This window comes from Pseudophryne corroboree, unplaced genomic scaffold (assembly GCF_028390025.1).
Source record: "Pseudophryne corroboree isolate aPseCor3 unplaced genomic scaffold, aPseCor3.hap2 scaffold_1221, whole genome shotgun sequence".
NCBI lineage: Eukaryota > Metazoa > Chordata > Amphibia > Anura > Myobatrachidae > Pseudophryne > Pseudophryne corroboree.
This window is the reverse complement of record NW_026967847.1, coordinates 4,940-149,118: the sequence shown is the minus strand read 5'-3', so window position 1 is coordinate 149,118 and position 144,179 is coordinate 4,940. Positions and strand designations below refer to the sequence as shown.

The window sequence follows — 144,179 nt, the reverse complement described above, 5'->3', positions numbered from 1 at the left end:
ATGGGGAGAGCTGCGGGTACAGTACCACTCTGTATGATGTATAAGAAGCGGTATGGGGAGTGCTGCGGGTACAGTACCGTTTTGTGTGATGTATAAGGAGTGGTATGGGGAGAGCTATGGGCACAGTACCACTCTGTATGATGTATAAGGAGTGGTATGGGGAGTGCTGCGGGTACAGTACCACTCTGTATGATGTATAAGGAGTGGTATGGGGAGTGCTGCGGGTACAGTACCGTTTTGTGTGATGTATAAGGAGTGGTATGGGGAGTGCTGCGGGTACAGTACCACTCTGTATGATGTATAAGAAGCGGTATGGGGAGTGCTGCGGGTACAGTACCGTTTTGTGTAATGTATAAGGAGTGGTATGGGGAGAGCTATGGGCACAGTACCACTCTGTTTGATGTATAAGGAGTGGTATGGGGAGAGCTGCGGGTACAGTACCACTCTGTATGATGTATAAGGAGTGGTATGGGGAGAGCTATGGGTACAGTACCACTCTGTGTGATGTATAAGGAGTGGTATGGGGAGTTCTGCGGGTACAGTACCGTTCTGTGTGATGTATAAGGAGCGGTATGGAGAGTGCTGCGGGTACAGTACCACTCTGTATGATGTATAAGAAGCGGTATGGGGAGTGCTGCGGGTACAGTACCGTTTTGTGTGATGTATAAGGAGTGGTATGGGGAGTGCTGCGGGTACAGTAACACTCTGTATGATGTATAAGGAGCGGTATGGGGAGTGCTGCGGGTACAGTACCATTTTGTGTGATGTATAAGGAGTGGTATGGGGAGTTCTGCGGGTACAGTACCACTCTGTGTGATGTATAAGGAGATGTATGGGGAGAGCTGCGGGTATAGTACCACTCTGTGTGATGTATAAGGAGATGTATGGGGAGTGCTGCGGGTACAGTACCACTCTGTGTGATGTATAAGGAGTGGTATGGGGAGAGCTGCGGGTACAATACCACTCTGTGTGATGTATAAGGAGTGGTATGGGGAGTGCTGCGGGTACAGTACCACTCTGTGTGATGTATAAGGAGTGGTATGGGGAGAGCTGCGGGTACAATACCACTCTGTGGGATGTATAAGGAGTGGTATGGGGAGTGCTGCGGGTACAGTACCACTCTGTGGGATGTATAAGGAGCGGTATGGGCAGTGCTGCGGGTACAGTTCCGCTCTGTGGGATGTATAAGGAGTGGTATGGGGAGTGCTGCGGGTACAGTACCACTCTGTGTGATGTATAAGGAGCGGTATGGGGAGTGCTGCGGGTACAGTACCACTCTGTGTGATGTATAAGGAGCGGTATGGGGAGTGCTGCGGGTACAGTACCACTCTGTGTGATGTATAAGGAGCGGTATGGGGAGTGCTGCGGGTACAGTACCACTCTGTGTGATGTATAAGGAGCGGTATGGGCAGTGCTGCGGGTACAGTACCACTCTGTGTGATGTATAAGGAGCGGTATGGGGAGTGCTGCGGGTACAGTACCACTCTGTGTGATGTATAAGGAGCGGTATGGGGAGTGCTGCGGGTACAGTACCACTCTGTGTGATGTATAAGGAGCGGTATGGGGAGTGCTGCGGGTACAGTACCACTCTGTATGATGTATAAGGAGTGGTATGGGGAGACCTATGGGTACAGTACCACTCTGTGTGATGTATAAGGAGTGGTATGGGGAGTTCTGCGGGTACAGTACCACTCTGTGTGATGTATAAGGAGATGTATGGGGAGAGCTGCGGGTATAGTACCACTCTGTGTGATGTATAAGGAGATGTATGGGGAGTGCTGCGGGTACAGTACCACTCTGTGTGATGTATAAGGAGTGGTATGGGGAGAGCTGCGGGTACAATACCACTCTGTGTGATGTATAAGGAGTGGTATGGGGAGTGCTGCGGGTACAGTACCACTCTGTGTGATGTATAAGGAGTGGTATGGGGAGAGCTGCGGGTACAATACCACTCTGTGGGATGTATAAGGAGTGGTATGGGGAGTGCTGCGGGTACAGTACCACTCTGTGGGATGTATAAGGAGCGGTATGGGCAGTGCTGCGGGTACAGTTCCGCTCTGTGGGATGTATAAGGAGTGGTATGGGGAGTGCTGCGGGTACAGTACCACTCTGTGTGATGTATAAGGAGCGGTATGGGGAGTGCTGCGGGTACAGTACCACTCTGTGTGATGTATAAGGAGCGGTATGGGGAGTGCTGCGGGTACAGTACCACTCTGTGTGATGTATAAGGAGCGGTATGGGGAGTGCTGCGGGTACAGTACCACTCTGTGTGATGTATAAGGAGCGGTATGGGGAGTGCTGCGGGTACACTACCACTCTGTGTGATGTATAAGGAGATGTATGGGGAGTGCTGCGGGTACAGTACCACTCTGTGTGATGTATAAGGAGCGGTATGGGGAGTGCTGCGGGTACAGTACCACTCTGTGTGATGTATAAGGAGATGTATGGGGAGTGCTGCGGGTACAGTACCACTCTGTGTGATGTATAAGGAGCAGTCTGGGGAGTGCTGCGGGTACAGTACCACTCTGTGATGTATAAGGAGCGGTCTGGGGAGTGCTGCGGGTACAGTACCACTCTGTATGATGTATAAGGAGCGGTCTGGGGAGTGCTGCGGGTACAGTACCACTCTGTGTGATGTATAAGGAGTGGTATGGGGAGTTCTGCGGGTACAGTACCACTCTGTATGATGTACAAGAAGCGGTATGGGGAGTTCTGCGGGTACAGTACCACTCTGTATGATGTATAAGAAGCGGTATGGGGAGTGCTGCGGGTACAGTACCGTTTTGTGTGATGTATAAGGAGTGGTATGGGGAGTGCTGCGGGTACAGTACCACTCTGTGTGATGTATAAGGAGTGGTCTGGGGAGTGCTGCGGGTACAGTACCACTCTGTGTGATGTATAAGGAGATGTATGGGGAGTTCTGCGGGTACAGTACCACTCTGTATGATGTATAAGGAGCGGTATGGGGAGAGCTGCGGGTACAGTACCGTTTTGTGCGATGTATAAGGAGTGGTATGGGGAGAGCTGCGGGTACAGTACCACTCTGTATGATGTATAAGGAGTGGTATGGGGAGAGCTATGGGTACAGTACCACTCTGTGTGATGTATAAGGAGTGGTATGGGGAGTTCTGCGGGTACAGTACCACTCTGTGTGATGTATAAGGAGATGTATGGGGAGAGCTGCGGGTATAGTACCACTCTGTGTGATGTATAAGGAGATGTATGGGGAGTGCTGCGGGTACAGTACCACTCTGTGTGATGTATAAGGAGTGGTATGGGGAGAGCTGCGGGTACAATACCACTCTGTGTGATGTATAAGGAGTGGTATGGGGAGTGCTGCGGGTACAGTACCACTCTGTGTGATGTATAAGGAGTGGTATGGGGAGAGCTGCGGGTACAATACCACTCTGTGGGATGTATAAGGAGTGGTATGGGGAGTGCTGCGGGTACAGTACCACTCTGTGGGATGTATAAGGAGCGGTATGGGCAGTGCTGCGGGTACAGTTCCGCTCTGTGGGATGTATAAGGAGTGGTATGGGGAGTGCTGCGGGTACAGTACCACTCTGTGTGATGTATAAGGAGCGGTATGGGGAGTGCTGCGGGTACAGTACCACTCTGTGTGATGTATAATGAGCGGTATGGGGAGTGCTGCGGGTACAGTACCACTCTGTGTGATGTATAAGGAGCGGTATGGGGAGTGCTGCGGGTACAGTACCACTCTGTGTGATGTATAAGGAGCGGTATGGGGAGTGCTGCGGGTACAGTACCACTCTGTGTGATGTATAAGGAGATGTATGGGGAGTGCTGCGGGTACAGTACCACTCTGTGTGATGTATAAGGAGCGGTATGGGGAGTGCTGCGGGTACAGTACCACTCTGTGTGATGTATAAGGAGATGTATGGGGAGTGCTGCGGGTACAGTACCACTCTGTGTGATGTATAAGGAGCGGTCTGGGGAGTGCTGCGGGTACAGTACCACTCTGTGATGTATAAGGAGCGGTCTGGGGAGTGCTGCGGGTACAGTACCACTCTGTATGATGTATAAGGAGCGGTCTGGGGAGTGCTGCGGGTACAGTACCACTCTGTGTGATGTATAAGGAGTGGTATGGGGAGTTCTGCGGGTACAGTACCACTCTGTATGATGTACAAGAAGCGGTATGGGGAGTTCTGCGGGTACAGTACCACTCTGTATGATGTATAAGAAGCGGTATGGGGAGTGCTGCGGGTACAGTACCGTTTTGTGTGATGTATAAGGAGTGGTATGGGGAGTGCTGCGGGTACAGTACCACTCTGTGTGATGTATAAGGAGTGGTCTGGGGAGTGCTGCGGGTACAGTACCACTCTGTGTGATGTATAAGGAGATGTATGGGGAGTTCTGCAGGTACAGTAACACTCTGTGTGATGTATAAGGAGATGTATGGGGAGTTCTGCGGGTACAGTACCACTCTGTATGATGTATTAGGAGCGGTATGGGGAGAGCTGCGGGTACAGTACCGTTTTGTGCGATGTATAAGGAGTGGTATGGGGAGAGCTGCGGGTACAGTACCACTCTGTATGATGTATAAGGAGTGGTATGGGGAGAGCTATGGGTACAGTACCACTCTGTGTGATGTATAAGGAGTGGTATGGGGAGTTCTGCGGGTACAGTACCGTTCAGTGTGATGTATAAGGAGCGGTATGGGGAGTGCTGCGGGTACAGTACCGTTTTGTGTGATGTATAAGGAGTGGTATGGGGAGAGCTGCGGGTACAGTACCGGTTTGTGTGATGTATAAGGAGTGGTATGGGGAGAGCTGCGGGTACAGTACCGTTTTGTGTGATGTATAAGGAGTGGTATGGGGAGAGCTGCAGGTACAGTACCACTCTGTATGATGTATAAGGAGCGGTATGGGGAGAGCTGCGGGTACAGTACCGTTTTGTGTGATGTATAAGGAGTGGTATGGGGAGAGCTGCGGGTACAGTACCACTCTGTATGATGTATAAGGAGTGGTATGGGGAGAGCTATGGGTACAGTACCACTCTGTGTGATGTATAAGGAGTGGTATGGGGAGTTCTGCGGGTACAGTACCGTTCTGTGTGATGTATAAGGAGCGGTATGGGGAGTGCTGCGGGTACAGTACCGTTTTGTGTGATGTATAAGGAGTGGTATGGGGAGTGCTGCGGGTACAGTACCACTCTGTATGATGTATAAGGAGTGGTATGGGGAGAGCTATGGGTACAGTACCACTCTGTGTGATGTATAAGGAGCGGTATGGGGAGTGCTGCGGGTACAGTACCACTCTGTATGATGTATAAGGAGTGGTATGGGGAGAGCTATGGGTACAGTACCACTCTGTGTGATGTATAAGGAGTGGTATGGGGAGTTCTGCGGGTACAGTACCGTTTTGTGTGATGTATAAGGAGTGGTATGGGGAGAGCTGCGGGTACAGTACCACTCTGTATAATGTATAAGGAGCGGTATGGGGAGTTCTGCGGGTACAGTACCGTTCTGTATGATGTATAAGGAGCGGTCTGGGGAGTGCTGCGGGTACAGTACCACTCTGTGTGATGTATAAGGAGTGGTATGGGGAGTTCTGCGGGTACAGTACCACTCTGTATGATGTACAAGAAGCGGTATGGGGAGTTCTGCGGGTACAGTACCACTCTGTATGATGTATAAGAAGCGGTATGGGGAGTGCTGCGGGTACAGTACCGTTTTGTGTGATGTATAAGGAGTGGTATGGGGAGTGCTGCGGGTACAGTACCACTCTGTGTGATGTATAAGGAGTGGTCTGGGGAGTGCTGCGGGTACAGTACCACTCTGTGTGATGTATAAGGAGATGTATGGGGAGTTCTGCGGGTACAGTACCACTCTGTATGATGTATAAGGAGCGGTATGGGGAGAGCTGCGGGTACAGTACCGTTTTGTGCGATGTATAAGGAGTGGTATGGGGAGAGCTGCGGGTACAGTACCACTCTGTATGATGTATAAGGAGTGGTATGGGGAGAGCTATGGGTACAGTACCACTCTGTGTGATGTATAAGGAGTGGTATGGGGAGTTCTGCGGGTACAGTACCACTCTGTGTGATGTATAAGGAGATGTATGGGGAGAGCTGCGGGTATAGTACCACTCTGTGTGATGTATAAGGAGATGTATGGGGAGTGCTGCGGGTACAGTACCACTCTGTGTGATGTATAAGGAGTGGTATGGGGAGAGCTGCGGGTACAATACCACTCTGTGTGATGTATAAGGAGTGGTATGGGGAGTGCTGCGGGTACAGTACCACTCTGTGTGATGTATAAGGAGTGGTATGGGGAGAGCTGCGGGTACAATACCACTCTGTGGGATGTATAAGGAGTGGTATGGGGAGTGCTGCGGGTACAGTACCACTCTGTGGGATGTATAAGGAGCGGTATGGGCAGTGCTGCGGGTACAGTTCCGCTCTGTGGGATGTATAAGGAGTGGTATGGGGAGTGCTGCGGGTACAGTACCACTCTGTGTGATGTATAAGGAGCGGTATGGGGAGTGCTGCGGGTACAGTACCACTCTGTGTGATGTATAATGAGCGGTATGGGGAGTGCTGCGGGTACAGTACCACTCTGTGTGATGTATAAGGAGCGGTATGGGGAGTGCTGCGGGTACAGTACCACTCTGTGTGATGTATAAGGAGCGGTATGGGGAGTGCTGCGGGTACAGTACCACTCTGTGTGATGTATAAGGAGATGTATGGGGAGTGCTGCGGGTACAGTACCACTCTGTGTGATGTATAAGGAGCGGTATGGGGAGTGCTGCGGGTACAGTACCACTCTGTGTGATGTATAAGGAGATGTATGGGGAGTGCTGCGGGTACAGTACCACTCTGTGTGATGTATAAGGAGCGGTCTGGGGAGTGCTGCGGGTACAGTACCACTCTGTGATGTATAAGGAGCGGTCTGGGGAGTGCTGCGGGTACAGTACCACTCTGTATGATGTATAAGGAGCGGTCTGGGGAGTGCTGCGGGTACAGTACCACTCTGTGTGATGTATAAGGAGTGGTATGGGGAGTTCTGCGGGTACAGTACCACTCTGTATGATGTACAAGAAGCGGTATGGGGAGTTCTGCGGGTACAGTACCACTCTGTATGATGTATAAGAAGCGGTATGGGGAGTGCTGCGGGTACAGTACCGTTTTGTGTGATGTATAAGGAGTGGTATGGGGAGTGCTGCGGGTACAGTACCACTCTGTGTGATGTATAAGGAGTGGTCTGGGGAGTGCTGCGGGTACAGTACCACTCTGTGTGATGTATAAGGAGATGTATGGGGAGTTCTGCAGGTACAGTAACACTCTGTGTGATGTATAAGGAGATGTATGGGGAGTTCTGCGGGTACAGTACCACTCTGTATGATGTATTAGGAGCGGTATGGGGAGAGCTGCGGGTACAGTACCGTTTTGTGCGATGTATAAGGAGTGGTATGGGGAGAGCTGCGGGTACAGTACCACTCTGTATGATGTATAAGGAGTGGTATGGGGAGAGCTATGGGTACAGTACCACTCTGTGTGATGTATAAGGAGTGGTATGGGGAGTTCTGCGGGTACAGTACCGTTCAGTGTGATGTATAAGGAGCGGTATGGGGAGTGCTGCGGGTACAGTACCGTTTTGTGTGATGTATAAGGAGTGGTATGGGGAGAGCTGCGGGTACAGTACCGGTTTGTGTGATGTATAAGGAGTGGTATGGGGAGAGCTGCGGGTACAGTACCGTTTTGTGTGATGTATAAGGAGTGGTATGGGGAGAGCTGCAGGTACAGTACCACTCTGTATGATGTATAAGGAGCGGTATGGGGAGAGCTGCGGGTACAGTACCGTTTTGTGTGATGTATAAGGAGTGGTATGGGGAGAGCTGCGGGTACAGTACCACTCTGTATGATGTATAAGGAGTGGTATGGGGAGAGCTATGGGTACAGTACCACTCTGTGTGATGTATAAGGAGTGGTATGGGGAGTTCTGCGGGTACAGTACCGTTCTGTGTGATGTATAAGGAGCGGTATGGGGAGTGCTGCGGGTACAGTACCGTTTTGTGTGATGTATAAGGAGTGGTATGGGGAGTGCTGCGGGTACAGTACCACTCTGTATGATGTATAAGGAGTGGTATGGGGAGAGCTATGGGTACAGTACCACTCTGTGTGATGTATAAGGAGCGGTATGGGGAGTGCTGCGGGTACAGTACCACTCTGTATGATGTATAAGGAGTGGTATGGGGAGAGCTATGGGTACAGTACCACTCTGTGTGATGTATAAGGAGTGGTATGGGGAGTTCTGCGGGTACAGTACCGTTTTGTGTGATGTATAAGGAGTGGTATGGGGAGAGCTGCGGGTACAGTACCACTCTGTATAATGTATAAGGAGCGGTATGGGGAGTTCTGCGGGTACAGTACCGTTCTGTGTGATGTATAAGGAGCGGTATGGGGAGTGCTGCGGGTACAGTACCACTCTGTATGATGTATAAGAAGCGGTATGGGGAGTGCTGCGGGTACAGTACCGTTTTGTGTGATGTATAAGGAGTGGTATGGGGAGTGCTGCGGGTACAGTACCACTCTGTATGATGTATAAGGAGTGGTATGGGGAGAGCTATGGGTACAGTACCACTCTGTGTGATGTATAAGGAGCGGTATGGGGAGTGCTGCGGGTACAGTACCACTCTGTATGATGTATAAGGAGTGGTATGGGGAGAGCTATGGGTACAGTACCACTCTGTGTGATGTATAAGGAGTGGTATGGGGAGTTCTGCGGGTACAGTACCGTTCTGTGTGATGTATAAGGAGCGGTATGGAGAGTGCTGCGGGTACAGTACCACTCTGTATGATGTATAAGAAGCGGTATGGGGAGTGCTGCGGGTACAGTACCGTTTTGTGTGATGTATAAGGAGTGGTATGGGGAGAGCTGCGGGTACAGTAACACTCTGTATGATGTATAAGGAGTGGTATGGGGAGAGCTATGGGTACAGTACCACTCTGTGTGATGTATAAGGAGTGGTATGGGGAGTTCTGCGGGTACAGTACCACTCTGTGTGATGTATAAGGAGATGTATGGGGAGAGCTGCGGGTATAGTACCACTCTGTGTGATGTATAAGGAGATGTATGGGGAGTGCTGCGGGTACAGTACCACTCTGTGTGATGTATAAGGAGTGGTATGGGGAGAGCTGCGGGTACAATACCACTCTGTGTGATGTATAAGGAGTGGTATGGGGAGTGCTGCGGGTACAGTACCACTCTGTGTGATGTATAAGGAGTGGTATGGGGAGAGCTGCGGGTACAATACCACTCTGTGGGATGTATAAGGAGTGGTATGGGGAGTGCTGCGGGTACAGTACCACTCTGTGGGATGTATAAGGAGCGGTATGGGCAGTGCTGCGGGTACAGTTCCGCTCTGTGGGATGTATAAGGAGTGGTATGGGGAGTGCTGCGGGTACAGTACCACTCTGTGTGATGTATAAGGAGCGGTATGGGGAGTGCTGCGGGTACAGTACCACTCTGTGTGATGTATAAGGAGCGGTATGGGGAGTGCTGCGGGTACAGTACCACTCTGTGTGATGTATAAGGAGCGGTATGGGGAGTGCTGCGGGTACAGTACCACTCTGTGTGATGTATAAGGAGCGGTATGGGGAGTGCTGCGGGTACAGTACCACTCTGTGTGATGTATAAGGAGATGTATGGGGAGTGCTGCGGGTACAGTACCACTCTGTGTGATGTATAAGGAGCGGTATGGGGAGTGCTGCGGGTACAGTACCACTCTGTGTGATGTATAAGTAGATGTATGGGGAGTGCTGCGGGTACAGTACCACTCTGTGTGATGTATAAGGAGCGGTCTGGGGAGTGCTGCGGGTACAGTACCACTCTGTATGATGTATAAGAAGCGGTCTGGGGAGTGCTGCGGGTACAGTACCGTTTTGTGTGATGTATAAGGAGTGGTATGGGGAGTACTCCGGGTACAGTACCACTCTGTGTGATGTATAAGGAGCGGTATGGGGGGTGCTGTGGGTACAGTACCACTCTGTGGGATGTATAAGGAGCGGTATGGGGAGTGCTGCGGGTACAGTACCACTCTGTGGGATGTATAAGGAGCGGTATGGGGAGTGCTGCGGGTACAGTACCGTTGTGTGTGATGTATAAGGAGCGGTATGGGGAGTTCTGCGGGTACAGTACCACTCTGTGTGATGTATAAGAAGCGGTATGGGGAGTGCTGCGGGTACAGTACCGTTTTGTGTGATGTATAAGGAGTGGTATGGGGAGTACTCCGGGTACAGTACCACTCTGTGTGATGTATAAGGAGCGGTATGGGGGGTGCTGTGGGTACAGTACCACTCTGTGGGATGTATAAGGAGCGGTATGGGGAGTGCTGCGGGTACAGTACCACTCTGTGGGATGTATAAGGAGCGGTATGGGGAGTGCTGCGGGTACAGTACCACTCTGTGGGATGTATAAGGAGCTGTATGGGCAGTGCTGCGGGTACAGTTCCGCTCTGTGGGATGTATAAGGAGTGGTATGGGGAGTGCTGCGAGTACAGTACCACTCTGTGTGATGTATAAGGAGCGGTATGGGGAGTGCTGCGGGTACAGTACCACTCTGTGTGATGTATAAGGAGCGGTATGGGGAGTGCTGCGGGTACAGTACCACTCTGTGTGATGTATAAGGAGATGTATGGGGAGTGCTGCGGGTACAGTACCACTCTGTGTGATGTATAAGGAGCGGTATGGGGAGTGCTGCGGGTACAGTACCACTCTGTGTGATGTATAAGGAGATGTATGGGGAGTGCTGCGGGTACAGTACCACTCTGTGTGATGTATAAGGAGCGGTCTGGGGAGTGCTGCGGGTACAGTACCACTCTGTGATGTATAAGGAGCGGTCTGGGGAGTGCTGCGGGTACAGTACCACTCTGTATGATGCATAAGGAGCGGTCTGGGGAGTGCTGCGGGTACAGTACCACTCTGTGTGATGTATAAGGAGTGGTATGGGGAGTTCTGCGGGTACAGTACCACTCTGTATGATGTACAAGAAGCGGTATGGGGAGTTCTGCGGGTACAGTACCACTCTGTATGATGTATAAGAAGCGGTATGGGGAGTGCTGCGGGTACAGTACCGTTTTGTGTGATGTATAAGGAGTGGTATGGGGAGTGCTGCGGGTACAGTACCACTCTGTGTGATGTATAAGGAGTGGTCTGGGGAGTTCTGCAGGTACAGTAACACTCTGTATGATGTACAAGAAGCGGTATGGGGAGTTCTGCGGGTACAGTACCACTCTGTATGATGTATAAGGAGCGGTATGGGGAGAGCTGCGGGTACAGTACCGTTTTGTGTGATGTATAAGGAGTGGTATGGGGAGAGCTGCGGGTACAGTACCACTATGTATGATGTATAAGGAGTGGTATGGGGAGAGCTATGGGTACAGTACCACTCTGTGTGATGTATAAGGAGTGGTATGGGGAGTTCTGCGGGTACAGTACCGTTCTGTGTGATGTATAAGGAGCGGTATGGGGAGTGCTGCGGGTACAGTACCGTTTTGTGTGATGTATAAGGAGTGGTATGGGGAGAGCTGCGGGTACAGTACCGTTTTGTGTGATGTATAAGGAGTGGTATGGGGAGAGCTGCGGGTACAGTACCGTTTTGTGTGATGTATAAGGAGTGGTATGGGGAGAGCTGCGGGTACAGTACCACTCTGTATAATGTATAAGGAGCGGTATGGGGAGAGCTGCGGGTACAGTACCGTTTTGTGTGATGTATAAGGAGTGGTATGGGGAGAGCTGCGGGTACAGTACCACTCTGTATGATGTATAAGGAGTGGTATGGGGAGAGCTATGGGTACAGTACCACTCTGTGTGATGTATAAGGAGTGGTATGGGGAGTTCTGCGGGTACAGTACCGTTCTGTGTGATGTATAAGGAGCGGTATGGGGAGTGCTGCGGGTACAGTACCGTTTTGTGTGATGTATAAGGAGTGGTATGGGGAGAGCTGCGGGTACAGTACCGTTTTGTGTGATGTATAAGGAGTGGTATGGGGAGAGATGCGGGTACAGTACCGTTTTGTGTGATGTATAAGGAGTGGTATGGGGAGAGCTGCGGGTACAGTACCACTCTGTATAATGTATAAGGAGCGGTATGGGGAGTTCTGCGGGTACAGTACCACTCTGTATGATGTATAAGAAGCGGTATGGGGAGTGCTGCGGGTACAGTACCGTTTTGTGTGATGTATAAGGAGTGGTATGGGGAGTGCTGCGGGTACAGTACCACTCTGTATGATGTATAAGGAGTGGTATGGGGAGAGCTATGGGTACAGTACCACTCTGTGTGATGTATAAGGAGCGGTATGGGGAGTGCTGCGGGTACAGTACCATTCTGTATGATGTATAAGGAGTGGTATGGGGAGTTCTGCGGGTACAGTACCGTTCTGTGTGATGTATAAGGAGCGGTATGGAGAGTGCTGCGGGTACAGTACCACTCTGTATGATGTATAAGAAGCGGTATGGGGAGTGCTGCGGGTACAGTACCGTTTTGTGTGATGTATAAGGAGTGGTATGGGGAGAGCTGCGGGTACAGTAACACTCTGTATGATGTATAAGGAGTGGTATGGGGAGAGCTATGGGTACAGTACCACTCTGTGTGATGTATAAGGAGTGGTATGGGGAGTTCTGCGGGTACAGTACCACTCTGTGTGATGTATAAGGAGATGTATGGGGAGTGCTGCGGGTACAGTACCACTCTGTGTGATGTATAAGGAGTGGTATGGGGAGAGCTGCGGGTACAATACCACTCTGTGTGATGTATAAGGAGTGGTATGGGGAGTGCTGCGGGTACAGTACCACTCTGTGTGATGTATAAGGAGTGGTATGGGGAGAGCTGCGGGTACAATACCACTCTGTGGGATGTATAAGGAGTGGTATGGGGAGTGCTGCGGGTACAGTACCACTCTGTGGGATGTATAAGGAGCGGTATGGGCAGTGCTGCGGGTACAGTTCCGCTCTGTGGGATGTATAAGGAGTGGTATGGGGAGTGCTGCGGGTACAGTACCACTCTGTGTGATGTATAAGGAGCGGTATGGGGAGTGCTGCGGGTACAGTACCACTCTGTGTGATGTATAAGGAGCGGTATGGGGAGTGCTGCGGGTACAGTACCACTCTGTGTGATGTATAAGGAGCGGTATGGGGAGTGCTGAGGGTACAGTACCACTCTGTGTGATGTATAAGGAGCGGTATGGGGAGTGCTGCGGGTACAGTACCACTCTGTGTGATGTATAAGGAGATGTATGGGGAGTGCTGCGGGTACAGTACCACTCTGTGTGATGTATAAGGAGCGGTATGGGGAGTGCTGCGGGTACAGTACCACTCTGTGTGATGTATAAGGAGCGGTATGGGGAGTGCTGCGGGTACAGTACCACTCTGTGTGATGTATAAGGAGATGTATGGGGAGTGCTGCGGGTACAGTACCACTCTGTGTGATGTATAAGGAGCGGTATGGGGAGTGCTGCGGGTACAGTACCACTCTGTGTGATGTATAAGGAGTGGTATGGGGAGTTCTGCGGGTACAGTACCGTTCTGTGTGATGTATAAGGAGCGGTATGGGGAGTGCTGCGGGTACAGTACCGTTTTGTGTGATGTATAAGGAGTGGTATGGGGAGAGCTGCGGGTACAGTACCGTTTTGTGTGATGTATAAGGAGTGGTATGGGGAGAGCTGCGGGTACAGTACCGTTTTGTGTGATGTATAAGGAGTGGTATGGGGAGAGCTGCGGGTACAGTACCACTCTGTATAATGTATAAGGAGCGGTATGGGGAGAGCTGCGGGTACAGTACCGTTTTGTGTGATGTATAAGGAGTGGTATGGGGAGAGCTGCGGGTACAGTACCACTCTGTATGATGTATAAGGAGTGGTATGGGGAGAACTATGGGTACAGTACCACTCTGTGTGATGTATAAGGAGTGGTATGGGGAGTTCTGCGGGTACAGTACCGTTCTGTGTAATGTATAAGGAGCGGTATGGGGAGTGCTGCGGGTACAGTAGCGTTTTGTGTGATGTATAAGGAGTGGTATGGGGAGAGCTGCGGGTACAGTACCGTTTTGTGTGATGTATAAGGAGTGGTATGGGGAGAGATGCGGGTACAGTACCGTTTTGTGTGATGTATAAGGAGTGGTATGGGGAGAGCTGCGGGTACAGTACCACTCTGTATAATGTATAAGGAGCGGTATGGGGAGTTCTGCGGGTACAGTACCACTCTGTATGATGTATAAGAAGCGGTATGGGGAGTGCTGCGGGTACAGTACCGTTTTGTGTGATGTATAAGGAGTGGTATGGGGAGTGCTGCGGGTACAGTACCACTCTGTATGATGTATAAGGAGTGGTATGGGGAGAGCTATGGGTACAGTACCACTCTGTGTGATGTATAAGGAGCGGTATGGGGAGTGCTGCGGGTACAGTACCATTCTGTATGATGTATAAGGAGTGGTATGGGGAGTTCTGCGGGTACAGTACCGTTCTGTGTGATGTATAAGGAGCGGTATGGAGAGTGCTGCGGGTACAGTACCACTCTGTATGATGTATAAGAAGCGGTATGGGGAGTGCTGCGGGTACAGTACCGTTTTGTGTGATGTATAAGGAGTGGTATGGGGAGAGCTGCGGGTACAGTAACACTCTGTATGATGTATAAGGAGTGGTATGGGGAGAGCTATGGGTACAGTACCACTCTGTGTGATGTATAAGGAGTGGTATGGGGAGTTCTGCGGGTACAGTACCACTCTGTGTGATGTATAAGGAGATGTATGGGGAGTGCTGCGGGTACAGTACCACTCTGTGTGATGTATAAGGAGTGGTATGGGGAGAGCTGCGGGTACAATACCACTCTGTGTGATGTATAAGGAGTGGTATGGGGAGTGCTGCGGGTACAGTACCACTCTGTGTGATGTATAAGGAGTGGTATGGGGAGAGCTGCGGGTACAATACCACTCTGTGGGATGTATAAGGAGTGGTATGGGGAGTGCTGCGGGTACAGTACCACTCTGTGGGATGTATAAGGAGCGGTATGGGCAGTGCTGCGGGTACAGTTCCGCTCTGTGGGATGTATAAGGAGTGGTATGGGGAGTGCTGCGGGTACAGTACCACTCTGTGTGATGTATAAGGAGCGGTATGGGGAGTGCTGCGGGTACAGTACCACTCTGTGTGATGTATAAGGAGCGGTATGGGGAGTGCTGCGGGTACAGTACCACTCTGTGTGATGTATAAGGAGCGGTATGGGGAGTGCTGAGGGTACAGTACCACTCTGTGTGATGTATAAGGAGCGGTATGGGGAGTGCTGCGGGTACAGTACCACTCTGTGTGATGTATAAGGAGATGTATGGGGAGTGCTGCGGGTACAGTACCACTCTGTGTGATGTATAAGGAGCGGTATGGGGAGTGCTGCGGGTACAGTACCACTCTGTGTGATGTATAAGGAGCGGTATGGGGAGTGCTGCGGGTACAGTACCACTCTGTGTGATGTATAAGGAGATGTATGGGGAGTGCTGCGGGTACAGTACCACTCTGTGTGATGTATAAGGAGCGGTATGGGGAGTGCTGCGGGTACAGTACCACTCTGTGTGATGTATAAGGAGCGGTATGGGGAGTGCTGCGGGTACAGTACCACTCTGTGTGATGTATAAGGAGATGTATGGGGAGTGCTGCGGGAACAGTACCACTCTGTGTGATGTATAAGGAGCGGTATGGGGAGTGCTGCGGGTACAGTACCACTCTGTGTGATGTATAAGGAGCGGTCTGGGGAGTGCTGCGGGTACAGTACCACTCTGTGATGTATAAGGAGCGGTCTGGGGAGTGCTGCGGGTACAGTACCACTCTGTATGATGTATAAGGAGCGGTTTGGGGAGTGCTGCGGGTACAGTACCACTCTGTGTGATGTATAAGGAGCGGTATGGGGAGTGCTGCGGGTACAGTACCACTCTGTGTGATGTATAAGGAGTGGTCTGGGGAGTTCTGCAGGTACAGTAACACTCTGTATGATGTACAAGAAGCGGTATGGGGAGTTCTGCGGGTACAGTACCACTCTGTATGATGTATAAGGAGCGGTATGGGGAGAGCTGCGGGTACAGTACCGTTTTGTGTGATGTATAAGGAGTGGTATGGGGAGAGCTGCGGGTACAGTACCACTCTGTATGATGTATAAGGAGTGGTATGGGGAGAGCTATGGGTACAGTACCACTCTGTGTGATGTATAAGGAGTGGTATGGGGAGTTCTGCGGGTACAGTACCGTTCTGTATGATGTATAAGGAGCGGTATGGGGAGTGCTGCGGGTACAGTACCGTTTTGTGTGATGTATAAGGAGTGGTATGGGGAGAGCTGCGGGTACAGTACCGTTTTGTGTGATGTATAAGGAGTGGTATGGGGAGAGCTGCGGGTACAGTACCGTTTTGTGTGATGTATAAGGAGTGGTATGGGGAGAGCTGCGGGTACAGTACCACTCTGTATAATGTATAAGGAGCGGTATGGGGAGAGCTGCGGGTACAGTACCGTTTTGTGTGATGTATAAGGAGTGGTATGGGGAGAGCTGCGGGTACAGTACCACTCTGTATGATGTATAAGGAGTGGTATGGGGAGAGCTATGGGTACAGTACCACTCTGTGTGATGTATAAGTAGTGGTATGGGGAGTTCTGCGGGTACAGTACCGTTCTGTGTGATGTATAAGGAGCGGTATGGGGAGTGCTGCGGGTACAGTACCACTCTGTATGATGTATAAGAAGCGGTATGGGGAGTGCTGCGGGTATAGTACCGTTTTGTGTGATGTATAAGGAGTGGTATGGGGAGAGCTATGGGCACAGTACCACTCTGTGTGATGTATAAGGAGTGGTATGGGGAGAGCTGCGGGTACAGTACCACTCTGTATGATGTATAAGGAGTGGTATGGGGAGAGCTATGGGTACAGTACCACTCTGTGTGATGTATAAGGAGTGGTATGGGGAGTTTTGCGGGTACAGTACCACTCTGTGTGATGTATAAGGAGCGGTATGGGGAGTGCTGCGGGTACAGTACCACTCTGTGTGATGTATAAGGAGCGGTATGGGGAGTGCTGCGGGTACAGTACCACTCTGTGTGATGTATAAGGAGTGGTCTGGGGAGTTCTGCAGGTACAGTAACACTCTGTATGATGTACAAGAAGCGGTATGGGGAGTTCTGCGGGTACAGTACCACTCTGTATGATGTATAAGGAGCGGTATGGGGAGAGCTGCGGGTACAGTACCGTTTTGTGTGATGTATAAGGAGTGGTATGGGGAGAGCTGCGGGTACAGTACCACTATGTATGATGTATAAGGAGTGGTATGGGGAGAGCTATGGGTACAGTACCACTCTGTGTGATGTATAAGGAGTGGTATGGGGAGTTCTGCGGGTACAGTACCGTTCTGTGTGATGTATAAGGAGCGGTATGGGGAGTGCTGCGGGTACAGTACCGTTTTGTGTGATGTATAAGGAGTGGTATGGGGAGAGCTGCGGGTACAGTACCGTTTTGTGTGATGTATAAGGAGTGGTATGGGGAGAGCTGCGGGTACAGTACCGTTTTGTGTGATGTATAAGGAGTGGTATGGGGAGAGCTGCGGGTACAGTACCACTCTGTATAATGTATAAGGAGCGGTATGGGGAGAGCTGCGGGTACAGTACCGTTTTGTGTGATGTATAAGGAGTGGTATGGGGAGAGCTGCGGGTACAGTACCACTCTGTATGATGTATAAGGAGTGGTATGGGGAGAGCTATGGGTACAGTACCACTCTGTGTGATGTATAAGGAGTGGTATGGGGAGTTCTGCGGGTACAGTACCGTTCTGTGTGATGTATAAGGAGCGGTATGGGGAGTGCTGCGGGTACAGTAGCGTTTTGTGTGATGTATAAGGAGTGGTATGGGGAGAGCTGCGGGTACAGTACCGTTTTGTGTGATGTATAAGGAGTGGTATGGGGAGAGATGCGGGTACAGTACCGTTTTGTGTGATGTATAAGGAGTGGTATGGGGAGAGCTGCGGGTACAGTACCACTCTGTATAATGTATAAGGAGCGGTATGGGGAGTTCTGCGGGTACAGTACCACTCTGTATGATGTATAAGAAGCGGTATGGGGAGTGCTGCGGGTACAGTACCGTTTTGTGTGATGTATAAGGAGTGGTATGGGGAGTGCTGCGGGTACAGTACCACTCTGTATGATGTATAAGGAGTGGTATGGGGAGAGCTATGGGTACAGTACCACTCTGTGTGATGTATAAGGAGCGGTATGGGGAGTGCTGCGGGTACAGTACCATTCTGTATGATGTATAAGGAGTGGTATGGGGAGTTCTGCGGGTACAGTACCACTCTGTGTGATGTATAAGGAGATGTATGGGGAGTGCTGCGGGTACAGTACCACTCTGTGTGATGTATAAGGAGTGGTATGGGGAGAGCTGCGGGTACAATACCACTCTGTGTGATGTATAAGGAGTGGTATGGGGAGTGCTGCGGGTACAGTACCACTCTGTGTGATGTATAAGGAGTGGTATGGGGAGAGCTGCGGGTACAATACCACTCTGTGGGATGTATAAGGAGTGGTATGGGGAGTGCTGCGGGTACAGTACCACTCTGTGGGATGTATAAGGAGCGGTATGGGCAGTGCTGCGGGTACAGTTCCGCTCTGTGGGATGTATAAGGAGTGGTATGGGGAGTGCTGCGGGTACAGTACCACTCTGTGTGATGTATAAGGAGCGGTATGGGGAGTGCTGCGGGTACAGTACCACTCTGTGTGATGTATAAGGAGCGGTATGGGGAGTGCTGCGGGTACAGTACCACTCTGTGTGATGTATAAGGAGCGGTATGGGGAGTGCTGAGGGTACAGTACCACTCTGTGTGATGTATAAGGAGCGGTATGGGGAGTGCTGCGGGTACAGTACCACTCTGTGTGATGTATAAGGAGATGTATGGGGAGTGCTGCGGGTACAGTACCACTCTGTGTGATGTATAAGGAGCGGTATGGGGAGTGCTGCGGGTACAGTACCACTCTGTGTGATGTATAAGGAGCGGTATGGGGAGTGCTGCGGGTACAGTACCACTCTGTGTGATGTATAAGGAGATGTATGGGGAGTGCTGCGGGTACAGTACCACTCTGTGTGATGTATAAGGAGCGGTATGGGGAGTGCTGCGGGTACAGTACCACTCTGTGTGATGTATAAGAAGCGGTATGGGGAGTGCTGCGGGTACAGTACCACTCTGTGTGATGTATAAGGAGCGGTATGGGGAGTGCTGCGGGTACAGTACCACTCTGTGTGATGTATAAGGAGATGTATGGGGAGTGCTGCGGGAACAGTACCACTCTGTGTGATGTATAAGGAGCGGTATGGGGAGTGCTGCGGGTACAGTACCACTCTGTGTGATGTATAAGGAGCGGTCTGGGGAGTGCTGCGGGTACAGTACCACTCTGTATGATGTATAAGGAGCGGTCTGGGGAGTGCTGCGGGTACAGTACCACTCTGTGTGATGTATAAGGAGTGGTATGGGGAGTTCTGCGGGTACAGTACCACTCTGTATGATGTACAAGAAGCGGTATGGGGAGTTCTGCGGGTACAGTACCACTCTGTATGATGTATAAGAAGCGGTATGGGGAGTGCTGCGGGTACAGTACCGTTTTGTGTGATGTATAAGGAGTGGTATGGGGAGTGCTGCGGGTACAGTACCACTCTGTGTGATGTATAAGGAGTGGTATGGGGAGTGCTGCGGGTACAGTACCACTCTGTGTGATGTATAAGGAGATGTATGGGGAGTTCTGCGGGTACAGTACCACTCTGTATGATGTATAAGGAGCGGTATGGGGAGAGCTGCGGGTACAGTACCGTTTTGTGTGATGTATAAGGAGTGGTATGGGGAGAGCTGCGGGTACAGTACCACTCTGTATGATGTATAAGGAGTGGTATGGGGAGAGCTATGGGTACAGTACCACTCTGTGTGATGTATAAGGAGTGGTATGGGGAGTTCTGCGGGTACAGTACCGTTCAGTGTGATGTATAAGGAGCGGTATGGGGAGTGCTGCGGGTACAGTACCGTTTTGTGTGATGTATAAGGAGTGGTATGGGGAGAGCTGCGGGTACAGTACCGGTTTGTGTGATGTATAAGGAGTGGTATGGGGAGAGCTGCGGGTACAGTACCGTTTTGTGTGATGTATAAGGAGTGGTATGGGGAGAGCTGCGGGTACAGTACCACTCTGTATGATGTATAAGGAGCGGTATGGGGAGAGCTGCGGGTACAGTACCGTTTTGTGTGATGTATAAGGAGTGGTATGGGGAGAGCTGCGGGTACAGTACCACTCTGTATGATGTATAAGGAGTGGTATAGGGAGAGCTGCGGGTACAGTACCACTCTGTATGATGTATAAGGAGTGGTATGGGGAGAGCTATGGGTACAGTACCACTCTGTGTGATGTATAAGGAGTGGTATGGGGAGTTCTGCGGGTACAGTACCGTTCTGTGTGATGTATAAGGAGCGGTATGGGGAGTGCTGCGGGTACAGTACCGTTTTGTGTGATGTATAAGGAGTGGTATGGGGAGTGCTGCGGGTACAGTACCACTCTGTATGATGTATAAAGAGTGGTATGGGGAGAGCTATGGGTACAGTACCACTCTGTGTGATGTATAAGGAGCGGTATGGGGAGTGCTGCGGGTACAGTACCACTCTGTATGATGTATAAGGAGTGGTATGGGGAGAGCTATGGGTACAGTACCACTCTGTATGATGTATAAGGAGTGGTATGGGGAGTTCTGCGGGTACAGTACCGTTCTGTGTGATGTATAAGGAGCGGTATGGGGAGTGCTGCGGGTACAGTACCACTCTGTATGATGTATAAGAAGCGGTATGGGGAGTGCTGCGGGTACAGTACCGTTTTGTGTGATGTATAAGGAGTGGTATGGGGAGTGCTGCGGGTACAGTACCACTCTGTATGATGTATAAGGAGTGGTATGGGGAGAGCTATGGGTACAGTACCACTCTGTGTGATGTATAAGGAGCGGTATGGGGAGTGCTGCGGGTACAGTACCACTCTGTGTGATGTATAAGGAGCGGTATGGGGAGTGCTGCGGGTACAGTACCACTCTGTGTGATGTATAAGGAGCGGTATGGGGAGTGCTGCGGGTACAGTACCACTCTGTGTGATGTATAAGGAGATGTATGGGGAGTGCTGCGGGTACAGTACCGTTTTGTGTGATGTATAAGGAGTGGTATGGGGAGTTCTGCGGGTACAGTACCACTCTGTGTGATGTATAAGTAGATGTATGGGGAGAGCTGCGGGTACAGTACCACTCTGTATGATGTATAAGGAGATGTATGGGGAGTGCTGCGGGTACAGTACCACTCTGTGTGATGTATAAGGAGCGGTATGGGGAGAGCTGCGGGTACAGTAACACTCTGTATGATGTATAAGGAGTGGTATGGGGAGAGCTATGGGTACAGTACCACTCTGTGTGATGTATAAGGAGTGGTATGGGGAGTTCTGCGGGTACAGTACCGTTCTGTGTGATGTATAAGGAGCGGTATGGAGAGTGCTGCGGGTACAGTACCACTCTGTATGATGTATAAGGAGCGGTATGGGGAGTGCTGCGGGTACAGTACCGTTTTGTGTGATGTATAAGGAGTGGTATGGGGAGTTCTGCGGGTACAGTACCACTCTGTATGATGTATAAGAAGCGGTATGGGGAGTGCTGCGGGTACAGAACCGTTTTGTGTGATGTATAAGGAGTGGTATGGGGAGTGCTGCGGGTACAGTACCACTCTGTATGATGTATAAGGAGTGGTATGGGGAGAGCTATGGGTACAGTACCACTCTGTGTGATGTATAAGGAGTGGTATGGGGAGTTCTGCGGGTACAGTACCACTCTGTGTGATGTATAAGGAGATGTATGGGGAGAGCTGCGGGTATAGTACCACTCTGTGTGATGTATAAGGAGATGTATGGGGAGTGCTGCGGGTACAGTACCACTCTGTGTGATGTATAAGGAGTGGTATGGGGAGAGCTGCGGGTACAATACCACTCTGTGTGAAGTATAAGGAGTGGTATGGGGAGTGCTGCGGGTACAATACCACTCTGTGTGATGTATAAGGAGCGGTATGGGGAGAGCTGCGGGTACAGTACCACTCTGTGTGATGTATAAGGAGCGGTATGGGGAGTGCTGCGGGTACAGTACCACTATGTGTGATGTATAAGGAGATGTATGGGGAGTGCTGCGGGTACAGTACCACTCTGTGTGATGTATAAGGAGCGGTATGGGGAGTGCTGCGGGTACAGTACCACTATGTGTGATGTATAAGGAGATGTATGGGGAGTGCTGCGGGTACAGTACCACTCTGTGGGATGTATAAGGAGCGGTATGGGGAGTGCTGCGGGTACAGTACCACTCTGTGTCTGTGTGATGTATAAGGAGATGTATGGGGAGTGCTGCGGGTACAGTACCACTCTGTGTGATGTATAAGGAGCGGTATGGGGAGTGCTGCGGGTACAGTACCACTCTGTGTGATGTATAAGGAGATGTATGGGGAGTGCTGCGGGTACAGTACCACTCTGTGTGATGTATAAGGAGCGGTCTGGGGAGTGCTGCGGGTACAGTATCACTCTGTATGATGTATAAGGAGCGGTCTGGGGAGTGCTGCGGGTACAGTACCACTCTGTGTGATGTATAAGGAGTGGTATGGGGAGTTCTGCGGGTACAGTACCACTCTGTATGATGTACAAGAAGCGGTATGGGGAGTTCTGCGGGTACAGTACCACTCTGTATGATGTATAAGAAGCGGTATGGGGAGTGCTGCGGGTACAGTACCGTTTTGTGTGATGTATAAGGAGTGGTATGGGGAGTGCTGCGGGTACAGAACCACTCTGTGTGATGTATAAGGAGTGGTCTGGGGAGTTCTGCAGGTACAGTAACACTCTGTATGATGTACAAGAAGCGGTATGGGGAGTTCTGCGGGTACAGTACCACTCTGTATGATGTATAAGGAGTGGTATGGGGAGAGCTGCGGGTACAGTACCACTCTGTATGATGTATAAGGAGTGGTATGGGGAGAGCTATGGGTACAGTACCACTCTGTGTGATGTATAAGGAGTGGTATGGGGAGTTCTGCGGGTACAGTACCGTTCTGTGTGATGTATAAGGAGCGCTATGGGGAGTGCTGCGGGTACAGTACCGTTTTGTGTGATGTATAAGGAGTGGTATGGGGAGAGCTGCGGGTACAGTACCGTTTTGTGTGATGTATAAGGAGTGGTATGGGGAGAGCTGCGGGTACAGTACCACTCTGTATGATGTATAAGGAGCGGTATGGGGAGAGCTGCGGGTACAGTACCGTTTTGTATGATGTATAAGGAGTGGTATGGGGAGAGCTGCGGGTACAGTACCACTCTGTATGATGTATAAGGAGTGGTATGGGGAGAGCTATGGGTACAGTACCACTCTGTGTGATGTATAAGGAGTGGTATGGGGAGTTCTGCGGGTACAGTACCGTTCTGTGTGATGTATAAGGAGCGGTATGGGGAGTGCTGCGGGTACAGTACCACTCTGTATGATGTATAAGAAGCGGTATGGGGAGTGCTGCGGGTATAGTACCGTTTTGTGTGATGTATAAGGAGTGGTATGGGGAGAGCTATGGGCACAGTACCACTCTGTGTGATGTATAAGGAGTGGTATGGGGAGAGCTGCGGGTACAGTACCACTCTGTATGATGTATAAGGAGTGGTATGGGGAGAGCTATGGGTACAGTACCACTCTGTGTGATGTATAAGGAGTGGTATGGGGAGTTTTGCGGGTACAGTACCACTCTGTGTGATGTATAAGGAGCGGTATGGGGAGTGCTGCGGGTACAGTACCACTCTGTGTGATGTATAAGGAGCGGTATGGGGAGTGCTGCGGGTACAGTACCACTCTGTGTGATGTATAAGGAGTGGTCTGGGGAGTTCTGCAGGTACAGTAACACTCTGTATGATGTACAAGAAGCGGTATGGGGAGTTCTGCGGGTACAGTACCACTCTGTATGATGTATAAGGAGCGGTATGGGGAGAGCTGCGGGTACAGTACCGTTTTGTGTGATGTATAAGGAGTGGTATGGGGAGAGCTGCGGGTACAGTACCACTATGTATGATGTATAAGGAGTGGTATGGGGAGAGCTATGGGTACAGTACCACTCTGTGTGATGTATAAGGAGTGGTATGGGGAGTTCTGCGGGTACAGTACCGTTCTGTGTGATGTATAAGGAGCGGTATGGGGAGTGCTGCGGGTACAGTACCGTTTTGTGTGATGTATAAGGAGTGGTATGGGGAGAGCTGCGGGTACAGTACCGTTTTGTGTGATGTATAAGGAGTGGTATGGGGAGAGCTGCGGGTACAGTACCGTTTTGTGTGATGTATAAGGAGTGGTATGGGGAGAGCTGCGGGTACAGTACCACTCTGTATAATGTATAAGGAGCGGTATGGGGAGAGCTGCGGGTACAGTACCGTTTTGTGTGATGTATAAGGAGTGGTATGGGGAGAGCTGCGGGTACAGTACCACTCTGTATGATGTATAAGGAGTGGTATGGGGAGAGCTATGGGTACAGTACCACTCTGTGTGATGTATAAGGAGTGGTATGGGGAGTTCTGCGGGTACAGTACCGTTCTGTGTGATGTATAAGGAGCGGTATGGGGAGTGCTGCGGGTACAGTAGCGTTTTGTGTGATGTATAAGGAGTGGTATGGGGAGAGCTGCGGGTACAGTACCGTTTTGTGTGATGTATAAGGAGTGGTATGGGGAGAGATGCGGGTACAGTACCGTTTTGTGTGATGTATAAGGAGTGGTATGGGGAGAGCTGCGGGTACAGTACCACTCTGTATAATGTATAAGGAGCGGTATGGGGAGTTCTGCGGGTACAGTACCACTCTGTATGATGTATAAGAAGCGGTATGGGGAGTGCTGCGGGTACAGTACCGTTTTGTGTGATGTATAAGGAGTGGTATGGGGAGTGCTGCGGGTACAGTACCACTCTGTATGATGTATAAGGAGTGGTATGGGGAGAGCTATGGGTACAGTACCACTCTGTGTGATGTATAAGGAGCGGTATGGGGAGTGCTGCGGGTACAGTACCATTCTGTATGATGTATAAGGAGTGGTATGGGGAGTTCTGCGGGTACAGTACCGTTCTGTGTGATGTATAAGGAGCGGTATGGAGAGTGCTGCGGGTACAGTACCACTCTGTATGATGTATAAGAAGCGGTATGGGGAGTGCTGCGGGTACAGTACCGTTTTGTGTGATGTATAAGGAGTGGTATGGGGAGAGCTGCGGGTACAGTAACACTCTGTATGATGTATAAGGAGTGGTATGGGGAGAGCTATGGGTACAGTACCACTCTGTGTGATGTATAAGGAGTGGTATGGGGAGTTCTGCGGGTACAGTACCACTCTGTGTGATGTATAAGGAGATGTATGGGGAGTGCTGCGGGTACAGTACCACTCTGTGTGATGTATAAGGAGTGGTATGGGGAGAGCTGCGGGTACAATACCACTCTGTGTGATGTATAAGGAGTGGTATGGGGAGTGCTGCGGGTACAGTACCACTCTGTGTGATGTATAAGGAGTGGTATGGGGAGAGCTGCGGGTACAATACCACTCTGTGGGATGTATAAGGAGTGGTATGGGGAGTGCTGCGGGTACAGTACCACTCTGTGGGATGTATAAGGAGCGGTATGGGCAGTGCTGCGGGTACAGTTCCGCTCTGTGGGATGTATAAGGAGTGGTATGGGGAGTGCTGCGGGTACAGTACCACTCTGTGTGATGTATAAGGAGCGGTATGGGGAGTGCTGCGGGTACAGTACCACTCTGTGTGATGTATAAGGAGCGGTATGGGGAGTGCTGCGGGTACAGTACCACTCTGTGTGATGTATAAGGAGCGGTATGGGGAGTGCTGAGGGTACAGTACCACTCTGTGTGATGTATAAGGAGCGGTATGGGGAGTGCTGCGGGTACAGTACCACTCTGTGTGATGTATAAGGAGATGTATGGGGAGTGCTGCGGGTACAGTACCACTCTGTGTGATGTATAAGGAGCGGTATGGGGAGTGCTGCGGGTACAGTACCACTCTGTGTGATGTATAAGGAGCGGTATGGGGAGTGCTGCGGGTACAGTACCACTCTGTGTGATGTATAAGGAGATGTATGGGGAGTGCTGCGGGTACAGTACCACTCTGTGTGATGTATAAGGAGCGGTATGGGGAGTGCTGCGGGTACAGTACCACTCTGTGTGATGTATAAGGAGATGTATGGGGAGAGCTGCGGGTATAGTACCACTCTGTGTGATGTATAAGGAGATGTATGGGGAGTGCTGCGGGTACAGTACCACTCTGTGTGATGTATAAGGAGTGGTATGGGGAGAGCTGCGGGTACAATACCACTCTGTGTGAAGTATAAGGAGTGGTATGGGGAGTGCTGCGGGTACAATACCACTCTGTGTGATGTATAAGGAGCGGTATGGGGAGAGCTGCGGGTACAGTACCACTCTGTGTGATGTATAAGGAGCGGTATGGGGAGTGCTGCGGGTACAGTACCACTATGTGTGATGTATAAGGAGATGTATGGGGAGTGCTGCGGGTACAGTACCACTCTGTGTGATGTATAAGGAGCGGTATGGGGAGTGCTGCGGGTACAGTACCACTATGTGTGATGTATAAGGAGATGTATGGGGAGTGCTGCGGGTACAGTACCACTCTGTGGGATGTATAAGGAGCGGTATGGGGAGTGCTGCGGGTACAGTACCACTCTGTGTGATGTATAAGGAGATGTATGGGGAGTGCTGCGGGTACAGTACCACTCTGTGTGATGTATAAGGAGCGGTCTGGGGAGTGCTGCGGGTACAGTATCACTCTGTATGATGTATAAGGAGCGGTCTGGGGAGTGCTGCGGGTACAGTACCACTCTGTGTGATGTATAAGGAGTGGTATGGGGAGTTCTGCGGGTACAGTACCACTCTGTATGATGTACAAGAAGCGGTATGGGGAGTTCTGCGGGTACAGTACCACTCTGTATGATGTATAAGAAGCGGTATGGGGAGTGCTGCGGGTACAGTACCGTTTTGTGTGATGTATAAGGAGTGGTATGGGGAGTGCTGCGGGTACAGAACCACTCTGTGTGATGTATAAGGAGTGGTCTGGGGAGTTCTGCAGGTACAGTAACACTCTGTATGATGTACAAGAAGCGGTATGGGGAGTTCTGCGGGTACAGTACCACTCTGTATGATGTATAAGGAGTGGTATGGGGAGAGCTGCGGGTACAGTACCACTCTGTATGATGTATAAGGAGTGGTATGGGGAGAGCTATGGGTACAGTACCACTCTGTGTGATGTATAAGGAGTGGTATGGGGAGTTCTGCGGGTACAGTACCGTTCTGTGTGATGTATAAGGAGCGCTATGGGGAGTGCTGCGGGTACAGTACCGTTTTGTGTGATGTATAAGGAGTGGTATGGGGAGAGCTGCGGGTACAGTACCGTTTTGTGTGATGTATAAGGAGTGGTATGGGGAGAGCTGCGGGTACAGTACCACTCTGTATGATGTATAAGGAGCGGTATGGGGAGAGCTGCGGGTACAGTACCGTTTTGTATGATGTATAAGGAGTGGTATGGGGAGAGCTGCGGGTACAGTACCACTCTGTATGATGTATAAGGAGTGGTATGGGGAGAGCTATGGGTACAGTACCACTCTGTGTGATGTATAAGGAGTGGTATGGGGAGTTCTGCGGGTACAGTACCGTTCTGTGTGATGTATAAGGAGCGGTATGGGGAGTGCTGCGGGTACAGTACCACTCTGTATGATGTATAAGAAGCGGTATGGGGAGTGCTGCGGGTATAGTACCGTTTTGTGTGATGTATAAGGAGTGGTATGGGGAGAGCTATGGGCACAGTACCACTCTGTGTGATGTATAAGGAGTGGTATGGGGAGAGCTGCGGGTACAGTACCACTCTGTATGATGTATAAGGAGTGGTATGGGGAGAGCTATGGGTACAGTACCACTCTGTGTGATGTATAAGGAGTGGTATGGGGAGTTTTGCGGGTACAGTACCACTCTGTGTGATGTATAAGGAGCGGTATGGGGAGTGCTGCGGGTACAGTACCACTCTGTGTGATGTATAAGGAGCGGTATGGGGAGTGCTGCGGGTACAGTACCACTCTGTGTGATGTATAAGGAGTGGTCTGGGGAGTTCTGCAGGTACAGTAACACTCTGTATGATGTACAAGAAGCGGTATGGGGAGTTCTGCGGGTACAGTACCACTCTGTATGATGTATAAGGAGCGGTATGGGGAGAGCTGCGGGTACAGTACCGTTTTGTGTGATGTATAAGGAGTGGTATGGGGAGAGCTGCGGGTACAGTACCACTATGTATGATGTATAAGGAGTGGTATGGGGAGAGCTATGGGTACAGTACCACTCTGTGTGATGTATAAGGAGTGGTATGGGGAGTTCTGCGGGTACAGTACCGTTCTGTGTGATGTATAAGGAGCGGTATGGGGAGTGCTGCGGGTACAGTACCGTTTTGTGTGATGTATAAGGAGTGGTATGGGGAGAGCTGCGGGTACAGTACCGTTTTGTGTGATGTATAAGGAGTGGTATGGGGAGAGCTGCGGGTACAGTACCGTTTTGTGTGATGTATAAGGAGTGGTATGGGGAGAGCTGCGGGTACAGTACCACTCTGTATAATGTATAAGGAGCGGTATGGGGAGAGCTGCGGGTACAGTACCGTTTTGTGTGATGTATAAGGAGTGGTATGGGGAGAGCTGCGGGTACAGTACCACTCTGTATGATGTATAAGGAGTGGTATGGGGAGAGCTATGGGTACAGTACCACTCTGTGTGATGTATAAGGAGTGGTATGGGGAGTTCTGCGGGTACAGTACCGTTCTGTGTGATGTATAAGGAGCGGTATGGGGAGTGCTGCGGGTACAGTAGCGTTTTGTGTGATGTATAAGGAGTGGTATGGGGAGAGCTGCGGGTACAGTACCGTTTTGTGTGATGTATAAGGAGTGGTATGGGGAGAGATGCGGGTACAGTACCGTTTTGTGTGATGTATAAGGAGTGGTATGGGGAGAGCTGCGGGTACAGTACCACTCTGTATAATGTATAAGGAGCGGTATGGGGAGTTCTGCGGGTACAGTACCACTCTGTATGATGTATAAGAAGCGGTATGGGGAGTGCTGCGGGTACAGTACCGTTTTGTGTGATGTATAAGGAGTGGTATGGGGAGTGCTGCGGGTACAGTACCACTCTGTATGATGTATAAGGAGTGGTATGGGGAGAGCTATGGGTACAGTACCACTCTGTGTGATGTATAAGGAGCGGTATGGGGAGTGCTGCGGGTACAGTACCATTCTGTATGATGTATAAGGAGTGGTATGGGGAGTTCTGCGGGTACAGTACCGTTCTGTGTGATGTATAAGGAGCGGTATGGAGAGTGCTGCGGGTACAGTACCACTCTGTATGATGTATAAGAAGCGGTATGGGGAGTGCTGCGGGTACAGTACCGTTTTGTGTGATGTATAAGGAGTGGTATGGGGAGAGCTGCGGGTACAGTAACACTCTGTATGATGTATAAGGAGTGGTATGGGGAGAGCTATGGGTACAGTACCACTCTGTGTGATGTATAAGGAGTGGTATGGGGAGTTCTGCGGGTACAGTACCACTCTGTGTGATGTATAAGGAGATGTATGGGGAGTGCTGCGGGTACAGTACCACTCTGTGTGATGTATAAGGAGTGGTATGGGGAGAGCTGCGGGTACAATACCACTCTGTGTGATGTATAAGGAGTGGTATGGGGAGTGCTGCGGGTACAGTACCACTCTGTGTGATGTATAAGGAGTGGTATGGGGAGAGCTGCGGGTACAATACCACTCTGTGGGATGTATAAGGAGTGGTATGGGGAGTGCTGCGGGTACAGTACCACTCTGTGGGATGTATAAGGAGCGGTATGGGCAGTGCTGCGGGTACAGTTCCGCTCTGTGGGATGTATAAGGAGTGGTATGGGGAGTGCTGCGGGTACAGTACCACTCTGTGTGATGTATAAGGAGCGGTATGGGGAGTGCTGCGGGTACAGTACCACTCTGTGTGATGTATAAGGAGCGGTATGGGGAGTGCTGCGGGTACAGTACCACTCTGTGTGATGTATAAGGAGCGGTATGGGGAGTGCTGAGGGTACAGTACCACTCTGTGTGATGTATAAGGAGCGGTATGGGGAGTGCTGCGGGTACAGTACCACTCTGTGTGATGTATAAGGAGATGTATGGGGAGTGCTGCGGGTACAGTACCACTCTGTGTGATGTATAAGGAGCGGTATGGGGAGTGCTGCGGGTACAGTACCACTCTGTGTGATGTATAAGGAGCGGTATGGGGAGTGCTGCGGGTACAGTACCACTCTGTGTGATGTATAAGGAGATGTATGGGGAGTGCTGCGGGTACAGTACCACTCTGTGTGATGTATAAGGAGCGGTATGGGGAGTGCTGCGGGTACAGTACCACTCTGTGTGATGTATAAGAAGCGGTATGGGGAGTGCTGCGGGTACAGTACCACTCTGTGTGATGTATAAGGAGCGGTATGGGGAGTGCTGCGGGTACAGTACCACTCTGTGTGATGTATAAGGAGATGTATGGGGAGTGCTGCGGGAACAGTACCACTCTGTGTGATGTATAAGGAGCGGTATGGGGAGTGCTGCGGGTACAGTACCACTCTGTGTGATGTATAAGGAGCGGTCTGGGGAGTGCTGCGGGTACAGTACCACTCTGTATGATGTATAAGGAGCGGTCTGGGGAGTGCTGCGGGTACAGTACCACTCTGTGTGATGTATAAGGAGTGGTATGGGGAGTTCTGTGGGTACAGTACCACTCTGTATGATGTACAAGAAGCGGTATGGGGAGTTCTGCGGGTACAGTACCACTCTGTATGATGTATAAGAAGCGGTATGGGGAGTGCTGCGGGTACAGTACCGTTTTGTGTGATGTATAAGGAGTGGTATGGGGAGTGCTGCGGGTACAGTACCACTCTGTGTGATGTATAAGGAGTGGTATGGGGAGTGCTGCGGGTACAGTACCACTCTGTGTGATGTATAAGGAGATGTATGGGGAGTTCTGCGGGTACAGTACCACTCTGTATGATGTATAAGGAGCGGTATGGGGAGAGCTGCGGGTACAGTACCGTTTTGTGTGATGTATAAGGAGTGGTATGGGGAGAGCTGCGGGTACAGTACCACTCTGTATGATGTATAAGGAGTGGTATGGGGAGAGCTATGGGTACAGTACCACTCTGTGTGATGTATAAGGAGTGGTATGGGGAGTTCTGCGGGTACAGTACCGTTCAGTGTGATGTATAAGGAGCGGTATGGGGAGTGCTGCGGGTACAGTACCGTTTTGTGTGATGTATAAGGAGTGGTATGGGGAGAGCTGCGGGTACAGTACCGGTTTGTGTGATGTATAAGGAGTGGTATGGGGAGAGCTGCGGGTACAGTACCGTTTTGTGTGATGTATAAGGAGTGGTATGGGGAGAGCTGCGGGTACAGTACCACTCTGTATGATGTATAAGGAGCGGTATGGGGAGAGCTGCGGGTACAGTACCGTTTTGTGTGATGTATAAGGAGTGGTATGGGGAGAGCTGCGGGTACAGTACCACTCTGTATGATGTATAAGGAGTGGTATAGGGAGAGCTGCGGGTACAGTACCACTCTGTATGATGTATAAGGAGTGGTATGGGGAGAGCTATGGGTACAGTACCACTCTGTGTGATGTATAAGGAGTGGTATGGGGAGTTCTGCGGGTACAGTACCGTTCTGTGTGATGTATAAGGAGCGGTATGGGGAGTGCTGCGGGTACAGTACCGTTTTGTGTGATGTATAAGGAGTGGTATGGGGAGTGCTGCGGGTACAGTACCACTCTGTATGATGTATAAGGAGTGGTATGGGGAGAGCTATGGGTACAGTACCACTCTGTGTGATGTATAAGGAGCGGTATGGGGAGTGCTGCGGGTACAGTACCACTCTGTATGATGTATAAGGAGTGGTATGGGGAGAGCTATGGGTACAGTACCACTCTGTATGATGTATAAGGAGTGGTATGGGGAGTTCTGCGGGTACAGTACCGTTCTGTGTGATGTATAAGGAGCGGTATGGGGAGTGCTGCGGGTACAGTACCACTCTGTATGATGTATAAGAAGCGGTATGGGGAGTGCTGCGGGTACAGTACCGTTTTGTGTGATGTATAAGGAGTGGTATGGGGAGTGCTGCGGGTACAGTACCACTCTGTATGATGTATAAGGAGTGGTATGGGGAGAGCTATGGGTACAGTACCACTCTGTGTGATGTATAAGGAGCGGTATGGGGAGTGCTGCGGGTACAGTACCACTCTGTGTGATGTATAAGGAGCGGTATGGGGAGTGCTGCGGGTACAGTACCACTCTGTGTGATGTATAAGGAGCGGTATGGGGAGTGCTGCGGGTACAGTACCACTCTGTGTGATGTATAAGGAGATGTATGGGGAGTGCTGCGGGTACAGTACCGTTTTGTGTGATGTATAAGGAGTGGTATGGGGAGTTCTGCGGGTACAGTACCACTCTGTGTGATGTATAAGTAGATGTATGGGGAGAGCTGCGGGTACAGTACCACTCTGTATGATGTATAAGGAGATGTATGGGGAGTGCTGCGGGTACAGTACCACTCTGTGTGATGTATAAGGAGCGGTATGGGGAGAGCTGCGGGTACAGTAACACTCTGTATGATGTATAAGGAGTGGTATGGGGAGAGCTATGGGTACAGTACCACTCTGTGTGATGTATAAGGAGTGGTATGGGGAGTTCTGCGGGTACAGTACCGTTCTGTGTGATGTATAAGGAGCGGTATGGAGAGTGCTGCGGGTACAGTACCACTCTGTATGATGTATAAGGAGCGGTATGGGGAGTGCTGCGGGTACAGTACCGTTTTGTGTGATGTATAAGGAGTGGTATGGGGAGTTCTGCGGGTACAGTACCACTCTGTATGATGTATAAGAAGCGGTATGGGGAGTGCTGCGGGTACAGAACCGTTTTGTGTGATGTATAAGGAGTGGTATGGGGAGTGCTGCGGGTACAGTACCACTCTGTATGATGTATAAGGAGTGGTATGGGGAGAGCTATGGGTACAGTACCACTCTGTGTGATGTATAAGGAGTGGTATGGGGAGTTCTGCGGGTACAGTACCACTCTGTGTGATGTATAAGGAGATGTATGGGGAGAGCTGCGGGTATAGTACCACTCTGTGTGATGTATAAGGAGATGTATGGGGAGTGCTGCGGGTACAGTACCACTCTGTGTGATGTATAAGGAGTGGTATGGGGAGAGCTGCGGGTACAATACCACTCTGTGTGAAGTATAAGGAGTGGTATGGGGAGTGCTGCGGGTACAATACCACTCTGTGTGATGTATAAGGAGCGGTATGGGGAGAGCTGCGGGTACAGTACCACTCTGTGTGATGTATAAGGAGCGGTATGGGGAGTGCTGCGGGTACAGTACCACTATGTGTGATGTATAAGGAGATGTATGGGGAGTGCTGCGGGTACAGTACCACTCTGTGTGATGTATAAGGAGCGGTATGGGGAGAGCTGCGGGTACAGTAACACTCTGTATGATGTATAAGGAGTGGTATGGGGAGAGCTATGGGTACAGTACCACTCTGTGTGATGTATAAGGAGTGGTATGGGGAGTTCTGCGGGTACAGTACCGTTTTGTGTGATGTATAAGGAGTGGTATGGGGAGAGCTGCGGGTACAGTACCACTCTGTATGATGTATAAGGAGCGGTATGGGGAGAGCTGCGGGTACAGTACCGTTTTGTGTGATGTATAAGAAGTGGTATGGGGAGTGCTGCGGGTACAGTACCACTCTGTATGATGTATAAGGAGTGGTATGGGGAGAGCTATGGGTACAGTACCACTCTGTGTGATGTATAAGGAGCGGTATGGGGAGTGCTGCGGGTACAGTACCACTCTGTATGATGTATAAGGAGTGGTATGGGGAGAGCTATGGGTACAGTACCACTCTGTGTGATGTATAAGGAGTGGTATGGGGAGTTCTGCGGGTACAGTACCGTTCTGTGTGATGTATAAGGAGCGGTATGGAGAGTGCTGCGGGTACAGTACCACTCTGTATGATGTATAAGAAGCGGTATGGGGAGTGCTGCGGGTACAGTACCGTTTTGTGTGATGTATAAGGAGTGGTATGGGGAGTGCTGCGGGTACAGTACCACTCTGTATGATGTATAAGGAGTGGTATGGGGAGAGCTATGGGTACAGTACCACTCTGTGTGATGTATAAGGAGTGGTATGGGGAGTTCTGCGGGTACAGTACCACTCTGTGTGATGTATAAGGAGATGTATGGGGAGAGCTGCGGGTATAGTACCACTCTGTGTGATGTATAAGGAGATGTATGGGGAGTGCTGCGGGTACAGTACCACTCTGTGTGATGTATAAGGAGTGGTATGGGGAGAGCTGCGGGTACAATACCACTCTGTGTGATGTATAAGGAGTGGTATGGGGAGTGCTGCGGGTACAGTACCACTCTGTGTGATGTATAAGGAGTGGTATGGGGAGAGCTGCGGGTACAATACCACTCTGTGGGATGTATAAGGAGCGGTATGGGGAGTGCTGCGGGTACAGTACCACTCTGTGGGATGTATAAGGAGCGGTATGGGCAGTGCTGCGGGTACAGTTCCGCTCTGTGGGATGTATAAGGAGTGGTATGGGGAGTGCTGCGGGTACAGTACCACTCTGTGTGATGTATAAGGAGCGGTATGGGGAGTGCTGCGGGTACAGTACCACTCTGTGTGATGTATAAGGAGCGGTATGGGGAGTGCTGCGGGTACAGTACCACTCTGTGTGATGTATAAGGAGCGGTATGGGGAGTGCTGCGGGTACAGTACCACTCTGTGTGATGTATAAGGAGCGGTATGGGGAGTGCTGCGGGTACAGTACCACTCTGTGTGATGTATAAGGAGCGGTATGGGGAGTGCTGCGGGTACAGTACCACTCTGTGTGATGTATAAGGAGCGGTATGGGGAGTGCTGCGGGTACAGTACCACTATGTGTGATGTATAAGGAGATGTATGGGGAGTGCTGCGGGTACAGTACCACTCTGTGTGATGTATAAGGAGCGGTATGGGGAGTGCTGTGGGTACAGTACCACTCTGTGTGATGTATAAGGAGATGTATGGGGAGTGCTGCGGGTACAGTACCACTCTGTGTGATGTATAAGGAGCGGTATGGGGAGTGCTGCGGGTACAGTACCACTCTGTGTGATGTATAAGGAGATGTATGGGGAGTGCTGCGGGTACAGTACCACTCTGTGTGATGTATAAGGAGTGGTATGGGGAGTGCTGCGGGTACAGTACCGTTCTGTGTGATTTATAAGGAGCGGTATGGGGAGTGCTGCGGTTACAGTACCACTCTGTGTGATGTATAAGGAGCGGTATGGGGAGTGCTGCGGGTACAGTACCACTCTGTGTGATGTATAAGGAGATGTATGGGGAGTGCTGCGGGTACAGTACCACTCTGTATGATGTATAAGGAGCGGTATGGGGAGTGCTGCGGGTACAGTACCACTCTGTGTGATGTATAAGGAGCGGTATGGGGAGTGCTGCGGGTACAGTACCACTCTGTATGATGTATAAGAAGCGGTATGGGGAGTGCTGCGGGTACAGTACCGTTTTGTGTGATGTATAAGGAGTGGTATGGGGAGTGCTGCGGGTACAGTACCGTTTTGTGTGATGTATAAGGAGTGGTATGGGGAGTTCTGCGGGTACAGTACCGTTCTGTGTGATGTATAAGGAGCGGTATGGGGAGTGCTGCGGGTACAGTACCGTTTTGTGTGATGTATAAGGAGTGGTATGGGGAGAGCTGCGGGTACAGTACCACTCTGTATGATGTATAAGGAGTGGTATGGGGAGAGCTATGGGTACAGTACCACTCTGTATGATGTATAAGGAGTGGTATGGGGAGAGCTGCGGGTACAGTACCGTTTTGTGTGATGTATAAGGAGCGGTATGGGGAGTGCTGCGGGTACAGTACCACTCTGTATGATGTATAAGAAGCGGTATGGGGAGTGCTGCGGGTACAGTACCGTTTTGTGTGATGTATAAGGAGTGGTATGGGGAGTGCTGCGGGTACAGTACCACTCTGTGGGATGTATAAGGAGCGGTATGGGCAGTGCTGCGGGTACAGTTCCGCTCTGTGGGATGTATAAGGAGTGGTATGGGGAGTGCTGCGGGTACAGTACCACTCTGTGTGATGTATAAGGAGCGGTATGAGGAATGCTGCGGGTACAGTACCGTTCTGTGTGATGTATAAGGAGCAGTATGGGGAGTTCTGCGGGTACAGTACCACTCTGTGTGATGTATAAGGAGCGGTATGGGGAGTGCTGCGGTTACAGTACCACTCTGTGTGATGTATAAGGAGCGGTATGGGGAGTGCTGCGGGTACAGTACCACTCTGTGTGATGTATAAGGAGCGGTATGGGGAGTGCTGCGGGTACAGTACCACTCTGTGTGATGTATAAGGAGATGTATGGGGAGTGCTGCGGGTACAGTACCACTCTGTGTAATGTATAAGGAGCGGTATGGGGAGTGCTGCGGGTACAGTACCACTCTGTGTGATGTATAAGGAGATGTATGGGGAGTGCTGCGGGTACAGTACCACTCTGTGTGATGTATAAGGAGCGGTCTGGGGAGTGCTGCGGGTACAGTACCACTCTGTGATGTATAAGGAGCGGTCTGGGGAGTGCTGCGGGTACAGTACCACTCTGTATGATGTATAAGGAGCGGTCTGGGGAGTGCTGCGGGTACAGTACCACTCTGTGTGATGTATAAGAAGTGGTATGGGGAGTTCGGCGGGTACAGTACCACTCTGTATGATGTACAAGGAGTGGTATGGGGAGTTCTGCGGGTACAGTACCACTCTGTATGATGTATAAGAAGCGGTATGGGGAGTGCTGCGGGTACAGTACCGTTTTGTGTGATGTATAAGGAGTGGTATGGGGAGTGCTGCGGGTACAGTACCACTCTGTGTGATGTATAAGGAGTGGTCTGGGGAGTTCTGCAGGTACAGTAACACTCTGTATGATGTACAAGAAGCGGTATGGGGAGTTCTGCGGGTACAGTACCACTCTGTGTGATGTATAAGGAGTGGTATGGGGAGTTCTGCGGGTACAGTACCACTCTGTATGATGTATAAGGAGCTGTATGGGGAGAGCTGCGTGTACAGTACCGTTTTGTGTGATGTATAAGGAGTGGTATGGGGAGAGCTGCGGGTACAGTACCACTCTGTGTGATGTATAAGGAGTGGTATGGGGAGAGCTGCGGGTACAGTACCACTCTGTATGATGTATAAGGAGTGGTATGGGGAGAGCTATGGGTACAGTACCACTCTGTGTGATGTATAAGAAGTGGTATGGGGAGTTCTGCGGGTACAGTACCACTCTGTATGATGTATAAGGAGCTGTATGGGGAGAGCTGCGTGTACAGTACCGTTTTGTGTGATGTATAAGGAGTGGTATGGGGAGAGCTGCGGGTACAGTACCACTCTGTATGATGTATAAGGAGTGGTATGGGGAGAGCTATGGGTACAGTACCGTTCTGTGTGATGTATAAGGAGCGGTATGGGGAGTGCTGCGGGTACAGTACCGTTTTGTGTGATGTATAAGGAGTGGTATGGGGAGAGCTGCGGGTACAGTACCGTTTTGTGTGATGTATAAGGAGTGGTATGGGGAGAGCTGCGGGTACAGTACCGTTTTGTGTGATGTATAAGGAGTGGTATGGGGAGAGCTGCGGGTACAGTACCACTCTGTATGATGTATAAGGAGCGGTATGGGGAGAGCTGCGGGTACAGTACCGTTTTGTGTGATGTATAAGAAGTGGTATGGGGAGTGCTGCGGGTACAGTACCACTCTGTATGATGTATAAGGAGTGGTATGGGGAGAGCTATGGGTACAGTACCACTCTGTGTGATGTATAAGGAGCGGTATGGGGAGTGCTGCGGGTACAGTACCACTCTGTATGATGTATAAGGAGTGGTATGGGGAGAGCTATGGGTACAGTACCACTCTGTGTGATGTATAAGGAGTGGTATGGGGAGTTCTGCGGGTACAGTACCGTTCTGTGTGATGTATAAGGAGCGGTATGGAGAGTGCTGCGGGTACAGTACCACTCTGTATGATGTATAAGAAGCGGTATGGGGAGTGCTGCGGGTACAGTACCGTTTTGTGTGATGTATAAGGAGTGGTATGGGGAGTGCTGCGGGTACAGTACCACTCTGTATGATGTATAAGGAGTGGTATGGGGAGAGCTATGGGTACAGTACCACTCTGTGTGATGTATAAGGAGTGGTATGGGGAGTTCTGCGGGTACAGTACCACTCTGTGTGATGTATAAGGAGATGTATGGGGAGAGCTGCGGGTATAGTACCACTCTGTGTGATGTATAAGGAGATGTATGGGGAGTGCTGCGGGTACAGTACCACTCTGTGTGATGTATAAGGAGTGGTATGGGGAGAGCTGCGGGTACAATACCACTCTGTGTGATGTATAAGGAGTGGTATGGGGAGTGCTGCGGGTACAGTACCACTCTGTGTGATGTATAAGGAGTGGTATGGGGAGAGCTGCGGGTACAATACCACTCTGTGGGATGTATAAGGAGCGGTATGGGGAGTGCTGCGGGTACAGTACCACTCTGTGGGATGTATAAGGAGCGGTATGGGCAGTGCTGCGGGTACAGTTCTGCTCTGTGGGATGTATAAGGAGTGGTATGGGGAGTGCTGCGGGTACAGTACCACTCTGTGTGATGTATAAGGAGCGGTATGGGGAGTGCTGCGGGTACAGTACCACTCTGTGTGATGTATAAGGAGCGGTATGGGGAGTGCTGCGGGTACAGTACCACTCTGTGTGATGTATAAGGAGCGGTATGGGGAGTGCTGCGGGTACAGTACCACTCTGTGTGATGTATAAGGAGCGGTATGGGGAGTGCTGCGGGTACAGTACCACTCTGTGTGATGTATAAGGAGCGGTATGGGGAGTGCTGCGGGTACAGTACCACTCTGTGTGATGTATAAGGAGCGGTATGGGGAGTGCTGCGGGTACAGTACCACTATGTGTGATGTATAAGGAGATGTATGGGGAGTGCTGCGGGTACAGTACCACTCTGTGTGATGTATAAGGAGCGGTATGGGGAGTGCTGTGGGTACAGTACCACTCTGTGTGATGTATAAGGAGATGTATGGGGAGTGCTGCGGGTACAGTACCACTCTGTGTGATGTATAAGGAGCGGTATGGGGAGTGCTGCGGGTACAGTACCACTCTGTGTGATGTATAAGGAGATGTATGGGGAGTGCTGCGGGTACAGTACCACTCTGTGTGATGTATAAGGAGTGGTATGGGGAGTGCTGCGGGTACAGTACCGTTCTGTGTGATTTATAAGGAGCGGTATGGGGAGTGCTGCGGTTACAGTACCACTCTGTGTGATGTATAAGGAGCGGTATGGGGAGTGCTGCGGGTACAGTACCACTCTGTGTGATGTATAAGGAGATGTATGGGGAGTGCTGCGGGTACAGTACCACTCTGTATGATGTATAAGGAGCGGTATGGGGAGTGCTGCGGGTACAGTACCACTCTGTGTGATGTATAAGGAGCGGTATGGGGAGTGCTGCGGGTACAGTACCACTCTGTATGATGTATAAGAAGCGGTATGGGGAGTGCTGCGGGTACAGTACCGTTTTGTGTGATGTATAAGGAGTGGTATGGGGAGTGCTGCGGGTACAGTACCGTTTTGTGTGATGTATAAGGAGTGGTATGGGGAGAGCTGCGGGTACAGTACCACTCTGTATGATGTATAAGGAGTGGTATGGGGAGAGCTATGGGTACAGTACCACTCTGTGTGATGTATAAGGAGTGGTATGGGGAGTTCTGCGGGTACAGTACCGTTCTGTGTGATGTATAAGGAGCGGTATGGGGAGTGCTGCGGGTACAGTACCGTTTTGTGTGATGTATAAGGAGTGGTATGGGGAGAGCTGCGGGTACAGTACCACTCTGTATGATGTATAAGGAGTGGTATGGGGAGAGCTATGGGTACAGTACCACTCTGTATGATGTATAAGGAGTGGTATGGGGAGAGCTGCGGGTACAGTACCGTTTTGTGTGATGTATAAGGAGTGGTATGGGGAGAGCTGCGGGTACAGTACCGTTTTGTGTGATGTATAAGGAGTGGTATGGGGAGAGCTGCGGGTACAGTACCGTTTTGTGTGATGTATAAGGAGTGGTATGGGGAGAGCTGCGGGTACAGTACCACTCTGTATGATGTATAAGGAGCGGTATGGGGAGAGCTGCGGGTACAGTACCACTCTGTATGATGTATAAGGAGTGGTATGGGGAGAGCTATGGGTACAGTACCACTCTGTGTGATGTATAAGGAGTGGTATGGGGAGTTCTGCGGGTACAGTACCGTTCTGTGTGATGTATAAGGAGCGGTATGGGGAGTGCTGCGGGTACAGTACCACTCTGTATGATGTATAAGAAGCGGTATGGGGAGTGCTGCGGGTACAGTACCGTTTTGTGTGATGTATAAGGAGTGGTATGGGGAGTGCTGCGGGTACAGTACCACTCTGTGGGATGTATAAGGAGCGGTATGGGCAGTGCTGCGGGTACAGTTCCGCTCTGTGGGATGTATAAGGAGTGGTATGGGGAGTGCTGCGGGTACAGTACCACTCTGTGTGATGTATAAGGAGCGGTATGGGGAGTGCTGCGGGTACAGTACCACTCTGTGTGATGTATAAGGAGCGGTATGGGGAGTGCTGCGGGTACAGTACCACTCTGTGTGATGTATAAGGAGCGGTATGGGGAGTGCTGCGGGTACAGTACCACTCTGTGTGATGTATAAGGAGCGGTATGGGGAGTGCTGCGGGTACAGTAATACTCTGTGTGATGTATAAGGAGATGTATGGGGAGTGCTGCGGGTACAGTACCACTCTGTGTGATGTATAAGGAGCGGTATGGGGAGTGCTGCGGGTACAGTACCACTCTGTGTGATGTATAAGGAGATGTATGGGGAGTGCTGCGGGTACAGTACCACTCTGTGTGATGTATAAGGAGTGGTATGGGGAGTGCTGAGGGTACAGTACCACTCTGTGTGATGTATAAGGAGATGTATGGGGAGTGCTGCGGGTACAGTACCACTCTGTGTGATGTATAAGGAGCGGTATGGGGAGTGCTGCGGGTACAGTACCACTCTGTGTGATGTATAAGGAGATGTATGGGGAGTGCTGCGGGTACAGTACCACTCTGTGTGATGTATAAGGAGCGGTCTGGGGAGTGCTGCGGGTACAGTACCACTCTGTGATGTATAAGGAGCGGTCTGGGGAGTGCTGCGGGTACAGTACCACTCTGTATGATGTATAAGGAGCGGTCTGGGGAGTGCTGCGGGTACAGTACCACTCTGTGTGATGTATAAGGAGTGGTATGGGGAGTTCTGCGGGTACAGTACCACTCTGTGTGATGTATAAGGAGATGTATGGGGAGTGCTGCGGGTACAGTACCACTCTGTGTGATGTATAAGGAGCGGTCAGGGGAGTGCTGCGGGTACAGTACCACTCTGTGTGATGTATAAGGAGCGGTATGGGGAGTGCTGCGGGTACAGTACCACTCTGTGTGATGTATAAGGAGTGGTATGGGGAGTGCTGCGGGAACAGTACCACTCTGTATGATGTATAAGGAGCGGTCTGGGGAGTGCTGCGGGTACAGTACCACTCTGTGTGATGTATAAGGAGCGGTATGGGGAGTGCTGCGGGTACAGTACCACTCTGTATGATGTATAAGGAGCGGTCTGGGGAGTGCTGCGGGTACAGTACCACTCTGTGTGATGTATAAGGAGCGGTCTGGGGAGTGCTGCGGGTACAGTACCACTCTGTATGATGTATAAGGAGCGGTCTGGGGAGTGCTGCGGGTACAGTACCACTCTGTGTGATGTATAAGGAGTGGTATGGGGAGTGCTGCGGGTACAGTACCACTCTGTATGATGTACAAGAAGCGGTATGGGGAGTTCTGCGGGTACAGTACCACTCTGTATGATGTATAAGAAGCGGTATGGGGAGTGCTGCGGGTACAGTACCGTTTTGTGTGATGTATAAGGAGTGGTATGGGGAGTGCTGCGGGTACAGTACCACTCTGTGTGATGTATAAGGAGTGGTCTGGGGAGTTCTGCAGGTACAGTAACACTGTGTATGATGTACAAGAAGCGGTATGGGGAGTTCTGCGGGTACAGTACCACTCTGTATGATGTATAAGGAGCTGTATGGGGAGAGCTGCGGGTACAGTACCGTTTTGTGTGATGTATAAGGAGTGGTATGGGGAGAGCTGCGGGTACAGTACCACTCTGTATGATGTATAAGGAGTGGTATGGGGAGAGCTATGGGTACAGTACCACTCTGTGTGATGTATGAGGAGTGGTATGGGGAGTTCTGCGGGTACAGTACCGTTCTGTGTGATGTATAAGGAGTGGTATGGGGAGAGCTGCGGGTACAGTACCGTTTTGTGTGATGTATAAGGAGTGGTATGGGGAGAGCTGCGGGTACAGTACCACTCTGTATGATGTATAAGGAGTGGTATGGGGAGAGCTGCGGGTACAGTACCGTTTTGTGTGATGTATAAGGAGTGGTATGGGGAGAGCTGCGGGTACAGTACCACTCTGTATGATGTATAAGGAGTGGTATGGGGAGAGCTATGGGTACAGTACCACTCTGTGTGATGTATAAGGAGTGGTATGGGGAGTTCTGCGGGTACAGTACCGTTCTGTGTGATGTATAAGGAGCGGTATGGGGAGAGCTGCGGGTACAGTACCACTCTGTATGATGTATAAGAAGCGGTATGGGGAGTGCTGCGGGTACAGTACCGTTTTGTGTGATGTATAAGGAGTGGTATGGGGAGTGCTGCGGGTACAGTACCACTCTGTATGATGTATAAGGAGTGGTATGGGGAGAGCTATGGGTACAGTACCACTCTGTGTGATATATAAGGAGCGGTATGGGGAGTGCTGCGGGTACAGTACCACTCTGTATGATGTATAAGGAGTGGTATGGGGAGAGCTATGGGTACAGTACCACTCTGTGTGATGTATAAGGAGTGGTATGGGGAGTTCTGCGGGTACAGTACCGTTCTGTGTGATGTATAAGGAGCGGTATGGGGAGTGCTGCGGGTACAGTACCACTCTGTATGATGTATAAGAAGCGGTATGGGGAGTGCTGCGGGTACAGTACCGTTTTGTGTGATGTATAAGGAGTGGTATGGGGAGTGCTGCGGGTACAGTACCACTCTGTGGGATGTATAAGGAGCGGTATGGGCAGTGCTGCGGGTACAGTTCCACTCTGTGGGATGTATAAGGAGTGGTATGGGGAGTGCTGCGGGTACAGTACCACTCTGTGTGATGTATAAGGAGCGGTATGGGGAGTGCTGCGGGTACAGTACCACTCTGTGTGATGTATAAGGAGCGGTATGGGGAGTGCTGCGGGTACAGTACCACTCTGTGTGATGTATAAGGAGCGGTATGGGGAGTGCTGCGGGTACAGTACCACTCTGTGTGATGTATAAGGAGCGGTATGGGGAGTGCTGCGGGTACAGTACCACTCTGTGTGATGTATAAGGAGATGTATGGGGAGTGCTGCGGGTACAGTACCACTCTGTGTGATGTATAAGGAGCGGTATGGGGAGTGCTGCGGGTACAGTACCACTCTGTGTGATGTATAAGGAGATGTATGGGGAGTGCTGCGGGTACAGTACCACTCTGTGTGATGTATAAGGAGTGGTATGGGGAGTGCTGAGGGTACAGTACCACTCTGTGTGATGTATAAGGAGATGTATGGGGAGTGCTGCGGGTACAGTACCACTCTGTGTGATGTATAAGGAGCGGTATGGGGAGTGCTGCGGGTACAGTACCACTCTGTGTGATGTATAAGGAGATGTATGGGGAGTGCTGCGGGTACAGTACCACTCTGTGTGATGTATAAGGAGCGGTATGGGGAGTGCTGCGGGTACAGTACCACTCTGTGTGATGTATAAGGAGATGTATGGGGAGTGCTGCGGGTACAGTACCACTCTGTGTGATGTATAAGGAGTGGTATGGGGAGTGCTGAGGGTACAGTACCACTCTGTGTGATGTATAAGGAGATGTATGGGGAGTGCTGCGGGTACAGTACCACTCTGTGTGATGTATAAGGAGATGTATGGGGAGTGCTGCGGGTACAGTACCACTCTGTGTGATGTATAAGGAGCGGTCTGGGGAGTGCTGCGGGTACAGTACCACTCTGTGATGTATAAGGAGCGGTCTGGGGAGTGCTGCGGGTACAGTACCACTCTGTGTGATGTATAAGGAGTGGTATGGGGAGTTCTGCGGGTACAGTACCACTCTGTATGATGTACAAGAAGCGGTATGGGGAGTTCTGCGGGTACAGTACCACTCTGTATGATGTATAAGAAGCGGTATGGGGAGTGCTGCGGGTACAGTACCGTTTTGTGTGATGTATAAGGAGTGGTATGGGGAGTGCTGCGGGTACAGTACCACTCTGTGTGATGTATAAGGAGTGGTCTGGGGAGTTCTGCAGGTACAGTAACACTGTGTATGATGTACAAGAAGCGGTATGGGGAGTTCTGCGGGTACAGTACCACTCTGTATGATGTATAAGGAGCTGTATGGGGAGAGCTGCGGGTACAGTACCGTTTTGTGTGATGTATAAGGAGTGGTATGGGGAGAGCTGCGGGTACAGTACCACTCTGTATGATGTATAAGGAGTGGTATGGGGAGAGCTATGGGTACAGTACCACTCTGTGTGATGTATGAGGAGTGGTATGGGGAGTTCTGCGGGTACAGTACCGTTCTGTGTGATGTATAAGGAGCGGTATGGGGAGTGCTGCGGGTACAGTACCGTTTTGTGTGATGTATAAGGAGTGGTATGGGGAGAGCTGCGGGTACAGTACCGTTTTGTGTGATGTATAAGGAGTGGTATGGGGAGAGCTGCGGGTACAGTACCACTCTGTATGATGTATAAGGAGCGGTATGGGGAGAGCTGCGGGTACAGTACCGTTTTGTGTGATGTATAAGGAGTGGTATGGGGAGAGCTGCGGGTACAGTACCACTCTGTATGATGTATAAGGAGTGGTATGGGGAGAGCTATGGGTACAGTACCACTCTGTGTGATGTATAAGGAGCGGTATGGGGAGTGCTGCGGGTACAGTACCACTCTGTATGATGTATAAGAAGCGGTATGGGGAGTGCTGCGGGTACAGTACCGTTTTGTGTGATGTATAAGGAGTGGTATGGGGAGTGCTGCGGGTACAGTACCACTCTGTATGATGTATAAGGAGTGGTATGGGGAGAGCTATGGGTACAGTACCACTCTGTGTGATGTATAAGGAGTGGTATGGGGAGTTCTGCGGGTACAGTACCACTCTGTGTGATGTATAAGGAGATGTATGGGGAGAGCTGCGGGTATAGTACCACTCTGTGTGATGTATAAGGAGATGTATGGGGAGTGCTGCGGGTACAGTACCACTCTGTGTGATGTATAAGGAGTGGTATGGGGAGAGCTGCGGGTACAATACCACTCTGTGTGATGTATAAGGAGTGGTATGGGGAGTGCTGCGGGTACAGTACCACTCTGTGTGATGTATAAGGAGCGGTATGGGGAGAGCTGCGGGTACAGTACCACTCTGTGTGATGTATAAGGAGTGGTATGGGGAGAGCTGCGGGTACAATACCACTCTGTGGGATGTATAAGGAGCGGTATGGGGAGTGCTGCGGGTACAGTACCACTCTGTGGGATGTATAAGGAGCGGTATGGGCAGTGCTGCGGGTACAGTTCCGCTCTGTGGGATGTATAAGGAGTGGTATGGGGAGTGCTGCGGGTACAGTACCACTCTGTGTGATGTATAAGGAGCGGTATGGGGAGTGCTGCGGGTACAGTACCACTCTGTGTGATGTATAAGGAGCGGTATGGGGAGTGCTGCGAGTACAGTACCACTCTGTGTGATGTATAAGGAGCGGTATGGGGAGTGCTGCGGGTACAGTACCACTCTGTGTGATGTATAAGGAGTGGTATGGGGAGTGCTGCGGGTACAGTACCACTCTGTGTGATGTATAAGGAGCGGTATGGGGAGTGCTGCGGGTACAGTACCACTCTGTGTGATGTATAAGGAGATGTATGGGGAGTGCTGCGGGTACAGTACCACTCTGTGTGATGTATAAGGAGCGGTATGGGGAGTGCTGCGGGTACAGTACCACTCTGTGTGATGTATAAGGAGATGTATGGGGAGTGCTGCGGGTACAGTACCACTCTGTGTGATGTATAAGGAGCGGTATGGGGAGAGCTGCGGGTACAGTACCACTCTGTGTGATGTATAAGGAGATGTATGGGGAGTGCTGCGGGTACAGTACCACTCTGTGTGATGTATAAGGAGTGGTATGGGGAGTGCTGCAGGTACAGTACCACTCTGTGTGATGTATAAGGAGATGTATGGGGAGTGCTGCGGGTACAGTACCACTCTGTGTGATGTATAAGGAGCGGTCTGGGGAGTGCTGCGGGTACAGTACCACTCTGTGATGTATAAGGAGCGGTCTGGGGAGTGCTGCGGGTACAGTACCACTCTGTATGATGTATAAGGAGCGGTCTGGGGAGTGCTGCGGGTACAGTACCACTCTGTGTGATGTATAAGGAGTGGTATGGGGAGTTCTGCGGGTACAGTACCACTCTGTATGATGTACAAGAAGCGGTATGGGGAGTTCTGCGGGTACAGTACCACTCTGTATGATGTATAAGAAGCGGTATGGGGAGTGCTGCGGGTACAGTACCGTTTTGTGTGATGTATAAGGAGTGGTATGGGGAGTGCTGCGGGTACAGTACCACTCTGTGTGATGTATAAGGAGTGGTCTGGGGAGTTCTGCAGGTACAGTAACACTCTGTATGATGTACAAGAAGCGGTATGGGGAGTTCTGCGGGTACAGTACCACTCTGTATGATGTATAAGGAGCGGTATGGGGAGAGCTGCGGGTACAGTACCGTTTTGTGTGATGTATAAGGAGTGGTATGGGGAGAGCTGCGGGTACAGTACCACTCTGTATGATGTATAAGGAGTGGTATGGGGAGAGCTATGGGTACAGTACCACTCTGTGTGATGTATAAGGAGTGGTATGGGGAGAGCTATGGGTACAGTACCACTCTGTGTGATGTATAAGAAGCGGTATGGGGAGTGCTGCGGGTACAGTACCACTCTGTATGATGTATAAGGAGTGGTATGGGGAGAGCTGCGGGTACAGTACCGTTTTGTGTGATGTATAAGGAGTGGTATGGGGAGTGCTGCGGGTACAGTACCGTTTTGTGTGATGTATAAGGAGTGGTATGGGGAGAGCTGCGGGTACAGTACCACTCTGTATGATGTATAAGGAGTGGTATGGGGAGAGCTATGGGTACAGTACCACTCTGTGTGATGTATAAGAAGCGGTATGGGGAGTGCTGAGGGTACAGTACCGTTTTGTGTGATGTATAAGGAGTGGTATGGGGAGTGCTGCGGGTACAGTACCACTCTGTATGATGTATAAGGAGTGGTATGGGGAGAGCTATGGGTACAGTACCACTCTGTGTGATGTATAAGGAGCGGTATGGGGAGTGCTGCGGGTACAGTACCACTCTGTGTGATGTATAAGGAGCGGTATGGGGAGTTCTGCGGGTACAGTACCGTTCTGTGTGATGTATAAGGAGCGGTATGGGGAGTGCTGCGGGTACAGTACCACTCTGTGTGATGTATAAGGAGCGGTATGGGGAGTTCTGCGGGTACAGTACAGTTCTGTGTGATGTATAAGGAGCGGTATGGGGAGTGCTATGGGTACAGTACCACTCTGTGTGATGTATAAGAAGCGGTATGGGGAGTGCTGCGGGTACAGTACCACTCTGTATGATGTATAAGGAGTGGTATGGGGAGAGCTATGGGTACAGTACCACTCTGTGTGATGTATAAGGAGTGGTATGGGGAGTGCTGCGGGTACAGTACCACTCTGTATGATGTATAAGGAGTGGTATGGGGAGAGCTATGGGTACAGTACCACTCTGTGTGATGTATAAGGAGCGGTATGGGGAGTGCTGCGGGTACAGTACCACTCTGTGTGATGTATAAGGAGCGGTATGGGGAGTGCTGCGGGTACAGTACCACTCTGTGTGATGTATAAGGAGCGGTATGGGGAGTTCTGCGGGTACAGTACCGTTCTGTGTGATGTATAAGGAGCGGTATGGGGAGTGCTGCGGGTACAGTACCGTTTTGTGTGATGTATAAGGAGTGGTATGGGGAGTGCTGCGGGTACAGTACCACTCTGTATGATGTATAAGGAGCGGTATGGGGAGAGCTGCGGGTACAATACCGTTTTGTGTGATGTATAAGGAGTGGTATGGGGAGTGCTGCGGGTACAGTACCGTTTTGTGTGATGTATAAGGAGTGGTATGGGGAGAGCTGCGGGTACAGTACCGTTTTGTGTGATGTATAAGGAGTGGTATGGGGAGTGCTGCGGGTACAGTACCACTCTGTGTGATGTATAAGGAGCGGTATGGGGAGTGCTGCGGGTACAGTACCGCTCTGTGGGATGTATAAGGAGTGGTATGGGGAGAGCTGCGGGTACAATACCACTCTGTGTGATGTATAAGGAGCGGTATGGGGAGTGCTGCGGGTACAGTACCGTTTTGTGTGATGTATAAGGAGTGGTATGGGGAGTGCTGCGGGTACAGTACCACTCTGTGTGATGTATAAGGAGCGGTATGGGGAGAGCTGCGGGTACAGTACCACTCTGTATGATGTATAAGGAGATGTATGGGGGGTGCTGCGGGTACAGTACCGCTCTGTGGGATGTATAAGGAGTGGTATGGGGAGAGCTGCGGGTACAATACCACTCTGTGGGATGTATAAGGAGTGGTATGGGGAGAGCTGCGGGTACAGTACCACTCTGTATGATGTATAAGGAGCGGTATGGGGAGTGCTGCGGGTACAGTACCACTCTGTGTGATGTATAAGGAGCGGTATGGGGAGAGCTGCGGGTACAGTACCACTCTGTGTGATGTATAAGGAGCGGTATGGGGAGTGCTGCGGGTACAGTACCACTCTGTATGATGTATAAGGAGATGTATGGGGGGTGCTGCGGGTACAGTAACACTCTGTGTGATGTATAAGGAGTGGTATGGGGAGAGCTGCGGGTACAATACCACTCTGTGGGATGTATAAGGAGTGGTATGGGGAGTGCTGCGGGTACAGTAACACTCTGTGTGATGTATAAGGAGTGGTATGGGGAGTGCTGCGGGTACAGTACCACTCTGTATGATGTATAAGGAGTGGTATGGGGAGTGCTGCGGGTACAGTACCACTCTGTGTGATGTATAAGGAGTGGTATGGGGAGTGCTGCGTGTACAGTACCACTCTGTGTGATGTACAAGGAGCGGTATGGGGAGAGCTGCGGGTACAGTACCACTCTGTGTGATGTATAAGGAGCGGTATGGGGAGTGCTGCGGGTACAGTACCACTCTGTATGATGTATAAGGAGCGGTATGGGGAGAGCTGCGGGTACAGTACCACTCTGTGTGATGTATAAGGAGCGGTATGGGGAGTGCTGCGGGAACAGTACCACTCTGTGTGATGTATAAGGAGCGGTATGGGGAGTGCTGCGGGTACAGTACCACTCTGTGTGATGTATAAGGAGCGGTATGGGGAGAGCTGCGGGTACAGTACCACTCTGTATGATGTATAAGGAGCGGTATGGGGAGAGCTGCGGGTACAGTACCACTCTGTGTGATGTAAAAGGAGCGGTATGGGGAGTGCTGCGAGTACAGTACCACTCTGTGATGTATAAGGAGCGGTATGGGGAGTGCTGCGGGTACAGTACCACTCTGTGTGATGTATAAGGAGCGGTATGGGGAGTGCTGCGGGTACAATACCACTCTGTGTGATGTATAAGGAGTGGTATGGGGAGTGCTGCGGGTACAGTACCACTCTGTATGATGTATAAGGAGCGGTATGGGGAGAGCTGCGGGTACAGTACCACTCTGTGTGATGTATAAGGAGTGGTATGGGGTGTGCTGCGGGTACAGTACCACTCTGTGTGATGTATAAGGAGTGGTATGGGGAGTGCTGCGGGTACAGTACCACTCTGTGTGATGTATAAGGAGATGTATGGGGAGTGCTGCGGGTACAGTACCACTCTGTATGATGTATAAGGAGCGGTATGTGGAGTGCTGCGGGTACAGTACCACTCTGTGTGATGTATAAGGAGATGTATGGGGAGTGCTGCGGGTACAGTACCACTCTGTATGATGTATAAGGAGATGTATGGGGAGTGCTGCGGGTACAGTACCACTCTGTGTGATGTATAAGAAGCGGTATGGGGAGTGCTGCGGGTACAGTACCACTCTGTGTGATGTATAAGGAGCGGTATGGGGAATGCTGCGGGTACAATACCGTTTTGTGTGATGTATAAGGAGTGGTATGGGGAGTGCTGCGGGTACAGTACCGTTTTGTGTGATGTATAAGGAGTGGTATGGGGAGAGCTGCGGGTACAGTACCGTTTTGTGTGATGTATAAGGAGTGGTATGGGGAGTGCTGCGGGTACAGTACCACTCTGTGTGATGTATAAGGAGCGGTATGGGGAGTGCTGCGGGTACAGTACCGCTCTGTGGGATGTATAAGGAGTGGTATGGGGAGAGCTGCGGGTACAATACCACTCTGTGTGATGTATAAGGAGCGGTATGGGGAGTGCTGCGGGTACAGTACCGTTTTGTGTGATGTATAAGGAGTGGTATGGGGAGTGCTGCGGGTACAGTACCACTCTGTGTGATGTATAAGGAGCGGTATGGGGAGAGCTGCGGGTACAGTACCACTCTGTATGATGTATAAGGAGATGTATGGGGGGTGCTGCGGGTACAGTACCGCTCTGTGGGATGTATAAGGAGTGGTATGGGGAGAGCTGCGGGTACAATACCACTCTGTGGGATGTATAAGGAGTGGTATGGGGAGAGCTGCGGGTACAGTACCACTCTGTATGATGTATAAGGAGCGGTATGGGGAGTGCTGCGGGTACAGTACCACTCTGTGTGATGTATAAGGAGCGGTATGGGGAGAGCTGCGGGTACAGTACCACTCTGTGTGATGTATAAGGAGCGGTATGGGGAGTGCTGCGGGTACAGTACCACTCTGTATGATGTATAAGGAGATGTATGGGGGGTGCTGCGGGTACAGTAACACTCTGTGTGATGTATAAGGAGTGGTATGGGGAGAGCTGCGGGTACAATACCACTCTGTGGGATGTATAAGGAGTGGTATGGGGAGTGCTGCGGGTACAGTAACACTCTGTGTGATGTATAAGGAGTGGTATGGGGAGTGCTGCGGGTACAGTACCACTCTGTATGATGTATAAGGAGTGGTATGGGGAGTGCTGCGGGTACAGTACCACTCTGTGTGATGTATAAGGAGTGGTATGGGGAGTGCTGCGTGTACAGTACCACTCTGTGTGATGTACAAGGAGCGGTATGGGGAGAGCTGCGGGTACAGTACCACTCTGTGTGATGTATAAGGAGCGGTATGGGGAGTGCTGCGGGTACAGTACCACTCTGTATGATGTATAAGGAGCGGTATGGGGAGAGCTGCGGGTACAGTACCACTCTGTGTGATGTATAAGGAGCGGTATGGGGAGTGCTGCGGGAACAGTACCACTCTGTGTGATGTATAAGGAGCGGTATGGGGAGTGCTGCGGGTACAGTACCACTCTGTGTGATGTATAAGGAGCGGTATGGGGAGAGCTGCGGGTACAGTACCACTCTGTATGATGTATAAGGAGCGGTATGGGGAGAGCTGCGGGTACAGTACCACTCTGTGTGATGTAAAAGGAGCGGTATGGGGAGTGCTGCGAGTACAGTACCACTCTGTGATGTATAAGGAGCGGTATGGGGAGTGCTGCGGGTACAGTACCACTCTGTGTGATGTATAAGGAGCGGTATGGGGAGTGCTGCGGGTACAATACCACTCTGTGTGATGTATAAGGAGTGGTATGGGGAGTGCTGCGGGTACAGTACCACTCTGTATGATGTATAAGGAGCGGTATGGGGAGAGCTGCGGGTACAGTACCACTCTGTGTGATGTATAAGGAGTGGTATGGGGTGTGCTGCGGGTACAGTACCACTCTGTGTGATGTATAAGGAGTGGTATGGGGAGTGCTGCGGGTACAGTACCACTCTGTGTGATGTATAAGGAGATGTATGGGGAGTGCTGCGGGTACAGTACCACTCTGTATGATGTATAAGGAGCGGTATGTGGAGTGCTGCGGGTACAGTACCACTCTGTGTGATGTATAAGGAGATGTATGGGGAGTGCTGCGGGTACAGTACCACTCTGTATGATGTATAAGGAGATGTATGGGGAGTGCTGCGGGTACAGTACCACTCTGTGTGATGTATAAGAAGCGGTATGGGGAGTGCTGCGGGTACAGTACCACTCTGTGTGATGTATAAGGAGCGGTATGGGGAGTGCTGCGGGTACAGTACCACTCTGTGTGATGTATAAGGAGCGGTATGGGGAGAGCTGCGGGTACAGTACCGTTCTGTGTGATGTATAAGGAGCGGTATGGGGAGTGCTGCGGGTACAGTACCACTCTGTGTGATGTATAAGGAGCGGTATGGGGAGTGCTGCGGGTACAGTACCACTCTGTGTGATGTATAAGGAGCGGTATGGGGAGTGCTGCGGGTACAGTACCACTCTGTGTGATGTATAAGGAGCGGTATGGGGAGAGCTGCGGGTACAGTACCGTTCTGTGTGATGTATAAGGAGCGGTATGGGGAGTGCTGCGGGTACAGTACCACTCTGTGTGATGTATAAGGAGCGGTATGGGGAGTGCTGCGGGTACAGTACCACTCTGTGTGATGTATAAGGAGCGGTATGGGGAGAGCTGCGGGTACAGTACCGTTCTGTGTGATGTATAAGGAGCGGTATGGGGAGTGCTGCGGGTACAGTACCGTTCTGTGTGAGCTTTGTGGAGGAGAGCTGCGTGGAGACAGAGAACGTCTCTTTGGGACTGCGCTGGAAGATCAGACTAGACGGGATGTTGGGGCAGCCGCTCAGGTCATCCTTGCAGCAGGGGAGGCCTAGGTACAGTGCGTGGTTGTTGAAGGTGCTGTTCTCATCACACTGCAAAGAGACACAGATCAGAGTCTGGGGGTGGGAAGCGGCACAACCTCACTACTGGATTACTCTGTACCTTGTAGACATACAACTCATGGATATCATCAGACAGTGTCGTCCCATCGTCTCTCATCAGAGGAGTAAAGGAGAATCCAAACAGCTTCTTCTCTCCCTTATCCTTTGCTGATTCAGGAAGAAGAGAATGAGGAACAGTGATAAAAGAGACTTACGCAGTGATAATGAAAGAGAAGAGACAGAGAGCAGTGATAATGAAAGAGAAGAGACAGAGAGCAGTGATAATGTAGGAGAAGTGACAGAGAGCAGTGATAATGAAAGAGAAGAGACAGAGAGCAGTGATAATGAAAGAGAAGAGACAGAGAGCAGTGATAATGAAGAGACAGGGGCCCTCATTCCGAGTTGTTCGCTCGGTAAAAATCTTCGCATCGCAGCGATTTTCCGCTTAATGCGCATGCGCAATGTCCGCACTGCGACTGTGCCAAGTAAATTTGCTATGCACTTAGTAATTTTACTCACGGCTTTTTCATCGTTCTGGCGATCGTAATGTGATTGACAGGAAATGGGTGTTACTGGGCGAGAACAGGCCGTTTTATGGGCGTGTGGGAAAAAACGCTACCGTTTCCGGAAAAAACGCAGGAGTGGCCGGAGAAACGGAGGAGTGTCTGGGCGAACGCTGGGAGTGTTTGTGACGTCAAACCAGGAACGACAAGCACTGAACTGATCGCAGATGCCGAGTAAGTCTGAAGCTACTCAGAAACTGCTACGAGGTGTGTAATCGCAATATTGCGATTACTTCGTTCGCAATTTTAAGATGCTAAGATTCACTCCCAGTAGGCGGCGGCTTAGCGTGAGCAACTCTGCTAAAATCGCCTTGCGAGCGAACAACTCGGAATGACCTCCAGAGAGCAGTGATAATGAAAGAGACAGAGAGCAGTGATAATGAAAGAGAAGAGACAGAGAGCAGTGATAATGAAAGAGTAGAGACAGAGAGCAGTGATAATGTAGAAGAGACAGAGAGCAGTGATAATGTAGGAGAAGAGACAGAGAGCAGTGATAATGAAAGAGAAGAGACAGAGAGCAGTGATAATGAAGAGACAGAGAGCAGTGATAATGAAAGAGAAGAGACAGAGAGCAGTGATAATAAAGGAGAAGAAACAGAGAGCAGTGATAATGGAGAAGAGACAGAGAGCAGTGATAATGAAAGAGAAGAGACAGAGAGCAGTGATAATGTAGGAGAAGAGACAGAGAGCAGTGATAATGAAAGAGAAGAGACAGAGAGCAGTGATAATGAAGGAGAAGAGACAGAGAGCAGTGATAATGAAGGAGAAGAGACAGAGAGCAGTGATAATGAAAGAGAAGAGACAGAGAGCAGTGATAATGAAAGAGAAGAGACAGAGAGCAGTGATAATGAAAGAGAAGAGGCAGAGAGCAGTGATAATGAAAGAGAAGAGACAGAGAGCAGTGATAATAAAGGAGAAGAGACAGAGAGCAGTGATAATGAAGGAGAAGAGACAGAGAGCAGTGATAATGAAGGAGAAGAGACAGAGAGCAGTGATAATGAAAGAGAAGAGACAGAGAGCAGTGATAATGAAGGAGAAGAGACAGAGAGCAGTGATAATGAAAGATAAGAGACGAAGAGCAGTGATAATGAAGGAGAAGAGACAGAAAGCAGTGATAATGTAGGAGAAGAGATGGAGAGCAGTGATAATGAAGGAGAAGAGACAGAGAGCAGTGATAATGAAGGAGAAGAGACAAAGAGCAGTGATATGAAGAAGAGACAGAGAGCAGTGATAATAAAGGAGAAGAAACAGAGAGCAGTGATAATGTAGGAGAAGAGACAGAGAGCAGTGATAATGAAAGAGAAGAGACAGAGAGCAGTGATAATGAAAGAGAAGAGACAGAGAGCAGTGATAATGAAGGAGTAGAGACAAAGAGAAGTGATAATGAAAGAGAAGAGACAGAGAGCAGTGATAATGAAAGAGAAGAGACAGAGAGCAGTGATAATATAGAAGAGATAGAAAGCAGTGATAATGAAGAAGAGACAGAGAGCGGTGATAATGAAGGAGAAGAGACAGAGAGCAGTGAAAATATAGAAGAGACAGAGAGCAGTGATAATGAAGGAGAAGAGACAGAGAGCAGTGATAATGAAGGAGAAGAGACAGAGAGCAGTGATAATGAAGGAGAAGAGACAGAGAGCAGTGATAATGAAAGAGAAGAGCCAGAGAGCAGCGATAATGAAGGAGAAGAGCCAGAGAGCAGTGATAATGAAGGAGAAGAGACAGAGAACAGTGATAATGAAGGAGAAGAGACAGAGAGCAGTGATAATGAAGGAGAAGAGACAGAGAGCAGTGATAATGAAAGAGAAGAGCCAGAGAGCAGCGATAATGAAGGAGAAGAGACAGAGAGCAGTGATAATGAAAGAGAAGAGACAGAGAGCAGTGATAATGAAGGAGAAGAGACAGAGAGCAGTGATAATGAAAGAGAAGAGACAGAGAGCAGTGATAATGAAAGAGAAGAGACAGAGAGCAGTGATAATATAGAATAGACAGAAAGCAGTGATAATGAAAGAGAAGAGCCAGAGAGCAGTGATAATGAAAGAGAAGAGACAGAGAGCAGTGATAATGAAGGAGAAAAGACAGAGAGCAGTGATAATGAAGGAGAAGAGACAGAGAGCAGTGATAATGAAAGAGAAGAGACAGAGAGCAGTGATAATGAAAGAGAAGAGACAGAGAGCAGTGATAATATAGAATAGACAGAAAGCAGTGATAATGAAAGAGAAGAGACAGAGAGCAGTGATAATGTAGGAGAAGAGCCAGAGAGCAGTGATAATAAAGGAGAAGAGACAGAGAGCAGTGATAATGAAGGAGAAGAGACAGAGAGCAGTGATAATGAAAGAGAAGAGACAGAGAGCAGTGATAATGAAAGAGAAGAGACAGAGAGCAGTGATAATATAGAATAGACAGAAAGCAGTGATAATGAAAGAGAAGAGACAGAGAGCAGTGATAATGAAAGAGAAGAGCCAGAGAGCAGTGATAATGAAGGAGAAGAGACAGAGAGCAGTGATAATATAGGAGAAGAGACAGAAAGCAGTGAAAATGAAAGAGAAGAGCTAGAGAGCAGTGATAATGAAGGAGAAGAGCCAGAGAGCAGTGATAATGAAGGAGAAGAGACAGAGAGCAGTGATAATGAAGGAGAAGAGACAGAGAGCAGTGATAATGAAGGAGAAGAGACAGAGAGCAGTGATAATGAAAGAGAAGAGACAGAGAGCAGTGATAATGAAAGAGAAGAGACAGAGAGCAGTGATAATATAGGAGAAGAGACAGAAAGCAGTGATAATGAAGGAGAAGAGACAGAGAGCAGTGATAATGAAAGAGAAGAGACAGAGAGCAGTGATAATGAAAGAGAAGAGACAGAGAGCAGTGATAATGAAAGAGAAGAGGCAGAGAGCAGTGATAATGAAAGAGAAGAGACAGAGAGCAGTGATAATAAAGGAGAAGAGACAGAGAGCAGTGATAATGAAGGAGAAGAGACAGAGAGCAGTGATAATGAAGGAGAAGAGACAGAGAGCAGTGATAATGAAAGAGAAGAGACAGAGAGCAGTGATAATGAAGGAGAAGAGACAGAGAGCAGTGATAATGAAAGATAAGAGACGAAGAGCAGTGATAATGAAGGAGAAGAGACAGAAAGCAGTGATAATGTAGGAGAAGAGATGGAGAGCAGTGATAATGAAGGAGAAGAGACAGAGAGCGGTGATAATGAAGTAGAAGAGACGGAGAGCAGTGATAATGAAAGAGAAGAGACAGAGAGCAGTGATAATGAAGGAGAAGAGACAGAGAGCAGTGATAATGAAAGAGAAGAGACAGAGAGCAGTGATAATAAAGGAGAAGAGACAGACAGCAGTGATAATGAAAGAGAAGAGACAGAGAGCAGTGATAATAAAGGAGAAGAGACAGAGAGCAGTGATAATAAAGGAGAAGAGACAGACAGCAGTGATAATGAAAGAGAAGAGACAGAGAGCAGTGATAACGAAGGAGAAGAGACAGAGAGCAGTGATAATGAAGGAGACGAGACAAAGAGCAGTGATATGAAGAAGAGACAGAGAGCAGTGATAATAAAGGAGAAGAAACAGAGAGCAGTGATAATGTAGGAGAAGAGACAGAGAGCAGTGATAATGAAAGAGAAGAGACAGAGAGCAGTGATAATGAAAGAGAAGAGACAGAGAGCAGTGATAATGAAGGAGTAGAGACAAAGAGAAGTGATAATGAAAGAGAAGAGACAGAGAGCAGTGATAATGAAAGAGAAGAGACAGAGAGCAGTGATAATATAGAAGAGATAGAAAGCAGTGATAATGAAGAAGAGACAGAGAGCAGTGATAATGAAGGAGAAGAGACAGAGAGCAGTGAAAATATAGAAGAGACAGAGAGCAGTGATAATGAAGGAGAAGAGACAGAGAGCAGTGATAATGAAGGAGAAGAGACAGAGAGCAGTGATAATGAAGGAGAAGAGACAGAGAGCAGTGATAATGAAAGAGAAGAGCCAGAGAGCAGCGATAATGAAGGAGAAGAGCCAGAGAGCAGTGATAATGAAGGAGAAGAGACAGAGAACAGTGATAATGAAGGAGAAGAGACAGAGAGCAGTGATAATGAAGGAGAAGAGACAGAGAGCAGTGATAATGAAAGAGAAGAGCCAGAGAGCAGCGATAATGAAGGAGAAGAGACAGAGAGCAGTGATAATGAAAGAGAAGAGACAGAGAGCAGTGATAATGAAGGAGAAGAGACAGAGAGCAGTGATAATGAAAGAGAAGAGACAGAGAGCAGTGATAATGAAAGAGAAGAGACAGAGAGCAGTGATAATATAGAATAGACAGAAAGCAGTGATAATGAAAGAGAAGAGCCAGAGAGCAGTGATAATGAAAGAGAAGAGACAGAGAGCAGTGATAATGAAGGAGAAAAGACAGAGAGCAGTGATAATGAAGGAGAAGAGACAGAGAGCAGTGATAATGAAAGAGAAGAGACAGAGAGCAGTGATAATGAAAGAGAAGAGACAGAGAGCAGTGATAATGAAAGAGAAGAGACAGAGAGCAGTGATAATATAGAATAGACAGAAAGCAGTGATAATGAAAGAGAAGAGACAGAGAGCAGTGATAATGTAGGAGAAGAGACAGAGAGCAGTGATAATAAAGGAGAAGAGACAGAGAGCAGTGATAATGAAGGAGAAGAGACAGAGAGCAGTGATAATGAAAGAGAAGAGACAGAGAGCAGTGATAATGAAAGAGAAGAGACAGAGAGCAGTGATAATATAGAATAGACAGAAAGCAGTGATAATGAAAGAGAAGAGACAGAGAGCAGTGATAATGAAAGAGAAGAGCCAGAGAGCAGTGATAATGAAGGAGAAGAGACAGAGAGCAGTGATAATATAGGAGAAGAGACAGAAAGCAGTGAAAATGAAAGAGAAGAGCTAGAGAGCAGTGATAATGAAGGAGAAGAGCCAGAGAGCAGTGATAATGAAGGAGAAGAGACAGAGAGCAGTGATAATGAAGGAGAAGAGACAGAGAGCAGTGATAATGAAGGAGAAGAGACAGAGAGCAGTGATAATGAAAGAGAAGAGACAGAGAGCAGTGATAATGAAAGAGAAGAGACAGAGCAGTGATAATGAAAGAGAAGAGACAGAGAGCAGTGATAATAAAGGAGAATAGACAGAGAGCAGTGATAATAAAGGAGAAGAGACAGAGAGCAGTGATAATGACATACTGCAGCGGGGCTGTGTGCTGTGCAGCATATCGCTGTGTCTCCCCTGACATACTGCAGCGGGGCTGTGTGCTGTGCAGCATATCGCTTTGTCTCCCCTGACATACTGCAGCGGGGCTGTGTGCTGTGCAGCATATCGCTTTGTCTCCCCTGACATACTGCAGCGGGGCTGTGTGCTGTGCAGCATATCGCTTTGTCTCCCCTGACATACTGCAGCGGGGCTGTGTGCTGTGCAGCATATCGCTTTGTCTCCCCTGACATACTGCAGCGGGGCTGTGTGCTGTGCAGCATATCGCTTTGTCTCCCCTGACATACTGCAGCGGGGCTGTGTGCTGTGCAGCATATCGCTTTGTCTCCCCTGACATACTGCAGCGGGGCTGTGTGCTGTGCAGAATATCACTGTGTCTCCCCTGACATACTGCAGCGGGGCTGTGTGCTGTGCAGCATATAGCTGTGTCTCCCCTGACATACTGCAGCGGGGCTGTGTGCTGCGCAGCATATCACTGTGTCTCCCCTGACATACTGCAGCGGGGCTGTGTGCTGCGCAGCATATCGCTGTGTCCTCCCTGACATACTGCAGCGTGGCTGTGTGCTGTGCAGCATATCGCTGTGTCTTCCCTGACATACTGCAGCGGGGCTGTGTGCTGTGCAGCATATCGCTGTGTCTCCCCTGACATACTGCAGCGGGGCTGTGTGTTGAGCAGCATATCACTGTGTCTCCCCTGACATACTGCAGCGGGGCTGTATGCTGTGCAGCATATCGCTATGTGTCCCCTGACATACTGCAGCGGGGCTGTATGCTGTGCAGCATATCGCTTTGTCTCCCCTGACATACTGCAGCGGGGCTGTGTACTGTGCAGCATATCGCTGTGTCTCCCCTGACATACTGCAGCGGGGCTGTGTGCTGCGCAGCATATCGCTGTGTCTTCCCTGACATACATCAGTGGGGCTGTGTGCTGTGCAGCATATCGCTGTGTCTCCCCTGACATACTGCAGCGGGGCTGTGTGCTGTGCAGCATATCGTTGTGTCTCCCCTGACATACTGCAGCGGGGCTGTGTGCTGTGCAGCATATCGCTATGTGTCCCCAGACATACTGCAGCGGGGCTGTGTGCTGTGCAGCATATCACTGTGTTTCCCCTGACATACTGCAGCGGGGCTGTATGCTGTGCAGCATATCACTGTGTCTTCCCTGACTTACTGCAGCGTGGCTGTGTGCTGTGCAGCATATCGCTGTTTCTCCCCTGACATACTGCAGCGGGGCTGTGTGCTGTGCAGCATATCGCTGTGTCTCCCCTGACATACTGCAGCGGGGCTGTGTGCTGCGCAGCATATCGCTGTGTCTTCCCTGACATACTGCAGCGGGGCTGTGTGCTGTGCAGCATATCGCTGTGTCTCCCCTGACATACTGCAGCGGGGCTGTGTGTTGTGCAGCATATCGCTGTGTCTTCCCTGACATACTGCAGCGGGGCTGTATGCTGTGCAGCATATCGCTGTGTCGCCACTGACATACTGCAGCGGGGCTGTATGCTGTGCAGCATATCGCTTTGTCTCCCCTGACATACTGCAGCGGGGCTGTGTGTTGAGCAGCATATAGCTGTGTCTCCCCTGACATACTGCAGCGGGGCTGTGTGCTGTGCAGCATATAGCTGTGTCTTCCCTGACATACTGCAGCGGGGCTGTGTGCTGTGCAGCATATCGCTATGTGTCCCCTGACATACTGCAGTGGGGCTGTATGCTGTGCAGCATATTGCGGTGTCTCCCCTGACATTCTGCAGCGGGGCTGTGTACTGTGCAGCATATCGCTGTGTCTCGCCTGACATACTGCAGCAGGGCTGTGTGCTGTGCAGCATAACGCTGTGTCTCCCCTGACATATTGCAGCAAGGCTGTGTGCTGTGCAGCATATCACTGTGTCTCCCCTGACATACTGCAGCGGGGCTGTGTGCTGTGCAGCATATCGCTGTGTCTCCCCTGACATACTGCAGCGGGGCTGTGTGCTGTGCAGCATATCGCTGTGTCTCCCCTGACATACTGCAGCGGGGCTGTGTGCTGTGCAGCATATCCCTGTGTCTCCCCTGACATACTGCAGCGGGGCTGTGTAGCATATCGCTGTTTCTCCCCGACATACTGCAGCGGGGCTGTGTGCTGTGCAGCATATCGCTGTGTCTTCCCTGACATACTGCAGCGGGGCTGTGTGCTGTGCAGCATATCACTGTGTCTCCCCTGACATACTGCAGCGGGGCTGTGTGCTGCGCAGCATATCGCTGTGTCTCCCCTGACATATTGCAGCGGGGCTGTGTGCTGTGCAGCATATCACTGTGTCTCCCCTGACATACTGCAGCGGGGCTGTGTGCTGTGCAGCATATCGCTGTGTCTCCCCTGACATACTGCAGCGGGGCTGTGTGCTGTGCAGCATATCCCTGTGTCTCCCCTGACATACTGCAGCGGGGCTGTGTAGCATATCGCTGTTTCTCCCCGACATACTGCAGCGGGGCTGTGTGCTGTGCAGCATATCGCTGTGTCTTCCCTGACATACTGCAGCGGGGCTGTGTGCTGTGCAGCATATCACTGTGTCTCCTCTGACATACTGCAGCGGGGCTGTGTGCTGCGCAGCATATCGCTGTGTCTCCCCTGACATACTGCAGCGGGGCTGTGTGCTGCGCAGCATATCGCTGTGTCTTCCCTGACATACTGCAGCGGGGCTGTGTGCTGTGCAGCATATCGCTGTGTCTCCCCTGACATACTGCAGCGGGGCTGTGTGTTGTGCAGCATATCACTGTGTCGGCCCTGACATACTGCAGCGGGGCTGTATGCTGTGCAGCATATCGCTGTGTCTCCCCTGACATACTGCAGCGGGGCTGTGTGCTGTGCAGCATATCGCTGTGTCTCCCCTGACATACTGCAGCGGGGCTGTGTGCTGTGCAGCATATCGCTGTGTCTCCCCTGACATACTGCAGCGGGGCTGTGTGCTGCGCAGCATATCGCTGTGTCTCCCCTGACATACCGCAGCGGGGCTGTGTGCTGTGCAGCATATCGCTGTGTCTCCCCTGACATACTGCAGCGGGGCTGTGTGCTGCGCAGCATATCGCTGTGTCTTCCCTGACATACATCAGTGGGGCTGTGTGCTGTGCAGCATATCACTGTCTCCCCCCTGACATACTGCAGCGGGGCTGTGTGCTGTGCAGCATATCGCTTTGTCTCCCCTGACATACTGCAGCGGGCTGTGTGCTGTGCAGCATATCGCTGTGTCTCCCCTGACATTCTGCAGCGGGGCTGTGTGCTGCGCAGCATATCGCTGTGTCTCCCCTGACATACTGCAGTGGGGCTGTGTGCTGTGCAGCATATCGCTGTGTCTCCCCTGACATACTGCAGCGGGGCTGTGTGCTGTGCAGCACATCACTGTGTCTCCCCTGACATACTGCAGCGGGGCTGTGTGCTGTGCAGCATATCGCTGGGTCTTCCCTGACATACTGCAGCGGGGCTGTATGCTGTGCAGCATATCGCTGTGTCTCCCCTGACATACTGCAGCGGGGCTGTGTGTTGAGCAGCATATCGCTGTGTCTCCCCTGACATACTGCAGCGGGGCTGTGTACTGTGCAGCATATCACTGTGTCTCCCCTGACATACTGCAGCGGAGCTGTGTGCTGTGCAGCATATCACTGTGTCTTCCCTGACATACTGCAGCGGGGCTGTATGCTGTGCAGCACATCGCTATGTGTACCCTGACATACTGCAGTGGGGCTGTATGCTGTGCAGCATATCACTGTGTCTCCCCTGACATACTGCAGCGGGGCTGTGTGCTGTGCAGCATATCGCTGTGTCTCCCCTGACATACTGCAGCGGGGCTGTGTACTGTGCAGCATATCGCTGTGTCTCCCCTGACATACTGCAGCGGGGCTGTGTACTGTGCAGCATATCGCTGTGTCTCCCCTGACATACTGCAGCGGGGCTGTGTGCTGTGCAGCATAACGCTGTGTCTCCCCTGACATATTGCAGCGGGGCTGTGTGCTGTGCAGCATATCAGTGTCTCCCCTGACATACTGCAGCGGGGCTGTGTGCTGTGCAGCATATCGCTGTGTCTCCCCTGACATACTGCAGCGGGGCTGTGTGCTGTGCAGCATATCGCTGTGTCTCACCTGACATACTGCAGCAGGGCTGTGTGCTGTGCAGCATATAGCTGTGTCTCCCCTGACATACTGCAGCGGGGCTGTGTGCTGTGCAGCATATCGCTGTGTTTCCCCTGACATACTGCAGCGGGGCTGTGTGCTGTGCAGCATATCGCTGTGTCTCCCCTGACATACTGCAGCGGGGCTGTGTGCTGTGCAGCATATCACTGTGTCTCCCCTGACATACTGCAGCGGTGCTGTGTGCTGTGCAGCATATTGCTGTGTCTCCCCTGACATACTGCAGCGGGGCTGTGTGCTGTGCAGCATATCACTGTGTCTCCCCTGACATACTGCAGCGGGGCTGTATGCTGTGCAGCATATCGCTGTGTCTCCCCTAACATACTGCAGCGGGGCTGTGTGCTGTGCAGCATATCGCTGTGTCTCCCCTGACATACTGCAGCGGCGCTGTGTGCTGTGCAGCATATCGCTGTGTCTCCCCTGACATACTGCAGCGGGGCTGTGTGCTGTGCAGCATATCGCTGTGTCTCCCCTGACATACTGCAGCGGGGCTGTGTGCTGTGCAGCATATCGCTGTGTCTCCCCTGACATACTGCAGCGGGGCTGTGTGCTGTGCAGCATATCGTTTTGTCTCCTCTGACGTACTAGAGCAGTGTCTGAACTCGAAGCGTAGATGAGACCCCCGGAACCTGTCGATAGGGATGGGCAGTTTGATGAGCTCCCCCCAGCGGGGGCTGTTGTTGTGATAGAGGACAAAGGAATGATACTGCGTGCGTGACGGTTCTCCGGTACCCAGGCTGACGCAGTCCTGTAGGGACACAGCAGAGGGGAACGCAGTTATAGTAATAGAACGGACTCTCTCTAATTAGCCATTGCTAGCTTTCTTACAGCCTATGGGGGTAATTCCGAGTTGATCGCAGCATCGAATTTGTTAGCAGTTGGGTAAAACCATGTGCCCTGCAGGGGGGGCAGATGTAACATGTGCACTGCAGGAGGGGCAGATGTAACATGTGCAGAGAGAGTTAGATTTGGGTGGGTTATATTGTTTCTGTGCAGGGTAAATACTGGCTGCTTTATTTTTGCACTGCAATTTAGATTTCAGTTTGTACACACCACACCCAAATCTAACTCTCTCTGCACATGTTACATCTGCCTGCACTGCACATGGTTTTTCCCAACTGCTAACAAATTTGATGCTGCGATCAACTCGGAATTACCCCCTATATTACAAAATATCACAACCTTGTACCAGTATCTATCTATCTATCTATCTATCTATCTATCTATCTATCTATCTATCTATCTATCTATCTATCTATCTGTCTGTCTGTCTGTCTGTCTGTCTGTCTGTCTGTCTGTCTGTCTATCGTTTTAGGCAGGTATGGAAGAAATGCTGCAAAGTAAGATTGCTTTCAAAAATTGTAATGTTCATTTTTATTTTTAGCAATTAACAAAATGCAAAGTAAATGAAGAGGAGACAAATCAAAATCAAATCAGCATTTGGTGTGTCCGCCCTTTGCCTTGAAAACCGCATTCATTCTTCTTGGTACACTTGCAGAAAGTCAGGGATTTTGTAGGATTACAGTCAGATGTATGACTGACCAATTATACCAAACAGATGACAGTGATCATCAATTTCATATGTAGTTTGAAACACAGTCATTAACTGAAACAGAAACAGCTGTGTAGGAGGCTTAAAACTGGGTGAGGAACAGCCAAACTTTGAAAGAAAGGTGAGGTTGTGGAAGACAGTTTCATGTCACAGGTCATATACCATGGCTAGAGTGAGCGCAGGAACAAGACACAAGGGGGTAAATTTACTAAGATGGGAGTTCTATTTAAGATGGGATGTTGCCTATAGCAACCAATCAGAATACAGGTATTATCTTCTGGCAGGTGCTAGATAAATGAGAAGTAGAATCTGATTGGTTGTTATAGGCAACATCCCATCTTAAAATAAGAATTTACTTACCGATAATTCTATTTCTCGTAGTCCGTAGTGGATGCTGGGGACTCCGTCAGGACCAGGGGGATAGCGGGCTCCGCAGGAGACAGGGCACATCTAAAAAAGCTTTTAGGTCACATGGTGTGTACTGGCTCCTCCCCCTATGACCCTCCTCCAAGCCTCAGTTAGGTTTTTGTGCCCGTCCGAGAAGGGTGCAATCTAGGTGGCTCTCTTAAAGAGCTGTTTAGAAAAGTTTTTTTTTAGGTTTCATTCAGTGATTCCTGCTGGCAACAGGATCACTGCAACGAGGGACTTAGGGGAGAGATCTCCAACTCACCTGCGTGCAGGATGGATTGGGATCTTAGGCTACTGGACACTGAGCTCCAGAGGGAGTCGGAACACAGGTCAGCCTGGGGTTCGTCCCGGAGCCGCGCCGCCGATCCCCCTTACAGACGCTGAAGAAGACGGCAGAACGGAGGTCCGGAAACAGGCGGCAGAAGACTTCACAGTCTTCATGAAGGTAGCGCACAGCACTGCAGCTGTGCGCCATTGTTGTCACACGGCTCACTGACCTAGTCACGGAGGGTGCAGGGCGCTGCTGGGGGCGCCCTGGGCAGCAATATAAGTACCTTATTGGCAAAATAAATACATCACATATAGCCATTAAGGCTATATGTATGTATTTTAACCCAGGCCAGTTCTTAAAAACCGGGAGAAAAAACCCGCCGAAAAGGGGGCGGAGCTTATTCTCCTCAGCACACAGCGCCATTTTCCCTCACAGAAAGGCTGAGGGGAAGGCTCCCATGCTCTCCCCTGCACTGCACTACAGAAACAGGGTTAAAACAGAGAAGGGGGGCACTGATTTGGCGATATAAATATATATTAAATGCTATAAGGGAGGAACACTTTTATAAAGGTTGTCCCTGTATAATTATAGCATTTTGGTGTGTGCTGGCAAACTCTCCCTCTGTCTCCCCAAAGGGCTAGTGGGTCCTGTCCTCTATCAGAGCATTCCCTGTGTGGGTGCTGTATGTCGGTACGTGTGTGTCGACATGTATGAGAAAAATGTTGGTGAGGAGGCGGAGCAAATTGCCTGTAATGGTGATGTCACTCTCTAGGGAGTCGACACCGGAATGGATGGCTTACTTGTGGAAGTACGTGATCATGTCAACACGCTGCGAGCCGGTTGACGACATGAGACGACCGGCAAACAAATTAGTACCTGTCCAGGCGTCTCAGACACCGTCAGGGGCTTGTAAAAACGCCCATTTACCTCACGGACACTGACTCCAGTGTCGACGGTGAAGAAACAAACGTATTTTCCTTTAGGGCCACACGTTACATGTTAAGGGCAATGAAGGAGGTGTTGCATATTTCTGATACTACAAGTACCACAAATAAGGGTATTTTGTAGGGTGTGAATAAACTACTTGTAGTTTTGCCTGAATCAGATAAATTAAATGAAGTGTGTGATGATACGTGGGGTTCCTCCGATAGAAAGTTATGGGCGGTATACCCTTTCCCGCCAGAAGTAAGGGCGAGTTGGGAAACACACCTTAGGGTGGATAAGGCGCTCACACGCTTATAAAACAAGTGGCGTTACCGTCTCCAGATACGGCCGCCCTCAAGGAGCCAGCTGATAGGAAGCTGAAAAATAGCCTAAGAAGTATATACACACATACTGGTGTTATACTGCGACCAGCAATCGCCTCAGACTGGATGTGCAGCGCTGAGGGGGCTTGGTCGGATTTCCTGACTGAAAATTTTGATACCCTTGACAGGGACAAGATTTTATTGTCTATAGAGCATTTTAAGGATGCATTTCTATATATGCGTGATGCGCAGAGGGATATTTGCATTCTGGCATCAAGAGTAAATGTGATGTCCATATCTGCCAGACGAAGACACGACAGTGGTCAGGTGAGGCAGATTCCAGACGGCACATGGAAGTATTGCCGTATAAAGGGGCGGTCCATCGGACCTGGTGGCCATGGCAACAGCTGAAAAATCCACCTTTTGTTCCCCGAGTCACATCTCAGCAGAAAAGGACACAGTCTTTTCAGTCTCAGTCCTTTCGTCCCCATACGGGCAGGCGGGCAAAGGCCAGTCATATCTGCCCAGGGGTAGAGGAACGGGAAGAAGACTGCAGCAAGCAGCCCATTCCCAGGAACAGAAGCCCTTCACAGCTTCTGCCAAGTCCGCAGCATGACGCTGGGGCAGTACAAGCGGACTCAGGTGCGGTAGGGGGTCATCTCAAGAGTTTCAGCACGCAGTGGGCTCACTCGCAAGGGGACTCCTGGATCCTACATGTAGTATCCCAGGTGTACATTGGAAATTCGAGACGTCTCCTCCTCACAAGTTCCGGAAGTCTGTTTTACCAACGTCTACCTCCGACAGGGAGGCAGTATTGGAAACAATTCACAGGCTGTATTCCCAGCAGGTGATAATCAAAGTACCCCTCCTACAACAAGGGAGGGGGTATTATTCCACACTATATTGTGGTACTGAAGCCAAACGGCTCGGTGAGATCTGAAATATTTGAACACTTACATACAAGCGTTCAAATCAAGATGGAGTCACTCAGAGCAGTGATAGCGAACCAGGAAGAAGGGGACGAGATGGTGTCACTGGATATCAGGGACATTTACCTACATGTCCAAATTTGCCCTTCTCACCAAGGGTACTTCAGGTTCGTGGTACAGAACTGTCACTATCAGTTCAGACGCTGCCGTTTGGATTGTCCACGGCGCCCCGGGTCTTTACCAAGGTAATGGCCGAAATGATGATTCTTCTTAAAAGAAACTTGGACGCTTTCCTGATAAGGGCAAGGTCCAGAGAACAGTTGGAGGTCGGAGTAGCACTATCTTTAATAGTTCTACGACAGCACGAGTGGATTTTAAATATTCCAAAATCGTAGCTTTTCCGAGGACACGTCTACTGTTCCTAGGGATGATTCTGGACACAGTCCAGAAAAAGGTGTTTCTCCCAGAGGAGAAAGCCAGGGAGTTATCCGAGCTAATCGGGATCCTCCTAAAACCAGGAAAAGTGTCAGTGCATCATTGCACAAGAGTCCTGGTAAAAAATGGTGGCTTATTACGAAGCAATTCCATTCGGCAGATTTCACGCAAGAACTCTTCAGTGGGATCTGCTGGACAAATGGTCCGGATCGCATCTTCAGATGCATCAGCGGATAACCCTATATCCAAGGACAAGGGTGTCTCTCCTGTGGTTATTACAGAGTGCTCATCTTCTAGAGGGCCACAGATTCAGCATTCAGGATTGGATGCTGGTGACCACGGAGGCCAGCCTGAGAGGCTGGGGAGCAGTCACACAGGGAAAAAATTTCCAGGAAAGTGTGATCAAGTCTGGAGAATTCTCTCCACATAGATAGAGCTAAGAGCAAAATTATAAGGCTCTAAACTTAGCAAGACCTCTGCTTCAAGGTCAGCCGGTATTGATCCAGTGGGATAACATCACGGCAGTCGCCCACGTAAACAGAAACGGCGACACAAGAAGCTGGAGGGCAGTGAAAAAACTGCAAGGATTTTTCGCTAGGCGGAAAATCATGTGATAGCACTGTCAGCAGTGTTCTCTCCGGGAGTGGACGACTGGGAAGCAGACTTCCTCAGCAGGCATGACCTCCACCTGGGAGAGTGGGAACTTCATAGGGAAGTTTTTCCGCATGATTGTGAGCCATTGGCAAAGACCAAAGGTGGAAATGATGGCGTCCCGCCCGAACAAAAAACGGGACAGGTATTGCGCCAGGTCATGAGACCTTCAGGCGATAGCTGTGGATGTCCTAGTAACACCGTGGGTGTAACAGTCGGTGTATGTGTTCCCTCCTCTGCTTCTCATAACCAAGGTATTGAGAATTATAAGATATAGAGGAGTATGAACTATACTCGTGACTCCGGATTGGCCAAGAGGGACTTGGTACCCGGAACTTCAAGAGATGCTCACAGAGGACTAAGGGCCTGGGGAGCTAAGAAGGGACTTGCTTCAGCAGGTACCATGTCTATTCCAAGACTTACCGCGGCTGCGTTTGACGGCATGGCGGTTGAATGCCGGATCCTGAAGGAAAAAGGCATTCCATAAGAGGTCATACCTACCCTGGTCAAAGCCAGGAAGGAGGTGACCGCACAACGTCATCACCACAGGTGGTAAAAATATGTTGCGTGGGTGAGGCCAGGAAGGCCCCACAAAGAAAATTCAACTAGGTCGAATTCTACACTTCCTGAAAACAGGAGTGTTTTGAGCCTAAAATTGGGGTTCTTTAAGGTTTTAAGTTTCGGCCCTGTAGAATTTCTTCCGAAAAGAATTGACTTCAGTTCCTGAAGTCCAGATTGTCAAGGGAGTATTGCATATACACCCCTTTTTGTGCCTCTAGTGGCACCGTGGGATCTCAACATAGTGTTGGGATTCCTTAAAATCATATTGGTTTGAACCGCTCAAATCTGTGGATTTGAAATATATCACATGGAAAGTGAACATGCTGTTGACCAATATCTCACATGGACAGTGACCATGCTGTTGGTCCTGGCCTCGGCCAGGCGATTGTCAGAATGGGCGGCTTTGTCTTACAAAAGCCCATATTTAAATTTCCATTCGGACAGGGCAGAACTGGGACTCGTCTCCAGTTTTCTTCCTAAGGGGGTGTCAGGTTTTTCACCTGAAACAACCTATTATGGTGCCTGCGGCTTCTAGGGACTTGGAGGACTCCAGGTTAATAGACGTTGTCAGGACCCTAAAAATATATATATATATATATATATAGTTTAGGACGGCTGGAGTCAGAAAGTCTGACTTGCTGTTTATATTGTATGCACCCAACAATATGGGTGCTCCTGCGTCTAAACAGACGATTGCACGTTGGATCTGTAGCACAATCCAACTTGCACATTCTGTGGCAGGCGTGCCACAGCCTAAATCTGTAAAGGCCCACTCCACTAGGAAAGTGGGCGCATCTTGGGCGGCTGCCCGAGGGGTCTCGGCATTACAACTTTGCCGAGCAGCTACGTGGTCAGGGGAGAACACGTTTGTAAAATTTTACAAATTTGATACTCTGGCTAAGGAGGACCTGGAGTTCTCTCATTCGGTGCTGCAGAGTCATCCGCACTCTCCCGCCCGTTTGGGAGCTTTGGTATAATCCCCATGGTCCTGACGGAGTCCCCAGCATCCACTAGGACGTTAGAGAAAATAAGAATTTACTTACCGATAATTCTATTTCTCGTAGTCCGTAGTGGATGCTGGGCGCCCATCCCAAGTGCGGATTGTCTGCAATGCTTGTACATAGTTATTGTTACAAAAATCGGGTTATTCTTGTTGTGAGCCATCTTTTCAGAGGCTACTTCGTTTTGTTATCATACTGTTAACTGGGTTCAGATCACAAGTGGTACGGTGTGATTGGTGTGGCTGGTATGAGTCTTACCCGGGATTCAAGATCCTTCCTTATTGTGTACGCTCGTCCGGGCACAGTACCTAACTGAGGCTTGGAGGAGGGTCATAGGGGGAGGAGCCAGTACACACCATGTGACCTAAAAGCTTTTTTAGATGTGCCCTGTCTCCTGCGGAGCCCGCTATCCCCCATGGTCCTGACGGAGTCCCCAGCATCCACTAGGACGTTAGAGAAATAGAACTCCCATCTTAGTAAATTTACCCCAAGGTATATAGTGCATCAGCAAGGTCTCTCCCAGGCAAAGATTTCACAGCAGACTGGGGTTTCAAGATGTGCTTTTGTTAAGATACACTATATGGAAGAAAGTATTTGGACGCCTGACCATTACACCAACAGGGACTATTATAACATTGTATTCTATGCACATACTATAATATGGAGGGGGTCCCCCTTTTGCAGCTATAACAGCTTCCACTCTAGTTGGAAGACTTTTCACAAGATTGGAGTGTTTCTGTGGGAATTTGGGCCCATTCATTCTGTAGAGCATTTATGAGGTCAGGCACTGATGTTGTACGAGAAGGCCTGGCTCACAATCTGTTCCAGTTCATCCCAAAGGTGCTCGGTGGGGTTGAGGTCAGGGCTCTGAGCGGACCAGTCGAGTTCTTCCACACCTAACTCATCAAACCATGTCTTTATAGTCCTTTCATTGCGCACATGTTGGGATAAGAGCCTTTCGCAGACTGTTGCTATAAAGTGGGAAGCCTAGCCTGGTGTGCTGAAGCAGTAAGATTGCCTTTCACTGGAGGTAAGGGGCCTAGCCCAAACCCTGAAATACAGCCCCATACAATTATCCCTCACCCACCAAACCTCAACGTTCTCCCGGCACCCGCCAAACCCAGACTCCCCCATCTGACTGCCAAACAGAGAAGCGTGATTCATCACTCCACAGAACATGTTCCCACTGCTCCACAGTCCACTGTCGGTGTGCTTTACACCACTCCACAGAACACGTGTCCACTGCTCCACAGTCCAGTGTTGGTGTGCTTTACACCACTCCACAGAACACGTTCCCACTGCTCCACAGTCCATTGTCGGTGTGCTTTACACCACTCCACACAACACGTTCCCACTGCTCCACAGTCCAGTGTCTGTGTGCTTTACACCACTCCACACAACACGTTCCCACTGCTCCACAGTCCAGTGTCTGTGTGCTTTACACCACTCCACACAACACGTTCCCACTGCTCCACAGTCCATTGTCGGTGTGCTTTACACCACTCCACACAACACGTGTCCACTGCTCCACAGTCCAGTGTCTGTGTGCTTTACACCACTCCACAGAACACGTTCCCACTGCTCCACAGTCCAGTGTCGGTGTGCTTTACACTACTCCACAGAACACGTGTCCACTGCTCCACAGTCCAGTGTCGGTGTGCTTTACACCACTCCACAGAACACGTTCCCGCTGCTCCACAGTCCAGTGTCTGTACATTACACCACTCCACAGAACACGTGTCCACTGCTCCACAGTCCAGTGTCTGTGTGCTTTACACCACTCCACAGAACACGTTCCCACTGCTCCACAGTCCAGTGTCGGTGTGCTTTACACTACTCCACAGAACACGTGTCCACTGCTCCACAGTCCAGTGTCGGTGTGCTTTACACCACTCCACAGAACACGTTCCCGCTGCTCCACAGTCCAGTGTCTGTACATTACACCACTCCACAGAACACGTGACCACTGCTTCACAGTCCAGTGTCTGTGTGCTTTACACCACTCCACAGAACACGTGTCCACTGCTCCACAGTCCAGTGTCGGTGTGCTTTACACTACTCCACAGAACACGTGTCCACTGCTCCACAGTCCAGTGTCTGTGTACATTACACCACTCCACAGAACACGTGACCACTGCTCCACAGTCCAGTGTCAGTGTGCTTTATACCACTCCACAGAACACGTGTCCACTGCTCCACAGTCCAGTGTCGGTGTGCTTTACACCACTCCACACAACACGTTCCCACTGCTCCACAGTCCAGTGTCGGTGTGCTTTACACCACTCCACACAACACGTTCCCACTGCTCCACAGTCCAGTGTCGGTGTGCTTTACACCACTCCACACAACACGTTCCCACTGCTCCACAGTCCAGTGTCGATGTACATTACACCACTCCACAGAACACGTGTCCACTGCTCCACATCCAGTGTCGGTGTGCTTTACACCACTCCACAGAACACGTTCCCGCTGCTCCACAGTCCAGTGTCAGTGTACATTACACCACTCCACAGAACACGTGTCCACTGCTCCACAGTCCAGTGTCGGTGTGCTTTACACTACTCCACAGAACACGTGTCCACTGCTCCACAGTCCAGTGTCAGTGTGCTTTACACTACTCCACAGAACACGTGTCCACTGCTCCACAGTCCAGTGTCGGTGTACTTTACACCACTCCACAGAACATGTTCCCACTGCACTACAGTCCAGTGTCTGTGTACTTTACACCACTCCACACAACACGTTCCCACTGCTCCACAGTCCAGTGTCGGTGTACATTACACCACTCCACAGAACACGTGTCCACTGCTCCACATCCAGTGTCGGTGTGCTTTACACGACTCCACAGAACACGTGTCCACTGCTCCACAGTCCAGTGTCGGTGTGCTTTACACCACTCCACAGAACACGTTCCCGCTGCTCCACAGTCCAGTGTCAGTGTACATTACACCACTCCACAGAACACGTGTCCACTGCTCCACATCCAGTGTCGGTGTGCTTTACACTACTCCACAGAACACGTGTCCACTGCTCCACAGTCCAGTGTCGGTGTGCTTTACACCACTCCACAGAACACGTTCCCGCTGCTCCACAGTCCAGTGTCTGTGTACATTACACCACTCCACAGAACACGTGTCCACTGCTCCACAGTCCAGTGTCGGTGTGCTTTACACTACTCCACAGAACACGTGTCCACTGCTCCACAGTCCAGTGTCTGTGTACATTACACCACTCCACAGAACACGTGACCACTGCTCCACAGTCCAGTGTCAGTGTGCTTTGCACCACTCTACAGAACACGTGTCCACTGATCCACAGTCCAGTGTCGGTGTGCTTTGCACCACTCCACAGACCACGTGTCCACTGCTCCACAGTCCAGTGTCGGTGTGCTTTACACCACTCCACAGAACACGTGTCCACTGCTCCACAGTCCAGTGTCGGTGTGCTTTACACCACTCCACAGACCACGTGTCCACTGCTCCACAGTCCAGTGTCGGTGTGCTTTACACCACTCCATAGAACATGTGTCCACTGCTCCACAGTCCAGTGTCGGTGTGCTTTACACCACTCCACAGAACACGTGTCCACTGCTCCACAGTCCAGTGTCGGTGTGCTTTACACCACTCCACAGAACACGTGTCCACTGATCCACAGTCCAGTGTCGGTGTGCTTTACACCACTCCACAGAACACGTGCCCACTGCTCCACAGTCCAGTGTCTGTGTACATTACACCACTCCATCTGACGCTTGGCATTGGTGATGTGAGTCTTGCATGCAGCTGCTCGGCCATGGAAACCCATTCCATTAAGCTCCCATCGCACATTTTATGTTTTTTACATTAATGCCAGTGGAAGTTTGGAAATCTTCAGCTATGGAATCAGCAGAGCGTTGGGGACTTTTACGCACCATGCACCTTAGCTGTCGTTGACACCGCTCTTCTGCTTCTGCTTCCTAAACGCTTCCACTTTCTACTAATAGGCCTAATTTATTACCAGTTTATTTATTATTATTTATTACCAGTTGTTTATATAGCGCACACATATTCCACAGCGCTGTACACAGAATATTTGCCCATTCACATCAGTCCCTGCCCCAGTGGAGCTTACAGTCTTATATTCCCTACCACATGTACACACACACACATTCACACTAGGGTTAATTTTGTAGGGATCCAATTAACCTACCAGCCTATTTTTGGATTGTGGGAGGAAACCGGAGTACCCAGAGGAAACCCACGCAAATATGGGGAGAATATACAAACTCCACACAGTTAGGACCATGGTGGGAATTGAACCCATGACCTCAGTGCTGCGAGGCAGTAATGATAACCACTACACCATCCGTGCTGCCCTAATTCAGACCTGATCGCTCTGCTGTGTTTTTGCAGAGATCTGCGATCAGATAGCGCCGATCATATAGAGTGAAAACCCGCCCCGTGCAAGTGTGCAAATGCATGTGTACGCCGCGCAAAAACTTTGCCAGACAGCGGACATCTGCAAATCTGTTCGCAGCTCACTCACCATGGAATGATTTGTCCAGTCTGTGCAGTGTGTGCACAGCCCAGGGCTTACTCCTACAGTGCGGTACACACAGGCTGATATTCAGCAGGCATGAACGGTATCCGGACTCCAGGTCGACAACAAAAAGGTCGACACACCTTAGGTCGACGCCAATTGGTCGACACACCTTAGGTCGACATGGACAAAAGGTCGACATGGAAAAAGGTCGACATGAGTTTTTCACAATTTTTTTCTTTTTTGGAACCTTTTCATACTTAACGATCCACGTGGACTACGATTGGAACGGTAATCTGTGCCGAGCGAAGCGGTAGCGGAGCGAAGGCACCATGCCCGAAGCATGGCAAGCGAAGCGAGCCATGCGAGGGGACGCGGTGCACTAATTTGGGATCCCGGTCACTCTACGAAGAAAACGACACCAAAAAAACATAAAAAACTCATGTCGACCTTTTGTCCATGTCGACCTAAGGTGTGTCGACCAATTGGCGTCAACCTAAGGTGTGTCAACCTTTTTGTTGTCGACCCTGAGTCCCAGACCCGGATGAACGTTCATGAGCCATCTTATTGCAGAAGTGGCGTCCTATCACAGCACCACGCTTGTGTCACTGAGCTCTTCACAACGACACAATCTCTATCACAAATGTCTGCACACGGAGACTGCATGGCTGGGTGCTTGATTTTATACACCTGTGGCAACGGGTCTGATGTGGCCAAATATGTCTGTCCATATAGTATATCTGTTATTATTTATCAGCGATATTTCATTGCAAAAATAAATGAGAATTACTCAAGAAAAATAACTACAAGATATTAAGACTGAAGAGTGAACTAAAAAAAAATGTGAAAGAAAAAAAATGTATCATTAAATAAAATTAATAATCAGTCGTCAACTACGGGCAGGCAGAACTAGTTGTTCTAATAAGAGAACTGATCATGGATAACACTGCCTGTATAACGTCTAGAAAAGTCTCCAAATATTTCACAGCAAAAATAAGATTTTAAACCTACCTGTAAACCTTTTTCTCCTAGTCCGTAGAGGATGCTGGGGACTCCGTAAGGACCATGGGGTATAGACGGGCTCCGCAGGAGACATGGGCACTATTAAGAACTTTAGAATGGGTGTGCACTGGCTCCTCCCTCTATGCCCCTCCTCCAGACCTTAGAGAAACTGTGCCCAGAGGAGACGGACAGTACGAGGAAGGATTTTGTTAATCTAAGGGCAAGATTCATACCAGCCCACACCAATCACACCGTATAACTTGGAATATACTAACCTGTTAACAGTATGAAACAAAACAGCATTAGCCCGAGACTGATCAAAACTGTAACATAACCCTTATGTAAGCAATAACTATAAACAAGTCTTGCAGAAATAGTCCGCACTGGGACGGGCGCCCAGCATCCTCTACGGACTAGGAGAAAAAGATTTACCGGTAGGTTTAAAATCTTATTTTCTCTAACGTCCTAGAGGATGCTGGGGACTCCGTAAGGACCATGGGGATTATACCAAAGCTCCAGACCGGGCGGGAGAGTGCGGATGACTCTGCAGCACCGATTGAGCAAACATGAGGTCCTCCTCAGCCAAGGTATCAAACTTGTAGAATTTAGCAAAAGTGTTTGAACCCGACCAAGTCGCCGCACGGAAAGCTGTAATACCGCCCAAGAAGAGCCCACCTTCCTAGTGGACTGGGCCCTCACCGAATTTGGTAACGGCAATCCAGCCGTAGAATGAGCCTGCTAAATCGTGTTACATATCCACATAAATTTTTAAGGCCCTGACTACATCCAGGGACTTGGAATCCTCCAAAGTCACCCGTAGCCACAGGCACCACGATAGGTTGGTTCATATGAAACGAAGAAACCACCTTAGGCAAAAATTGAGGACGAGTCCTCAACTCCGCTCTATCCATATGAAAAATCAGATAGGGGCTTTTGTGAGACAAAGCCGCCAATTCAGACACCCGCCTTGCCAACGCCAACAACATGACCACCTTCCAAGTGAGAAACTTTAATTCCACTGTTTGAAGGGGCTCAAACCAGTGAGATTTCAGGAACTGTAACACCACGTTAAGGTCCCATGGTGCCACAGGAGGCACAAAAGGAGGCTGGATGTGCAGCATTCCCTTCACAAAAGTCTGGACTTCTGGGAGAGAAGCCAATTCCTTCTGAAAGAAAATCGATAAGGCCGAAATCTGTACTTTAATGGAGCCCAATTTAAGGCCCATATCCACTCCTGTCTGCAGAAAGTGAAGGAAACGGCCCAGATGGAAATATTCAGTAGGAGCACTCTTGGCCTCACACCAAGATACATACTTTCTCCAGATACGGTGATAATGTTTCGCCGTCACCTCCTTCCTAGCCTTTATCAGAGTAGGGATGACTTCTTCCGGAATGCCTTTCCCAGCTAGGATTCGGTGTTCAACCGCCATGCCGTCAAACGTAACCGCGGTAAGTCGTGGAACACGCAGGGCTCCTGTTGCAACAGCTTCCTCTCTGAGAGGAAGAGGCCACGGATCTTCTGTGAGCATTTCCTGAAGATCTGAATACCAGGCCCTTCGAGGCCAATCTGGAACAATGAGTATTGTCTGCACTCTTTTTCGTCTTATGATTCTCAATATCTTTGAGATGAGTGGCAGAGGAGGGAACACATAGACCGACTGAAACACCCACGGTGTCACCAGGGCGTCTACCGCTACTTCCTGAGGGTCCCTTGACCTGGCACAATACCTCCGAAGCTTCTTGTTGAGGCGTGACGCCATCATGTCTATTTGAGGAAGTCCCCAATGACTTGTTATCTCTGCAAAAACTCCTTGATGAAGTCCCCACTCTCCTGGATGGAGATCGTGTCTGCTGAGGAAGTCTGCTTCCCAGTTGTCCACACCCGGAATGAATACAGCTGACAGAGCGCTTACGTGAATTTCCGCCCAGCAAAGAATCCTGGTGGCTTCCGTCATTGCCACTCTGCTCCTTGTCCCGCCTTGGCGGTTTACATGAGCCACGGCTGTGACGTTGTCTGATTGAATCAGTACCGGTAGGTCGCGAAGGAGATTCTCCGCTTGACGAAGGCCGTTGTATATGGCCCTCAATTCCAGTACATTGATGTGTAGACAAGCCTCCTGGCTTGACCATGTCCCCTGAAAGTTTCTTTCTCGTGTGACTACTCCCCATCCTCGGAGGCTCGCGTCCGTGGTCACCAGAACCCAGTCTTGAATGCTGAACCTGTGACCCTCTAGAAGGTGAGCACTCTGCAGCCACCACAGGAGAGACACCCTGGCCCTGGGGGACAGGCTTATTGTTTGATGAAGTTGAAGATGGGACCCGGACCACTTGTCCAGAAGGTCCCACTGAAACGTCCGCGCATGAAACCTGCCGAAGGGGATGGCCTCGTAGGACGCCACCATTTTCCCCAGAACTCGAGTGCATTGATGGACTGACACTCTTTTCGGTTTTAACAGGTCTCTGACCATGTTCTGGAGTTCCTGGGCTTTTTCCACTGGGAGAAAAACCCTCTTTTGTTCCGTGTCCAGAACCATGCCTAAGAAAGATAGCCGAGTCGTTGGAACCAACTGTGACTTTGGTAGATTTAGAATCCAGCCATGCTGCTGCAGCACTCTCAGGGAGAGCGACACGCTTTTCAGCAACTGATCTCTCGATCTCGCTTTTATCAGGAGATCGTCCAAGTACGGGATAATTGTGACTCCCTGCCTGTGCAGGAGCACCATCATTTCCGCCATTACCTTGGTGAAAACCCTCGGGGCTGTGGAAAGCCCAAACGGCAACGTCTGAAACTGGTAATGACAGTCCTGTACAGCGAATCTCAGGTACGCCTGATGAGGGGGGATATATGGGGACATGAAGGTATGCATTCTTTATGTCTAGAGACACCATAAAATCCCCCCCTTCCAAGCTGGAGATAACCGCCCTGAGCGATTCCATCTTGAATTTGAACTTTTTTAAGTACAGGTTTAGGGATTTCAAATTTAGAATGGGTCTGACCGAGCCATCCGGTTTCGGGACCACAAATAGGGTTGAGTAGTACCCCTTCCCCTGTTGAACTAGGGGAACCTCGACAACCACTTGTTGTTGACACAGTTTTTGAATCGCAGCTAACACTATCTCCCTCTTTGGGGGAGAAGCTGGTAAAGGCAATTTGAAAAACCGGCGAGGAGGCACGTCTTCGAATTCCAGCTTGTAGCCTTGGGATACAATTTCCATTGCCCAAGGATCCAAATCTGACAGAACCCAGACTTGGCTGAAGAGTCGAAAACGTGCCCCCACCGGAGTCCCATCGTTATGCCATGGATTTAGCAGAAGCCGGGGAGGACTTCTGCTCCTGGGAACTAGCCGTAGCAGGCAGTTTTTTCCCTCTACCCTTACCTCTGGCGAGGAAGGAGGAACCCCGACCTCTTCTGGACTTATGTGATCGAAAGAACTGCATCTGATATTGCGGCGTTTTCTTCTTTTGCTGTGGAGAAACATAAGGTAAAAAGGTAGATTTACCCGCGGTAGCTGTGGAAACCAGGTCTGCGAGACCTTCTCCAAATAAATCCTCACCTTTGTAAGGTAAAACTTCCATATGTTTCTTTGAGTCGGCATCACCCGAGTCCACAGGGCTCGCCTAGCAGAAATCGCCATGGCGTTGGCTCTCGAACCTAGCAGACCAACGTCTCTCTGAGCGTCTCTCATATACAATACTGCGTCTTTTATGTGACCTAAGGTCAATAAAATGGTATCCCTATCTAGGGTATCGAAGTCAGCTGACAAGGTATCAGTTCAAGCTGCTACAGCGCTACAAACCCAAGCCGACTCTATTGCCGGTCTGAGCAAGGTCCCTGTATGTGTATAAATTGATTTTAAGGTGGTTTCCTGTCTGCGATCAGCAGGATCCTTGAGGGCTGCTGTGTCTGGAGACGGTAGCGCCACCTTTTTGGACAAGCGCGTCAACCCCTTGTCCACCCTGGGCGAGGATTCCCACCGCAACCTGTCCTTCGCAGGGAAAGGATACGCCATAAGAATTCTTTTGGGAACCTGCAGCTTCTTGTCTGGAGTTTCCCAAGCTTTTTCAAATAACTCGTTCAGCTCATGAGATGGGGGAAAACTTACCTCAGGTTTCTTTTTTGTGAACCCTCTTGTCAGGGACAGGGGGGTCCTCCGTGATATGCAACACATCTTTTATTGCAATAATCATATAAACCCTTGGGTGTAACCTTGCATCCTCGTAGTTGACACTGGAGTCAGAATCCGTGTCGGTATCAGTGTCTGTTATTTGGGACAGGGGACGTTTTTGAGACCCTGAAGGTCCCTGTAACACCGTCAAAGCCATTGACTGACTACCTGCATTATCCCTGGACTCTGCTTTGTCCAATCTCTTATGTAACAAAGCCACATTTGCATTTAAAACATTCAGCATATCCATCCAATCATGTGTCGGCGTTGCCGACGGAGACACCACAATCATCTGCTCCCCCTCCTCCTTAGAAGAGCCTTCCGCTTCAGACATGCCGACATACGCGTACCGACACCCCCACACACTCAGGGATATATCTATATGGAGACAGTTCCCCAATAAGGCCCTTTGGAGAGACAGAGAGAGAGTATGCCAGCACACACCCAGCGCCAACTGACACTGGAAACCAAATTCCCAGACAAACAGCGCTTTTATACAAAGATATAATATACAGTCACTGCGCCAATAAAAAGTGCCCCCCCCCTCTTTTTTGCCCTCTGTGACCGTGTTCAGCAGGGGAGAGTCCGGGGAGCCAGCTTCCCTGCATGTGCTGTGGAGAAAATGGCGCTGGTTAGTGCTGGAGGATCAAGCCCCGCCCCCTCAGCGGCGGGCTTCGTTCCCGCTCAAACAATCAAAAAACTGGCGGGGATAAATAATATACTGCTTCCGCAGTATATGTACATCTGCCAGTGTTCCTTGAGGCTATTAATTGCTGCCCAGGGCGCCCCCCCCTGTGCCCTGCACCCTTGCAGTGCCCACTGTTGTGTGTGTGTGTGTGTGTGTGTGGGAGCAATGGCGCTGCGCGTTACCTCACTGAAGAACTGAAGTCTTCTGCCGCCTTTGAAGTCTTCTTTCTTCTGCTACTCACCCGGCTTCTATCTTCCGGCTCTGTGAGGAGGACGGCGGCGCGGCTCCGGGCCGAGCGGCGAGGGTGAGACAAGCGTTCCGACCCTCTGGAGCTAATGGTGTCCAGTAGCCTAAGAAGCAGAGCCTATCATTTAAGTAGGTCTGATTCTCTCCCCTCAGTCCCACGATGCAGGGAGCCTGTTGCCAGCAGTGCTCCCTGAAAATAAAAAACCTAACAAAATTCTTTTTCAGAGAAACTCAGGAGAGCTCCCCTGCAGTGCACCCAGTCTCCTCTGGGCACAGGATCTGAGGTCTGGAGGAGGGGCATAGAGGGAGGAGCCAGTACACACCCATTCTAAAGTTCTTTATAGTGCCCATGTCTCCTGCGAAGCCCGTCTATACCCCATGGTCCTTACGGAGTCCCCAGCATCCTCTAGGACGTAAGAGAAACACTGTTCTGTAATGTTATAAAACCTGCAGCATCATCCCACAGTTACACAGCCCGCAGCATCGTCCGACAGTTACACAGCCCGCAGCATCGTCCGACAGTTACACAGTCCGCAGCATCGTCCGACAGTTACACAGCATCATCTGAAAGTTACACAGCCCGCAACATCATCCAACAGTTACACAGCCCGCAGCATCATCCGACAGTTACACAGCATCATCTGAAAGTTACACAGCCCGCAGCATCATCCAACAGTTACACAGCCTGCAGCATCATCCGTCAGTTACACAGCATCATCCGACAGTTACACAGCCTGCAGTATCATCTGACAGTTACACAGCATCATCCGACAGTTACACAGCCCGCAGCATCATCCGACAGTTACACAGCCTGCAGTATCATCTGACAGTTACACAGCATCATCCGACAGTTACACAGCTCGCAGCATCATCCGACAGTTACACAGCCCGCAGCATCATCCAACAGTTACACAGCCCACAGCATCATCCGAAAGTTACACAGCCCGCAGCATCATCCGTCAGTTACACAGCCCACAGCATCATCCAACAGTTACACAGCATCATCCGACAGTTACACAGCCTGCAGCATCATCCGACAGTTACACAGCCCGCAGCATCATCCGACAGTTACACAGCCTGCAGCATCATCCAACAGTTACACAGCATCATCCGACAGTTACACAGCCCGCAGCATCATCCGACAGTTACACAGCCTGCAGCATCATCCGACAGTTACACAGCCCGCAGCATCATCCGACAGTTACACAGCCCACAGCATCATCCAACAGTTACACAGCATCATCCGACAGTTACACAGCCCGCAGCATCATCCGACAGTTACACAGCCTGCAGCATTATCCGACAGTTACACAGCCGACAGCCTCATCCGACAGTTACACAGCCCACAGCATTATCCGACAGTTACACAGCATCATCCGAAAGTTACACAGCCCGCAGCATCATCCGACAGTTACACAGCATCATCCGAAAGTTACACAGCCTGCAGCATCATCCGACAGTTACACAGCCGACAGCATCATCCGACAGTTACACAGCCCACAGCATCATCCGACAGTTACACAGCCCACAGCATTATCCGACAGTTACACAGCATCATCCGAAAGTTACACAGCCCGCAGCATCATCCAACAGTTACACAGCCTGCAGCATCATCTGACAGTTACACAGCCCGCAGCATCATCCGACAGTTACACAGCCTGCAGCATCATCTGACAGTTACACAGCATCATCCGACAGTTACACAGCCCGCAGCATCATCCAACAGTTACACAGCCTGCAGCATCATCCGACAGTTACACAGCCCGCAGCATCATCTGACAGTTACACAGCATCATCCGACAGTTACACAGCCCGCAGCATCATCCGACAGTTACACAGCCCACAGCATCATCCAACAGTTACACAGCATCATCCGACAGTTACAGCCCGCAGCATCATCCGACAGTTACACAGCCTGCAGCATCATCCGACAGTTACACAGCCGATAGCATCATCCGACAGTTACATAGCATCATCCAAAAGTTACACAGCCCGCAGCATCATCCAACAGTTACACAGCCTGCAGCCTCAACCCGAAAGTTACAAGGCCTGCAGCATCATCCGACAGTTACACAGCCTGCAGCATCATCCGACAGATACACAGCCTGCAGCATCATCCGACAGTTACACAGCCCGCAGCATCATCTGACAGTTACACAGCCTACAGCATCAACCGACAGTTACACAGCCTGCAGCATCATCCGAGTTACACAGCCTGCAGCATCATCCTACAGTTACACAGCCTGCAGCATTATCCAACAGTTACACAGCCTGCAGCATTATCCGACAGTTACACAACCCGCAGCATCATCCGACAGTTACACAGCATCATCCGAGTTACACAGCCTGCAGCATCATCCAACAGTTACACAGCCTGCAGCATTATCTAACAGATACACAGCCTGCAGCATCATCCGACAGTTACACAGCCCGCAGCATCATCCGACAGTTACACAGCCTGCAATATTATCTAACAGATACACAGCCTGTAGCATCATCCGACAGTTACACAGCCTGCAGCATCATCCGACAGTTACACAGCATTATCCGACAGTTACAAAGCCTGCAGCATCATCCGACAATTACACAGCCCGCAGCATTATCTAACAGATACACAGCCTGCAGCATTATCCAACAGATACACAGCCTGTAGCATCATCCGACAGTTACACAGCCCACAGCATCATCCGACAGTTACACAGCCCGCAGCATCATCTGACAGTTACACAGCCTGCAGCATCATCCGACAGTTACACAGCCTGCAGCATCATCCGACAGTTACACAGCCCGCAGCATCATCTGACAGTTACACAGCCTGCAGCATCATCCTACAGTTACACAGCCTGCAGCATTATCCGACAGTTACACAGCCCGCAGCATCATCTGACAGTTACACAGCATCATCCGAGTTACACAGCCTGCAGCATCATCTGACAGTTACACAGCCTGCAATATTATCTAACAGATACACAGCCTGCAGCATCATCCGACAGTTACACAGCCTGCAGCATCATCCGACAGTTACACAGCCCGCAGCATCATCCGACAGTTACACAGCACGCAGCATCATCTGACAGATACACAGCCTGCAGCATTATCCAACAGATACACAGCCTGTAGCATCATCCGACAGTTACACAGCCCGCAGCATCATCCGACAGTTACACAGCCCGCAGCATCATCTGACAGTTACACAGCCCGCAGCATCATCCGACAGTTACACAGCCTGCACCATCATCTGACAGTTACACAGCCCGCAGCATCATCCGACAGTATCATCCGACAGTTACACAGCCCGCAGCATCATCCGACAGTTACACAGCCTGCATCATCATCTGACAGTTACACAGCCCGCAGCATCATTCGACAGTTACACAGCCCGCAGCATCAGCCGACAGTATCATCCGACAGTTACACAGCCCGCAGCATCATCCAACAGTTACACAGCCTGCAGCCTCAACCCGAAGGTTACAAGGCCTGCAGCATCATCCGACAGTTACACAGCCTGCAGCATCATCCGACAGATACACAGCCTGCAGCCTCATCCGACAGTTACACAGCCCGCAGCATCATCTGACAGTTACACAGCCTGCAGCATCAACCGACAGTTACACAGCCTGCAGCATCATCCGACAGTTACACAGCCTGCAGCATCATCCGACAGTTACACAGCCTGCAGCATTATCCAACAGTTACACAGCCTGCAGCATTATCCGACAGTTACACAGCCCGCAGCATCATCCGACAGTTACACAGCATCATCCGAGTTACACAGCCTGCAGCATCATCCAACAGTTACACAGCCTGCAGCATTATCTAACAGATACACAGCCTGCAGCATCATCCGACAGTTACACAGCATCATCTGAGTTACACAGCCTGCAGCATCATCTGACAGTTACACAGCCTGCAATATTATCTAACAGATACACAGCCTGCAGCATCATCCGACAGTTACACAGCCTGCAGCATCATCCGACAGTTACACAGCATCATCCGACAGTTACAAAGCCTGCAGCATCATCCGACAGTTACACAGCCCGCAGCATTATCTAACAGATACACAGCCTGCAGCATTATCCAACAGATACACAGCCTGTAGCATCATCCGACAGTTACACAGCCCACAGCATCATCCGACAGTTACACAGCCCGCAGCATCATCTGACAGTTACACAGCCTGCAGCATCAACCGACAGTTACACAGCCTGCAGCATCATCCGACAGTTACACAGCCTGCAGCATCATCCTACAGTTACACAGCCTGCAGCATTATCCGACAGTTACACAGCCCGCAGCATTATCCGACAGTTACACAGCATCATCCGAGTTACACAGCCTGCAGCATCATCCGACAGTTACAAAGCCTGCAGCATCATCCGACAGTTACACAGCCTGCAGCATTATCTAACAGATACACAGCCTGCAGCATTATCCAACAGATACACAGCCTGTAGCATCATCCGACAGTTACACAGCCCGCAGCATCATCCGACAGTTACACAGCCCGCAGCATCATCTGACAGTTACACAGCCCGCAGCATCATCCGACAGTTACACAGCCTGCAGCATTATCCAACAGATACACAGCCTGTAGCATCATCCGACAGTTACACAGCCCACAGCATCATCCGACAGTTACACAGCCTGCAGCATCATCCGACAGTTACACAGTCGGCAGCATCATCCGACAGTTACACAGCCTGCATCATCATCTGACAGTTAAACAGCCCGCAGCATCATCCGACAGTTACACAGCCCGCAGCATCATCCGACAGTTACACAGCCCGCAGCATCATTCAACAGTTACACAGCCCGCAGCATCATCTGACAGTTACACAGCCCGCAGCATCATCCGACAGTTACACAGCCTGCAGCATTATCCAACAGATACACAGCCTGTAGCATCATCCGACAGTTACACAGCCCGCAGCATCATCCGACAGTTACACAGCCTGCAGCATCATCCGACAGTTACACAGCCGGCAGCATCATCCGACAGTTACACAGCCTGCATCATCATCTGACAGTTAAACAGCCCGCAGCATCATCCGACAGTTACACAGCCCGCAGCATCATTCGACAGTTACACAGCCCGCAGCATCATCCGACAGTATCATCCGACAGTTACACAGCCTGCATCATCATCTGACAGTTACACAGCCCGCAGCATCATTCGACAGTTACACAGCCCGCAGCATCATCCGACAGTATCATCCGACAGTTACACAGCCCGCAGCATCATCCGACAGTTACACAGCCCGCAGTATCATCCGACAGTTACACAGCCCGCAGCATCATTCTACAGTTACACAGCCTGCAGCATCATCCAACAGTTACACAGCCTGCAGCATTATCTAACAGATACACAGCCTGCAGCATCATCTGACAGTTACACAGCCTGCAATATTATCTAACAGATACACAGCCTGTAGCATCATCCGACAGTTACACAGCCTGCAGCATCATCCGACAGTTACAAAGCCTGCAGCATCATCCGACAATTACACAGCCCGCAGCATTATCTAACAGATACACAGCCTGTAGCATCATCCGACAGTTACACAGCCCACAGCATCATCCGACAGTTACACAGCCCGCAGCATCATCTGACAGTTACACAGCCCGCAACATCATCCGACAGTTACACAGCCTGCACCATCATCTGACAGTTACACAGCCCGCAGCATCATCCGACAGTTACACAGCCTGCATCATCATCTGACAGTTACACAGCCTGCAGCATTATCCGACAGTTACACAGCCTGCATCATCATCTGACAGTTACACAGCCCGCAGCATCATTCGACAGTTACACAGCCCGCAGCATCAGCCGACAGTATCATCCGACAGTTACACAGCCCGCAGCATCATCCGACAGTTACACAGCCTGCATCATCATCTGACAGTTACACAGCCCGCAGCATCATTCGACAGTTACACAGCCCGCAGCATCAGCCGACAGTATCATCCGACAGTTACACAGCCCGCAGCATCATCCAACAGTTACACAGCCTGCAGCCTCAACCCGAAAGTTACAAGGCCTGCAGCATCATCCGACAGTTACACAGCCTGCAGCATCATCCGACAGATACACAGCCTGCAGCATCATCCGACAGTTACACAGCCCGCAGCATCATCTGACAGTTACACAGCCTGCAGCATCAACCGACAGTTACACAGCCTGCAGCATCATCCGACAGTTACACAGCCTGCAGCATCATCCTACAGTTACACAGCCTGCAGCATTATCCAAGTTACACAGCCTGCAGCATTATCCGACAGTTACACAGCCCGCAGCATCATCCGACAGTTACACAGCATCATCCGAGTTACACAGCCTGCAGCATCATCCAACAGTTACACAGCCTGCAGCATTATCTAACAGATACACAGCCTGCAGCATCATCCGACAGTTACACAGCATCATCTGAGTTACACAGCCTGCAGCATCATCTGACAGTTACACAGCCTGCAATATTATCTAACAGATACACAGCCTGCAGCATCATCCGACAGTTACACAGCATCATCCGACAGTTACAAAGCCTGCAGCATCATCCGACAGTTACACAGCCCGCAGCATTATCTAACAGATACACAGCCTGCAGCATTATCCAACAGATACACAGCCTGTAGCATCATCCGACAGTTACACAGCCCACAGCATCATCCGACAGTTACACAGCCTGCAGCATCAACCGACAGTTACACAGCCTGCAGCATCATCCGACAGTTACACAGCCTGCAGCATCATCCTACAGTTACACAGCCTGCAGCATTATCCGACAGTTACACAGCCCGCAGCATCATCCGACAGTTACACAGCATCATCCGAGTTACACAGCCCGCACCATTATCTAACAGATACACAGCCTGCAGCATTGTCCAACAGATACACAGCCTGTAGCATCATCCGACAGTTACACAGCCCGCAGCATCATCCGACAGTTACACAGCCCGCATCATCATCTGACAGTTACACAGCCCGCAGCATTATCCGACAGTTACACAGCCTGCATCATCATCTGACAGTTACACAGCCCGCAGCATTATCCGACAGTTACACAGCCCGCAGCATCATTCTACAGTTACACAGCCCGCAGCATTATCCGACAGTTACACAGCCCGCAGCATCATTCTACAGTTACACAGCCCGCAGCAGCATCCGACAGTATCATCCGACAGTTACACAGCCCGCAGCATCATCCGACAGTTACACAGCCCGCAGCATCATCCGAAAGTTACACAGCCCGCAGCATCATCCAACAGTTACACAGCCTGCAGCCTCAACCCGAAAGTTACAAGGCCTGCAGCATCATCCGACAGTTACACAGCCTGCAGCATCATCCGACAGTTACACAGCCTGCAGCATCAACCGACAGTTACACAGCCTGCAGCATCATCCGACAGTTACACAGCCTGCAGCATCATCCTACAGTTACACAGCCTGCAGCATTATCCAACAGTTACACAGCCTGCAGCATTATCCGACAGTTACACAGCCCGCAGCATCATCCGACAGTTACACAGCATCATCCGAGTTACACAGCCTGCAGCATCATCCAACAGTTACACAGCCTGCAGCATTATCTAACAGATACACAGCCTGCAGCATCATCCGACAGTTACACAGCATCATCTGAGTTACACAGCCTGCAGCATCATCTGACAGTTACACAGCCTGCAATATTATCTAACAGATACACAGCCTGCAGCATCATCCGACAGTTACACAGCCTGCAGCATCATCCGACAGTTACACAGCATCATCCGACAGTTACAAAGCCTGCAGCATCATCCGACAGTTACACAGCCCGCAGCATTATCTAACAGATACACAGCCTGCAGCATTATCCAACAGATACACAGCCTGTAGCATCATCCGACAGTTACACAGCCCACAGCATCATCCGACAGTTACACAGCCCGCAGCATCATCTGACAGTTACACAGCCTGCAGCATCAACCGACAGTTACACAGCCTGCAGCATCATCCGACAGTTACACAGCCTGCAGCATCATCCTACAGTTACACAGCCTGCAGCATTATCCGACAGTTACACAGCCCGCAGCATCATCCGACAGTTACACAGCATCATCCGAGTTACACAGCCCGCACCATTATCTAACAGATACACAGCCTGCAGCATTATCTAACAGATACACAGCCTGTAGCATCATCCGACAGTTACACAGCCCGCAGCATCATCCGACAGTTACACAGCCCGCATCATCATCTGAGTTACACAGCCCGCAGCATTATCCGACAGTTACACAGCCTGCATCATCATCTGACAGTTACACAGCCCGCAGCATTATCCGACAGTTACACAGCCCGCAGCATCATTCTACAGTTACACAGCCCGCAGCAGCATCCGACAGTATCATCCGACAGTTACACAGCCCGCAGCATCATCCGACAGTATCATCCGACAGTTACACAGCCCGCAGCATCATCCGACAGTTACACAGCCCGCAGCATCATCCGAAAGTTACACAGCCCGCAGCATCATCCGACAGTTACACAGCCCGCAGCATCATCCGAAAGTTACACAGCCTGCAGCAATATCCAACAGATACTGTAGTTTATACAAATCCTGCAGCATTATCAAGCAATTATTTATAAGTCCTGCAGCATTCTCCAACAACTAGCTATAAAACTTGTATCTTTATATAGTGGGACTGAAGATTATTTTATCCTGAAAAGAGAGATAATGTGTTTGTCCGGTGACGCATATAAAGATCACAATCCGCTCACCCTCAGGTTCTCTCCGTCGGCGTACAACACGTGTATAGTGACCTCGATATTCTTCTGCACACTCTTCCCTCCTCTCTCAAAGTCGCCCTTTTCCAGAGTCACATAGAGATCATTGCGCACATCCCCTGCGAGGACAATCATATGTTACTGTCTTACACAATAATACACCGCGCCTTGCAAGATTCAGGGGACTGCGCCGCGTGCAAGCTTCAGTGGACTGCGCCGCGTGCAAGATTCAGGGGACTGCGCCGCGTGCAAGATTCAGTAACTGCGCCGCGTGCAAGACTCAGGGGACTGCGCTGAATGCAATACTCAGGAAACTGCACACAAAATTCAGGGGACTGTGCTGCGTGCAAGATATTGACTGTGACGTGTGCAAGATTCAGCAGACTGCGGTGTGTGCAAGACTCAGTGACTGCACTGCATGTAAGACTTGGCACTGCACTTCGTTCAAGATTCAGGGGACTGTGCTCTGTGCAAGATTCAGGGGACTGTGCTCTGTGCAAGCTTCAGGGGACTGCGCGGCGTGCAAGATATTGACTGTAACGTGTGCAAGTTTCAGGGGACTGTGCTGCGTGCAAGACTCAGGGGTCTGCACTGCATGTAAGACTTGGGACTGTGCTGCGTGCAAGATTAAGGGGACTGTGCTGCATGCAAGATTCAGGGGACTGTGCTGCGTGTAAGATTCAGTGACTGCACTGCATGCAAGACTTTGGACTGCACTTCGTTCAAGATTCGGGGGACTGCGTGGTGTACAAGATTCAGGGGACTGCGCGGTGTACAAGATTCAGGGGACTGTGCTGCGTGTAAGATTCAGTGACTGCACTGCATGCAAGACTTTGGACTGCACTTCGTTCAAGATTCGGGGGACTGCGCGGTGTACAAGATTCGGGGGACTGCGTGGTGTACAAGATTCAGGGGACTGCGCGGTGTACAAGATTCAGGGGACTGCGCGGTGTACAAGATTCAGGGGACTGCGCGGTGTACAAGATTCAGGGGACTGCGCGGTGTACAAGATTCAGGGGACTGCGCGGTGTACAAGATTCAGGGGACTGTGCTGCGTGCAAGATTCAGGGGACTGCGCGGTGTACAAGATTCAGGGGACTGTGCTGCGTGCAAGATTCAGGGGACTGCGCGGTGTACAAGATTCAGGGGACTGCGCGGTGTACAAGATTCAGGGGACTGCGCGGTGTACAAGATTCAGGGGACTGCGCGGTGTACAAGATTCAGGGGACTGCGCGGTGTACAAGATTCAGGGGACTGCGCGGTGTACAAGATTCAGGGGACTGTGCTGCGAGCAAGATTCAGTGACTGCACTGCATGCAAGACTTGGAATGCACTGCATTAACGATTCAGGAGACTGCGCTGAGTGTGTGTGTGTGTGTGTGTGTGTGTGTGTGTGTGTGTGTGTGTGTGTGTGTGTATGAGTGTGTGTGTGATGCTTACTGTAATTGTGTGAAGTAACGTCAGAGTTTGTGTGTAAGGAAACAACACTATAGCCCTCATTCCAAGTTGATCGCTCGCTAGCTACGTTTAGCAGCCGTTCAAATGCATAGTCGCCGCCTATGGGGGAGTGTATTTTCGCTTTGCAAGTGTGCGAACGGCTTTGCAGTCGAGCGGTACAAAAACAGTTTGTGCAGTTTCAGAGTAGCTCTGGACTTACTCAGCCGCTGCGATCACTTCAGTCTTTTTGGTCCCGGAAATGACGTCAGACACCCGCCCTGCAAACGCCTGGACACGCCTGCGTTTTTCCAACCACTCCCAGAAAACAGTTGCCACCCCCAAACGCCTTCATCCTGTCAATCTCCTTGCGATCGGCTGAACGAATGGATTCTACGTTAGATCCATCGATCAGCAACGATCCGCTTTGTACCCGTACGACGCGCCTGCGCATTGCGGTGCATACACACGCACAGTTTTGCCCTGATCACTGCGCTGTGAAAAACGTCAGGGAGCGATCAACTCGGAATGACCCCCTATATCTGGGAAAGGAAGAGTTTCTCAGCAGCTTCTATATAGGATACCTGGCATAATAACATCAGGGAAGCCCAGTTTGCGGGTAACGGCTGCACCCCTGTTGAGCAGCAGCTGGTTTTCCCTACGGATCTGCTCCATGTCTCCCCTCAGGAGCTGTAGAGACACGATAAGCCCTACACAAAAAGGAGGACCGGTCACATCACAGACATTTTATTTATAGACACTTTTCTTTACATAACTTTAACAGGTTAATTTACATGAACCGATGTACAACTGCAATAAGAACAACACGTCCTTTACATGAGATGTGGGTGGTAAATGAGGCTCTGATCTCCTCTGGGGAAGGGATTCTACATGTAACAAATTCTGGAAATTCAACCTTTAAAAAATATGGAACAAAAACTAGCAGACTCAGTAATAGCAACAGGAACTGTATATAGAAGATATCAGAAGACACAACAGGGTACTGTGTATACATGTGCAGACTCTATGGGACACAAGAAGCGGTCCACAGCTGTCTGCACTGTACACTCAGTGTATCTGTACTGTATCTCACAGGAGATAATACATGTCTATGGAGCTGTCTGCACTGTACACTCAGTGTATATGTACTGTATCTCACAGGTGATAATACATGTCTATGGAGCTGTCTGTACTGTACACTCAGTGTATCTGTACTGTATCTCACAGGAGATAATACATGTCTATGGAGCTGTCTGCACTGTACACTCAGTGTATCTGTACTGTATCTCACAGGAGATAATACATGTCTATGGAGCTGTCTGCACTGTACACTCAGTGTATATGTACTGTATCTCACAGGAGATAATACATGTCTATGGAGCTGTCTGCACTGTACACTCAGTGTATATGTACTGTATCTCACAGGAGATAATACATGTCTATGGAGCTGTCTGCACTGTACACTCAGTGTATCTGTACTGTACCTCACAGGAGATAATATATGTCTATGGAGCTGTCTGCACTGTACACTCAGTGTATCTGTACTGTATCTCACAGGAGATAATACATGTCTATGGAGCTGTCTGCACTGTACACTCAGTGTATATGTACTGTATCTCACAGGTGATAATACATGTCTATGGAGCTGTCTGCACTGTACACTCAGTGTATCTGTACTGTATCTCACAGGAGATAATACATGTCTATGGAGCTGTCTGCACTGTACACTCAGTGTATCTGTACTGTATCTCACAGGTGATAATACATGTCTATGGAGCTGTCTGCACTGTACACTCAGTGTATCTGTACTGTATCTCACAGGAGATAATACATGTCTATGGAGCTGTCTGCACTGTACACTCAGTGTATCTGTACTGTATCTCACAGGAGATAATACATGTCTATGGAGCTGTCTGCACTGTACACTCAGTGTATCTATACTGTATCTCACAGGTGATAATACATGTCTATGGAGCTGTCTGCACTGTACACTCAGTGTATCTGTACTGTATCTCACAGGAGATAATACATGTCTATGGAGCTGTCTGCACTGTACACTCAGTGTATCTGTACTGTATCTCACAGGAGATAATACATGTCGATGGAGCTGTCTGCACTGTACACTCAGTGTATCTGTACTGTATCTCACAGGTGATAATACATGTCTATGAGCTGTCTGCACTGTACACTCAGTGTATCTGTACTGTATCTCACAGGAGATAATACATGTCTATGGAGCTGTCTGCACTGTACACTCAGTGTATATGTACTGTATCTCACAGGAGATAATACATGTCTATGAGCTGTCTGCACTGTACACTCAGTGTATCTGTACTGTATCTCACAGGAGATAATACATGTCTATGGAGCTGTCTGCACTGTACACTCAGTGTATCTGTACTGTATCTCACAGGAGATAATACATGTCTATGGAGCTGTCTGCACTGTACACTCAGTGTATCTGTACTGTATCTCACAGGTGATAATACATGTCTATGAGCTGTCTGCACTGTACACTCAGTGTATCTGTACTGTATCTCACAGGAGATAATACATGTCTATGGAGCTGTCTGCACTGTACACTCAGTGTATATGTACTGTATCTCACAGGAGATAATACATGTCTATGGAGCTGTCTGCACTGTACACTCAGTGTATCTGTACTGTATCTCACAGGAGATAATACATGTCTATGAGCTGTCTGCACTGTACACTCAGTGTATCTGTACTGTATCTCACAGGAGATAATACATGTCTATGGAGCTGTCTGCACTGTACACTCAGTGTATCTGTACTGTATCTCACAGGAGATAATACATGTCTATGAGCTGTCTGCACTGTACACTCAGTGTATCTGTACTGTATCTCACAGGAGATAATACATGTCTATGGAGCTGTCTGCACTGTACACTCAGTGTATCTGTACTGTATCTCACAGGAGATAATACATGTCTATGGAGCTGTCTGCACTGTACACTCAGTGTATCTGTACTGTATCTCACAGGAGATAATACATGTCTATGGAGCTGTCTGCACTGTACACTCAGTGTATATGTACTGTATCTCACAGGAGATAATACATGTCTATGAGCTGTCTGCACTGTACACTCAGTGTATCTGTACTGTATCTCACAGGTGATAATACATGTCTATGGAGCTGTCTGCACTGTACACTCAGTGTATCTGTACTGTATCTCACAGGAGATAATACATGTCTATGGAGCTATCTGCACTGTACACTCAGTGTATCTGTACTGTATCTCACAGGAGATAATACATGTCTATGAGCTGTCTGCACTGTACACTCAGTGTATATGTACTGTATCTCACAGGAGATAATATATGTCTATGGAGCTGTCTGCACTGTACACTCAGTGTATATGTACTGTATCTCACAGGAGATAATACATGTCTATGGAGCTGTCTGCACTGTACACTCAGTGTATCTGTACTGTACCTCACAGGAGATAATACATGTCTATGGAGCTGTCTGCACTGTACACTCAGTGTATCTGTACTGTACCTCACAGGCGATAATACATGTCTATGGAGCTGTCTGCACTGTACACTCAGTGTATCTGTACTGTACCTCACAGGAGATAATACATGTCTATGGAGCTGTCTGCACTGTACACTCAGTGTATCTGTACTGTACCTCACAGGAGATAATACATGTCTATGAGCTGTCTGCACTGTACACTCAGTGTATCTGTACTGTATCTCACAGGAGATAATACATGTCTATGGAGCTGTCTGCACTGTACACTCAGTGTATCTGTACTGTACCTCACAGGAGATAATACATGTCTATGAGCTGTCTGCACTGTACACTCAGTGTATATGTACTGTATCTCACAGGAGATAATACATGTCTATGGAGCTGTCTGCACTGTACACTCAGTGTATCTGTACTGTACCTCACAGGAGATAATACATGTCTATGAGCTGTCTGCACTGTACACTCAGTGTATCTGTACTGTATCTCACAGGAGATAATACATGTCTATGGAGCTGTCTGTACTGTACACTCAGTGTATCTGTACTGTATCTCACAGGAGATAATACATGTCTATGGAGCTGTCTGCACTGTACACTCAGTATATCTGTACTGTATCTCACAGGAGATAACACATGTCTATGGAGCTGTCTGCACTGTACACTCAGTGTATATGTACTGTACCTCACAGGAGATAATACATGTCTATGGAGCTGTCTGCACTGTACACTCAGTGTATATGTACTGTATCTCACAGGAGATAATACATGTCTATGGAGCTGTCTGCACTGTACACTCAGTGTATCTGTACTGTACCTCACAGGAGATAATACATGTCTATGGAGCTGTCTGCACTGTACACTCAGTGTATCTGTACTGTACCTCACAGGAGATAATACATGTCTATGGAGCTGTCTGCACTGTACACTCAGTGTATCTGTACTGTACCTCACAGGAGATAATACATGTCTATGGAGCTGTCTGCACTGTACACTCAGTGTATCTGTACTGTACCTCACAGGAGATAATACATGTCTATGAGCTGTCTGCACTGTACACTCAGTGTATATGTACTGTATCTCACAGGAGATAATACATGTCTATGGAGCTGTCTGCACTGTACACTCAGTGTATCTGTACTGTACCTCACAGGAGATAATACATGTCTATGAGCTGTCTGCACTGTACACTCAGTGTATCTGTACTGTATCTCACAGGAGATAATACATGTCTATGGAGCTGTCTGTACTGTACACTCAGTGTATCTGTACTGTATCTCACAGGAGATAATACATGTCTATGGAGCTGTCTGCACTGTACACTCAGTGTATCTGTACTGTATCTCACAGGAGATAATACATGTCTATGGAGCTGTCTGCACTGTACACTCAGTGTATCTGTACTGTACCTCACAGGAGATAATACATGTCTATGAGCTGTCTGCACTGTACACTCAGTGTATCTGTACTGTATCTCACAGGAGATAATACATGTCTATGGAGCTGTCTGCACTGTACACTCAGTGTATCTGTACTGTATCTCACAGGAGATAATACATGTCTATGGAGCTGTCTGCACTGTACACTCAGTGTATCTGTACTGTACCTCACAGGAGATAATACATGTCTATGAGCTGTCTGCACTGTACACTCAGTGTATCTGTACTGTATCTCACAGGAGATAATACATGTCTATGGAGCTGTCTGTACTGTACACTCAGTGTATCTGTACTGTATCTCACAGGAGATAATACATGTCTATGGAGCTGTCTGCACTGTACACTCAGTATATCTGTACTGTATCTCACAGGAGATAACACATGTCTATGGAGCTGTCTGCACTGTACACTCAGTGTATATGTACTGTACCTCACAGGAGATAATACATGTCTATGGAGCTGTCTGCACTGTACACTCAGTGTATATGTACTGTATCTCACAGGAGATAATACATGTCTATGGAGCTGTCTGCACTGTACACTCAGTGTATCTGTACTGTACCTCACAGGAGATAATACATGTCTATGGAGCTGTCTGCACTGTACACTCAGTGTATCTGTACTGTACCTCACAGGAGATAATACATGTCTATGGAGCTGTCTGCACTGTACACTCAGTGTATCTGTACTGTACCTCACAGGAGATAATACATGTATATGAGCTGTCTGCACTGTACACTCAGTGTATCTGTACTGTATCTCACAGGAGATAATACATGTCTATGGAGCTGTCTGCACTGTACACTCAGTGTATATGTACTGTATCTCACAGGAGATAATACATGTCTATGGAGCTGTCTGCACTGTACACTCAGTGTATCTGTACTGTATCTCACAGGAGATAATACATGTCTATGGAGCTGTCTGTACTGTACACTCAGTGTATATGTACTGTATCTCACAGGAGATAATACATGTCTATGGAGCTGTCTGCACTGTACACTCAGTGTATATGTACTGTATCTCACAGGAGATAATACATGTCTATGGAGCTGTCTGTACTGTACACTCAGTGTATATGTACTGTATCTCACAGGAGATAATACATGTCTATGGAGCTGTCTGCACTGTACACTCAGTGTATATGTACTGTATCTCACAGGAGATAATACATGTCTATGGAGCTGTCTGCACTGTACACTCAGTGTATCTGTACTGTATCTCACAGGAGATAATACATGTCTATGGAGCTGTCTGCACTGTACACTCAGTGTATCTGTACTGTATCTCACAGGAGATAATACATGTCCATGGAGCTGTCTGCACTGTACACTCAGTGTATCTGTACTATATCTCACAGGAGATAATACATGTCTATGGAGCTGTCTGCACTGTACACTCAGTGTATCTGTACTGTATCTCACAGGAGATAATACATGTCTATGGAGCTGTCTGCACTGTACACTCAGTGTATCTGTACTGTATCTCACAGGTGATAATACATGTCTATGGAGCTGTCTGCACTGTACACTCAGTGTATCTGTACTGTATCTCACAGGTGATAATACATGTCTATGGAGCTGTCTGCACTGTACACTCAGTGTATCTGTACTATATCTCACAGGAGATAATACATGTCTATGGAGCTGTCTGCACTGTACACTCAGTGTATCTGTACTATATCTCACAGGAGATAATACATGTCTATGGAGCTGTCTGCACTGTACACTCAGTGTATCTGTACTATATCTCACAGGAGATAATACATGTCTATGGAGCTGTCTGCACTGTACACTCAGTGTATCTGTACTGTATCTCACAGGAGATAATATATGTCTATGGAGCTGTCTGCACTGTACACTCAGTGTATATGTACTGTATCTCACAGGAGATAATACATGTCTATGGAGATGTCTGCACTGTACACTCAGTGTATCTGTACTGTATCTCACAGGAGATAACACATGTCTATGGAGCTGTCTGCACTGTACACTCAGTGTATATGTACTGTATCTCACAGGAGATAATACATGTCTATGGAGCTGTCTGCACTGTACACTCAGTGTATCTGTACTGTATCTCACAGGAGATAATACATGTCTATGGAGCTGTCTGCACTGTACACTCAGTGTATATGTACTGTATCTCACAGGAGATAATACATGTCTATGGAGCTGTCTGCACTGTACACTCAGTGTATATGTACTGTATCTCACAGGAGATAATACATGTCTATGGAGCTGTCTGCACTGTACACTCAGTGTATATGTACTGTATCTCACAGGAGATAATACATGTCTATGGAGCTGTCTGCACTGTACACTCAGTGTATCTGTACTGTATCTCACAGGAGATAATACATGTCTATGGAGCTGTCTGTACTGTACACTCAGTGTATCTGTACTGTATCTCACAGGAGATAATACATGTCTATGGAGCTGTCTGCACTGTACACTCAGTGTATATGTACTATATCTCACAGGAGATAATACATGTCTATGGAGCTGTCTGCACTGTACACTCAGTGTATATGTACTGTATCTCACAGGAGATAATACATGTCTATGGAGCTGTCTGCACTGTACACTCAGTGTATCTGTACTGTATCTCACAGGAGATAATACATGTCTATGGAGCTGTCTGCACTGTACACTCAGTGTATCTATACTGTATCTCACAGGAGATAATACATGTCTATGGAGCTGTCTGCACTGTACACTCAGTGTATCTGTACTGTATCTCACAGGTGATAATACATGTCTATGAGCTGTCTGCACTGTACACTCAGTGTATCTGTACTGTATCTCACAGGTGATAATACATGTCTATGGAGCTGTCTGCACTGTACACTCAGTGTATCTGTACTGTATCTCACAGGTGATAATACATGTCTATGGAGCTGTCTGCACTGTACACTCAGTGTATCTGTACTGTATCTCACAGGAGATAATACATGTCTATGGAGCTGTCTGCACTGTACACTCAGTGTATCTGTACTGTATCTCACAGGAGATAATACATGTCTATGGAGCTGTCTGCACTGTACACTCAGTGAATATGTACTGTATCTCACAGGTGATAATACATGTCTATGGAGCTGTCTGTACTGTACACTCAGTGTATCTGTACTGTATCTCACAGGTGATAATACATGTCTATGAGCTGTCTGCACTGTACACTCAGTGTATATGTACTGTATCTCACAGGAGATAATACATGTCTATGGAGCTGTCTGCACTGTACACTCAGTGTATCTGTACTGTATCTCACAGGAGATAACACATGTCTATGGAGCTGTCTGCACTGTACACTCAGTGTATCTGTACTGTATCTCACAGGAGATAATACATGTCTATGGAGCTGTCTGCACTGTACACTCAGTGTATCTGTACTGTATCTCACAGGTGATAATACATGTCTATGGAGCTGTCTGCACTGTACACTCAGTGTATATGTACTGTATCTCACAGGAGATAATACATGTCTATGGAGCTGTCTGCACTGTACACTCAGTGTATCTGTACTGTATCTCACAGGAGATAATACATGTCTATGGAGCTGTCTGCACTGTACACTCAGTGTATCTGTACTGTATCTCACAGGAGATAATACATGTCTATGGAGCTGTCTGCACTGTACACTCAGTGTATCTGTACTGTATCTCACAGGAGATAATACATGTCTATGAGCTGTCTGCACTGTACACTCAGTGTATATGTACTGTATCTCACAGGAGATAATACATGTCTATGGAGCTGTCTGCACTGTACACTCAGTGTATCTGTACTGTATCTCACAGGAGATAACACATGTCTATGGAGCTGTCTGCACTGTACACTCAGTGTATCTGTACTGTATCTCACAGGAGATAATACATGTCTATGGAGCTGTCTGCACTGTACACTCAGTGTATATGTACTGTATCTCACAGGAGATCATACATGTCTATGGAGCTGTCTGCACTGTACACTCAGTGTATCTGTACTGTATCTCACAGGAGATAATACATGTCTATGGAGCTGTCTGCACTGTACACTCAGTGTATATGTACTGTATCTCACAGGAGATAATACATGTCTATGGAGCTGTCTGCACTGTACACTCAGTGTATATGTACTATATCTCACAGGTGATAATACATGTCTATGGAGCTGTCTGCACTGTACACTCAGTGTATCTGTACTGTATCTCACAGGAGATAATACATGTCTATGGAGCTGTCTGCACTGTACACTCAGTGTATCTGTACTGTATCTCACAGGAGATAATACATGTCTATGGAGCTGTCTGCACTGTACACTCAGTTTATATGTACTGTATCTCACAGGTGATAATACATGTCTATGGAGCTGTCTGCACTGTACACTCAGTGTATCTGTACTGTATCTCACAGGAGATAATACATGTCTATGGAGCTGTCTGCACTGTACACTCAGTGTATATGTACTGTATCTCACAGGTGATAATACATGTCTATGGAGCTGTCTGCACTGTACACTCAGTGTATCTGTACTGTATCTCACAGGAGATAATACATGTCTATGGAGCTGTCTGCACTGTACACTCAGTGTATATGTACTGTATCTCACAGGAGATAATACATGTCTATGGAGCTGTCTGCACTGTACACTCAGTGTATCTGTACTGTATCTCACAGGTGATAATACATGTCTATGGAGCTGTCTGCACTGTACACTCAGTGTATCTGTACTGTATCTCACAGGAGATAATACATGTCTATGGAGCTGTCTGCACTGTACACTCAGTGTATATGTACTGTATCTCACAGGAGATAATATATGTCTATGGAGCTGTCTGCACTGTACACTCAGTGTATCTGTACTGTATCTCACAGGAGATAATACATGTCTATGGAGCTGTCTGCACTGTACACTCAGTGTATCTGTACTGTATCTCACAGGAGATTATACATGTCTATGGAGCTGTCTGCACTGTACACTCAGTGTATATGTACTGTATCTCACAGGTGATAATACATGTCTATGGAGCTGTCTGCACTGTACACTCAGTGTATCTGTACTGTATCTCACAGGAGATAATACATGTCTATGGAGCTGTCTGCACTGTACACTCAGTGTATCTGTACTGTATCTCACAGGTGATAATACATGTCTATGGAGCTGTCTGCACTGTACACTCAGTGTATATGTACTGTATCTCACAGGAGATAATACATGTCTATGGAGCTGTCTGCACTGTACACTCAAGTGTATCTGTACTGTATCTCACAGGAGATAATACATGTCTATGGAGCTGTCTGCACTGTACACTCAGTGTATCTGTACTGTATCTCACAGGAGATAATACATGTCTATGGAGCTGTCTGCACTGTACACTCAGTGTATCTGTACTGTACCTCACAGGAGATTATACATGTCTATGGAGCTGTCTGCACTGTACACTCAGTGTATCTGTACTGTATCTCACAGGTGATAATACAGGTCTATGGAGCTGTCTGCACTGTACACTCAGTGTATATGTACTGTATCTCACAGGAGATAATACATGTCTATGGAGCTGTCTGCACTGTACACTCAGTGTATATGTACTGTATCTCACAGGAGATAATACATGTCTATGAGCTGTCTGCACTGTACACTCAGTGTATATGTACTGTATCTCACAGGAGATAATACATGTCTATGGAGCTGTCTGCACTGTACACTCAGTGTATCTGTACTGTATCTCACAGGAGATAATACATGTCTATGGAGCTGTCTGCACTGTACACTCAGTGTATATGTACTGTATCTCACAGGAGATAATACATGTCTATGGAGCTGTCTGCACTGTACACTCAGTGTATCTGTACTGTATCTCACAGGAGATAATACATGTCTATGGAGCTGTCTGCACTGTACACTCAGTGTATCTGTACTGTATCTCACAGGAGATTATACATGTCTATGGAGCTGTCTGCACTGTACACTCGGTGTATCTGTACTGTATCTCACAGGAGATAATACATGTCTATGGAGCTGTCTGCACTGTACACTCAGTGTATCTGTACTGTATCTCACAGGAGATAATACATGTCTATGGAGCTGTCTGCGCTGTACACTCAGTGTATATGTACTGTATCTCACAGGAGATAATACATGTCTATGGAGCTGTCTGCACTGTACACTCAGTGTATCTGTACTGTATCTCACAGGAGATAATACATGTCTATGGAGCTGTCTGCACTGTACACTCAGTGTATATGTACTGTATCTCACAGGAGATTATACATGTCTATGGAGCTGTCTGCACTGTACACTCAGTGTATTTGTACTGTACCTCACAGGAGATAATACATGTCTATGGAGCTGTCTGCGCTGTACACTCAGTGTATCTGTACTGTATCTCACAGGAGATAATACATGTCTATGGAGCTGTCTGCACTGTACACTCAGTGTATCTGTACTGTATCTCACAGGAGATTATACATGTCTATGAGCTGTCTGCACTGTACACTCAGTGTATCTGTACTGTATCTCACAGGAGATAATACATGTCTATGGAGCTGTCTGCACTGTACACTCAGTGTATCTGTACTGTATCTCACAGGAGATAATACAGGTCTATGGAGCTGTCTGCACTGTACACTCAGTGTATCTGTACTGTATCTCACAGGAGATAATATATGTCTATGGAGCTGTCTGCACTGTACACTCAGTGTATATGTACTGTATCTCACAGGAGATTATACATGTCTATGGAGCTGTCTGCACTGTACACTCAGTGTATCTGTACTGTATCTCACAGGAGATAATACATGTCTATGGAGCTGTCTGCACTGTACACTCAGTGTATCTGTACTGTATCTCACAGGTGATAATACATGTCTATGGAGCTGTCTGCACTGTACACTCAGTGTATATGTACTGTATCTCACAGGAGATAATACATGTCTATGGAGATGTCTGCACTGTACACTCAGTGTATCTGTACTGTATCTCACAGGAGATAATACATGTCTATGGAGCTGTCTGCACTGTACACTCAGTGTATCTGTACTGTATCTCACAGGAGATAATACATGTCTATGGAGCTGTCTGCACTGTACACTCAGTGTATCTGTACTGTATCTCACAGGAGATAATACATGTCTATGGAGCTGTCTGCACTGTACACTCAGTGTATATGTACTGTATCTCACAGGAGATTATACATGTCTATGGAGCTGTCTGCACTGTACACTCAGTGTATATGTACTGTATCTCACAGGAGATAATATATGTCTATGGAGCTGTCTGCACTGTACACTCAGTGTATCTGTACTGTATCTCACAGGAGATAATACATGTCTATGGAGCTGTCTGCACTGTACACTCAGTGTATTTGTATTACATGTTTTTTTTATCTTTCTATTGAGTGTAAAATAGGAAATAAGTAATTTCCATACCTACAAATTCCTGTACATCACGTGACTCTGCATCATATAAGCTGATACTACTATAACACTTGCCTGTTGGTGTGTGATTCAGCTGTGTTGCACTAGATGGCGCTCTTGTTGTGTCTCAGAATGATGTGTGATTACGGTGTGAGTACACAAGGAGGCACATGACTCCCACCAGCAACTTCCTCACTCTCTATGGCAGGGATGGGGAACCTTCAGCCCTCCAGCTGTTGTTGAACTAAACATCCCAGCATGCCCTGCAACAGTTTTAGCATGGCCAAATAACAAAACTGTAGTAAGGCATGCTGGTATGTGTAGTTCAACAACAGCTGGAGGGCCGAAGGTTCCCCATCCCTGCTCTATGGCAGTGGGATAAGGGGCCATGTAGGGGGTGGGCTGTACTTATTCTACCATCTTTTGGATGTCTCTATTTATGAATGAGTTGTCTGTAGTTACTGAAGACAGAAACAGGAGGGATGTATGGCCAGTCAGGGTGAGCTGGAGGACACATCCTTTACTGAGCCAGTACGTCCTGTCCGTATGTGAGACGGAACGTCCTGTCAGCGGAACGTTCTGTCCGGGTGTGGGACGGAACGTCCTGTCCGGGTGTGCGACGGAACGTCCTGTCCGGGTGTGCGACGGAACGTCCTGTCCGGGTGTGCGACGGAACGTCCTGTCCGGGTGTGCGACGGAACGTCCTGTCAGCGGAACGTTCTGTCCGGGTGTGAGACGGAACATCCTGTCTGGGTGTGAGACGGAACGTCCTGTCAGCGGAACGTTCTGTCCGGGTGTGAGACGGAACGTCCTGTCCGGGTGGGAGACGGAATGTCCTGTCAGCGGAACGTCCTGTCCGGGTGTGCGACGGAATGTTCTGTCCGGGTGTGAGACGGAATGTCCTGTCAGCGGAACGTTCTGTCCGGGTGTGAGACGGAACGTCCTGTCTGGGTGTGAGACGGAACGTCCTGTCAGCGGAATGTTCTGTCCGGGTGTGAGGCGGTACGTCCTGTCTGGGTGTGAGGCGGTACGTCCTGTCAGGGTGTGAGGCGGTACGTCCTTTCCGGGTGTGCAACGGAACGTCCTGTCCGGGTGTGAGACAGAACGTCCAGTCCAGGTGTGTGACGGAACGTCCTGTCCAGGTGTGAGACGGAACGTCCTGTCAGCGGAACGTTCTGTCCGGGTGTGGGACGGAACGTCCTGTCTGGGTGTGAGATGGAACGTCCTGTCAGCGGAATGTTCTGTCCGGGTGTGAGGCGGTACGTCCTGTCTGGGTCTGAGGTGGTACGTCCTGTCCGGGTGTGAGATGGTACGTCCTGTCTAGGTGTGAGGCGGTACGTCCTGTCCGGGTGTGAGACGGTACGTCCTGTCCAGGTGTGTGACGGAACGTCCTGTCCAGGTGTGTGACGGAACGTCCTGTCCAGGTGTGAGACGGAACGTCCTGTCAGCGGAACGTTCTGTCCGGGTGTGCGACGGAACGTCCTGTCCAGGTGTGAGACAGAACGTCCTGTCCAGGTGTGAGACAGAACGTCCTGTCAGCGGAACGTTCTGTCCGGGTGTGGGACGGAACGTCCTGTCAGCGGAACGTTCTGTCCGGGTGTGCGACGGAACGTCCTGTCCAGGTGTGAGACAGAATGTCCTGTCCAGGTGTGAGACGGAACGTCCTGTCAGCGGAACGTTCTGTCCGGGTGTGAGACGGAACGTCCTGTCTGGGTGTGAGACGGAACGTCCTGTCAGCGGAATGTTCTGTCCGGGTGTGAGGCGGTACGTCCTGTCTGGGTGTGAGGCGGTACGTCCTGTCAGGGTGTGAGGCGGTACGTCCTTTCCGGGTGTGCAACGGAACGTCCTGTCCGGGTGTGAGACAGAACGTCCTGTCCAGGTGTGTGACGGAACGTCCTGTCCAGGTGTGAGACGGAACGTCCTGTCAGCGGAACGTTCTGTCCGGGTGTGGGACGGAACGTCCTGTCTGGGTGTGAGATGGAACGTCCTGTCAGCGGAATGTTCTGTCCGGGTGTGAGGCGGTACGTCCTGTCTGGGTCTGAGGTGGTACGTCCTGTCCGGGTGTGAGACGGTACGTCCTGTCTAGGTGTGAGGCGGTACGTCCTGTCCGGGTGTGAGACGGTACGTCCTGTCCGGGTGTGCGACGGAACGTCCTGTCCGGGTGTGAGACAGAACGTCCTGTCAGCGGAACGTTCTGTCCGGGTGTGCGACGGAACGTCCTGTCCAGGTGTGAGACAGAACGTCCTGTCCAGGTGTGAGACGGAACGTCCTGTCAGCGGAACGTTCTGTCCGGGTGTGGGACGGAACGTCCTGTCTGGGTGTGAGATGGAACGTCCTGTCAGCGGAATGTTCTGTCCGGGTGTGAGGCGGTACGTCCTGTCTGGGTCTGAGGTGGTACGTCCTGTCCGGGTGTGAGACGGTACGTCCTGTCCGGGTGTGAGGCGGTACGTCCTGTCCGGGTGTGAGGCGGTACGTCCTGTCTGGGTGTGAGACGGTACGTCCTGTCTGGGTGTGAGGCGGTACGTCCTGTCCGGGTGTGAGACGGTACGTCCTGTCCGGGTGTGCGACGGAACGTCCTGTCCGGGTGTGAGACGGAACGTCCTGTCCGGGTGTGAGACAGAACGTCCTGTCCAGGTGTGTGACGGAACGTCCTGTCCAGGTGTGTGACGGAACGTCCTGTCCAGGTGTGAGACGGAACGTCCTGTCAGCGGAACGTTCTGTCCGGGTGTGGGACGGAACGTCCTGTCTGGGTGTGAGATGGAACGTCCTGTCAGCGGAATGTTCTGTCCGGGTGTGAGGCGGTACGTCCTGTCTGGGTGTGAGGCGGTACGTCCTGTCTGGGTGTGAGGCGGTACGTCCTGTCCGGGTGTGAGACGGTACGTCCTGTCCGGGTGTGCGACGGAACATCCTGTCCGGGTGTGAGACAGAACGTCCTGTCAGCGGAACGTTCTGTCCGGGTGTGCAATGGAACGTCCTGTCCGGGTGTGAGACAGAACGTCCTGTCCAGGTGTGTGACGGAACGTCCTGTCCAGGTGTGAGACAGAACGTCCTGTCCAGGTGTGAGACGGAACGTCCTGTCAGCGGAACGTTCTGTCCGGGTGTGGGACGGAACGTCCTGTCTGGGTGTGAGATGGAACGTCCTGTCAGCGGAATGTTCTGTCCGGGTGTGAGGCGGTACGTCCTGTCTGGGTCTGAGGTGGTACGTCCTGTCCGGGTGTGAGGCGGTACGTCCTGTCTGGGTCTGAGGTGGGATGTCCTGTCCGGGTGTGAGGCGGTACGTCCTGTCTAGGTGTGAGGCGGTACGTCCTGTCCGGGTGTGAGACGGTACGTCCTGTCCGGGTGTGCGACGGAACGTCCTGTCCGGGTGTGAGACGGTACGTCCTGTCCGGGTGTGAGACGGTACGTCCTGTCCGGGTGTGAGACGGTACGTCCTGTCCGGGTGTGCGACGGAACGTCCTGTCCGGGTGTGAGACAGAATGTCCTGTCAGCAGAACGTTCTGTCCGGGTGTGCAATGGAACGTCCTGTCCGGGTGTGAGACGAAACGTCCTGTCAGCGGAACATTCTGTCCGGGTGTGCAATGGAACGTCCTGTCCGGGTGTGAGACGGAACGTCCTGTCCGGGTGTGCGACGGAACGTCCTGTCCGGGTGTGCGACGGAATGTCCTGTCCGGGTGTGCGACGGAACGTCCTGTCCGGGTGTGAGACAGAATGTCCTGTCAGCAGAACGTTCTGTCCGGGTGTGCAATGGAACGTCCTGTCCAGGTGTGAGACGGAACGTCCTGTCAGTGGAACGTTCTGTCCGGGTGTGCAATGGAACGTCCTGTCCGGGTGTGCGACGGAACGTCATGTCCGGGTGTGAGACAGAATGTCCTGTCAGCAGAACGTTCTGTCCGGGTTTGCAATGGAACGTCCTGTCCGGGTGTGCGACGGAACGTCCTGTCCGGGTGTGCGACGGAACGTCCTGTCCGGGTGTGCGACGGAACGTCCTGTCAGCAGAACGTTCTGTCCGGGTGTGCAAAGGAACGTCCTGTCCGGGTGTGAGACGGAACGTCCTGTCAGCGGAACGTTCTGTCCGGGTGTGCAATGGAACGTCCTGTCCGGGTGTGAGACGGAACGTCCTGTCCGGGTGTGAGACAGAACGTCCTGTCCGGGTGTGAGACAGAACGTCCTGTCCGGGTGTGAGACAGAACGTCCTGTCCGGGTGTGCGACGGAATGTCCTGTTCGGGTGTGCGACGGAACGTCCTGTCCGGGTGTGAGACAGAACGTCCTGTCAGCGGAACGTTCTGTCCGGGTGTGCAATGGAACGTCCTGTCCGGGTGTGAGACGGAACGTCCTGTCTGGGTGTGAGACAGAATGTCCTGTCAGCGGAATGTTCTGTCCGGGTGTGAGGCGGTACGTCCTGTCTGGGTGTGAGGCGGTACAGCCTGTCCGGGTGTGAGGCGGTACGTCCTGTCCGGGTGTGAGGCGGTACGTCCTGCCTGGGTGTGAGACGGTACAGCCTGCCTGGGTGTGAGACGGTACAGCCTGTCTGGGTGTGAGACGGTACAGCTTGTCCGGGTGTGAGGCGGTACGTCCTGTCCGGGTGTGAGGCGGTACGTCCTGTCTGGGTGTGAGGCGGTACGTCCTGTCTGGGTGTGAGGCGGTACGTCCTGTCTGGGTGTGAGGCGGAACGTCCTGTCTGGGTGTGAGGCCGAACGTCCTGTTCGGGTGTGAGGCGGAACGTCCTATTTGGGTGTGCGACGGAACGTCCTGCCTGGGTGTGAGATGGTACAGCCTGTCTGGGTGTGAGGCGGAACGTCCTGTTTGGGTGTGAGGCGGAACGTCCTATTTGGGTGTGCGACGGAACGTCCTGTCTGGGTGTGAGACGGTACAGCCTGTCTGGGTGTGAGACGGTACAGCCTGTCTGGGTGTGAGGCGGTATGTCCTGTCTGGGTGTGAGACGGTACAGCCTGTCTGGGTGTGAGACGGTACAGCCTGTCTGGGTGTGAGGCGGTACGTCCTGTCTGGGTGTGAGACGGTACAGCCTGTCTGGGTGTGAGGCGGTACAGCCTGTCTGGGTGTGAGACGGTACAGCCTGTCTGGGTGTGAGACGGTACAGCCTGTCTGGGTGTGAGACGGTACAGCCTGTCTGGGTGTGAGGCGGTACGTCCTGTCTGGGTGTGAAACGGTACAGCCTGTCTGGGTGTGAGACGGTACAGCCTGTCTGGGTGTGAGACGGTACAGCCTGTCTGAGTGTGAGGCGGTACGTCCTATCTGGGTGTGAGGCGGTACAGCCTGTCTGGGTGTGAGGCGGTACGTCTTGTCTGGGTGTGAGACGGTACAGCATGTCTGGGTGTGAGGCGATACGTCCTGACTGGGTGTGAGACGGTACAGCCTGTCTGGGTGTGAGACGGTACAGCCTGTCTGGGTGTGAGGCGGTACGTCCTATCTGCGTGTGAGACGGTACAGCCTGTCTGGGTGTGAGACGGTACAGCCTGTCTGGGTGTGAGACGGTACAGCCTGTCTGGGTGTGAGGCGGTACGTCCTATCTGCGTGTGAGACGGTACAGCCTGTCTGGGTGTTTGGACTGATTGAGGCTTTGGAGGTTACCGTAGTTGGAGCTTGGTGTGGAGTACTTGGTGCTGGTCTTGCGTATGATGTTCTCATGAATCTGGTACCACTCATTCTCATTATTACACCTGCAGCAGGTAGAGAGATGCAGCGTGAGGAGGTGAGATGCATTAACCAGCAGAACACAGAGACTAACCCACATTATTATAAGTAATGAACTGGAAGAAGCAGAGCGTTGGGCACGGCATCCCGGCAATTGGGATGCCGGGGGTCATAATACCGATCCTGGCATCCCGATTGTTTGTAATGCCGACAGGGGTGCAGGAGGGGGTAAACCTAATCCTATCACTCCCCCTAACCCTTGGTTCCTGCAGCCTAATCCTAACATCTCTGCCCACAGCCTAACCCTAACACTCCCACCACAGCCTAACCCTCCCCCCGCAGCCTAACCCTAACCCTCCCCCCACAGCCTAACCCTAACCCTCCCCCCACAGCCTAACCCTAACCCTCCGCCTAACACTAACCCTTTCCCTGCAGCCAAACCCTAACCCCATAGCCTAACCCTCCCCCCCGCAGCCTAACCCTAACCCTCCCCCCACAGCCTAACCCTCTCCCCGCAGCCTAACACTAACCCTTTCCCCGCAGCCTAACCCTAACCCCATAGCCTAACCCTAACCCTCCCCCCGCAGCCTTACCCTTACCCTCCCCCCACAGCCTAACCCTCCCTCCCCGCAGCCTAACCCTAACCCCGTAGCCTAACCCTAACCCTCCCCCCGCAGCCTAACCCTAACCCCACAGCCTAACCCTCCCCCCACAGCCTAACCCTCCCCCCGCAGCCTAACCCTAACCCTCCTCCCACAGCCTAACCCTCCCCCCGCAGCCTAACCCTCCCCCCGCAGCCTAACCCTAATCCCGTAGCCTAAGCCTCCCCCCGCAGCCTAACCCTCCCCTTGCAGCCTAAACCTTACCCTCCCATCACAGCCGAACCCTAACCCTCCCCGCAGCCTAAACCTAACCCTCCCCCCGCAGCCAAACCCTAACCCTCCTTCAGCAGCCGAACCCTAACCCTCCCCGCAGCCTAAACCTAACTCTTCCCCCGCAGCCTAACCCTAAACCTGCCTCAGCAGCCGAACCCTAACCCTCCCCGCAGCCTAAACCTAACCCTCCCCCCGCAGCCAAACCCTAACCCTCCCTCAGCAGCCGAACCCTAACCCTCCCCGCAGCCTAAACCTAACCCTCCCCTGCAGCCAAACCCTAACCCTCCCTCAGCAGCCGAACCCTAACCCTCCCCGCAGCCTAAACCTAACCCTCCCTCAGCAGCCAAACCCTAACCTTCCCCCCGCAGCCAAACCCTAACCCTTCCCCCGCTGCCTAAACTTTACCCTCCCCCCGCAGCCAAACCCTAACTCTCACCCCACAGCCAAAACCTAACCAAACCGCCCGCAGTATAACCCTAACCCTCTCCCTGCCGCCTAACCCTCCCTCCCCACAGCCTAAACCTAACCCTCACCCTGCCGCCTAACCATAACCCTCCCTCTGCAGCCTAACCCTAACCCTCCCCGCAGCCTAACCATAACGCTCCCTCTGCAGCCTAACCCTAACCCTCCCTCCCCACAGCCTAACCCTAACCCTCCACCCACAGCCTAACCCTAACCCTCTCGCCACAGCCTAACCCTAACCTCCTCTCCCCGCAGCCAAACCCTAACCCTTCCTCAGCAGCCGAACCCTAACCTTCCCCGCAGCCTAACCATAACCCTCCCTCTGCAGCCTAACCCTAACCCTCCCTCCCCACAGCCTAACCCTAACCCTCCCTCCCCACAGCCTAACCCTAACCCTCCCCCCACAGCCTAACCCTAACCTCCTCTCCCTGCAGCCAAACCCTAACCCTCCCTCAGCAGCCGAACCCTAACCCTCCCCGCAGCCTAAACCTAACCCTCCCTCAGCAGCCAAACCCTAACCCTTCCCCCGCAGCCTAACCCTAACTCTCCCCCCGCAGCCTAAACTTTACCCTCACCCCGCAGCCAAACCCTAACTCTCTCCCCGCAGCCAAAACCTAACCAAACCGCCCGCAGTATAACCCTAACCCTCTCCCTGCCGCCTAACCCTCCCTCCCCACAGCCTAAACCTAACCCTCACCCTGCCGCCTAACCATAACCCTCCCTCCCCGCAGCCTAACCCTCCCTCCCCGCAGCCTAACCATAACCCTCCCCGCAGTCTAACCATAACCCTCCCTCTGCAGCCTAACCCTAACCCTCCCTCCCCACAGCCTAACCATAACCCTCCCTCTGCAGCCTAACCCTAACCCTCCCTCCCCACAGCCTAACCCTAACCTCCCCACAGCCTAGCCCTAACCCTCCCCCGCTGCCTAACACCTAACCTCCCCCCCGCCCCGCTGCCTATTCCTAACCTCCCCGCCCCGCTGCCTATCCCTAACCTCCCCGCCCCGCTGCCTATTCCTAACCTCCCCGCTGCCTATCCCTAACCTCCCCCCCCCGCTGCCTATCCCTAACCTCCCCGCCCCGCTGCCTATTCCTAACCTCCCCGCCCCGCTGCCTATCCTCCCCGCCCCGCTGCCTATTCCTATCCTCCCCGCCCCGCTGCCTATCCCTAACCTCCCCGCCCCGCTGCCTATCCCTAACCTCCCCGCCCCGCTGCCTATCCCTAACCTCCCCGCCCCGCTGCCTATTCCTAACCTCCCCGCCCCCTATCCCTAACCTCCCCGCCCCGCTGCCTATCCCTAACCTCCCGCCCCGCTGCCTATCCCTAACCTCCCCGCCTTGCTGCCTATTCCTAACCTCCCCACCCCGCTGCCTATCCCTAACCTCCCCGCCCCGCTGCCTATCCCTAACCTCCCCCCCCCCGCTGCCTATCCCTAACCTCCCGCCCAGTAGCCTAATCCTAACCTCCCAGCCCAGCTGCCTATTCCTAGCCTCCCCGCCCCGCTGCCTATTCCTAACCTCCCCGCCCCGCTGCCTATTCCTAACCTCCCCGCCCCGCTGCCTATTCCTAACCTCCCGCCCAGTAGCCTAATCCTAACCTCTCCGCCCCGCTGCCTATCCCTAACCTCCCCGCCCCGCTGCCTATCCCTAACCTCCCCGCCCCGCTGCCTATTCCTAACCTCCCCGCCCCGCTGCCTATTCCTAACCTCCCCGCCCCGCTGCCTATTCCTAACCTCCCCGCCCCGCTGCCTATCCCTAACCTCCCCGCCCCGCTGCCTATCCCTAACCTCCCCGCCCCGCTGCCTATTCCTAACCTCCCGCCCCGCTGCCTATTCCTAACCTCCCCGCCCCGCTGCCTATTCCTAACCTCCCCGCCGCCTATCCCTATCCTCCCCGCCGCCTATCCCTATCCTCCCCGCCCCGCTGCCTATTCCTAACCTCCCCGCCCGCTGCCTATCCCTAACCTCCCCGCCCCGCTGCCTATTCCTAACCTCCCCGCTCCGCTGCCTATCCCTAACCTCCCCGCCCCGCTGCCTATCCCTAACCTCCCCGCCCCGCTGCCTATTCCTAACCTCCCCGCTGCCTATTCCTAACCTCCCGCCCAGTAGCCTAATCCTAACCTCCCCGCCCCGCTGCCTATTCCTAACCTCCCCACCACGCTGCCTATCCCTAACCTCCCCGCCCCGCTGCCTATCCCTAACCTCCCCGCCCCGCTGCCTATTCCTAACCTCCCCGCGCGCTGCCTATTCCTAACCTCCCCGCCCCGCTGCCTATCCCTAACCTCCCCGCCGCCTATCCCTATCCTCCCCGCCCCGCTGCCTATTCCTAACCTCCCCGCCCGCTGCCTATTCCTAACCTCCCCGCCCCGCTGCCTATTCCTAACCTCCCCGCCCCGCTGCCTATCCCTAACCTCCCCGCCCCGCTGCCTATCCCTAACCTCCCCGCCCCGCTGCCTATTCCTAACCTCCCGCCCCGCTGCCTATTCCTAACCTCCCCGCCCCGCTGCCTATTCCTAACCTCCCCGCCGCCTATCCCTATCCTCCCCGCCACCTATCCCTATCCTCCCCGCTGCCTATTCCTAACCTCCCCGCCCGCTGCCTATCCCTAACCTCCCCGCCCCGCTGCCTATTCCTAACCTCCCCGCCCTGCTGCCTATCCCTAACCTCCCCGCCCCGCTGCCTATTCCTAACCTCCCCGCCCTGCTGTCTATTCCTAACCTCCCCGCCCCGCTGCCTATTCCTAACCTCCCCGCCCGCAGCCTATCCCTAACCTCCCCGCCCCGCTGCCTATCCCTAACCTCCCCGCCCCGCTGCCTATTCTAACCTCCCTGCCCCGCTGCCTAATCCTAACCTCCCCGCCGCCTATCCCTAACCTCCCCGCCCCGCTGCCTATTCCTAACCTCCCGCCCCGCTGCCTATCCCTAACCTCCCCGCCCCGCTGCCTATTCCTAACCTCCCCGCCCCGCTGCCTATTCCTAACCTCCCCGCCCCGCTGCCTATCCTCCCCGCCCCGCTGCCTATTCCTAACCTCCCCGCCCCGCTGCCTATCCCTAACCTCCCCGCCCCGCTGCCTATCCCTAACCTCCCCGCCCCGCTGCCTATTCCTAACCTCCCCGCCCCGCTGCCTATCCCTAACCTCCCCTCCCACAGCCTATCCCTAACCTCCCCGCCCCGCTGCCTATTCCTAACCTCCCCGCCCCGCTGCCTATCCCTAACCTCCCCACCCCGCTGCCTATTCCTAACCTCCCCGCCCCGCTGCCTATCCCTAACCTCCCCGCCCCGCTGCCTATCCCTAACCTCCCTGCCTCGCTGCCTATCCCTAACCTCCCGCCCCGCTGCTTATCCCTAACCTCCCCGCCCCGCTGCCTATCCCTAACCTCCCTGCCCCGCTGCCTATCCCTAACCTCCCGCCCCGCTGCCTATCCCTAACATCCCCGCCCCGCTGCCTATTCCTAACCTCCCCGCCCCGCTGCCTATTCCTAACCTCCCCGCCCCGCTGCCTATCCCTAACCTCCCTGCCCCGCTGCCTATCCCTAACCTCCCGCCCCGCTGCTTATCCCTAACCTCCCCGCCCCGCTGCCTATCCCTAACCTCCCTGCCCCGCTGCCTATCCCTAACCCCCCCCCCCCGCTGCCTATCCCTAACCTCCCGCCCAGTAGCCTAATCCTAACCTCCCAGCCCCGCTGCCTATTCCTAACATCCCCGCCCCGCTGCCTATCCCTAACCTCCCCGCCCCGCTGCCTATTCCTAACCTCCCCGCCCCGCTGCCTATCCCTAACCTCCCTGCCCCGCTGCCTATCCCTAACCTCCCGCCCCGCTGCTTATCCCTAACCTCCCCGCCCCGCTGCCTATCCCTAACCTCCCCGCCCCGCTGCCTATCCCTAACCTCTCCGCCCCGCTGCCTATTCCTAACCTCCCGCCCTGCTGCCTATTCCTAACCTCCCGCCCCGCTGCCTATCCCTAACCTCCCGCCCCGCTGCTTATCCCTAACCTCCCCGCCCCGCTGCCTATCCCTAACCTCCCCGCCCCGCTGCCTATTCCTAACCTCCCCGCCCCGCTGCCTATCCCTAACCTCCCCGCCCCGCTGCCTATTCCTAACCTCCCGCCCCGCTGCCTATTCCTAACCTCCCCGCCCCGCTGCCTATCCCTAACCTCCCCGCCCCGCTGCCTATCCCTAACCTCCCCGCCCCGCTGCCTATTCCTAACCTCCCGCCCTGCTGCCTATTCCTAACCTCCCGCCCCGCTGCCTATCCCTAACCTCCCGCCCCGCTGCTTATCCCTAACCTCCCCGCCCCGCTGCCTATCCCTAACCTTCCCGCCCCGCTGCCTATTCCTAACCTCCCCGCCCCGCTGCCTATCCCTAACCTCCCCGGGATACTTATGTCCGGGATCCTGCCTGTCGGGATACCAGCTTCGGTAATCTGACAGGTTTGGGATTCCGGCGCCGGCATTCTGTCAGGATACGAGAGCTGGATTCCTAACTACATCCCGAAGCAGAGTGTCATATATATAACTATATCATGGCCTGACAGCGAGTTCTCCCGGCTCTAATACCGCTCCACATTTTGGATGGAGATGTCATTAGGGCACAATAAATGTAATATACAAACCTCAAACGTGACAAACTGCAGCACAAACACTCATTTTATATCAAATTCCTAATGTTGTTCTATGGCGCTCCGTGCCAGGAGGAAGTATATGGACTAACCAAATTACAGCACCTGGTGAGGTGGAAATGTCTACACCCGCTAATGGGAGGAGTATGTACTCACATATACACCTACAGTACATAATATACCTATATACTATCATACATACCTATATGATGTACCTATATACTCTCATATACACCTACAGTACATAATATACCTATATACTATCATACATACCTATATGATGTACCTATGTACTCACATATACACCTACAGTACATAATATACCTATATACTATCATACATACCTATATGATGTACCTATATACTCTCATATACACCTATATAATCACATATACACCTACAGTACATAATATACCTATATACTATCATACATACCTATGATGTACCTATATACTCTCATATACACCTATATAATCACATATACTCCTACAGTACATAATGGTGGTCATTCCGAGTTGTTCGCTCGCAAGCTGCTTTTAGCAGCTTTGCACGCGCTAAGCCACCGCCTACTGGGAGTGAATCTTAGCTTATCAAAATTGCGAACTAAAGATTTGCAATATTGCGAAAAGACTTCTCTGTGCAGTTTCTGAGTAGCTCGAGACTTACTCTTCCAGTGCGATCAGTTCAGTGCTTGTTGTTCCTGGTTTGACGTCACAAACACACCCAGCGTTCGCTCAGACACTCCTCCGTTTCTCCAGCCACTCCCGCGATTTTCCCAGAAACGGTAGCGTTTTTTCAATCAGTCCCATAAAACGTCCAGTTTCCGTCCAGAAACACCCACTTCCTGTCAATCACACTCCGATCTCCAGAACGAAGAAAAAACCTCGTAATGCCGTGAGTAAAATACCAATCTTCATAGCAAATTTACTTGGCGCAGTCGCAGTGCGAACATTGCGCATGCGCAATTAGCGGAAAATCGCTGCGATGCAAAGAAAAATACAGAGCGAACAACTCGGAATGACCACCAATATACCTATATACTATCATACATACCTATATGATGTACCTAAATACTCTCATATACACCTATATATCACATATACACCTACAGCACATAATATACCTATATATTATCATACATACCTATATGATGTACCTATATACTCTCATATACACCTACAGTACATAATATACCTATATACTATCATACATACCTATATGATGTACCTATATACTCTCATATACACCTACAGTACATAATATACCTATATACTATCATACATACCTATATGGTGTACCTATATACTCTCATATACACCTACAGTACATAATATACCTATATACTATCATACATACCTATATGATGCTCCAATATACTCTCATATAAACCTAAAGTACATAATATACCTATATACTATCATACATACCTATATGATGTACCTATATACTCTCATATACACCTACAGTACATAATATACCTATATACTATCATGCATACCTATATGATGTACCTATATAATCACATACACCTACAGTACATAATATACCTGTATACTATCATACATAGCTATATGATGTACCTATATACTCTCATATACACCTATATAATCACATATACACCTACAGTACATAATATACCTGTATACTATCATACATACCTATATGATGTACCTATATACTCTCATATACACCTATATAATCACATATACACCTACAGTACATAATATACCTATATACTATCATACATACCTATATGATGTACCTATATACTCTCATATACACCTACAGTACATAATATACCTATATACTATCATACATACCTATATGATGTACCTATATACTCTCATATACACCTACAGTACATAATATACCTATATACTATCATACATACCTATATGATGTACCTATATAATCACATATACACCTACAGTACATAATATACCTATATACTATCATACATACCTATATGATGTACCTATATAATCACATATACACCTACAGTACATAATATACCTGCATACTATCATACATACCTATATGATGTACCTATATACTCTCATATACACCTATATAATCACATATACACCTACAGTACATAATATACCTGTATACTATCATACATACCTATATGATGTACCTATATACTCTCATATACACCTATATAATCACATATACACCTACAGTACATAATATACCTGTATACTATCATATATCATACATACCTATGATGTACCTATATACTCTCATATACACCAATATAATCACATATACACCTACAGTACATAATATACCTGTATACTATCATATATCATACATACCTATGATGTACCTATATACTCTCATATACACCTATATAATCACATATACACCTACAGTACATAATATACCTATATACTATCATACATACCTATGATGTACCTATATACTCTCATATACACCTATATAATCACATATACTCCTACAGTACATAATGGTGGTCATTCCGAGTTGTTCGCTCGCAAGCTGCTTTTAGCAGCTTTGCACGCGCTAAGCCGCCGCCTACTGGGAGTGAATCTTAGCTTATCAAAATTGCGAACTAAAGATTTGCAATATTGCGAAAAGACTTCTCTGTGCAGTTTCTGAGTAGCTCGAGACTTACTCTTCCAGTGCGATCAGTTCAGTGCTTGTTGTTCCTGGTTTGACGTCACACACACCCAGCGTTCTCTCAGACACTCCTCCGTTTCTCCAGCCACTCCCGCGATTTTCCCAGAAACGGTAGCGTTTTTTCAATCAGTCCCATAAAACGTCCAGTTTCCGTCCAGAAACACCCACTTCCTGTCAATCACACTCCGATCTCCAGAACGAAGAAAAAACCTCGTAATGCCGTGAGTAAAATACCAATCTTCATAGCAAATTTACTTGGCGCAGTCGCAGTGCGAACATTGCGCATGCGCAATTAGCGGAAAATCGCTGCGATGCAAAGAAAAAATAAGATTTTACTTACCGATAAATCTATTTCTCGTAGTCCGTAGTGGATGCTGGGGACTCCGTCAGGACCATGGGGATTAGCGGCTCCGCAGGAGACAGGGCACAAAAATAAAGCTTTAGGATCAGGTGGTGTGCACTGGCTCCTCCCCCTATGACCCTCCTCCAAGGCTCAGTTAGGATACTGTGCCCGGACGAGCGTACACAATAAGGAAGGATTTTGAATCCCGGGTAAGACTCATACCAGCCACACCAATCACACCGTACAACTTGTGATCTGAACCCAGTTAACAGTATGACAACCGTAGGAGCCTCTGAACAGACGGCTCACAACAATAACAACCCGATTTTTTTGTAACAATAACTATGTACAAGTATTGCAGACAATCCGCACTTGGGATGGGCGCCCAGCATCCACTACGGACTACGAGAAATAGATTTATCGGTAAGTAAAATCTTATTTTCTCTGACGTCCTAGTGGATGCTGGGGACTCCGTCAGGACCATGGGGATTATACCAAAGCTCCCAAACGGGCGGGAGAGTGCGGATGACTCTGCAGCACCGAATGAGAGAACTCCAGGTCCTCTTTAGCCAGGGTATCAAATTTGTAGAATTTTACAAACGTGTTCTCCCCCGACCACGTAGCTGCTCGGCAGAGTTGTAATGCCGAGACCCCTCGGGCAGCCGCCCAGGATGAGCCCACCTTCCTTGTGGAATGGGCCTTGACAGATTTAGGCTGTGGCAGGCCTGCCACAGAATGTGCAAGTTGAATTGTGCTACAAATCCAACGAGCAATCGTCTGCTTAGAAGCAGGAGCACCCAGCTTGTTGGGTGCATACAGTATAAACAGCGAGTCAGATTTTCTGACTCCAGCCGTCCTTGAAATATATATTTTCAATGCCCTGACAACGTCCAGCAACTTGGAATCCTCCAAATCGCTAGTAGCCGCAGGCACCACAATAGGCTGGTTCAGGTGAAACGCTGACACCACCTTAGGCAGAAACTGAGGACGCGTCCGCAGTTCTGTCCTGTCCGAATGGAAAATCAGATATGGACTTTTATACGATAAAGCCGCCAATTCTGACACTCTCCTGGCTGAAGCCAGGGCCAGTAGCATGGTTACTTTCCATGTAAGATATTTCAAATCCACCGATTTGAGTGGCTCAAACCAATGGAATTTGAGAAAATCCAAAACTACATTAAGGTCCCACGGAGCCACTGGGGGCACAACCGGGGGCTGTATATGTAGTACTCCTTTTACAAAAGTCTGGACTTCAGGAATTGAAGCCAATTCTTTCTGGAAGAAAATCGACAGGGCCGAAATTTGAACCTTAATGGACCCCAATTTGAAGCCCATAGACAATCCTGTTTGCAGGAAATGTAGGAATTGACCCAATTGAAATTCCTCCGTGGGGGCCTTCCTGGCCTCACACCACGCAACATATTTTCTCCAAATGCGGTGATAATGTTGTGCAGTCACCTCCTTCCTGGCTTTGACCAGTGTAGGAATGACCTCTTCCGGAATGCCTTTTTCCCTTAGAATTCGGCGTTCAACCGCCATGCCGTCAAACGCAGCCGCGTTAAGTCTTGGAATAGACACGGTCCCTGCTGAAGCAGGTCCCGTCTTAGAGGTAGAGGCCACGGATCTTCCGTGAGCATCTCCTGAAGTTCCGGGTACCAAGTTCTTCTTGGCCAATCCGGAGCCACGAGTATCGTTCTTACTCCCCTTTGCCGTATAATTCTCAGTACTTTTGGTATGAGAGGCAGAGGAGGAAACACATACACTGACTGGAACACCCACGGTGTTACCAGAGCGTCCACAGCTATTGCCTGAGGGTCTCTTGACCTGGCGCAATACCTGTCCAGTTTTTTGTTGAGGCGAGACGCCATCATATCCACCTTTGGTTTTTCCCAACGGTTCACAATCATGTGGAAGACTTCTGGATGAAGTCCCCACTCTCCCGGGTGTAGATCGTGTCTGCTGAGGAAGTCTGCTTCCCAGTTGTCCACTCCCGGAATGAACACTGCTGACAGTGCTATCACATGATCTTCCGCCCAGCGAAGAATCCTTGCAGCTTCTGCCATTGCTCTCCTGCTTCTTGTGCCGCCCTGTCTGTTTACGTGGGCGACTGCCGTGATGTTGTCCGACTGGATCAACACCGGCTGACCCTGAAGCAGGGGTTTTGCCAGGCTTAGAGCATTGTAAAACGCTCTTAGCTCCAGTATATTTATGTGAAGAGACATCTCCAGGCTTGACCATACTCCCTGGAAGTTTCTTCCCTGTGTGACCGCTCCCCAGCCTCTCAGACTGGCATCCGTGGTCACCAGGACCCAGTCCTGTATGCCGAATCTGCGGCCCTCTAACAGATGAGCACTCTGCAACCACCACAGAAGAGACACCCTTGTCCGTGGCGATAAGGTTATCCGCTGATGCATCTGCAGATGCGATCCGGACCATTTGTCCAGCAGATCCCACTGAAAAGTTCTTGCGTGAAATCTGCCGAATGGAATCGCTTCGTAAGAAGCCACCATTTTTCCCAGGACCCTTGTGCAATGATGCACTGACACTTTTCCTGGTTTTAGGAGGTTCCTGACTAGCTCGGATAACTCCCTGGCTTTCTTCTCCGGGAGAAACACCTTTTTCTGGACTGTGTCCAGAATCATCCCTAGGAACAGCAGACGTGTCGTCGGAAACAGCTGCGGTTTTGGAATATTTAGAATCCACCCGTGCTGTTGTAGAACTACTTGAGATAGTGCTACTCCGACCTCCAACTGTTCTCTGGACCTTGCCCTTATCAGGAGATCGTCCATTTTCTTTGAAGAGAATCATCATTTCGGCCATTACCTTGGTAAGGACCCGGGGTGCCGTGGACAATCCAACCGGCAGCGTCTGAAACTGATAGTGACAGTTCTGTACCACGAACCTGAGGTACCCTTGGTGAGAAGGGCAAATTGGGACATGGAGGTAAGCATCTGTCCCGGGACACCATATAGTCCCCTTTTTCCTGGTTCGCTATCACTGCTCTGAGTGATTCAATCTTGATTTGAACCGTCTGGCTTCAGTACCACAATATAGTGTGGAATAATACCCCTTTCCTTGTTGTAGGAGGGGTACTTTGATTATCACCTGCTGGGAATACAGCTTGTGAATTGTTTCCACTACTGCCTCCCTGTCGGAGGGAGACGTTGGTAAAGCAGACTTCAGGAACCTGCGAGGGGGAGACGTCTCGAACTTCCAATCTGTACCCCTGGGATACTACCTGTAGGATCCAGGGGTCCACTTGCGAGTGAGCCCACTGCGTGCTGAAACTCTTGAGACGACCCCCCACCGCACCTGAGTCCGCTTGTACGGCCCCAGCGTCATGCTGAGGACTTGGCAGAAGCGGTGGAGGGCTTCTGTTCCTGGGAATGGGCTGCCTGCTGCAGTCTTCTTCCCTTTCCTCTATCCCATGGCAGATATGACTGGCCTTTTGACCGCTTGCCCTTATGGGGACGAAAGGACTGAGGCTGAAAAGACGTTGTCTTTTTCTCCTTTATACGGCAATACTTCCATGTGCCGTTTGGAATCTGCATCACCTGACCACTGTCGTGTCCATAAACAACTTCTGGCAGATATGGACATCGCACTTACTCTTGATGCCAGAGTGCAAATATCCCTCTGTGCATCTCGCATATATAGAAATGCATCCTTTAAATGCTCTATAGTCAATAAAATACTGTCCCTGTCAAGGGTATCAATATTTTCAGTCAGGGAATCCGACCAAGCCACCCCAGCGCTGCACATCCAGGCTGAGGCGATCGCTGGTCGCAGTATAACACCAGTATGTGTGTGTATACTTTTTAGGATATTTTCCAGCCTCCTATCAGCTGGCTCCTTGAGGGCGGCCCTATCTGGAGACGGTACCGCCACTTGTTTTGATAAGCGTGTGAGCGCCTTATCCACCCTAAGGGGTGTTTCCCAACGCGCCCTAACTTCTGGCGGGAAAGGGTATACCGCCAATAATTTTCTATCGGGGGAAACCCACGCATCATCACACACTTCATTTAATTTATCTGATTCAGGAAAAACTACAGGTAGTTTTTTCACACTCCACAAAATACCCTTTTTTGTGGTACTTGTAGTATCAGAAATATGTAACACCTCCTTCATTGCCCTTAACAAGTAACGTGTGGCCCTAAAAGAAAAATACGTTTGTTTCTTCACCGTCGACACTGGAGTCAGTGTCCGTGTCTGTGTCGACCGACTGAGGTAAAAAGACGTTTTAACGCCCCTGACGGTGTTTGAGACGCCTGGACAGGTACTAATTGGTTTGCCGGCCGTCTCATGTCGCCAACCGACCTTGCAGCGTGTTGACATTATCACGTAATTCCTTAAATAAGCCATCCATTCCGGTGTCGACTCCCTAGAGAGTGACATCACCATTACAGGCAATTGCTCCGCCTCCTCACCAACATCGTCCTCATACATGTCGACACACACGTACCGACACACAGCACACACACAGGGAATGCTCTGATAGAGGACAGGACCCCACTAGCCCTTTGGAGAGACAGAGGGAGAGTTTGCCAGCACACACCAAAACGCTATAATTATACAGGGACAACCTTTATATAAGTGTTTTTCCCTTATAGCATCTTAATATATATAATCATATCGCCAAATAAGTGCCCCCCCTCTCTGTTTTAACCCTGTTTCTGTAGTGCAGTGCAGGGGAGAGCCTGGGAGCCTTCCCACCAGCATTTCTGTGAGGGAAAATGGCGCTGTGTGCTGAGGAGAATAGGCCCCGCCCCCTTTTCGGCGGGCTTCTTCTCCCGTTTTTCTGAGATCTGGCAGGGGTTAAATACATCCATATAGCCCCAGGGGCTATATGTGATGTATCTTTTAGCCAGTATAGGTATTTCATTGCTGCCCAGGGCGCCCCCCACAGCGCCCTGCACCCTCAGTGACCGCTGGTGTGAAGTGTGTGACAACAATGGCGCACAGCTGCAGTGCTGTGCGCTACCTCATGAAGACTGAAAAGTCTTCTGCCGCCGGTTTCTGGACCTCTTCACTTTTCGGCATCTGCAAGGGGGTCGGCGGCGCGGCTCCGGGACCGGACTTCATGGCTGGGCCTGTGTTCGATCCCTCTGGAGCTAATGGTGTCCAGTAGCCTAAGAAGCCAATCCATCCTGCACGCAGGTGAGTTCACTTCTTCTCCCCTAAGTCCCTCGTTGCAGTGAGCCTGTTGCCAGCAGGACTCACTGTAAAATAAAAAACCTAAAAACTTTTTCTAAGCAGCTCTTTAGGAGAGCCACCTAGATTGCACCCTGCTCGGACGGGCACAAAAACCTAACTGGGGCTTGGAGGAGGGTCATAGGGGGAGGAGCCAGTGCACACCACCTGATCCTAAAGCTTTATTTTTGTGCCCTGTCTCCTGCGGAGCCGCTAATCCCCATGGTCCTGACGGAGTCCCCAGCATCCACTAGGACGTCAGAGAAATACAGAGCGAACAACTCGGAATGACCACCAATATACCTATATACTATCATACATACCTATATGATGTACCTAAATACTCTCATATACACCTATATATCACATATACACCTACAGCACATAATATACCTATATATTATCATACATACCTATATGATGTACCTATATCCTCTCATATACACCTACAGTACATAATATACCTATATACTATCATACATACCTATATGATGTACCTATATACTCTCATATACACCTACAGTACATAATATACCTATATACTATCATACATACCTATATGATGCACCTATATACTCTCATATAAACCTAAAGTACATAATATACCTATATACTATCATACATACCTATATGATGTACCTATATACTCTCATATACACCTATATGATGTACCTATGTATTCACATATACACCTATATACTAACATATACACCTACATAATGTATCTATATACTCTCATATACTGTACCTATATACTCACATATAGACCAATATAATGTATCTATATACTCATACACACACACACACACACACACACACACACACACACCTATATAATGTACCTCTAGACACTCATAAACACCTATATAATGTATATATAAACTCACATACACACCTATATAATGTATCTATATACTCACATATACACCTATATACTCACATTTACACCTATATAATGTATATATAAACTCATGCACACACACCTATATAATGTATCTATATACTCAAATATACACCTATATACTCACATATACACCTATATAATGTACCTATATACTTATACACACACACACACACACACACACACACACACACACACACACACACACACACACACACACACACACACACACACACCTATATACTCACATATACACCTATATAATGTATCTATATACTCACATATACACCTATATAATGTATCTATATACTCACATATACACCTATATAATGTACCTATATACTCACATATACACCTACATAATGTATCTATATACTCACATATATATACCTATATACTCACTTATACACCTATATAATGTATCTATATACTCACATATATACCTATATACACCTATATAATGTGTGTGTACATATACACCTATATAATGTATCTATATACTCACATATATACCTATATACTCACATATACACCTATATAATGTGTGTGTACATATACACCTATATAATGTATCTATATACTCACATATACACCTATATAATATATCTATATACTCACATATACACCTATATAATATATCTATATACTCACATATACACCTTCAGAACAAAATCCTTCTCCTCCCGATGCTCGCACAGTGTGGGCAGCACCTCCCCCAGACTCAGCACTGCGCACCCGTATGGGCGCCGGTAATGGATGTGAGGGGGACCTTTCCGAGAGTCATTTAATAGCATACGCCCTAAACAGAGACAACAGAGAGAGCGAGACTGCTGAGCCCTGTGTGACGCACATACGGTATAGTCTATCTGTGTGCCGACACGTCACACCTGCCCCCCTAGTGATCTACCCCATCAGCCACTCTGACATTACCCATGTCCCCCAGTGATCTGCCCCATCAGCCACTCTGACATCATCCATGCTGGGTGTGGTATTGAAAGTCGACAGTAACTAGGTCGACAATGTCTAGGTCGACCACTATTGGTCGACAGGGTCTTTAGGTCGACATGTTCTAGGTCGACAGGTCAAAAGGTCGACATGAGTTTTTAATGTTATTTTGGTGTCGTTTTGTTCGTAGAGTGACCGGGAACCCCAATTAGTGCACCGCGTCCCCTCGCATGGCTCGCTTCGCTCGCCATGCTTCGGGCATGGTGCCTTCGCTCCGCTGCCGCTTCGCTCGGCACAGATTACCGTTCCAATCGTAGTCCACGTGGATCGTTAAGTATGAAAAGGTTCAAAAAAAGAAAAAAATTGTGAAAAACTAATGTCGACCTTTTGACCTGTCGACCTAGAACATGTCAACCTAAAGACCCTGTCGACCTAGTAACTGTCGACCAATAGTGGTCGACCTAGACATTGTCGACCTAGTTACTGTCGACTTTCAGTACGGATCCCATCCATGCCCCCCCCCCCCCCCAGTGATCTGCCCCATCAGCCACTCTGACAGTATCCATGCCCCCCCCCCCCAGTGATCTGCCCCATCAGCCACTATGACATTATCCATGCCCCCCCCAGTGATCTGCCCCATCAGCCACTCTGACATCATCCATGCCCCCCAGTGATCTACCCCATCAGCCACTCTGACATTATCCATGCCCCCCCAGTGATCTACCCCATCAGCCACTCTGACATTATCCATGCCCCCCAGTGATCTGCCCCATCAGCCACTCTGACATTATCCATGCCCCCCCAGTGATCTACCCCATCAGCCACTCTGACATTATCCATGCCCCCCAGTGATCTGCCCCATCAGCCACTCTGACATTATCCATGCCCCCCCCCCCAGTGATCTGCCCCATCAGCCACTCTGACATTATCCATGCCCCCCCCCCCCCCCCCCGTGATCTGCCCCATCAGCCACTCTGACATTATCCATGCCCCCCAGTGATCTGCCCCATCAGCCACTCTGACATTATCCATGCCCCCCAGTGATCTGCCCCATCAGCCACTCTGACATTATCCATGCCCCCCCCCAGTGATCTGCCCCATCAGCCACTCTGACATTATCCATGCCCCCCCAGTGATCTGCCCCATCAGCCACTCTGACATTATCCATGCCCCCCCAGTGATCTGCCCCGTCAGCCACTCTGACATCATCCATGCCCCCTCAGTGATCTGCCCCATCAGCCACTCTGACATCATCCATGCCCCCCAGTGATCTGCTCCATCAGCCACTCTGACATTACCCATGTCCCCCCCAGTGATCTGCTCCATCAGCCACTCTGACAGTATCCATGCCCCCCCCCAGTGATCTGCCCCATCAGCCACTCTGACATTACCCATGTCCCCCCCAGTGATCTGCTCCATCAGCCACTCTGACATTATCCATGCCCCCCCAGTGATCTGCCCCATCAGCCACGCTGACATTATCCATGCCCCCCCCCCAGTGATCTGCCCCATCAGCCACTCTGACATTATCCATGCCCCCCCCCAATGATCTGCCCCATCAGCCACTCTGACATTATCCATGCCCCCCCCCCCCCCCGCCCAGTGGTCTGCCCCATCAGCCACTCTGACATTAACCAAGCCCCCCCAGTGCTCTGCCCCATCAGCCACTCTGACATTACCCATGCCCCCAAGTGATCTGCCCCATCAGCCACTCTGACATCATCCATGCCCCCCCGTGATCTGCCCCATCAGACACTCTGACAGTATCCATGCCCCCCCCCCAGTGATCTGCCCCATCAGCCACTCTGACATTATCCATGTCCCCCCAGTGATCTGCCCCATCAGCCACTCTGACAGTATCCATGTCCCCCCAGTGATCTGCCCCATTAGCCACTCTGACATTATCCATGCCCCCCCCCCCCAGTGATCTGCCCCATCAGCCACTCTGACATCATCCATGTCCCCCCAGTGATCTGCCCCATCAGCCACTCTGACATTATCCATGCCCCCCAGTGATCTGCCCCATCAGCCACTCTGACAGTATCCATGCCCCCCAGTGATCTGCCCCATCAGCCACTCTGACATTATCCATGCCCCCCCCCAGTGATCTGCCCCATCAGCCACTCTGACATTATCCATGCCCCCCCCCCCCAGTGATCTGCCCCATCAGCCACTCTGACATTATCCATGCCCCCCCAGTGATCTGCCCCATCAGCCACTCTGACATTATCCATGCCCCCCCAGTGATCTGCCCCATCAGCCACTCTGACATCATCCATGCCCCCTCAGTGATCTGCCCCATCAGCCACTCTGACATCATCCATGCCCCCCAGTGATCTGCCCCATCAGCCACTCTGACAGTATCCATGCCCCCCAGTGATCTGCCCCATCAGCCACTCTGACATTATCCATGCCCCCCAGTGATCTGCCCCATCAGCCACTTTGACATTATCCATGCCCCCCCCCCCCAGTGATCTGCCCCATCAGCCACTCTGACATTATCCATGCCCCCCAGTGATCTGCCCCATCAGCCACTCTGACATTATCCATGCCCCCCCCCAGTGATCTGCCCCATCAGCCACTTTGACATTATCCATGCCCCCCCCCCAGTGATCTGCCCCATCAGCCACTCTGACATTATCCATGCCCCCCCAGTGATCTGCCCCATCAGCCACTCTGACATTATCCATGCCCCCCCAGTGATCTGCCCCATCAGCCACTCTGACATCATCCATGCCCCCTCAGTGATCTGCCCCATCATCCACTCTGACATCATCCATGCCCCCCAGTGATCTGCCCCATCAGCCACTCTGACAGTATCCATGCCCCCCAGTGATCTGCCCCATCAGCCACTCTGACATTATCCATGCCCCCCAGTGATCTGCCCCATCAGCCACTTTGACATTATCCATGCCCCCCCCCCCAGTGATCTGCCCCATCAGCCACTCTGACATTATCCATGCCCCCCCAGTGATCTGCCCCATCAGCCACTCTGACATCATCCATGCCCCCTCAGTGATCTGCCCCATCAGCCACTCTGACATCATCCATGCCCCCCAGTGATCTGCCCCATCAGCCACTCTGACAGTATCCATGCCCCCCAGTGATCTGCCCCATCAGCCACTCTGACATTATCCATGCCCCCCAGTGATCTGCCCCATCAGCCACTTTGACATTATCCATGCCCCCCCCCCAGTGATCTGCCCCATCAGCCACTCTGACATTATCCATGCCCCCCCAGTGATCTGCCCCATCAGCCACGCTGACATTATCCATGCCCCCCCCAGTGATCTGCCCCATCAGCCACTCTGACATTATCCATGCCCCCCCCAGTGATCTGCCCCATCAGCCACTCTGACATTAACCAAGCCCCCCCCAGTGCTCTGCCCCATCAGCCACTCTGACATTACCCATGCCCCCCAGTGATCTGCCCCATCAGCCACTCTGACATTATCCATGCCCCCCAGTGATCTGCCCCATCAGCCACTCTGACAGTATCCATTCCCCCCAGTGATCTGCCCCATCAGCCACTCTGACATTATCCATGCCCCCCCAGTGATCTGCCCCATCAGCCACTCTGACATTATCCATGCCCCCCCCCAGTGATCTGCCCCATCAGCCACTCTGACATTATCCATGCCCCCCCAGTGATCTGCCCCATCAGCCACTCTGACATCATCCATGCCCCCCCAGTGATCTGCCCCATCAGCCACTCTGACAGTATCCATGTCCCCCCAGTGATCTGCCCCATTAGCCACTCTGACATTATCCATGCCCCCCCCCCCCAGTGATCTGCCCCATCAGCCACTCTGACATCATCCATGTCCCCCCAGTGATCTGCCCCATCAGCCACTCTGACATTATCAATGCCCCCTCCCCCCAGTGATCTGCCCCATCAGCCACTCTGACAGTATCCATGCCCCCCCCCCAGTGATCTGCCCCATCAGCCACTCTGACATTATCCATGCCCCCCCCCCAGTGCTCTACCCCATCAGCCACTCTGACATTATCCATGCCCCCCCCAGTGATCTGCCCCATCAGCCACTCTGACATTATCCATGCCCCCCCCCCCCCCAGTGATCTGCCCCATCAGCCACTCTGACATTATCCATGCCCCCCCCCCCAGTGCTCTGCCCCATCAGCCACTCATTATCCATGCCCCCCAGTGCTCTGCCCCATCAGCCACTCATTATCCATGCCCCCAGTGATCTGCCCCATCAGCCACTCTGACATTATTCATGCCCCCCCAGTGATCTTCCCCATCAGCCACTCTGACAATATCCATGCCCCCCCCCAAGTGATCTGCCCCATCAGCCACTCTGACAGTATCCATGTCCCCCCAGTGATCTGCCCCATCAGCCACTCTGACAATATCCATGCCCCCCCCAGTGATCTGCCCCATCAGCCACTCTGACAATATCCATGCCCCCCCCCCAGTGATCTGCCCCATCAGCCACTCTGACAGTATCCATGCCCCCCCAGTGATCTGCCCCATCAGCCACTCTGACATTACCCATGTCCCCCCAGTGCTCTGCCCCATCAGCCACTCTGACATCATCCATGCCCCCCAGTGATCTGCCCCATCAGCCACTCTGGCATTATCCATGCCCCCCAAGTGATCTGCCTCATCAGCCACTCTGACAATATCCATGCCCCCCCCCCAGTGATCCCCCCCCCCAGTGATCTGCCCCATCAACCACTCTGACAGTATCCATGCCCCGAGTGATCTACCCCATCAGCCACTCTGACATTACCCATGTCCCCCCAGTGCTCTGCCCCATCAGCCACTCATTATCCATGCCCCCAGTGATCTGCCCCATCAGCCACTCTGACAGTATCCATGCCCCCCCAGTGATCTGCCCCATCAGTACGCGGGTTATAGAAGGTGTGGGGGGTGAGTGAGCCTCTATACATAATTCCAGTGGCGGTCCGTCACTCTCACAGTAAGTGTAGGATATAATAGGATTTTGGTACTTACCAGGTAAATCCTTTTCTTTGAATCCATAGGGGGCACTGGAGTACTCTTGGGATATGGACGGCTTAGCAGAAACAAAGGCACTGAATATTTAAATTTCAATTTAGAACTCTCCACCCCTCCATATCCCCGAGTACCTCAGTGTTTTTTACTGAGCCGAACAGGAACTATAGAGAGGTTGACAATGGAGAATTCCTATAACATAACGGACAACAACAAAGTTGACACATAACGTCACTGACAACGAAACAGTTGACACCATAACCGATAGAACCTTATAATTTGAACCAGTCGGTGAAAATGTGTTACCATAAGATCCCCTGAACTTAATACAACCCAGGTAAAACTGCTCTGGGTGGGCGTCCAGTGCCCCCTATGGATTCAAAGAAAAGGATTTACCTGGTAAGTACCAAAATCCTATTTTCTTTTTCATCCACTAGGGGTCACTGGAGTACTCTTGGGACGTACCAAAGCTTCCCCCGTGGGCGGGAGAGCTGTTTGACACCTGTAACACTAGGCGGCCAAAGCTAGATGCTGATGCCGCAAACGTATCAAACTTGTAAAAGCGCACAAACGTGTGCACTGAAGACCATGTAGCCGCACGGTCAAGCTGCGTCGTAGAAGCTCCACGACCAGCTGGCCATGACGTTCCCACAGAACCCGTGGGATGAGCTATTACTGATGTAGGCGACTGTAACCTAGCCTTAAGGTAAGCCTAACGTATAGTCAGTTTTATCCATCTGGAAAAGGTCTGCTGAGAAGCTGGCCAACCCCACTTGGCAGCATCATAGAGAACAAACAACGTATCCGCATTACGAACCGTAGACGTTCGGGACATATAAACGCGTAATGCGCGTACCACATTCAGAATTCTAGAATGTGCTGTCAACACAGGAACCACTATTGGTTGATTGATGTGAAAAGATGACACTAGCTTTGGTAAGAAATCGGGATTCGTCCGAAGTTCCGCTCTGTCATCAGGAAACACCAAATACGGTGGCTTGCATGACAAGGCACCCAAATCTGAAACACGCCTTGCTGAAGCTAAGGCTAGAAGAAAAATCGTTTTCCAAGTGAGAAACTTAATATCCACTTGCTGTAAGGGTTCAAAATATGAAGACTGTAAGAAATCTGAACCCAGATTCAAGTCCTATGGCGCTGTAGGTGGAATAAATGGAGGCTGTACTCTGAGGACACCCTGCAGAAAAGTGTGTACCGACGGCAATAGAGCCAATCGTTTTTGAAAATAAATTGACAACACAGATACCTGCACCTTTAGTGTAGATAAACGCAGTCCTCCATCCAACCCCGTCTGTAAAAATAACAGAATACGGGATAACTTGAAAGATGATGTCGGAAACTTCCGAGCTTCACACCAACCTATATACAGTAGGCACGCCAAATTCTGTAATAATGAGCTGCCGTAACCGGCTTCCTAGCTCGTAACATGGTTGGTATAACCGATACTGTAATGCCCTCTCTTCTTAAGAGGGCGGTCTCAACAACCACCCCGTCAAACGCAGCCGCGCTAAATAGGGGTAAAAGAACGGACCCTGTTGTAACAGGTCTGGACGTAGTATGAGCGGCCAAGGATCGTCTGCGAGTAGTCCGCGGAGATTCGAGAACCAAGCTCTTTGAGACCAATGAGACATCACTAGTATGACTGTGGCGGACTCTCTTGTGATCCGTTTTAGCAACTGAGAGAGCAGCGGAAAACGGTGGAAACAGATACACGAGGCTGTACGGCCACGCGATTGTGAGAGCATCCACCGCCACTGCCCTTGGGATCTGTCGTTCTGGACACATTTGTAAATTGTGGCGAGATGCCATCATGTCCACCTGAGGGTAACCCCACCTGTGGACCAACATGTGAAACACCTCTGGATTTAATGCCCAGTCTCCTGGATGAAAATCCCGACGGCTGAGATCATCCGTCTAGCAGTTTCCACTCCCGGAATGAACCCAGTCGACAATATCACCTTGTGGTATTCTGGGCAATTGAGGATTCGAGCTACTTCCCGCATTGCCATGCGGCTTCTCGTTCCTCCCTGGTTGTTGTGTATGCGACTGCCGTTGCGTTGTCTGACTGCACTTGGACAGTCTGAGAGCGAAGCATGTAGTGCATTGTAAATTGCACGGAGTTCCAGGACATTATAGACAGCAATCTGTCGTGATCCGCCTGTCGCTGACCATTTTAAACTACAACTCCCCAACCTCTGAGACTCTCGCCCAGAGTAGAGACACCCTCGCTTCCCTGTGGGGAATCTGCCTATGTGAGGGCGACCACTGCTGTTGAAATGGACGCGAGTGAAAACCTCCGAACTGAAGCACTTCAAAAGCCCATCATTGTTCCTAATAGGCGAATACACAAATGTACCGATAGTGTGCGTGGCTTGAGCACTAATTGTACCAGATGGCGTATAATCTGTACTTTCTGGTGTAGTAGGTAAATTCTTTGATTTACCGTATCTGGAATCATACCTAGGAATTGAAGTCGTTGAGACGGAATTAGATGCGATTGTTTTTGAAGTTGACACTGCAACCGTGGTGTACGTCAGCAGCGCAAGTCGGAGGAGCATCTGTTGAGACGGAGCTCTTATGAGCAGATAGTCTAAGTATGGAACGATTGTCACTGCCAGGGATCTGAGATGAGCTATCATCACAAACATAACCTTGGTGAATACCCGAGGCGCTGACAAAAGGCCAAACGGTAGAGCCTGAAACTGTTAATGGTTGTGGCGTATTGCAAAACGCAAGAACCTGTGATGAGGTGACCAAACCGGAATGTGTAAGTACGCATCCTGGAAATCAAGCGCAATTATGCAATTTTGTGGCTCCAAATATTCAAATACTGACCGCAGAAATTCCATCTTCAATCTGTAGTAAGTGACTTACTGATTGAGACTGCGACGGAGACCTCCGGCTTCGGTACCACAAACATACGGGAATAATAACCCTGACCTTGTTGGTGTACCAGGCCTGGAATTAAAAACTGCTGAATCCAGCAGAGACTGAATGGCAATCTGCCAAAATGCCTTCTTGTCGTCCGACAGAGGCAGTCCTGCCTTGAAAAATCGCAGTGGCGGGAGACAGCTTTCTTTTAACCCTAAATAGCGGATACATCCATCAGTGGATGTCTGGAAACCCGGCAAATGTAACGTGTAAAGGCGCGCTCCCACAATTGGAAATTCGAGATGGGCTGGGAGCCCGTCAAGCCACTGGCTTGTTGTGACTTTAGCGCCCTGGCGTTACAAGGCGTGACTGTTTTTGTACCACAGCCTTGAAAAGACTGAAGTCTAAAGGTTTTAAACGCCGGACCTGAGTATTTCCGACTTGATACCGGAGGAGGCAATGGTGTGAAATTAGACTTTCCCCCAAACAACTTCTGGCCTTGTCGTGCTGTAACTAGCGAAGATGAAAATCGAGAAGCGAGCTAACAGGCGGCAGCAGAAGCTGTACAGAGATACTCAGCAGCTTCTCAGATGTGATTAACGATAAATATAACGTGATCGTCATTGTTTCCATACATAGAGCGCCCTAGTGACCCAAATGTATCTTGGGTCTTTATAAGGTTTGACACAGACGAATTCACCAATGGCGGATTCTCCAATTTAGATGTCACTGTGTGGAAACGGGGAAATAGACTTAAATCTTAGTAAGATATCCTAAATAAGAAGCCCATTGAAGATCTGTCGTTTAGTAAATACGACAGATTAGATGTTAGAGGCTCCTTAGTCTCTGTAAATTTCAGAGACTGACTCACTGGTCATTAGCATGTATGGTTGTCAAAAATCCGCACTATCGGACTACTGGTCTAATGTGGCCTCCTCACTCGTATTTAACGCTGTGAGGTTTGACATAGAATTGTCAGACTGCAACATAGCAGAAATGTTTAAATTATAAAACCAGTTAAATTAACACCCTGGTACCCAAAGTGAAGTTGGACCTTTGGAAAGGCTGAGACTCCTCCGTTAGAGCTGGCGGAGTAACTTCCGAGTCTTACCGCTCCTGTCGAGCGGAGTCAATTTGAATTGCCAATGCTTAACATAGGATTCTGGAAATGAACCGGCTTCCGGAGTGGAAACCTACAAAACATACTGAACATGTGATAGATTTATGTACAGACATTGTAGTAAAACTTATTTTTAGTCTGTGCTGGAGCCTTACTCCTTATGCAGACAGACAACACAATAGGCAAAGGACCGACACTTGCACGACTCAGTAAAATTATTACTTAAGGTGTGTAATATATATATATATATATATTTATGGCCGAAATGCAGTTCACATGGCCAGCCTATGTGAAACCTGAACCAAACTTCCCACTAACACCCCTGCGCCTCCTGTGGAGTAGTGATGTAGGGCAGGAACGTTCTGGAATTACAAACTGGAAGAAACAGGAAGCATGGTTAAAATGACCCCCATGCCATGCTTACACTGATATCACAGGACAGGTTACAATACCTGCTGCAGTGTGAATATAGGCTCAATAGACTATTATACAGTGATAATCAATACATGTGATAATCAATACATGCCTCCAGTGTTAATATAGGCTCAATAGCCTATTATACAGATACATGCCTCCAGTGTTAATATAGGCTCAATAGCCTATTATACAGATACATGCCTCCAGTGTTAATATAGGCTCAATAGCCTATTATACAGTGATAATCAATACATGCCTCCAGTGTTAATATAGGCTCAATAGCCTATTATACAGATACATGCCTCCAGTGTTAATATAGGCTCAATAGCCTATTATACAGATACATGCCTCCAGTGTTAATATAGGCTCAATAGCCTATTATACAGTGATAATCAATACATGCCTCCAGTGTTAATATAGGCTCCTCAATAGCCTTCCCTTTACATTCCCTTGCAGCCGCGCTGTAATCAGCCAGGTCCCCCCCCCCCCTTCCCCCTGTACTCCCTGTAGCGCTGTGTCTCAGCGGGGAGCGCCGGGAAGCTCATTGCAGGGAGGCGAGGGACATGTCTTGCAGAGCAGCGGAGGTTGGATGACCGGAGCGGTGCGTAGCGGCTTCCGGCGTCGCTAGCCGAGCTGCGGCGGTTCTCCCCCTCTCAGCGCTGGCATGCAATACAGCGCTGACGGAGCGTCTGGGGCGGCCGGACGGAGCGGCCGGAGCGGCTGGGGCGGCCGGACGGAGCGGCTGGGGCGGGCGGCATTACAACACTGACCCCACACAGCGGGGCGGCAGCCTGCGCTGACCGCCCCGTTTCCCCAGCATACCTTGTTGTAGGGAGGCCTGCGACGGGCTTCTTGTAAGCTCCGATCTCTTCAGTTTATGGCTGCGACGGGGCTTCTATCTGTAAGCTCCGTCCAGCTGTTGCAGGAGGCAGTGGGCTGCCTGTGGCTGTGAGGATGCTCTTTGTGAGGACCGACACGCCAAGCGCTGTCTGTGCAGCGGCACTATCCCGGACCCATGTTTTTACAGAAACTGGGAAGGGATGTGCTAAGTGAAAAAGTAAAAATGTAAAAGTCAAAATGAAAAATTAATAAAATCTTCAACAAAGTGTGGGAACTCCACACAAGCCTTGTTAGTGCTGTGAGCACAGAAAAAACACTGAGGTACTCGGGGATATGGAGGGGTGGAGAGTTCTAAATTTAAATTTAAATATTCAGTGCCTTTGTTTCTGCTAAGCCGTTCATATCCCAAGAGTACTCCAGTGACCCCTAGTGGATGAAAAAGAAAGTGTAAATGAGGCTGTGGGGTATATTTACTAATATTCGTGTTTTAGCCGTTTTTAAGGGTGTTTGAACTCGAATGGTATAGGGTGCATTTTACTGCAACTTTTTGAATCCTGATACGGTCATTTACTAAGCTGCCGAGTTTTCCCAATTCGTCTTTTCCGATGTCGATGTGATTCGTAATGTCAGGCAGTGTTTTACGGGAGTGATGAGTAAAACACTGCCTGACAAAACACAAGGAATCCTGTGCAGGGCTTCATTGTGCACCTTTAAAAAAAAAAATTAAAGTGTTAAAAATCAAGAAAAAAATTGCGTGGGGGTCCCCCTCCTAAGCAAAACCAGCCTCGGGCTCTTTGAGCCGGTACTGGTTGAAAAGATATGGTTTGCGGTCAGCGGTTGACCGCGAGTAACCTCACCGATGACCGCAAAGTTCCCACCATTGGATACAATGGAGCGCCTATGCGCTACATTGTATCTCTGCCGTGCGCAGCCTGAGTGACAGCACAGGAGCGCACAGCCAATCAGGAGAGTGCCACGACGTGGCGCTCCCTTATTGGCTGAAGGGACCCTCTTTGACAGGAGTCACAGGGGGTCCCGGCAGTCGGGGAAAGGGGTCCCATGTGTAAACATGGGACCCCTTTCAGTGTGTGGTTCGAGTTTTTCGGTTTGTTTTTTAGCCAAGTACGTGGATTACAAGCTCAGAAGAGGACCGATCTACACTGGATTGTGTGAGTATAATTTTATTTTCAGGTACCCCATGGATTCTACTTGGAGAAGTGTACCGACCCTCGTGTGAACATAGGTAAGTATGTATGTATGTATGTATGTATGTAGGTGTGCATGTATGTAATACAGTTTTACTTTCAAGGTGTGTGTGTTCTGTGTTTTGTTGGGTATTTTTTTTGTAGTAGTACTACAGGTACCAGCGGGCCCGTTTTTTCACTGCATGCTGGTACTTGTGGTTCTCCAAGTACCAGCTTGCGGGGAGGCTTGCTGGGACTTGTAGTACTGCTACAAAAAACAATATTCTTATTTTTACACTTGGCTATCAGCCCCCCATCCGCCGCCCTTGGATGGGGGGGACAGCCTCGGGCTTCACCCCTGGCCCTTGAGTGGCTGGAGGGGGGGACCCCTTGATTTAAGGGGTCCCCACTCCTCCAGGGTACCGCGGCCAGGGGTGACTAGTTAGTGATTTAATGCCAGGGCCGCAGGGACCTATATAAATGTGTCCCCCGGCTGTGGCATTATCTCTCTGACTAGTGGAGCCCGGTGCTGGTGTTAAAAATACAGGGGACCCCTACGCTTTTCGTCCCCCGTATTTTTGGCACCAGGACCAGGCGCAGAGCCCGGTGCTGGTTGTTAAAATATGGGGGATCCCCAGTCAATTTTTTCCCCATATTTTTGCAACCAGGACCGGCTCAAAGAGCCCGATGCTGGTTGTGCTTAGGAGGGGGGACCCCACGCAATTTTTTTAAAGTTTTTACACTAAACGACCCTTTCCCATAGATAACCATGCACAGATCTCACTGGTCCGTGCATGATTATCCAAACTCGCCGGGAAAAAGCAGGTCTATTTTTTTTGCTGCTTTTTTTAACTAATCGCAAAAAAAAACACCCGCACTTGAGCACTCAGAGACTAACACCCAAATACGAATGAATAGTGAATACCCGTCGTGTTGTATGAAATAACAGCCGCATTTGACCGATGGTCTATTCATTCGTATTTCTGAACTTAGCCTTGAAAACCATTACGAATAGACCAAACACTGCCGAGATTTGTGCTTAGTGAATTCCCGTGTTGGAACTTAGAAAAAAAAACACAAATCGGTCAAACTCGGATTATTAGTAAATATAGGCCTGTGACGGGACTGTAACCAGGGGCAACCTCACATCCATATAAATCATGTATACAGGATTCTCATCATTAGTGTCTGTTCTCTTTCCGCTCATGTCATAGAGGCCTCTGGAAGTCTCATTCATTTACTGTCGGCTGATGGTGACATTCATTTACTGTCGGCTGATGGTGACATTCATTTACTGTCGGCTGATGGTGACATTCATTTACTGTCGACTGATGGTGACATTCATTTACTGTCGGCTGATGGTGACATTCATTTACTGTCGGCTGATGGTGACATTCATTTCAGTTTAATAGGAAATATCGGGGAGTTTTGTTTGTAAATTCCAGCAGTGGAAACTATTATATATTATTAGGAATGATAAGTGGAGCTTCCACCAATAAAATATATTTATGAATAAAAAGTGACTACCATAAGACGGAGAAACGCGTTAGGGCACATACCTATTCTGATGACATGGATGACAAGGTGGAGATCACGCTTCACGTCCTTGCTGCTCAAATCCTGTAACAGAGCACACACAGGACACATGACGTCACGTCTCCCCATGTATGATGCACAAACGTGTTCTATACATGCGGTTACACAGGTGATTACCAGCAAAACCTCTAATAACTATTGGCCACTTCAAATACTGAGTGACAATTAAACAAAAACACAAAATAAAACAAGTTGGATGTATGCGCAGCACCCGTCCTGCACATGTGACCGCAGAGACGGGTTCGGGGCTTTGGGAGGGGGGGGGGGGGTATGGGGGGCAATGCTCCGTTGCAATCCTTACAGAATTAGGCCCAATATGCTGAAGTTGCAGCGCTGTGACAGTGCGCGGGTGCGACTCATTATAATCTGTCCTGTGTCCACTATATCTGTCCTGTGTCCCACTACATCTGTCCTGTGTCCACTATATCTGTCCTGTGTCCACTATATCTGTCCTGTGTCCACTATATCTGTCCTGTGTCCACTATAACTGTCCTGTGTCCACTATATCTGTCCTGTGTCCCACTATATCTGTCCTGTGTCCACTATATCTGTCCTGTGTCCCACTATATCTGTCCTGTGTCCCACTATATCTGTCCTGTGTCCCACTATAACTGTCCTGTGACCCACTATATCTGTCCTGTGTCCCACTATATCTGTCCTGTGTCCCACTATAACTGTCCTGTGTCCCACTATAACTGTCCTGTGTCCCACTACATCTGTCCTGTGTTCCACTATAACTGTCCTGTGTCCACTATATCTGTCCTGTGCCCCACTATAACTGTCCTGTGTCCCACTATAACTGTCCTGTGTCCACTATATCTGTCCTCTGTCCACTATATCTGTCCTGTGTCCACTATATCTGTCCTGTGTCCCACTATATCTGTCCTGTGTCCCACTATATCTGTCCTGTGTCCCACTATAACTGTCCTGTGACCCACTATATCTGTCCTGTGTCCCACTATATCTGTCCTGTGTCCCACTATAACTGTCCTGTGTCCCACTATAACTGTCCTGTGTCCCACTATATCTGTCCTGTGTCCCACTATATCTGTCCTGTCTCCCACTACATCTGTCCTGTGTCCACTATATCTGTCCTGTGTCCACTATATCTGTCCTGTGTCCCACTACATCTGTCCTGTGTCCCACTATATCTGTCCTGTGTCCCACTATATCTGTCCTGTGTCCCACTATAACTGTCCTGTGTCCCACTATAACTGTCCTGTGTCCCACTATATCTGTCCTGTGTCCCACTATATCTGTCCTGTCTCCCACTACATCTGTCCTGTGTCCACTATATCTGTCCTGTGTCCACTATATCTGTCCTGTGTCCCACTACATCTGTCCTGTGTCCCACTATATCTGTCCTGTGTCCACTATATCTGTCCTGTCTCCCACTACATCTGTCCTGTGTCCACTATATCTGTCCTGTGTCCCACTATAACTGTCCTGTGTCCACTATATCTGTCCTGTCTCCCACTACATCTGTCCTGTGTCCACTATATCTGTCCTGTGTCCCACTATAACTGTCCTGTGTCCCACTATAACTGTCCTGTGTCCCACTATAACTGTCCTGTGTCCCACTATAACTGTCCTGTGTCCCACTATAACTGTCCTGTGTCCCACTATATCTGTCCTGTGTCCCACTATATCTGTCCTGTGTCCCACTATATCTGTCCTGTGTCCACTATATCTGTCCTGTGTCCCACTATATCTGTCCTCTGTCCACTATAACTGTCCTCTGTCCCACTACATCTGTCCTCTGTCCACTATATCTGTCCTATGTCCCACTACATCTGTCCTCTGTCCACTATATCTGTCCTGTGTCCACTATATCTGTCCTGTGTCCCACTATATCTGTCCTGTGTCCCACTACATCTGTCCTCTGTCCACTATAACTGTCCTGTGTCCACTATATCTGTCCAGTGTCCCACTATATCTGTCCTCTGTCCACTATATCTGTCCTGTGTCCACTATATCTGTCCTGTGTCCCACTACATCTGTCCTGTGTCCCACTATATCTGTCCTGTGTCCCACTATATCTGTCCTGTGTCCCACTATATCTGTCCTGTGTCCCACTATAACTGTCCTGTGTCCCACTATATCTGTCCTGTGTCCCACTATATCTGTCCTGTGTCCCACTATATCTGTCCTGTGTCCCACTATAACTGTCCTGTGTCCCACTATATCTGTCCTGTGTCCACTATATCTGTCCAGTCTCCCACTACATCTGTCCTGTGTCCACTATATCTGTCCTGTGTCCCACTATAACTGTCCTGTGTCCACTATATCTGTCCTGTGTCCCACTATATCTGTCCTGTCTCCACTATATCTGTCCTGTGTCCCACTATATCTGTCCTGTGTCCCACTATAACTGTCCTGTGTCCCACTATAACTGTCCTGTGTCCCACTATAACTGCCCTGTGTCCCACTATAACTGTCCTGTGTCCCACTATAACTGTCCTGTGTCCCACTATAACTGTCCTGTGTCCCACTATATCTGTCCTGTGTCCCACTATATCTGTCCTGTCTCCCACTACATCTGTCCTGTGTCCACTATATCTGTCCTGTGTCCACTATATCTGTCCTGTGTCCCACTACATCTGTCCTGTGTCCCACTATATCTGTCCTGTGTCCCACTATATCTGTCCTGTGTCCCACTATAACTGTCCTGTGTCCCACTATAACTGTCCTGTGTCCCACTATATCTGTCCTGTGTCCACTATATCTGTCCTGTCTCCCACTACATCTGTCCTGTGTCCACTATATCTGTCCTGTGTCCCACTATAACTGTCCTGTGTCCACTATATCTGTCCTGTCTCCCACTACATCTGTCCTGTGTCCACTATATCTGTCCTGTGTCCCACTATAACTGTCCTGTGTCCCACTATAACTGTCCTGTGTCCCACTATAACTGTCCTGTGTCCCACTATATCTGTCCTGTGTCCCACTATATCTGTCCTGTGTCCCACTATATCTATCCTGTGTCCACTATATCTGTCCTGTGTCCCACTATATCTGTCCTCTGTCCACTATAACTGTCCTCTGTCCCACTACATCTGTCCTCTGTTCACTATATCTGTCCTGTGTCCCACTACATCTGTCCTCTGTCCACTATATCTGTCCTGTGTCCACTATATCTGTCCTGTGTCCCACTATATCTGTCCTCTGTCCACTATAACTGTCCTCTGTCCACTATATCTGTCCTGTGTCCCACTACATCTGTCCTCTGTCCACTATATCTGTCCTGTGTCCCACTATAACTGTCTTGTGTCCACTATAACTGTCCTGTGTCCACTATAACTGTCCTGTGTCCCACTATAACTGTCCTCTGTCCACTATATCTGTCCTCTGTCCACTATATCTGTCCTCTGTCCACTATATCTGTCCTCTGTCCACTATATCTGTCCTCTGTCCACTATAACTGTCCTCTGTCCACTATATCTGTCCTCTGTCCACTATATCTGTCCTCTGTCCACTATAACTGTCCTCTGTCCACTATATCTGTCCTCTGTCCACTATATCTGTCCTCTGTCCACTATAACTGTCCTCTGTCCACTATATCTGTCCTCTGTCCACTATATCTGTCCTCTGTCCACTATAACTGTCCTCTGTCCACTATATCTGTCCTCTGTCCACTATATCTGTCCTCTGTCCACTATATCTGTCCTCTGTCCACTATAACTGTCATCTGTCCACTATATCTGTCCTCTGTCCACTATATCTGTCCTCTGTCCACTATAACTGTCCTGTGTCCACTATAACTGTCCTGTGTCCACTATAACTGTCCTGTGTCCACTATAACTGTCCTGTGTCCCACTATATCTGTCCTCTGTCCACTATATCTGTCCTCTGTCCACTACATCTGTCCTCTGTCCACTACATCTGTCCTCTGTCCACTACATCTGTCCTCTGTCCACTACATCTGTCCTCTGTCCACTACATCTGTCCTCTGTCCACTACATCTGTCCTGTGTCCCACTACATCTGTCCTGTGTCCCACTACATCTGTCCTGTGTCCCACTACATCTGTCCTGTGTCCCACTACATCTGTCCTGTGTCCCACTATAACTGTCCTCTGTCCACTATAACTGTCCTCTGTCCACTATATCTGTCCTGTGTCCCACTATAACTGTCCTGTGTCCCACTATATCTGTCCTGTGTCCCACTATAACTGTCCTGTGTCCCACTATATCTGTCCTGTGTCCCACTATATCTGTCCTGTGTCCCACTATATCTGTCCTGTGTCCCACTATATCTGTCCTATGTCCCACTATATCTGTCCTGTGTCCCACTATAACTGTCCTCTGTCCACTATAACTGTCCTCTGTCCACTATAACTGTCCTGTGTCCCACTATAACTGTCCTCTGTCCACTATAACTGTCCTCTGTCCACTATAACTGTCCTGTGTCCCACTATAACTGTCCTGTGTCCCACTACATCTGTCCTGTGTCCCACTATATCTGTCCTGTGTCCCACTATATCTGTCCTGTGTCCCACTATAACTGTCCTGTGTCCACTATATCTGTCCTGTGTCCCACTATAACTGTCCTCTGTCCACTATAACTGTCCTCTGTCCACTATAACTGTCCTGTGTCCACTACATCTGTCCTGTGTCCACTACATCTGTCCGGTGTCCCACTATATCTGTCCTGTGTCCACTATATCTGTCCTGTGTCCACTATATCTGTCCTGTGTCCACTATAACTGTCCTGTGTCCACTATATCTGTCCTGTGTCCCACTATAACTGTCCTGTGTCCACTATAACTGTCCTGTGTCCACTATATCTGTCCTGTGTCCCACTATATCTGTCCTGTGTCCACTATATCTGTCCTGTGACCCACTATATCTGTCCTGTGTCCACTATATCTGTCCTGTGTCCCACTATATCTGTCCTGTGTCCCACTATAACTGTCCTGTGTCCCACTATAACTGTCCTGTGACCCACTATATCTGTCCTGTGTCCCACTATATCTGTCCTGTGTCCCACTATAACTGTCCTGTGACCCACTATATCTGTCCTGTGTCCCACTATATCTGTCCTGTGTCCCACTATAACTGTCCTGTGTCCCACTATAACTGTCCTGTGTCCCACTATATCTGTCCTGTGTCCCACTATATCTGTCCTGTCTCCCACTACATCTGTCCTGTGTCCACTATATCTGTCCTGTGTCCACTATATCTGTCCTGTGTCCCACTACATCTGTCCTGTGTCCCACTATATCTGTCCTGTGTCCCACTATATCTGTCCTGTGTCCCACTATAACTGTCCTGTGTCCCACTATAACTGTCCTGTGTCCCACTATATCTGTCCTGTGTCCACTATATCTGTCCTGTCTCCCACTACATCTGTCCTGTGTCCACTATATCTGTCCTGTGTCCCACTATAACTGTCCTGTGTCCACTATATCTGTCCTGTCTCCCACTACATCTGTCCTGTGTCCACTATATCTGTCCTGTGTCCCACTATAACTGTCCTGTGTCCCACTATAACTGTCCTGTGTCCCACTATAACTGTCCTGTGTCCCACTATAACTGTCCTGTGTCCCACTATAACTGTCCTGTGTCCCACTATAACTGTCCTGTGTCCCACTATAACTGTCCTGTGTCCCACTATATCTGTCCTGTGTCCCACTATATCTGTCCTGTGTCCCACTATATCTGTCCTGTGTCCCACTATATCTGTCCTGTGTCCCACTATATCTATCCTGTGTCCACTATATCTGTCCTGTGTCCCACTATATCTGTCCTCTGTCCACTATAACTGTCCTCTGTCCCACTACATCTGTCCTCTGTCCACTATATCTGTCCTGTGTCCCACTACATCTGTCCTCTGTCCACTATATCTGTCCTGTGTCCACTATATCTGTCCTGTGTCCCACTATATCTGTCCTGTGTCCCACTACATCTGTCCTCTGTCCACTATAACTGTCCTGTGTCCACTATATCTGTCCAGTGTCCCACTATATCTGTCCTGTGTCCACTATATCTGTCCTGTGTCCACTATATCTGTCCTGTGTCCCACTATATCTGTCCTGTGTCCCACTATATCTGTCCTGTGTCCCACTATATCTGTCCTGTGTCCCACTACATCTGTCCTGTGTCCCACTATATCTGTCCTGTGTCCCACTATATCTGTCCTGTGTCCCACTATATCTGTCCT

The 144,179-nt window shown here is 50.1% G+C and overlaps 1 protein-coding gene across 1 annotated transcript; it reads right to left on the bottom strand.

Annotated features, from left to right (window-relative positions):
• Positions 1 to 53,049: 53,049 nt before the first annotated feature.
• On the bottom strand, positions 53,050 to 138,054 carry LOC134992744 (dedicator of cytokinesis protein 3-like; the record flags this gene model as incomplete). The annotated part of the gene is made up of 8 exons (XM_063950805.1): positions 137,982 to 138,054; positions 124,701 to 124,848; positions 108,958 to 109,046; positions 91,622 to 91,747; positions 89,598 to 89,722; positions 63,749 to 63,911; positions 53,292 to 53,398; positions 53,050 to 53,221 (listed from the first exon to the last, which is right to left on the bottom strand). Coding segments are annotated over exons 2-8 (925 nt in total), but the record flags the coding sequence as incomplete, so codon positions are not given.
• Between the last annotated feature and the right edge of the window lie 6,125 nt (positions 138,055 to 144,179).